Consider the following 143,257-nt stretch of genomic DNA (forward strand, 5'->3'; position numbering starts at 1 on the left):
CCACTGGCAGATGGGGGCTGGTAGAGTCAGCTGGCTGAGTCTGCAGTGGAGGACTTCAGTGTTATTGAACGCTGAGCTAAAGGACACAAACCCTAGCATATGTCCCTGGGAGTCAAGGTGTTGTAGGATGTAATACAGTGTCATGTTAACTGCATCAGCTTCTGACCTATTTGCCCAGTAAGCAAACTCCAAGGGGGCTTGCAGGGGGTGTGTGATGTTCTGCAGGTAGGACAACATCATTAAGACAGAATACTACAAAAACAAGAAAAAAGGAAGCAGAGAGAAAGACAGAGAGAAAGCCAGATAACAACAGAGGAGAGGAACCAAAAACTCCCAAGAAGACCCCCCCCAGGCATGCTAATATTAAAGGAAAGTGAAAGAGTGGGCTTGCTTGGTAAAAGCAATGTATAGACTGTGATCAAGGTCAAGGCCAAAGTCCATCAATGAGTCAGTTGTCCACACCGGCTTGTGTAGGGTGGCAGACTGAAGGCTGTACCCACGAGGATACAGTTTGTCGGATACATCCACAATGTCACCATTCTGTGGGACTGAACCGGGACTCACCCCGGGTACAATTTGGACATGTGGGAAGGCAGAGAGACATAGGTGGTCAGGACATGCATAGACTCATTAATGGACAAGCACAGTTGATTAAAAAAAATGGTATAAGGTATGTACAGCAGCACCAGTAGCCATAGTTATGGTGCTAAGTTGCTGGCAAGCTAAGCTGAAGTAATAGGTCTTCAGGTGAGATTTAAAAACTGAGATCGGTTCAGCATCCCTAAACCTGGCAAACTATTCCGATATATAGGAGACCTGTAGTAAAATGCTATACTTCCAACTGTCACTTTACTTGTATGTGGAAGGAAACCTGCATTCTGTGATCAGGGTGGGTGATGCAGCTTGTAAACTAGAAGTAATTCTGTTAGGTAGGCAGGAACTAGACCTTTAAGTGCCTTATATGTAAGTAGGAGAACTTTGAAGCCAGCTCTAAACCTGAATCTAAACGGGAAGCCAATGCTGGGAATTAAGAATATTGTTATGTGTTCAAACTTCCTGCTCCTGGTGACAATTCGAGCTGCTGCATTTTGAATACGCTGCAAGGTGCTTAATGTGCGGTGTGTGCTGCCAGATAGCTTAACATTACAGTAGTCTAACCCGCTGTATACAAAGGCATGTATCGATGTCTCAGCGTCTTGAATAGTAAGGAATCGTCGTTGCTTGGCAATGTTACGTAGCTGTAGGAAGCGCACCTTTGATACTGTATCCACATGCGATTCGATGAGAGGCATTTATCTAAGATGAGGCCTAGGTTACAGGCTGAGCTGCTGAGGGAAAAGTTCAGCTCCTTGGAGTGGTGCACGGAGATTATAGCATTCCTATCCGCAGACTTAATTACCTCCAAATAACAGGACCTGCCTTTTCTGAGCATTTAGCGATAACTAAACTGATAAAGCACCATGTCATATTTTTGCATTTGGAGTATATAACATTTTCTTGGCTGAAAGGTTCTTCACTCTGACCAACATGAGAAAACCTAAGAAAACTGAGCCTACAAATATTGCTTCAAGAAAATCCATCTTTTCTCCTGAAGGTATGCTGAATGGATTTCTGCTTCACCTGGTAAAACTGACAAGCACACCCATTTTATTTTTCAAGAAAATGAAATTCTTAAAATATTTATTTTTTTACATAAATTCTTAGAAAAAAAATGTACAATATGTCTTTACCATTTTTTATGGTAGGGTGAAAAGAAAAACAAAATTACACATACAGGAAAGGGATCATGTGATTTAAAAAAAAAAAACAGATTGGGACAGAAAAACAAATAGCATCTGAAATCCCTTTAATCTAAGATACATGACTAGTTGTTTACAGTAAACTTTTTAATTGAAGCAACACTGCAAATCATTACTGCTTCATACGCCATTCATTTGCATGTATGCTGACTATCCCACATGTACAGTCAAACTGGTTGATGTGTTTGATTTTTCTTTATCTAGAAATAAGTTTGCTACTTTGGTTTATATTTAAAAACAATAATTGCTCATAAAAGGGACACAGACTATATAAGACAGATCTACAGATTCACAAAAAAACAAACCGGTTAAAAATCACTACTCCTGTAAATAAATGCCTTCATATTAATGTTAACACACACATATGGACATGAATTATAGGTCTTGCATCTCCACCGCAAAAAAGGTAAAAGCCATTTAACAGATCACTAGAGACTGATCAAGTAAAAGTTGGGTGGTAGTGGCTGGCTATATTTGCTCTTGTCTTCATTTTCACCACAAAGAAAGGTTGAGACAGAATATACCTCCAGAATGGTCACCCTTTGACGGAGGCGGACTGGACCATTCCCAAACTTCCCAATGGTCAGTCCGGCCCTGCCCTTTGATCAGACACACGTGTAACACACTCACTCTACTGAGAATTCAACTATTAATTTTATATCAAATGGCTTAACACAGGGAAATTGCATAGACTGAGCAAGCTTGATAAAGTTACTGGTACTCTGTCCAACCGTGGAAATAGATCTTGATTTGCAGATTTACTTGAGAAGTGAAAAAGTTCAGACATTCCAATGAGATGTCAGACACATCTATCCTAACTAGAACATCACGGACAACTATTTTGGAGATATTGACTTTACATCGAAGGTGACCTTACTGTACTGCAAAGTCAGAGGGCATCACTGACACCCACTATCACATCCTGCATTCCCTGGACTTTTAGCAGACTCTGGACACTCTCGATTACTTGACCACCCTTGACGTAGTTTTTTTCCCAAAAACAAAACGAAAAGAATTAACATACAGTGTTAAAACTAACTATGAGTAAATGATGCTAAAAACATTAAGACAAAATCTATTGGATACATTTTACTTGTATATTATATGCAATTGTACACCCTTTAAAATATATGTTAAGGAATGTTTTGTACATGGGTTGCACAGTTCATGTAACACACAAATACAATGCATATGGAAAAAAGCAGTTTGTACATTATCATTTAAAAAAATGCACAATGTATTTTTCTTTGCGCCCCACTGAAATTTGTGAAAATAGGTTTCATACTTAGTGTCCACTAACTGGTTAAAATCTATTTCTCATATTTTATATAAATTGCTTCTTCACTTAATATTTAAAGACTCATAACATAAAATGAAAAGGCAGAAACTTACAGGAACAAAGAAAAATCCATAGTGTAAATCTTGAAGAGATCCCTTTTCTTTACTCTGCTATATATGTGACAGATCTAAAGGTCTGGAGAGACCTGCTATTCTCACAGTGCTGGAGCAGCCCATCAGCTGAGGGCAGCTGGATGCAGAGACTCCACAGTGGCGTTTCCCAACCCAGTCCTCGGGGAAACCCCGGACAGTCCACGCTTTTGTTTCCACTCGGCTCCCAGCCAATCGGGAACACCGAACACCTGATACATGGGCGCTGTCCGGGGTTCCCCAAGGACCAGGTTGGGAAACGCCGCTCTACAGGACGGCAATAGCTGAAGCCTGTATGTCCTGCGAGGACGCACATGCACTACAGGCAAACAGACCATATGGGCGACTAAGGGCCATTGAGTTCAGATGGAGAACATTGTGGAAAACCAGAGTTCATGTGTAGCCATCAGTGCTACTTTTGGAGTGTTTATGTGCAAACATATACATCAAGTTTTGATAACAAATCTATTAGACACGTTACTATTAATATGACAAGCCTACAACAATGTGACTGTGACACAGCAATGGCAAACGCGCCGCACGGACAGGAATAACCACTAAAGCAGTTTGCCTACAAGCTTACTTTGTTTGCCCCATCTCAATCCACAGGAGTTGTTTTAATTCAAATGAAACCCTTACAGGATTCATTTGAGGTGGTTTGACAAATTACCTTTCATTTCTCATGCAATCGACAAAGCTGAGATGTGATTGTCATACAAATTTGTTCATGGAGTTGGAACTTTTACAAAAACATTACTAACAATTCAAGTCAAATGTTCCTTCCTCTGCTGTATGCAACTGAAAGAAAAACAGTTTTCGCCCCACACATAGAATAGGGTAGAACAGAGTAAACTAGTAATCTACATAAATGTTTAATTCTCAAATGTAAGAGTTTTGAAATTACAGTAACAAACAAAATGGTAGATATTCCACAGCAAGCTGAATTGCTATACATGTTCATACTGTAAACATTTCAAACAATTATATTTCTGACATGTTCTAACAAAAGCAATTTTATTTGCATATTCTAATAGGTATACAAACCACACTGCCTTTACCAAGTTCTTCGCACGAAAAAAAAAAAATCACTGCATTTTTCACAGTGATCGAACAACTTTCACTTATTGCTTAAGGTCTCGAACAACAACAACAACAACAACAAATTTATTTTTATATAGCGCATTATCACAACATTACATTGTCTCAAAGCGCTTTACAGTATCCTCACCCAAAGCCCCCAGTGAGTAAGCCATAGGCGACAGTGGCAAGGAAAAACTCCCTAGAAGGAAGAAACCTTGAGAGGGACCAGACTCAAAGGGGAAGCCCATCCTCCAGGGGCCGGCAGGGATAGTCAAATAGAGAGAGGAGAGCAAGGAAGATAAGCCAATGCCGAAGCCGAGTCTTCTTCCAATTGCCAGGCAACCAGAGGTAAGGCAGCGGGTCAAAAATGGAAGATCAGAACGGCGAGCTGGATGCAGGGACGTCACTGGTGGTGGTCGGGTGTGCTGGATATCTTGATAGATTGAGGTCTCCAGGCATCACCCCCAGGAGGAGTAGGGGAAATAAAATGTACAATTAGGCATAGTAGAGGAGGCTATTGGCAGTGCTAAAAGCTAGGTGAGTACAATATGAAGTGCAATCTGCAAGCTCCGGCAGATATGGCTATGGCAGCATCAGTAGGAGGGAGAGGCAAGTGGGAATGCCGGCATGGGGAGTCCCTGAAATGTCAGCACTCCAGTTCCACAAGAGATTGCAAAGCTAGAGTGACAGCACTGACAATCCAGTTCATCCAAAGCCAATGGCACCGATCCCCACCCAGCTCTACACCTCACACTACAGGCCTGACTGGGAGTGAAGAGTTAGCTAGGGCTAGAACTAGTGTCCCTATACGCTAAACTAAACAGGTGTGTTTTTAGTCTGGACTTGAATATTGAGAGTGAACCTGAAACCCGCACATCCGGTGGAAGACCATTCCACAGCAGAGGAGCTTTGTAGGAGAAAGCTCTGCAGCCTGCCGTAGCTCTTTCTACCCTAGGCACTAACAGATATCCCATGGCATGAGAGCGAAGCAAGCGTGGAGGGTTGTATGTGGTCAGCAGTTCACTAAGGTATTCTGGTGCAAGGCCATTTAGTGCTTTATAAGTTAATAGCAGTATTTTATAGTCAATTCGAGACTTAACTGGCAGCCAATGAAGAGAGGATAAGACCGGTGTAATATGATCAAATTTTTTAGTGTTTGTTAGAACTCTGGCTGCAGCATTCTGTACCATCTGAAGTTTATGCAAGGATCCAGACGGGCAACCCGATAGGAGGGCATTACAGTAATCCAGTCTGGAACTTACGAAGGCATGTATTAGTTTTTCTGCATCATTAAGTGAGAGCATCTTACGAAGCTTGGCTATGTTCCGTAGATGATAAAATGCAGTTCTAGTAATACTTCTTATGTGAGCATCAAAGCATAGATCTGAATCGACAAGAACGCCAAGATTTCTAACTACCATGTTAGGTTGTGTAGGAAGGTTACCAACGTTGAGGTGGTGGAACTTATTTCTAGCAGCCTTGGGACCAATTACCAGAACTTCTGTTTTTTCTGTGTTTAACATAAGGAAATTTTTTGCCATCCAGCACTGGATATCTAATAGACAGTCTTCTAACCGAGATAGCAGTGATATATCATCAGGGTTAACAGATATGTACAACTGTGTATCATCTGCATAACAATGAAACCCAATACCATGATTTCTAATAATGTTACCAAGAGGTAGCATGTATAGGGTAAACAGTAGCGGGCCCAGGACTGATCCCTGTGGGACACCATATTCAACTTTAGTGGCCTTGGATGATTCATTGTTCACATGGGCATACTGATAGCGATCAGACAAATATGAGCGGAACCAAGAGAGCGCTGTCCCTGTAATGCCAACTACACCTTCTAACCGGTCCAAGAGGATATTATGGTCCACAGTATCGAACGCTGCAGTTAAATCTAGCAATACCAACAGAGATACACAGCCACGGTCAGAAGCCACAAGTAAATCATTCATTACTTTGACTAGAGCAGTTTCTGTGCTATGGTTTGGTCTAAAGCCAGACTGATATAATTCATTGGCATTAGTTTTTTGTAGGAAAGAGGACAACTGACGAACTACAACCTTTTCCATGATCTTTGAAATGAAAGGAAGATTTGAGATAGGTCTATAGTTTCCTAAAACACTGGGTTCAAGATTTGGTTTCTTTAGGACGGGTCTGATAACAGCCATTTTAAAAGGTTTTGGAACATATCCAAGCCTAAGAGAAGAGTTTAACACATTTAACACGGTAGTGCCAATCTGTGGTGCAATTTCCTTGAAGAATTTTGTAGGAATTGGGTCTACAAGGCTAGTAGAGGATTTACAGGAGAAAATTAAGCTCAAAAGTTCTGAGTGTGTAATAGGAATGAATGATTCAAAGGTCTCATTATTGGTAGGCATAAGACTAGCAGGAGGCAGGCAGCCGTAAGTAGGTAAAGGTGTGCACTGTATAGTCTGTCTAATTGTAGTTATCTTACCATTAAAAAATGTAAGAAAGTCATCACTCTTAAGAGCTTGTGGGATTTGCAAGTTTAATGAGGAATTCTGTGTTATCCTAGCCACGGATTCAAATAGGAATTTAGGATTGGTTTTGTTCATGTCTATTAATCTGGAGAGATACACAGACCGAGCAGTTACTAGTGCTTGTCTGTATTTAGAGAGGCTCTCTTTCCAGGCAGATTTGAAAACTTCCAGTTTAGTTGAGCGCCATTTTCGCTCTAGCTTGCGTGATGCCTGTTTGAGTTCACGTGTATTATCAGAGTACCAGGGGGCAGGTTTGTTATTGCTATGCTTTATCCTTTTAAGTGGAGCCACAAGATCTAGAGTGCTGCGAAGGGATTTTTCCATGTTTGAAGTTGCCTGTTCAAGTTCATTTACACACGATGCTTCAGATGTAAGGCTAAAGGACTGTGGAAGTTGTTTCATAAATGTTGTTGTAGTTAGTGCCTTAATAGAACGTCTGATTCTATACTTTGGAGTGGTGGTCAACAGGAGGCTATAATGGATTTCAAATGTTAACAATCCAATGCACATCTGTTACGATAAAACGTTAAAAAGATTAAGATGTATTTCACAAAAAAGGGTGAAGCACACGAACAGTGAGGTTTGTACACTAAAACTGTTCAATACAAACCTGACACATAGTAGGAAAGGACGAAGTTAAAAACGCAGTATGATAAACCACACGGCAAACTTGTAAGGTTACCCATTCCATATAGGTAAAGATGACACATGACATTGCATTAATAATGGCAGACCCCGTTGGTTACCGCCACTGGTACTTATGGTCATACTTACATACAGAAGTCAGTACGGCACTGTTGGACTCAGTAAAGGGCCATGGTCTATGTTAGGGTCCATCACTCGGGGAAAGGACATACATTTTATGATCATCAGCTGCATATTAGGGATGCCTTGACACTGAAGGCAACCGTCTGTCTTCACACTGAATACTACAGTTTTCAGGTTATGCCCGATTGCTTGTCCATCACTTCTGACTCAGATGGGCATGTAGTGACCAGTATAGCAAATGACAGCGCTGTGCCAGTTTGAAAAATTCGCAGCTGGAAAACGTATGACGTTTGTAATAGACAGGCAACAGTCCTTTGACGTTGTACATACTGTAGATTCATGCACAAATTCACATTTAAAACATACTAAGGCCAGGATTTAAAAGTAAATAAAAATATCTCTGGCTCTCTGGATACTTTCTTCTCGGGTATGTCTTTGTTTCACTGAAACAAACCAGAAACAGCAATGCTTAAAGCCTTTCATCCCTCTGAGTATGACAGTGCTTCAATTTCAGTAGGCGAGGTGCCGATAACGGAGACACAGATGCACATTTAAAGCTCTGCTAATTTTCCAAGTCTACTGTAAATGGGCTCTGGAATATGTGGCTCCTCACCCGTTCCTTCGCTAAATGTGCGGGGAAGCCACAATACTGCCTTGCATTTTGCCTTATTTTTACCTTGCATCCTTATTGCCACCGCTGATCCGTGGCGAACGCCTTCAGCTGAAATAACTTACTTTCAGAACAAGATCGTTTTCAGAACTTCGTTGTTAATATTACAGTAGAGAATCTAATTTGGCAGCTCTGCAGGCAGTCACCTCTCGCTGATCTAAGGAGACTGGGCACCCCTAGAGCGCGTCAATCAAACCAACCCTAGAGACAGAGACCCTAAAGGCAGAAGACCGCTACAGCTCTTTCCAGGAGCACGTCTCCCAAGCCGGTTGCTCATGGAGAGCTCCGGCGACGTCACAAATCCTCGTCCACGCTGAAGCTGCTCCTGCGGCTGCTGCTCTTAGAGGCTCCTGGGGACACGGAGGAAAGGAGAGGGTCGGCGGCCCCGACGGGGGATAGGGCGCACCCCTCATCCATGAGGATACCCATGTCTGACATTAGGGTCGATTCGAAAGTGGCGTCCGGCATCATGGTGGGGTCAAAGGCGGTGGCGGAGGGATCGTCCATCTCAGCAAAGTTTAAAGCATCCAGATCAAGAGCGCTGTTGGTGGCCACGCCTGCTGGGGGGGCAGAGCCCAGAGACAGAAAGGAGGCCGACTGCGGTGCGATCCCACCTCCGATAACCGACCCTCCCAAGCTGATGAGGTTCTGGGACAGGACGCCCCTGGAACTGGACTCCAGCGCCGGACCAGCAAGTGGCTGCTGCTGCGGATGCCGGTCTAAGTCGGAGGTCAGGGTAGGGGAAGCAGACGCGGTGAGGCCATGAAGACGAGCCTGCATCTCCAGCTCCTGCGGACACAGCAGCAAACACTCATGTCAGTGTTAGGCCAGCTATCACAGGCGCTGGGAAACCACTGAACCCGGCACCTTCTTAGATCACAGAATTTGGTGGAATCGCTGCACTAGTGAACAGCACTAAACACATGCCCCTTGATCTTTGATAAGTGTAAAAAGGTCTTCATCTAAACTGTGTGATGGGAATATCAAGGTTATAAAACATTAATCATTTAACAGAACAACTATTATTCTGTGAAATTAACCTTTTAATTTCCCATCTGTTTAGCAGTCATGCCTGTAACATTTTCAATTCCGACTTTGAATAACTATCAGTCATATGTTATTTCTGGATTTTTGTATTTTTGGTTATAAAACGTCAGATTTGTGGGCCGGTTTCACGGTTTTCCACAGTATTTCTCCTGGGTTGAAGTCTGGACTTTGACTCAACCAGCCTCAAGACAAATATGGCTTCTTCCTCCTTCCGGATCACTGCACTGCTGTAGGACTCGTCTTCCGTGTACAGGCAGCGGGCCAGCCATTCCCCAAGACACTTCAGTATGACTCACAAACCCATCATTCTCTCAGTGGTGACACGCCATCCAGGCCCTTGGGCAGAAAAATCAGCCCCAAACCATCTTAGACAGTTCTAACAAGTTTTTTTCAGTGTTAAGACTTGTTCGGTTGGTCCCTTAAGTATAGCTAAAAACAAGATTTCAGGCCATCCAGAGAATGTTCTGTTTAGCTGACTTAATATTACTGAACACAAGCACCAGCAAAACAAAACAAAAAAAAGAGAACCGGATTCCCCGTCCTTAGCCCCAGGAGTTACTACAGTTGCAAACATTCCCCATTTGTAGCCTGTTTTTCTGACGGTAGACTGTAGTAAACAATTTGTAATGCTTTAGAACACGACTGCAGCACACAGAGGACCCCACCTGAGGCCATCTGAACTCCCTTTGCACAGCTGCATCACAAATACAGACATTATTCTGTACCACCAAACAGTCCTTGTAATAGATTCACATACCAGTTAAATAGGTACCCAATTAATTATGCAACTGGCTGCATGGGCCTAAATTTTCAGTTCATTTAATCTGCAAATATACTCCATGCAACTTCTAACTGCTTCTGACCAGGGTTGCAAATTTAGTGGCATCTTTATCCCTAAACCACACACAAAGCTTGACATTACCAGCTTAACAGAAGGCAGTGGTTTCAAACTGGATCCTCGGGCACCTTCAGACAGTCCATGTTTTTGCTCCCTGTCAGTCAGTCCATGTTTTTGCTCCCCGTCAGTCAGTCCTTGTTTTTGCTCCCCGTCAGACAGTCCATGTTTTTGCTCCCCGTCAGACAGTCCATGTTTTTGCTCTCTCACAGCTCCCTGCCAGACAGCCCACGTTTTTGCTCCCTCCCAGCTCCTGGTGGACTGCCTGAGGGTCCCAGAGGACCGGGTTGGGAAACACAGACATGAGGGGTACCGAAACTTTCAAATGTTAAAGAGAAATGTTACAATTGGGAAAATCACTCTAAGTAAGAGCACTTTCATTTCAGATCTCTTCCAAGAACAGCCTGAGAACAGGCAGGCTACACTTCCGACATCTTCCAAGGAAAAGCACGAACAACTTCTTTCCTTTGCTCCGGTCTGAAGCCTAACAGCGGCACTCGACACAGCGATGGCGGCACACGCAAGCCCACCATTCTGACAGGGCTCGGCTGGACACCTGACCTGCACCCGCAGCAGCAGGCTGCGGTTAGCGTGCTCCAGCCTCTTCTGCCTCATCTCCATCTCCTTGGCCTTCTGCTGCTCCTTCTGCAGCTTGCGGATGTAGTCCACCGAGGCCTTCAGGATGGTGCCCTTGTTCCAGCGCATCTCCCTGTCACCACGGAAGTGTGGAGAGACAGTCATGTAAAGTGACCAATCAGACGGGCTCATTCTGCTGCGGTGGCAAAAACAATCTGATGGGCATATAAGGATTTTTGACTTTTCTTTTTGCCTGCGTGCTGCGCAGCGACTATTTTAAACACTCACGGGTCGCTTGACTTGGGAATGAGTCCGCCAAGTTCCTTGATACGGTCATTTATATTAAATCTCCGCCTCCTCTCAACTGTGCAGAGAAAATAGAAATCAGACTGGGTCCAATGGAGGGAAGGACACAGACTTCCCTGTGACTCAGAGACACAGAGGGAAAAACAGGCTAATCTGCGACTGTAACTCACTCAGGTTGTGGTTGTCCTTCTTCTGTCTCTCCTTTATAATAGCCTTTGCCTCAGCTTCTGCAATAAGAGTGTAAAATCCAGTCAACAGAATGAAACCTACATTATACATAGGGAGATACACCACAGGGACTGTCAGCTATCTTCAGATGGGTAATGGATATATTAAGCACTTTCAATTTATTGGGCGAATCACTGAGAAATGAATACAGGAATTGTGAAAACCAGTGACGTGAGGAGCTATTGAATGAATGGTGCAGCGCCATACCAGTCAGCTCCTTCTTGACGTTGGGCAGATCTGCCGGGCAGGAGTTGCTGACAGTAATAGCAGGAGCTGCCATTTGTGTTGTGCTGAACACATCCAGCACATTACCGGACACAGGCAACTGGAGAGGGAAGAATCACAGCCACACCCAGGTAATTATCATGAAAAATCACACAAGATAAAGCTTGACAGGAATCTAACAAACTCAGCTTTTGGCATGTCCACAGTCACACTTTATTATTATTCGACACAAAGCAGATAAGGAATCAAGGAACTGTCAGCAATCCGGGTCCTTCCCTTTTTTAAAAGCAGTTTTACAATACATAATGGGTAATACACACAAACTACTCTACAGGAAACCCAGATCTCATCCGTACTATTAGCAGTGAGGTACGCAGACAGATAATGTATTTGCTAAACACACATTTAACATTGGGACCACGAGGCACCTACATTGTCAAGACGAAAGTAAATTCAAAATTCGACCGCCCACTCACATAGACAGAACCTGTACGCAACAAGAGTTTTATTAAAGAGCATTAATTGCATCCTGGAGTAGAGTTGACAGACGAAGACATTCAAAGCGCCGATATAAGCAGTAAAGCCATGACTTCCTCAGCTGTGGACAGATGGGCGCTAAACAGACAGACCAGACCCTCGCTTATATCTTCCTTCTCTCTGCTAGTGACAGAAACCCAGAGAGGCCGAGCTGCACTATCAGCTCGGAGAGATGAAAACCACACTGTTATTCAAAAATGCAGAGTAATGTGGAACAATGAGTTTTCTCAAGCCTCCTTCCCCTTTTCTCCAACCAGGCAGACGCACACATGTTAGACTTACCATGTCTGTGAGTCAGCCACCATTTTTGTGGTACGCAAAATTTACTTCTAACATGCAAACGAAAGACGACCCATCGCTTTTCTGCAGAACACCGCAGAGGGATATACGGAATTTCCAAAGTTAGATCATTTTAACGAAAAACATGAGTAACCTGCCACAATGATTTTTTTACCTGTCTTCTCTTTTCATACTCCTGCAGCAACAACAAAATCCTCATCTTCTGCCTGACTGCAAGTTCACCTTCCTCTTTCGCTGAAGACGGTTATGAAATGAGGAGTAACAGGAAAAAAAACAGAAAGGAAAAAAACGGCTCCATGGCGCGCTATCTGCCGTCTGCATGCCGCCACGCCCCCGGTGTCCATCTACCACGCCCTCCCTGCTGCTGCAGGCAGACCCCACCCAGCGTCCCTCCCGTCAGACATGTGTCACCACCAGGAGTTACTTCCCACTTCTGGGCAGCTCTTGCACACACCTCTGCCTGGTTCTCTCTTCCCATCCCCCCGGCTGCAGTTTGTCACGAAAACCTCCCAACGAGCGGCACGAGTTTCTCAAAGGGATCCACTCCGTGTGATACAAACGGGGCAGAAGAAGTGAAGCCAACGAAACCCCACGTCAATCACCGAAACAAAAACTCGCAAGATTGTGTGCTTGACCGACGCCTCTCTTACATTCCATGAGATGTTCTTAAATGTTGCACTTCAGCTCATTGAACAGTCTTATTAGGTTCTTGCTTTGCTAGGAAGATGTTGTGTAGCTCCTGCTCCAGTCCTGCTTACACTCATACCTGGGTCTTCATTGGAAGCTCAGCCTGCTTGTATCAAAGGCGGCTCCTTAACAGCACGTTACGTTTCATAACAACCTATTGGCCTCACTTGTACATCGCTTTGGATAAAAACGCTGGCAAAATAAATGTAACTGCAAATTGTTGCAGATTTTTGCTTTTAGCAGGGGGAAGAAAAAAAAAAAAAAAAAAAACAATTTGCACGACAGCATTTTTAAAAACACGAGAATTCATTTACCGCCTGATGGAATAAGCAAGGACGATTTATTTTGGAAATTCACCACAAAACTGCATATGAACCTATTATCAGAGATGGGCCTGCCGTCCCACTGAGGGTGCTCAGGACAGCCCTTAGATAATGGACCAAGCTGAATTACATATCAGATAAATAACAGGTGGATGGGATCACAGCTTAAGCAAACAAAAAAAAACAGATCACATTTCATGCCAGCGAATCATGACAAAGCACACAGGTATACAGACATTGCATTCACCCCCGATCAACATACCGTGTTGCGCAGCGGTAGGCCGGAATCGATCAAGGTCATGATGTCATCATTGAAACTTGATTCCATGCTAATGATATCATCAATGACATCAATCTGCAGAGAGGGTGAAATGAAGATTAAAAAAGTCAGCAAAGATGGCCTTTAGTCCCCATTCCCACCCCTCCCCCCCCAGTCAACAACACAATGTCAGAAAAACAAACACAACACCTGGATGGTTTATAACAATATTCAGACTAACAGAAACAAAGGGAGAAAAAAAAAAAAACAGAAAAAAACAGAGGGAGAATATATCACACAGCTTATCAGCCATTTTCTGACGATGGGCAGCGCAGATCCTGAGTGAATTACCTTCTTTCACACAGAAAGACTTTCATCTCAAAGAACTTTTGTTCTACCTCAGATAACGAAATGAATAGTTTAACCTGCTGAACTTGCAGTTTAATGTTGCATAAGTACAAACCGAGCCAAAATGTGGCATTTTTCCATCTACAGCTCACTAGACGCTACGCGCCGATGTCATTAAGGCGCTGGTGAATGTGGCAGCATGCTGAGGTTCTCCACCACACAGCAGACTGGGTCCCACGGAGGCCAGAAGAGCGACACCTGATAAGCCTTTCATGTACACCGTTTACCCGCTCCGATTTGGAACAATGCTGCTTGATCATTCAGAGGCTCCAGGGCTTGTTTAGTTTAGATAAACAGCAATTCTCCTGCAAGAGAAACTACCGCTTGATAAAAAAAAAGAAGCATTTTTTACATTTTTTATGTAGTAGTAACCGGCGCTTATCAAGATGGTCACACTACATATCGTTCGTAATGATAGTGCATAGCCACTACGCACCTCCTCTTTGTTGGAGCCCAGGTTCAACAGGGCCATGGGGCTGTTGGGGGTGCTGCCTGGGGCCGGGGCCAGTTCGGGGGCCGAGCCAGACTGCGGCGAGGGGGACGCTGCCAGCGCCTGCTTGGCCACCTTGTTTCCATGGGTGGTGGACAGGTACTGCTTCACCTGCTGACGCTGGGCCTGCTGGATGTGGTACTTGGTGGGATTCTCAAGATGGCTCTGCACCTGCGAGCCACACAGGGCGAATACGGCTGGTCAGAGGATTCAGAAGGTACATGAGGATGACTACCGAGAATGATTAAACTGGGCACCTAGTGATCAGCCACAGCACCTTACCCTGAGAACCTCTGCAGGCACCTGCGCCGGGGTCTGTCGGGCCGTGGAAGAGGGTACCGAGACTGAGATGGCGGGGGATGAGTCGGCGGGCCGCAGCTGGGCTGTGGAAGCCTGCTGTTGGGCCTCACGCCGCTCCTGGTCTTGGGCCTGCTCCCGCATCAGCTGCTGACGCAGCAGCACGCGTGACGTCATGGCAGAGCCCGTCGGGGGGGAGGGGGAGGCCTGGGTCACAGAATGGCTGCGAGAAAGAGAGGCTGCGGCTCACATGGGATGAAGGACACCTGCTGGGAGAGCTTTCCTTCCAGAAGAGATAACTCTCTTAAAACAAAGTACAAACAGATGCCATTTAAACACATCTGACACCTGCAGCAGTAACTGTCCCCCATTTGACATTTTCTTGTTGGGAAGGCCATTGCACCACATCCACCACGACAATTCACCACTGGCTTGACACATTTAAGCTGCATGCTGCTGGGCGCTGCATAGCAGGCCTCTCTATTAATATGGGAAAGAATCAGAGCATGTGGAATCTTACAGTTCTTAGTTGTGATGAGGAATTATCACAATAAATTAAAATTGGATGGAACTGTGGGATCCCATGGCTATAAAGAAATGAAGACGTGATCCAGTGAATCACATGAGAGTTAATGTGTGATTGTTTCAATGCAACACATACAATTACTTTAATCTCCTAAGCTCCAAGTTTTGGGATTTTTTTTCCCTTCCAGTTAATTGCTGTTTCGTAGAAGTAAGTGTGCTGTGAAAACAGATGCTTCCTGCTCTGCTTGTGTCAGGTGTGCGGCCGTCAGGTAAGCAGATGCGGCAGGAACTCTGTTTCATTGCGAAACACTCCACTGGCAATGCAAAAACTCGAAAACTGCTCCTACATTGATAAAAAATGTTCTTCATAAAATGTGCTTTTAAAAGAGTACACAAAACAAACTAATTTTTATAGATATCCAAAGCTGCATTTTTATTAAACATCTTATTTCACAGAGATGTGCAATTACACTGTTATTTACAAGACATTAAGCAAAAAGAATAGAATTAATTAATTGATACGGTGGAGACTTGTGACAGTTTTTCAGAAAATTATGAGTCTAATTTGCATTACAGCTCTGTGCATGCGGCATTACAGCTCTGTGCATGCGGCATTACAGCTCTGTGCATGCGGCATTACAGCTTTTTCATTTCACTGCTATGATGAAGACACTTGCACTGAAACCTGAAGTTCTGAAATCTCCAGTCGTCAGCTAGCCTCCCCATAGATGACTCACCGTCGCCTAAAGCTGATCTGGCCAAACTCCTCACCAGAAGTTCTCCCCCAGCTCCAAACCCACCACCCTTTTGCTAACTGGCAGAAACTTTCAACAACAAAGCTCTCCTCTTCTGATCTTCTAGACCATGAATGCCGACACTGCCAGTGTGGAACTCCACTGGATATCATGTGTCTATCCTGTAGTAGTGATGACATCCGACGGCTCATTCACAGCTCTGGGGCCGTCTAATACTTCTCCAGTGTCCATAGGTCACAGAAAGGCTCCACCCTTTACATTCAATTTCTGCCACATGTCAGTGACCCCCTTCACCCTTTGGCTGCTCCTCTACAGCTTCACATAATGGGAAAGATCATTCTACCATAAAGATATTCTTCAGCAAAATTCAGTGTATTAACCACTATTCTGCCGGTGTGCGTTATAATGTTTATTTCTGTGAAAGAAAGGACTTATATCATGAAGGAGCCAACTACTACAGGTGTGGTGATCCTCTGTATTACTGGAAAGGCCCTAGTATCTCAGTAAAAAGGTCTCCCAAATGGCACGGAGTACTATCCCTTTCTTGGAAGAGTGACATATTTTCTGTTCTGAAGACAAAGGTTTGCTGTAAACCCTGTAACGGCAGAATGCTGACGCAAGCAGAGCAGGAAGCATCTGTTTTCACAGCACACTTACTTCTAGGAAACAGTAATTAACTGGAAGGGAAAAAAAATCCCAAAACTTGGAGTTTAGGAGATTAAAGTAATTGTACGTGTTGCATTGAAACAATCACACATTAACTCACGCTTAATTCACTGGACCACCTCTTCATTTCTTTATAGCCATGGGACCCCACAGTTCCATCCATTTTTAATGGATTGTGTCAATTCCCCATCAACATTAAGAAAGCACTTCATATCAAAAACTGTAAGATTCCATGTGCTCTAATGCCTGCCCAGATAAGTAGAGGGGGCTACCAGGAACCACCAGCCTCAATGACCTTTGGCACAGATTCCACAGCTGGAGCTGTACTCGGGGGATGGGACACCATTATCTCGTGTGATATTTCATCCTCTGGGGTTTTGTTGATGAAAGCAGAAAATGCTGTGCTTAGGGGTGGTTTCTGAATCTCCAGGGTTGTAGGGAACAAAACCACCTGGTACTGAGGAGACCTAATCCAGGCCAGACATGCACCACTCACCATAACAAAGCTGCCTGAACCCCTTACAGTGGAACTGACACAATTCCAAGCATTTCAATCGAACCCCTAGGCTTCTTTTTGTGCACTGTACATGTAGTAGCCCGCCTGTCGAAAACAAGAGAAAAGATGACTCATCTGACAGTAAATTTGTTCCACTACTCTGGAGACTACAATCTGCGCTGTCAATACCATTTTAGTCGCTGGATTGCATTGCATAAATTCCTTATTACACATGAAACACTGCAGCTCAAGACGTCTGACAGACTGCACTCGCCGACTGCTGGTCGGAACGCTAGTTATGAATCTCACATCCACAAAGCTCACAGCTCTCCTCCACGGCAGCCACAAAAAAATACAAAAGCTACAGACTGTTTACTTACCAGTCATCATTCATACAAATGACTTTTTGCACCAGATCAGTGCCACAAACCCTGTCAGTCACGTCTGGACTAGACCATTTCAAAGAAATGTTCTTGCATTTCAAACATTCTAGTGGACTTTCCAATGAGTTTCAAATGTTGTCTGGGATTTTCTCCATTTGTCCAATATGGGCGACTATTTACTGGCAAATCACAGGAGCCCTAACTGCGTCTGCAGCCCCTGAGACCCTTAAGCGTGAGGCCTGATTTACCTACCAAACTCATAAGCTAATAGCTGCACCCGGATTGTAAGAGCCAACATGTGGCAGATTTTTAATGGGAAAGATACAAATCGCTACTTAACTTAATTATCACTTTCGCTGTTCTTGCACGTGAACAAGTTCGATTACCTGGCACCATAGGCTCCCTCATGGGGGGGTGGAATGATATTCAAGACAGCAGTGTTTGTCCCACCCAATATTTCCCAGGACTTAATAAGTTTAATATGAATAAACTTGTCAAGAGAATTCAGTTGTCATCTAACCTAATGACCGAGGGAATTGTTTTTTTTTTTTTTTGCATACACATACACGAATGTATACAGTCAATATCAAAACAGACGGGTGGCCTATACATAGGTACAATGTACGAGGTCATATAGTATTGTGAGAGGGCGGATGTGACTCAGTCATTTAGTGTATCTGTCTCTGTCTCCCCACCCCCACCCCCAATATTGAAAACACAGTGACACTCTTACCTGGCGCAACAAATACATGAAAGAAGAAAGATATTCCAACTATCAAAATATGCATAATATCAGTTTTCTGCTTTCAGGCTCCCTTCCCAGCCTTGGCCAGTAAGATAAGGAGTGCCACTTTCCTTCCCAGTCTGGGTTAGTTTCCTCCCCAGGCTTGGCTGCTGAGACAGGAAGTACCAATTTGTTTTACATTGGGCCCAGGTGCCACAACTAGATATACAGTAGAATGTTCTGTCTGCATAAACTTAGACAATAGTATCTGAATTATGCTGTAATCTGACCCTTCCTGAAAGCTCTAGAACTGCCCTGAGAAATGGGTCGTCCGTTCTCACCGCCTCCACACCTGCTGATGTGCGTGTGCCCTGCACGAACAGTCGGGGAAATTACCAAAAGCTGGATCGCTTTAGTTCTACTTCAGTGGAAAATAAAATAGTCTCTTCATATACAAACCAACTCTCTGGGTGGAATTTCTATAACAGTTTACAATTAGGCAAAAACTGCTAATTAAATTTGCTCGTGGTATTTTAAAAAGCCAAACAGAAGTCCTACATGCAGTCCTTGACGAGTGTGCGAGGGCTCTATCATATGAAAGATATGAAGCCTTTACAGTTCCGGTAAACTCTCAAAACCTGCCTAGTGACGAGCAGAATTATTTCCGTACATTTTTAAAAACACACAAACTCAAAGAATACAATGCTTTCCATAACACAGGACTGATCAAGTGCGCGATTCTAGCTTCAACTATATGGAATTTCCACCGGCCTTTCATGTCTGCTTTTCATATTTTGCATAAATATCCAGCTACCAAACTGAGATTATGATTTACTCCAGAGAAAATACAGAAAGGGAAATGATAATGTTGCCCTTGCTGAAAATTAATTAATAATTTTTAAGGGTGAAATCTTGAATGAAAAGCATTTTCACAGCAGACCAAACATGTTCCACCAAGATAGAAGGGAAATTAAAAGACGTGGCCTGTTCCCACAGGCATGCTTTTGGTACCAGATATAACCCTCCTGTCACAGCCAGCACAGATCAGGGGAGTGTCTGAATGCTGGGACAGATGGCTGTGCTCACCTGATGGTGATCGGCTGGCTCTTCAGTTGGTAGAATGCGTCAGTGTCAGGGGACAGGATGTTCTCCAAGTCTATGTCAGCGACAATTCCGGACTCAGACAGGGGGGGGTCCACACTGGGGAGAAAACCACAATACGACAAGCTGTAACATCTGAAGAGGAGCAAATGACACATTGATAGTGACAAAGGGAGAAAAAAAATTGCCTGCCAAATACGGTTGCAGTTCCCCTTCCTGAAGGAGAACAGAAAGGCCAAATATACATTAAATGATAGCTACATTAAATACCCAGTACCAAAAAACGCAATTCCTTCTTCAAAAGAGTAAAAAAATTAGAGATGCACCGATCTGATATTCTGATCGGCCGCGATCCAGACCTATTTCGTGGAATGGATATTGGCCATACTATGGCCATACTATAGCCATACTAAAAAGATAGCTGCTATTTCGTATTTAATCTTTTTGTACAACAGCTCTCTCCTATTTTAGACATGTTCTTGCGGCATTCAAGCTGAACGCTAATGCTGCCACTCAGATTTTTGCTACAGATTTTGGGTGTGAGCGCAGTGACTTCTGCCTCCTGTGGCATCATGTGCATACCCTTTGCAATATGAGGAGCATAAGAACATCAGATAAGAAGATCACGATCTGTGACTATTTTACACTTTCAGCAGCAACCATAGCACTGCGACTTGCAATCTTCGTAAAAACAAATTTTTGAGGAGTGGGGGTAGTAGCGTTTAGTGGAAAATCCCACTAAACAAAATGCACAAAGTGCAACTGTGTGAGACACCGCGAGTAATATGAAAGAAAGCAATCGACGGGTTGCTGGCTTGGGCTGTTTTACGCACGGGCTACAGCTTACGATACATGAAGGGCTGCTGTCACAATGTCTAAGTGACAACGTGCAAGTGAAGCTGCTACCAAAGGGAGAAAAATGCAGGGAATTTCAAGTATTCTTCACTTACCTATACGCTTTTAGAAGATACTCAAAATGAACTGCAAATGCCCCAAAACGCTTAAAACAAGGCGTACAAACGAGGTGGAGCAATACATTATGTTTCTAGTAGCCTAATTAAAGATTTTTTGGCATACATTTTTCATTTGTATTTATTAGTTTAAAAATATGAATAGTATATAAAATAAGCATATCAAATATATTTATTATATTAAAATATTAAAGTAAGAAGAGCTCTTGTATCGGAATCTATATCGGTATCGGCAGTGGTGTATCGGAATCGGATTGGAGCTAAACAAATGTGGATTCGCCAATCCCTAATTAAATTCTTATTTAACAGACATTTTTTTTTTTTTTTTTATCTATTATCCAAAGAGACATACATTTTTTGAGAAAGCTGATTTTGCAACGTTTTGGCGCAACTGAGGTTAATGGCCTTACTCAAGGGTCCAATGGTGAGATCACCCTGCCACCCCTGGGATTTGAACCATCAACCCTCTGATCACAGGTACAACATCCTAACCCACTGGGCCACACACTGCTCTGAAGCAGCAGGACTAGATAAGCAGACTGATTGCTAGCTTCATGTTAACGTTTGCTTCAGTCCATGCAATTCATTCATCGTCAACATCAGGCTTTGACCGGCCCTCCACAGTCTATGCTGAGAGGAGCCATAAAGGAAAATCAGTGGGGAAAAAAAAAATAAAACCTGCATAAAGAGATAAGGGGAGGGGGAAGATTTCACTGTACTGTAAAACATGCAGTGACAACACACCAACTGACATTTCCATGCTGTCAACGCTGCAGGAAGATTTCTCAAAGAGCACGTCTGACCGCACATTGTGGGGATAATGCTGAGGCAGCACTACCAGCCAAAAGGAGGAAGGAGGAGGCAGGGGTGCACAGGCCATGGACCGCGGTACAGGCACTCACCAAGCACTTAATGTCAATTGACACGAAAACAAATGCATTACATAAACAACAAAATATATATTTGGTTTTGTTCATTTTAATGTCACATAGTGTCACAGCAGAACCATAGGAGAAGCTTTCCATAGAAACACCAGTCAGAAACAGGCAGCATGATATTTACATTTTGGAACAACAACAGCGACGCATGACTGCTTCGTTTCAGTTATATAGCCAGAATGGAGCCACAGTTCACATAACGTGACTGAATTTAAAAACAAAAGCATTTATTTAAAAGGCACTTCTTAACGTGAAATATGGATTAAACACCCCCCCCCCCCATCTTCCGCATAACCGGGACAAGGTCGCGGGAATGTATTACAGTTTTCTATTTAACAGCTTCCCTAGATGACTTTAAAACCGCACCATTTCCTTCCAGTAAGTATACTGTATATCTGTATTTCAGCATGCATACATATTTTGTACACATGCACACAGTCAACAATACACATATATTATGCACACACGCAAAATACTGCTACGCAGATAGACACGTCAGCAACAGAACGCCCCAGCAAAATAATACCCCTGAAATAACGCAATCCTATGCAGGGCTAGTGACCTGTCATGAGCCCAGAGCTGCCGAACGTGTCCGAGCCCCGGAGATCCCGAAGTCGGGCATCCCGAATGTAAACACAGCCGCCGGCCGGAACAGCAGCCGATCGCGTTACACACTCACCCAAAGGAAGCGCCTCACAGATACCGCCAATCAACGCGTTCATATTCCGGCCACATTGTATCATTAATTCAGAAACTTACATGTGAGCAGTCAGCAGCGGGCCGAGAAAATCCGCGATTAATGTAATGCGCAGTATTCCTCCCCGGTGAATCCCTCAGTCTGTAGCTAGCTAGCCTTCCTTACACATAGACATCTCCGCTTCGTCTCGTCACAGAAACTTAACTTGCTCTTTATTCGATGTCAACCATGCGCTCGTTCGAGTCACAATAACAATGTCATTGTTTCGTGGTCTTCAAATCGCGAGCCCCGCTTTGCCATTTCGAACGAGGAAACGCTTGCTAACCGGCTAGCAAACGAGTGCAACAAATTCATGTAAAACCCTCTCTGACCGGACGTGTTTAGTCCGCATATTTGTATATTACACTTTGTATGCATCTAAAACATATGGCTGTAATCCGCTTTGAATGCAGTCAAATAATTCAAGTGATGTAGCTTCGACCCTGAAGACACGACTCAGATTTACTAAAAATAGTGAGAACAAGCAAATAAGAGGAATGCTCCTCTATGGCCGCGGGAGGGAGCCTCTCCGCAGGGCTGCAATCATAGCGCTTCGAAACGCACACGGTCATCGTCTCTTCGTTTCGCAGCTTTCTAATAGACATACATTTATCTCAATAAGTTTTTTAATATTTTCCTTTTAGGACACCAAAAGGGTATACATGACTGAAACGGTAATATTAGAGGTAAAGGGAGAAGCAAGTACACACTGACACAAAAGCAAGGGCGAATAAGCGTACTAATGAAACCGAAGGCTCACCGAAAATGACTATATAGAGATTATGTTGCACATGGGCAGAGAATAATGTTTGTGAAGTATTTTTCGGATCATATGCCAAGTTTAACTGGAATTATCACAGTAGAACATTAATGTAAAATGAGGGGAAGGAATTGTGAAATTTAGCAGCAAAGACAAATGCTAGTCAATGCACAGCATTCATATGCATATGATACACTAAAGATGCTTAGAGCAGGGATGGGCATCCCTGACCATAAAGTACCGTCAGGTTTTACATCCTACCTGGTCTCTGATGAGCCACACCACACCTGATCTAAAGCAGAAAGTAACTCATCTGGTAGGATAGAAAACCCGCTGGATACAGGCACTACAGGAACAGGGTTGCCTACCGCTGTAAAGTCACAAATTCACCTGATCTGCATATGTGGAATTATGGGAAATCCTATTTGAAAACATAAACCGTAATGCCAAGTGACCTAGTTCCAGACAATGGCAGAAAATTGAAGAAATATAAAATGAGAACAGAAGAGTAAAAAAACATCGAAAACTCTAATAGAGACTCTTTATCCTTAAAGCATATGCTTTGAGGCGTTTCTAGTGAGTTGACAGCAGGTGAATAATGCTGAAATCAGCAGGACAGCAATAATCCCAGCTAAGAATTCCACAGGAAGTAAGAGAAAAAATAGCTTTGGGGGAATATGCTGAGTCATGTCCTCAGCTTCAAAGTCCACAGACATGCAGTAAAAGCAGAACCTTAAACATTTTAATGAAAGGGTTGTGGAATGCTGCAGACCAGCAGTCAAATGTACAAGCCAGAGAGGTTGCCAGTCCTTTCACTCCCAGTTTCCCCACAAGGTCTGATTCAGAATCTCGCTTACAAGTTCAGAATTTTACATGACTGTTACATCTCCAGCAGACATACACATACAGTAAGACTTCAAAAACCTTTCCTGAATTTAAATGTAACACTTGTTCTACTATACACAACTCTGTTTATTAAGTAAGCAATATCTCCATATAACACAATTTGTCTAAACAAATTTGTGATTGGGGCAAACTATGGAAACAACAGAACTGTGGCTGAATTTCTGGGTAATGCTGCCACGCTGCATGGGCATTGATGACACACACCAAACGTCCTGAGGAATTATTAGATTCCTAGAAAATTATACTGAGTTTTCTAAGAAGTCTTTGCTTGGCTTATTCCGAGACAGGATTACAGTTCTGGCAGTATAAAGCCATATGCAGTTACTACGGCTTCTTTGCATGTTAGAATTTGGTGATCAGTGGTCATCATTGACACACCACAGCACACAGGAACAAAGTGTGACATCGGGACATAGCAGGGGGCAGCTAATTCAGCACCCGGGGAGCAGTGCCTTGCTCAGGGTACCTCAGTGGTGCCTTGCTGGTTGGTAATTCGAACCTGCAACCTTTCAATTACAAGTGCGCTTCCCTAACCATTAAGCCACCACTGCCCACACATTATTAAACTGACATGATCAGAAACATATACAAACAAATAATTACACTGCAAAAATATTGATTTTATAGTATAATATAGCATAATAATACTGTCAACAGGTTCCTAATTCCCCCTAGATTCAGTCCACAACAGGTATTAGTTTTACTTTGTCTTATTTATTATGAAAGGAAATCCCATTTTGTTTGCTGAGAGGAAGTGTAAGCAAGCACTGCAAGAAGTCCATGAGAATGCAGAATGAGTCACCAGGCTCTACAACCACCATTGCATATTAATTACACTTCTGAACTAAATGAAAACACAAAGGAGACTCTGTTTATAAAATACTCTAGCTGGGGGCTCCGTGGGATAATAACGATAACTAAATACATTACAATTTGACCCCTTTCCCGGGAACCATCAATTAGAGCTGCCAAATAAATGTGCACTCATGCTTAGCAGAAATTACAAGTCTCACACAAACAAACAGTGCATTGTAAATGTATGGCGAATACTTCAAGAAATTCAATAATTTTAGAAATTCAAATATGTACTCAAAGGACTATCACCAAATCACACGAGTAACGGTATTGCTTCGGAGTATGAAATAAAAGCACGGTATTCTAATCTGTAAGCCGGATTTTCATTACTCAAACTTCCATTACTAAACCACATCGAGGAACAATATGTATATAGTTCAAAAATACTATGGATGACCGTTAATTATTTTGACACGCATTTTATAAGAGGATGATTACGTGAAAAGACGGGTTCTCTCTTTTTACAGACACATAACTTCCCACATACAAAACGTTTATCAAATATGTACCGTTATAATTTACTTAAGTATCTACGTCCATTGCTGAATTAGCTATAACGTGCTATAAACAGCTATAACATCACTGTCAAGACCACAGGTTTATACTTCGCCAGCAAATTCTACATCAAGCCAGTTTATTACATTTTTACAAATGTGTGTAAGGACAGTGAGTGCTCCTGGTATTTTCCCTGAACATTATACATCGCTGGTTTCGCGGGCACCATTTGCAAACGCCCAGCGTTTCATTTTGAGATCTTGCCAGTTTCAGTTTCATCGACGCCCAGAAAAGTAAATCAACACGGCGTTCCCAAATACAGAACCAAATATGTAATAGGCAGTGGGAGACGACCCACGTTGTAATTACTGACCACTACACAACATCTGTATGCAATTATTGATTGTGTCGCGCCAAAAATGAAAATGCGATTAGTATCTACAACTAAACTATGGGGGTTACAATTGCAATGAGATAAACGATTCAAAGGATCCACGGTGCACCGGCTATGGCAACATGAATGGAATGAGAATACTTACAGCTACGCTAAACTTTCAGGTAATTAAAAGTCAATCGATCACTTTTAAGTCTGCATTTCAAGCACGACTGCGCTTATTGCACCGAGCCCCCCAGCTCAGAGAGCTCGTGAGGCGGGGTACTCAACTGGCCACAGTGTCACTTTATTTTTGCCAGCTACTTAATCGATGTTGGACAGTTACGTGTAATTAGCTTACCCACATTCCTGACAACAACAACATACGCTAACTAGTCAACAAAATGACTCGTTAGTAGTTACGAGCTACAGCTTTAGATGCAGTGACTTGTCAATAAACAAGTGCGCGTGAAGGGGGTCGTTCATGGCATGACAACACCACGTACGCGGCTACAGTCAGTAAAAGCACAACAACCAGCTTACCTGGGAAAATTCACGGCGTTCAGCGTACCTAAATTACAAGTGTGAATCTATTCCGTAAAACCGCTATAACCAGCTCACCTTATGACGGTGTCCACGGATGAATCGAGAATGACATAGACGGTCTGGGCTTGGTGTCCAGGTGACACTAGCGGGCTGGGTGAGTCCTGGTAGAAATCTGCTGCCGACGAGAGCAGCACGATCTTCTTATCACCTTCGCTCTGCTCAGAGGAAACCGCAGACATTTCTAAGTCGGAAAAGTTTACTTTCTTCCTACGTCGTAAAATAAAACTATGTATCGAAAGTCCATGAACTGGAGGAGACCGAATGGCACGGACAAGTATAACTATATAACTCGATTAAAGAAATAAACAGTGAATTGCACGACGCTCCCTTCCGTCACCTACTTAGAGCACCACTGCACATCGCAGATTGCGTCGCTCACCCAGTAATAGCAAGCGGCTAACATATAGCCGAACGGCAAGTAGCTGGCGTGGAACGGCAGCCAATCACGCCGCAGCTGCGCTACTGCACAGGTCGAACGCCACAAGTCCACACAATTCGGAAGACTAGGGGAAACCCAGGATGACGTACCACACCAACGACGAATCAGCCGAGGCACGAGTGACAGTGCTGTCATCCAATGGAATTTGTTGGACGTTTATGGGCCGTTTTACCTCCTTATACTATTATGTTGGAGGGCGGAATAATGTATAAATTATGCAGCATTTCCCGAAAGTTTCGTCAGCCAGGACGGGAATATTTAGTACCTAAACAAAACCAATTTAAGTGCCTTGGACATTTCACAAGTTGGTGTGTGTGTATCTGTGTATATGTATATTTTTATTTATATAAACTTTTTTTTAGGACTTTACAAGTAATTGATGTCAACATGTGCATGCCATTATAAAGTCATCGTGTGTCTATCTGTATAAAATTCAGTTTATTTATTTTTGCCACTTTGCCGACCATGTGTGGCACAGTTCATGAAATGTTAAAACCAGATGCTGAAGTGAAAATGGTATGAGCGGTGATATGTATTGTGCTTTTGGGTAAGAGAACCAGTTCTCACTACTGACAGATTACAGAGTACATCTACAGAGCGCAAGAATTTCTTGAGGTAAAAGTCTAAAGGTACTTCTACAGTACATCAAAAGCCCAATTATGCTAAAAATAAAGAGGACATTTTAAAAACATGGACTCCATCCATTGGTAGAACATTTAAATAATGGCATTGGCTTTGAACTATACTATAAAAATTATGCTGACACATTTATATAGAAATTAAACATATAAATAGTTCTCCTCTTCAATTTTTTATTCATAAACATTTTCATTATTTTGCACATATTTTATTGGGATATCAACATTACAATGGTACCCAGTGGCCTGCCACTAATAATTAAAAGTAATAACAATAATAATAACAATAATAATAACAGTAATACACAATGTGTACAAATTATCCTATACAATCTGTATTCACCAAAGAAAAATTGTGCCACATATAATGATAAACTTAGCAAGAATATAATACTGTTTCAAAGCTGAATGGAGTTTGTATTCTGGCAATTCTCATCCTTAAGTATTGAGAATTAAGTTGAACTTCATTTGTAGCATATTTAGCAAATCAATTTCAATTTGAATATTGGCGGATTAGAACTGTGAGAATACTGGAATTGCACAGGTACTGAATGCACTGTGACTATAAATGAAACAAAATGTAAACACCAAAATGCGGATTTCCTGATACACAACAAATTCAATGCATGAAATGATGATGCATGAAATGCGAGAACCCTCGATATAGCTAGAATCATAAGGGTATTTACATTTTCAACTTAATAATCATTTTACAGCAAAATCTGACAACCTTATCTCATTTGAATTTCCGACAGTTTTTTTTTTAAACCAATTAAATTTTATAAACAATGACTGATGAGTCCAATTTACCAGATTTACCAGTCCACACAGCTGGAAGTCAAAGCTAGGCTACAATTTGGAATAAAAATAATAAATATAAAAACATAGACGACTGTGATGTGTCTCAATCATATTTCGACATTTCTGTAGTCTAATTTGGCTAAAGCAGAGGTAAAATAAAGTTGCAAGTACCACTAAATATACAGAAATAATGTACTTTAAGGCATTACCTAAACACTGCAAAAATATATAGAAGGTGCAGGCAGGGACATACCTAGATGTTCCGGGGTCCCTGAAATGTTACCTAGGGCCCCCACCAAATTTAATGTATAATTTTAAGTATTCAAGGGTTCCTGTCAAGTGCTGCCCCCCTGAATCTGCCAGAAAATCCTTGTACCTCTGGGTGCTCGAGACCAACAATGATTAAAATGTCTCTAAGATGAATATGGAATCTGTTTCCATATCTTTTCATACCGCTCTGAATTTTGGTGCTCTATCCATCAGTGGCTCAAAACAACTTTAACTGAAACAATAAACATCAATGAGTCGGTTGAGTAACAGTACTGTAGTTTCACTGACCACTGAGTTTCATTTAAATCATGGGTATACGTCCTCCAAAAACAATCAAGAATCATTGTCGCACCAATCAGGCACATATTGCATTTGCTTACGAGGAAAAGTGAAACATGTACAGAGGGAGTAAGAACACTAAGCTGTTATATACAAACTCACAAACTCTGAGGTTATGACTGGTCTGGGTTTACTATTAGGTCAAGTGATTGCTTTTAAACAAAAAAAAGAACAACCACAACAACCACAACCACAGCAATGTCATCAACAACAAGAACGACATCAAGAGCAACAATAACAATAATGAAGAATCGAAACGATATCTAACAAATATCTATAGCTGATTTGCAGGGTTTTTTTTATGAACTCACCTACATTGTGAAAAAGAGAATGAAGGGAGACAGGACACAGTAATCCTATTCCATTCATGGATCGCAAAAAAAAAAAAAAAAAAAAAAACACTTCAGCCTGGGGAACCCAAGTGGTCATGTAAGGAACAAAAGCTATTCCTCAAAATAAGGTCCACCACTATGATCACAAATCCAACTTAAACTGCACAAGATAAAAATAAGAAGTTGTCAGTCCTATTTTACTCATTGGCCTGCATGAAACGGAATAAATTATATTTACAAATATATTTTACCCTTTTGTCCCCCCCCCAATATTTATGTACTTAATCTTAAATGTTCAATTTTTCACGTTACCATATATTTATTTTTTTGAAGGTAACAATGCCATATAGAAAAAGTTAATGCACGTTCTTTGTTACATAAATCTCATCTTTTCCCTGCAACCAAATCTTTAAATATCTACATAGACGTTTCAAATTATAGGGAGAAAGCCCATTACTGTCAATCATCTTTCATGCACACATTCATCCAGTTATACTCTACTATAAACAACTCTGGCTAAAGTCCATTTTTATATAACATACCAATGTATAATATTTCAACAGTTTCTACAGCCTGAAATATCAGATTTCCCAAACAAGTCGAGCTTTCTATGGTAAACCAAATGATAGGGCTTCTCTCCAAATCCTTATTTTAGATATTTAAATGGGACCTATTATCGGGATCACACAGCATAGCTTTTCATTTTACCAAGCAGACATCCAAATATTACACAAAAGTGTTTCTGAATCATTTATTCATCTGTATTACAAAAATGTATGATTTTGGGGTAAATTGTTCTAAAGCGGATGTCAGTTTTATCTTCAGAGAATCTAAATTGTTTATGTTATATTAACGGTTAGGGTTCCCTGTGTCTGCCCTGGTGTTTAACACCATTGTGGTTCAAGTATTCTGTCCGGTTCTTAATACATCAGTCAACCAGCCATCCAAGAAAAATGAACTGAAAAAGATTAATCAAACTGATGTTTTCTTCTGGCATTATAATCCTTAATTCTGCAAACAAAAAAGATGTTGTTTAAATGATATAAGACATTTATATTGTGTTTGAAAGAAGCATCGTAAAATCGACCTAATTAACTTCTTCAGTAGCTCCAGTAGAATTTACTCAGCTATTTTATTTATACATTTGATTTTGTGAAAGCCAGACTTCACTTGCCTTATAATCCACTAGTACTGTTAGAACTGTTTCAGAATTTTCTGAAAGGGAAAAAAAACAATTGATTTGTATAAAAAGTGTAAAAACAAAAGAACCCATCCCTCTTGAACAAAGTAGTAAGTGCCCACACTGTCAAAAAAACTGCCAACTAACTTACCTGCTTAACTTTCTTTAAAGTCTCAATTTTTAGTTGGAGTGTAACAGATCAATATATACTAACATTTCCCTCTAAGCCAAGCTGAAGATATATATTCGCTCTTTGGCATAGATTTGTGCAATATTTAAAATTTTCCACTAGAGGGCAGAGAAGCTACATAACCTCAGACAATAACGAGGGAGTAGAGAACAACTGTTGTCAGTATAGGCAAGGAAACACTTAGCAGGCACAAAACATTTGGCAGGTGGTAACATGTTGACATTGGTGAGAAATTACTTGTTTTCTGGTTGTGAAACTGTAAAAAAAAAAAAAAAAAAAAAAAAAAATCCGTCTCCCATAATCACACAAGTTTTGTAAAACTGCTACCAGAAAATATAACAAATAATTTAGTGGGTTTCTTTTCTTCCATATCCAGACAGTTTTGCAATACCGAATCATAACATCATTTTGAGACAGAACAGACTTAAAGACACAAAATCCTGATGAGGAAAGCTTGTCTCCAAGGTCATAGGTTTGGTTTCAACGTTGGTAGGGACCAAATCAGCTCCACGACCCCCCACTCGCCAGACACAGACAGACTCTCACAATATTGGTAAGGACGTGTCCCTACAGTCCATACCCAAATCTACGCCCTTACTTGTCTTCCACCATCTCATTCAGCTGTCCACCAGAGCCGAGTAAACGTTCCGAAACACGTCCTCGTTCAGCAAACGGAATAGCCGGCGGTCTGCCGCAAGCTGGTCCAGGGAAACTCTTCAGGTCTGCAGCTCTGTCGGCATGTGCGAGCAGGGAGCCATGCCGGTTCACCCAATGCACCTTTCACGTCCTCTTAAAAGCTTCCTTTCACGTCACCGCAGGGCTGTGGTGGACAGCCCCAAATGGCCACTCTATAGCAAGGTGGAAAACGTAGGAGCCTCTCTGGCAAGTCTACCCGTTCTCACAGCCATGATTTCTTGGCAAACCACAAAAATGCTTGGCAAAAGCTGGGCTGATGGGTTATGGTGAAGAATGTTTGTATTTGCACTGTTTCATATTAAATATTTCTATATATTCTCATAGATTACCGTTAGGCTAAGCATATTTTTGGTGGAAACATCCAACCAACAAGATGAGAGATACAAGGAGAAAGTCAATCTGCTGGCATTTCATGCAACTGACCATTGACAATAAGAGTGTATATATGGGAGAGTTAGTGTACAGGTGTGCAAAGTGTGTGTACAAGATGGATGTCACTAATCACAGTGGTGTCACAATCACGTGTTTTCCCCTGCAGACACGAGGTCCTCCCCTTCCTCTTCTACAGCCTCTGAGATAGGGGCGTGAGCCTGCAGCTCCTCTCCTCGGCCAGCCCTTGATAGCACCTCCATCCAGCGTCGTTGTAGCTCCTCCCCCTCAGCACTGAAGTACACGGTGAGGTGACTCTGGCTGATTTTGAAAGCATGGCGTCGCTCAAGTCGGTCACATGACTCGGGAAGAGACACCTCAAAGCCAATGAGGGGTATACTACGCTGAGCCTTGACATCCTGCGACGGTGGGCAGAAAAAGGCATTCATTAAGATGGGCACGCCCACCAGAAGCATTACATCATTCAGGAAAATCCATCTGTGTGTCTTAGCTTGTGGTTATTTCCTTTGTTCTGGGTTTACAGCCTCTGTGCCTGTGATTCAGTGACCCATTCGCATGCATCCCATGACACCTGAACTCTAATCTTGTAATAATCACCAACATCGCATTTTAATCATTCATAAAAAATAATCAGATAACCAATAAGTAACACTTACCAGTCCCTTTCAACCTTCAAGAAACAAGCTGAAAAAGTTCCTTTACTGTCTATAAAGCAAAATAATACTACAGTGTGCTGTTCTCTAATTTATCTGTTAGATAATTAATAGTTTATAATGCTGAGTTTGCATGCTAAAACACCAATGGTTAAGCTACTGCTAGAAAGAGGAACGTATGGTGATGAAGATTTATGCTGCAATGTCCCCCTTGGCTCCAGGTGGCGCCAGTCATGTCCTTGAAATCCTAACAAAGCCTCAGTCCCTGCATCACAGCTGACTGAACCTGACCTGCACCTCTCTCAGATTTGAATTGTCTGAAATGTTTTACGCCCAGAGCACAGAGAAAATTACCAGAATGAACCGCTGTCGTTTTCCCCAAAAAAGAGAGATGTCTACTAAATCAGCACTTACCAGAGGAATTATGTTTATGTCTATTCCAGATAGGCACAAACAAATCATGTGTAAATGTGACGGTGTTGAAGGGAAAACTCAAGAACCTTTCGCCTCTATAATGGCTGACTTTGGTTCTCAGTAAGTGGGCAACTATTCCTTGAGGCTCCTGAAGCACTACAGCCACAGCTGGAGCCCCAAGAACATAAAGAGTAAGAGCACATAAATATGTTAAATGAGACGTCTTAAATGCCGTCTGCCTCTTACCTGTGGGGCACCATAAACGTATAGAACCAGGGGCTCGTTCTCTGGGACGACAAACCAAGCTTTCTGCCAGCCGCGACCACTTCCCTTCTCCATGTGATGCAGGAAGCTGCACAGCACACTGTTCTCAGCCACGACAGAGGCCTGTTTCTGCGAGGACACACACACACACACACACAGTTAGGCTGGCACCGACGTCTCTTACACTGCTGTCCTGGAGCTCCCCGCTCCCTCACAGTTTCAGAGGCTATGCGAGGGACTTCGGTCAGTCCTACAGTGGGAATATCGAATTCTGTGCGTCTACTGAAGTGGCTCAGGGGATGGAATTGTGGCTAAAGGGTTTCAGTATCAAATTCCTTGGCAAGTACAAACTCATGAACAAAGGTTAACTGAAGTGCCAAGTCAATTTTTAAATGGATACAAAGAGGAAAAATCCATGTACATCTAAACAGCAAAAAAATAAATACTGGCAGTTATCTGATGTTCCAACCAGTGCCACTAGAGATTTAGGGCCCCATGAAGGCATATGATATTGGGCCCCAACGCAGACCAATCTAAATATGTTCCAAATTTTTTAGGGCCCCTGTCACTTTGGGCCCCTTGAAATTGTCTTAACTTCCCCCCATTATGGTGCTCTCTGTTCCAACAGCCCACCAATTTGCATTGTGCCTCTTATCAAGACAGCGCCCTACCTCCAGGATGGACCTGCGTCTGAATGTTGACTGTGTCACGCCAGCAGGTGAGGGAGGGACACCGTGCAGGGCGGTGTAGCAGTCCACGCACACGCGGTTGGCCCGGTTGTTGTCATACAGCAGCCGGGCCCGGAACTCAGAGCACTTCCCGCAGACCACCTTAAACCGAGAAGATAGCAGGATGCTAAACACCACAGTAGGTATTTTCTTATACAATACAATACCAGTCAAAAATGTGGACACAACTACCCAAAGAAAGGTTTATTTGTAGTATTCTTGACATTTTAGAATAATTATAAAGACATAAAAACTATAAAATAACATATATGGAATGATGTACTGACCAAAAAAGTATTAAACAAAAATTTGTTGTGGGGAGGTCTGTGGGTTGGAACTCAGAAGGTTGCTGGTTCAAATCCTGTGGTCGATAAAGTGATGCCACCATTGGGCCCTTAGCCCCAGTTATTCGATGGACTGACTGACCCTACTGTCTCCTCTACGCCAGTTTCATGTGGTGGCCTCCTAGGATGCTTTTCCATTGGTCCTGAAGGAGGCCCCAAATATATGCTGAGCACTGATTGGCCGCTTTTCCTTCACTCTCTGGTCAAACTTCTCCAAAACCATCTCCACTGGGTTTAGTTCCGGTGGCCAGGTAATATAATGTGACACTTAGTCACTTCCTTTTGTAGGCAGCTTGGCCTTTTGTAGGCCTACTTTACGATGTCTAGACACTTTGTGGCAAGAAAGACATACATGACCGCAGGCCTTGCAGTGGTGACGCCTCTTGGTTATGGAGTTGAAGGGCTCCTGACACTTCATGCACAGCGTGACCTCCTTTTCCCGGATGGGTGTGGGTGCTCGCTTCCCCAGCTCTGTGCTGTTCTGGGGGAGGGAGGAGGAGCAAGCACGTGAGGACGAGGAGGCACCGAAACCTGTACGGAGAGAAGTGGACTAATCTACTTATTACACGCCTACTGTCACACTAACCGGTGAGTTGGGGGGGGTGTAGTCCTCATCCCGGAAGGAGCAGTTGAGAACCCGGAAGGTTTCCAGCGTCTGTTCGTGCCTCTGGATGATGGCCTGGATAGCCTGAGAGACAGACGGGAATCGTGATGAGACGTCGGCGCAAAGGAGCCAGCAGGGACAGACAGAAGGGAAAAAATATTACAGGAAATATGAGAATAAAAAACTACCTGGATCCAATCTTTCTTCTCCTCTTCCGTCCTATGGGGAAAAAAAAAGTTTAAGACCGATAAAATGGTCCCAGGTGCACATGTATGGAAAGGCGGTAATAAAACAAACTGCCGTGGGCTTGCTGTGCTGCCCTGAGTGGAGCTCCATGGCTGTGAGCACGGCAGTGGGCTCTAGCCACATGAGCCCAGACTGACCTACACTCCTCTGCATCTTTCACCGCACTGTAAGTAGACGGTAAAACCACAGCTACTGCAGGTCTCTCCCACCCAGCCTGCCAGTACTTGGGGCTGGTCCTCCACTCACCTGGCCTGTAGTTCCAGGGAACGCTGCTTTCCTGACACCAGGAATGTCCGGGGCATGTTCACTCCACCAGTTTCCTTCAGCTGAAAAAGGCACAAAGGAAGTGACCTCACTATCCTCCCTGTCTCCAGCAGCTTCGCCAAATGCAGTCCTAATATCACTGGAACGCAACAGAGAGCATCAGAATTCTATAATGTTAGCACGCCCAAGACGGGGAGCTTGGAGGAGGTGGGTCGGCCAGGGCCCTTGGACCCCCAGAGGATTTTGTTCTCCCCCCTTGGGAGTTTTTGGTTCCTATCCTCTGCTGTCATCTGCTTTATTTCTTTTTGTAATTCAGTTCTTTCCCTGTTTTTGAATTATTGCGTACAAATGACATAGGAATGTAATACACCCTATTTAAAGCTCCTGGGGGTGACTACATTGTGAACGGCACTGTATAAAATTCAATTAAATGGAATTGAATTGAACCAAACTGAATTGAACTGAACTGAACTTGACTGAACTGAATTGAACTGAACTGGACTGGACTGAATTGAATTGAGCTGAAAAGAAGGTGCCTGCATACTGCATACATCAAAGGCAGTCAGGCTGTGTGGTTAAAAGCATCCCTGCTCATACATCTGGAAACTAATTCATGGTGATACATAATCCAGATCAGAATGAAGTAAATGGAAAAAAATAAGAAGTGCAAGACATACCTCCATGCCATCTACGTCGATCCTGGCTCTCACCCCATATTTCTGTCCAATCAGCCGCAGTTTAGGAACGCAGTACAGTAACCTGTCATTGAACTTCAGGGAAAGACAGAAGTTACCGAAGGGTCTTTGCTGGAAAGCAATTTTCCTGCTACCTGCAGCAACACAGTAACTTTGATGAGTCTGCAGTAATGAAGACACCTGCAATGGGCTTGATTAAATGTGCAAGTGTTTAAGTAATAAACAGAGCTGAGTGTTGGCTCAGTAACAAACAAAGAGAGTGTAATTTCCACTCTTTCAGTACAACCACATAGCAACACTCCATTGAGTTGTTGAGATCATCAGCAACCGTAATGGTACAACTACAATTAACAACAGATAAAGGTACATCCATTAATCCATCCATCTTCCAACTGCTTATCTTGCACTGGAAATGGAATATTTACAATGAATGTGTAAAAATGGAAGTGATGTTTACTCACTAGTATGAGGTATCTATCTTGCGATGTCCCATTCTTGGCTGACAATTTGAGGATGTGGCCCTCTTTAATCAGCTCATTGGTAGGGTTAACAATGTCCTCCTCTCCGCCCAGCAACTCATACACCTTCAACAGCTTGTGCATTCTCTCCTGTTGCACACACACACAGGGCAACACACTCTTCAAGCTAAAAACCCTGGGTCAGGAACCCTGAGAAATTATCTGTTTTGCATTTGGCCTTTTCCAGCTCTGCACAAGGCTGCAATCTACATTTCCTCCTGTGCCTTAGAGGCTGGCTGGCTTCTTAGCGCACAGTGGGTCATGTAGAATGCCGCCAGAGGGCTTTTACAGCTGGCAGCCAAGGTCTGACTGAAGCACAATGTGAGCTAAAGCGCAGAAGTCATGCTCCAAAAAAGCAATTTCACCAGCTGTGCTACTAGGAAGCCCTGACATCTGCACACAGGAATGTAGGCAAATGAAAGTTTCACATGGCCATAGATACACACAGATGGAGGTAAAATGCTCCTATAAAAACACAGGTAAGTATCACCTGTAACCAACTAGAAAAGGAAAGCCAGGTTAAAACCGTGATACTGCTGCCCGTCATGAACCCCTCCCAAAGAGCACTGGTTTCTGGTTTTGCTGTGGGGACACAGGGGAGCTGCTGTGGTTTGCCGGTGGTCGTGTCCACTCACCATCTTCCTGATCGCCGCGTTGGAGTGTTCGGCGGCAGTCGCTATCAGCTCCAGAGACTCTGCAGGGCAGGAGACACACAATGTAACAGTTTCCCCAAGCTGATCCCAAGCAAGTCCAATTATGAGCGGTGGCACCCATAAAGACCCTGCGGCCCAGGCAAACCCCTCCATAATGTACAGTAAGGCCATACAAAACCTGTGGGGGGGGGGGGCATAATGTGCTCTGGCAGAGAGACACAGCACATATAGGCCAGGGCGGGACATGGTGGGACAGGGCGGGATGGGACAGGACGGGACTGGTCAGGACAGGACGGGATGGAACAGGACGGGACAGGGTGGGACAGGATGGGACAGGGCGGGATGGAACAGGACGGGACAGGGTGGGACAGGATGGGACAGGGTGGGACAGGACAGGATGGGACAGGACGGGATGGAACAGGACGGGATGGGACAGGGTGGGACAGGGCAGGATGGGACAGGACAGGGCGGGACAGGACGAGACAGGGCAGGATGGGACAGGACGGGACAGGACGAGACGGGACAGGATGGGACAGGGCAGGACAGGACGGGATGGGACAGGACGGGATGGAACAGGATGGGACGGGACAGGGCGGGACAGGATGGGATGGGACAGGACGGGACAGGACAGGGCGGGACAGGACGGGACAGGACAGGGCGGGACAGGACAGGACGGGACAGAGCGGGACAGGACAGGACGGGACAGGGCGGGACAGGACGGGACGGGACAGGGCGGGTTGGGTGGAGACACTCACTCTGCGCGTCCTTGAAGTCGTCGGCGTCCTGCGGCAGCCGGTGCAGGTAGTCCTTGAGCAGCAGCTCGTAGCGCGGGATGCGCTGCACGGGCTCCAGCATGTGGTGCTGCAGGGTCAGGTTCCCACACACCGCCTCTTTCTGCAGGACAGGTGGAGGCAGAGCATGAGGCAAAGGGGGGCGGCCGCAGCTCCAAAGCAGCGCCAAGCACAACACACAAGCACGTCATATACCAGTAAAGGGTGACACAGCACAAAACTATACCCCCAGTCTCTGATGGGGCACCCCCTACAGTATAAAAAAGGAATTTTATCTCTAAGATTAACTCTAAGACGGCATGAGGGCAAACAACTAGCAGCCATGGGCAGTAATAGGGCTGCAGAGCATTCTGAGGAAAGGCTCTGTTGGTATACTCCTGTATCTGGGGGGAGTCTCTGTTGGTATACTCCTGTATCTGGGGGTCTCTGTTGGTATACTCCTGTATCTGGGGGGAGTCTCTGTTGGTATACTCCTGTATCTGGGGGGAGGCTCTGTTGGTATACTCCTGTATCTGGGGGTCTCTGTTGGTATACTCCTGTATCTGGGGGGAGGCTCTGTTGGTATACTCCTCCACCAGAGGGAGGCTCCAGCTGACCATCCACCTCACTATACTGGATTTTGATCAAGCAGTCTCCCTCTTAGCCTCACTGCAGGCGGCTGCCGGAGTCCGTATGAAGCCTAAAACATGCGTTGTGCTGCCTTCAGCCACCGTCTCGAGAGGGAAAATGGGGAAACGCCAAGCTTTTCTCTGACTCCACAATATTAAAGGCGAAACAAAAGTGAGTTCATACGCTACTGAACACGACAGATGGGGCACTCTGCACGCATGAAGGGTATTAATCAAAAATAATAGAATTTTTAAAGGCTTCTCAAGTGGAATTATGCATTTACGCTCTATACCAAGATGAGTAATTTGAAGTATGTCAAAAGCAACACAATTCACTTGTTAATATTAAAACTGAATATGAAAACAATTTAATGACAGGTCCCGCATTGCCCACAAGCTACACAAATGGCGACAAACAGCATATCAGCCTTTCCACACAGACTGTGTGCTGCATGCTGTCACTCATCGACACCTTTCACCCTGGATTTCCACTTTCATCACTCAGCTCACTGACAGCTCAGGAGCGCATCTAATTTTAGGGCAGAGCTACGGACAGGATGCGATACGGATACCGGAAACTGCAAGTATCACGCCGTGGGGCTCAATGTGCAGTGAAGGCGTTTCATCGCGCAATACGATACCGAAACAAGTGCATAAGACAATGGTATTGATCAAGTAGCACATTTTACATTTGGTTTCAGGGACTCCTGTGGTTTCCTGATGAAAATGTAGATAGTATTTAAACAGTACAGATATGCTGTGTAATGCTATCCCACCTGCACCAGGAAGATGTAAGGCACAGCAGTTAAGACACAAGCTGTGGTGACTAACTGCTGTTGTGTGGCACAGTCAGAGGAAAGTGACACATACCGAATGCAATTAAAACAGCAACAAAGATAATAACATGTTAGATAAAGCAGGAATAAACGGGGATCGGGAGCATGATGCTGTTCTAAATAGTGCCAAAAATTACACCCATTTCAAATAAACTATGAAATTACAGTCCTCACTCCAGATTTGCTCATCTGACATTTGTAGTTTCGGTTATTCGCAAGCTGGCAATGGGACAATTTTTGGAGCTTTACTGAAAGATCGCAGAAACTCACAGACGACGTGCAGGCCAAAAACAAAACTGAAAATGGATCACATAAAATCATATAATTTATAAACATCAGTGTTACATAGTTTTTTTTGTGTAAGTGCATACTATATCTTTAATATCAAAAGTCTCAGGGTGTGTATGCTACACATCATTGTCTCAGCATCTAGCCTCACTCACGTGTTAGCTGTCTGTGACTGTAGAATCTCATGTTTACTCGCTATAGCTTTGTTCAGTATTACTTATTCGACGCTAATTTTGCATTTTTAATAATGGTGTGTATATTACATAAAAAGGTCTTGATAGGAAATGACATTGGAAATGTAATTGGACACGCAAAGTGTCCTACAGTAAACAGTAGTACAATAAACAGTACTGTTTATTTGGCAATAAACAGTCTTTTTTTACAGTTTAGGCTGGCAGACTAAGAGATGAGTTGAGGTTAGGGTCCAAGTATTGTTTGTGAATTTTCACATTCGTGGGGATCTTTCACCCCAAACCTCGCAAATGTCATGGGTGACTGTAATGTGTTTTATATGAAATGTCAAGATTCTATGAAATCATTTCAAAATGCACATACACCTGTTTTACTTTGGTTTAAAAAAGCTTGAAAATACAAAAGGAAGGGAAAGCAGTGGAAAATGTAACTAACACCACAGCTGCAAAGAGCCTGACAGGCCGGGAACCTTGGCCTAATGAGCCTTGGAGGTAATTCACAGTGGTCTCGAGTCCGAGTAGAATGCGGACGTTTAACAGCGAGGCTCAAGTTGCCATGACAACAGCTCCCACCTGAATATCATGGATGATGGCTTTGAACTGGGAAGACCGCTCCATCCAGGTGTTGACCAGCTCCATTGCCCGGTCGAAGTTCTTCACATATTCCCCATACATTTTCAAGAAGGGAGCCAATTTCTGCAGGATGTCCCCAATTCGAGGATTCAGCTCCCTGGAAATACATAAAATTCATATCAGCATCTCGCAGACATATACAAAATATCCCAGTGGGGTTTACCTAAGAGAAAACATAAGCGATGAGCAATGGAAAAAATTAAGGTCCCAGTCGGACGTCTCACCATTCTTCCATTCGCTTTTCTAGCGCGGGGAGCAGGAACTGCTGGTGGAAACAATAGATGGAGCAGATGTTGGAGAAGATGCCCATTACCACCTCGCAGGGGAATGAGCTGCGCAGCCGCGCCTCCTCCATCAGCTGGGAGCAGAACACCTGGTCGAGGAGGTGCAGCCTGGACACGTAGGCCTTCTCCGTGAGTAGCAGCTCGTTGGCAATGTTGAAGACCCTCTGCTGGATGGATAGCTAGAAGCAGGAGACACACGAGGCAAACTAAGGAGCCTGTACAGGCGTATCATCACAGCACTGGAAAACTGACCTGTAGCCATCTTTGAAAAGACTAAAGGTTCACATGCTAAATGATAAATATGACACTACATTACATTTCTACAATTAAGAAAGAGGTACATACAGAATCTCTAGATAAACCAGAAAAGGGGCATCAAGTTGGGGCATAACAGATAATCCAGACTGAGGATAAACATTATATTAAACATGATTATGCCAAACACTCCTGCCAGGATGCAGTTCAAACTGTAACTGTGTTGTGAGCTGAGAACTGGTTTTAATCCACCATTCTAAAATGATTAGTCCCATCTAATTACAATTCCAGAAGAGCAGAGAATCTCCACATGACCCAGGCAAACACTGCTTTTAACTGGGACATTTTTTTGTGTGCAAAATCACTATCCAAAAGTGCTAACCTCTTGTGGCTGTTTAACCCTGTTCACCTATCTTACTTTTCTTGTGTGATTCTTCCAAACATTTTCTGCTCCTCACTTAACCAGAAATATGTCATGTTTCATTGTATTGATAACTCATTGATTGATGCACAATGATGCTCTTCGCGGTCCTACGCTCATCCTTTTATAGCATTACACATCTTGCACGCTGGCCTCTTGATTTCCCTTACTGGGCTGTAACTCAGCTCCCCCTGCTGGTTAACCTCAGGTATCCCTTCACGGCCACATGAATGTTGTGACACACGTTTCATTTTCCAGTCAACAGCTCTTCTGTTTTCTGTCTGTTTTCAAACCACACAAGTAGCTACAGCATAACCGCTTAGGCCATAGAGGCATATCAGTTTCGATAATCATTTATTTTGAAGAAAAAACAATAAATTTGCCATGGTTTGTGTGCATTTGCTAGTCTGTTTTGGAAATGCATACGTGTTACTGAGAAAGAGTGACAATTACATTGAAAAAACAACAGGCATCCAACCGCAAATGCTGCTTAGACTCGTAATAATTATTTATTGTTTATTTACCAGTTGTTTCGCGCCGCTGCATAACTGCAGAGCAGCACAGCCACTGCATCACCCTCTGGGTGCCCTTAGGATGCCAGTAGGCAGCCCAGTCCTCCCAGTGCCTAATGGCAGGCAGCTCACCTCTGAGGAGTCCTGCCTTTCAGTCTTGGGGAGGACCAAAGGCTGCAACGCGGTGGGGGTCAACTCGCTCTCATCGCCGCTGACCTCCTCCATGTCGCTGTCCCCCTCGGAGTCCCTGGCCCCCTCAGCGGAGGCCGAACCCACACCCTCCGCTGCCTCCACGCAGCCACAGAAGTGGGCAGAGGAGATGCGGGGCAGGGGCTGGGCGGGGCTGCAGGGACACGCCTCCCTGCTGTGGAGGACCCGCTCCTCATCGGCGGCGAAGCAGAGCTCCTCGCTGTGAGACGGCGAGCTGATGCTGTCGATGCCGCTGTCCCGGTTGGCCAGCTTGCCGTCTGCCTGTGAGGGGGGCAGGGAGAGCCGCGGCTCCGGGGGAGGGTCCGCCTGGCCGGCCAGCAGCTCCCGCATCTCCAGCGCGTCCAGCAGCTTGTCGGAGACGCTGCAGCCTGACTCCAGAGAGAGCCGTCGCTCCAAACAAGACGCACCCAGGTCCTCCTCTTCCTGCCCATCTTTTCCCTCTTTCTGCTCATTATTGTCCTCCTCCTCCATCGTTTCCGCCACCTCCAGCACCTTGCCCGGTATCTCCTGAGGTTCCGGACTGCAAGTGGGTGGCTCCTGCTGCAAGGGGGTGGCCTCTTCTGCTCCAGACGGCGGCAGTTTGGGTGTGCAGACGGTGCCCCCAGTGATGTCTGGCACCACGATGATCTGCTCTCTGATAAAAAAAAAAAAAGCATAGCACAGGAATTATGTATATACCCCAAAGCTGATTCCACAATAAAGGGAACTAGAATATTCAGGGGGAATTTAGCTTTTTAATTTTTAATGATTCAAAGCAAAGCCTTGGTCAGTGTCTGGCCACAGGTTTCCTTTCATGGATATTAAGAGGGGTGTAGAAACGAGAGCGCGTGGAATCCCCTCCCAGAATGCCCTGCTCCGGCTGGGAACGAGCAGCATTCTCCTGGGAAGACAGTCATACAGCCCACCTGCACTGTTTACCTTTCAAATTTCTCAATGAGCGAAAGCACACAGGAGGGCGACAGGGTGCCCTCGCCACGGGCCAGGGTGCAGCGTGCAGAGCGGGGGTCCGCAGGTAAAGGGCGAGAGGGAGGTGGTGGGAGGGGTTTATCTGGAGCTCTTGGTCGACGGGCGCTTTGTAAATGAGGAGGCTTCGGTGGCACTGCAAAGAGGAATGAAAGCCGGCGATTACCACCCATCTGGATCAGCATCACTGAAACAGACGTGCACTGAGGAACCCGCTGGGGGAGCGGCCTACCTTGGGGTTTGGGGCCAGGCAGGGGGGGGGCGTGTTTTGGGAGTAGCTGCTGCGGGTTCCGCGGGGGTCTTCTCATTGGTGCCATTGCAATGGCGGGGTCCCAGTGGTCCAGGGTCCGAGCAGAGGCGCTGGGGGGTCTCATCGCTCCCAACACAGGGACCTGGCTCCAGGGAGAGGCTCTTCGTCAAGAGCCTCGGACTGGAGGAGGAAGAACCTGGAAGGAGAGGTGGGGGCTGAGCTATTCGCTTTGTCCGTCTCTGCACAGTTACTTCAGATGCTTGACAAAGCAGGTCGAAAATAAACCTGACACAATAAACGTCAATGTGTATCAGCATGATAGCTAGACTCTTAACCAAATACACTATAGGTTCTCAAGAAGTCTTACTTCGAATTTATGATGAATGTGCAAAACTGACAGGATTTTCCATAGATACCCACATCAATAACTGAATATGAGGTCCACATCCGCACATAACTTGACATAACTATACCTGACAGAAGGCTACGAGGATGCCAGACTCACCCAAATTAACTGTGAGACCCTTTATTTGAAAGCTGCACCCAGAGCCTCTGGTACTGAGCACACAGTGAATGGACTACAGTATGAACAAGAGTATACAATTTTCAGAAATTGTGAACCAAGAAGCACCTTGACGGCCTGTGAGCAGCAATATTTCAGACTCCAGGTGGACAGATTCACGTGGGATCGTGCTGCTGTGAGCTCAGCCAGGAGCTGCAAAGCTGAGGTGCAGCACACACTGTAAGGATGTGAAGCTTCGAGCTGCAAGGTGCTGCATAGGTACCCTAGAGGCTACTGGGTTACAACTGAATGTGGTTAGTAGGACAGTGACAATGTGCTCAGTAGGTCAGCATACTGGAGGCGTGGTCTATATGTCAACAGATTCAAAACCCAAAACCAGAACTGCTGCGGTACCCCCCCCCCCCCCCGCCCCCCCAGACTCCTACGTCCCCTGGGAGTCAGGAAAGATAAAAACACTTCTGTTAAAAATGACTTTTACAAAAAACAAGCATGGAAAACCAGAACATGTCTTAAAGTGGCATCGACAGGTCATCCAGTAGGCTAGCCTGCTGTCGGGGTGATGTTGCCGTCTTTAGAAGACCCAAGCCTATCCCCCCACATGGTCTTAATTGGTTCCATATGATGACACTCGCACCCATTTCTCCAGGCTGGGGGTTTAAATGAGTTCCACATGTTTTTCTGAACTTGCTTTAGTGAGACAAGCTAGTATCAGCAAACCCAGGCTATTTCGGGCTCAGATTTGCCTTTCAGTTATTCATGCTTATTTATTTAAACATTAATTTATTTCACAGAGGTCAGTAGAGCATGCAATCATCAGAAAGACAAAAGAGAGACTTTGTTCTATTTGTAAGACACCCTCTGTGCTTTGAGGATTGAAAGCACTACACACATCTGCAGAGTGGCAAACCTCAATGTCACTATCCTTTGACATTTAAGGAAAATATTGGACCAATTCACAGTCACATAATAAGCATCGTCCTCAGGTAGATACTGTGATCTACAGGTTAAAAGAGTTTAAGTTCCTTCCCCTTTCTGGTAAATTGTTTCTGCAGAAACTAATATGAATAACTAATAATTAATATACTTTAATGACCAGAAGAACAGGCAGGTAGCCACATGTGAAAACACACCTGAAATGTACATGGGTTTTGAACCAAGTAACCCAGGATTTTTATATTTTAATTATTCCAGTTATGGTTCATTCCAGTAAAACCAAATATTCACTGATAGCGTGTTGGTTTATCGAGATCTTTTCATGGTTCTAAAACCAGAGCTAAACGTAGTGAACATGTGCTCCTCTTAGCATTTTTCCCACCCTATCAGGACGACCGTTACAAACAATGAACAGCTGTGGCAAAGTGACATCCATAAGAAAACCTGAAGAGAAGTTCTTAAGACTGTAGGTGAACGCTCAGCAAACACAAACGTAAGAGCAAGCGACTGTTTCAAAAGAGCGAACAAAACTGGGAAGAGACAGGAAGATGATAACTTCCTACAATCTATTAAAATACTCTCTTACATGCATAAGAACAGGAAACAGCTCCCTGCCAAAAATAATACATTTAATAGACTACTGTCTATAAATAAGAGGAAAATATTTACATTACATTACATTTTATTTATTTTGCAGATGATTCATGGACAAGCCAGAGTGGATCAGAAGGTCGGGTCAGCCGGTCCCTTAAGCAACTAGGGTTAAAGGTCTTGCTCAAGGGCCCAGCAGTGACATCACTCTGCTGGCCATGGGATTCTCAGCAAATTCATGTATTATTAACTAGCCGCTTGGCCAGCTTTGCTATCCAAAGATACAGTTTTATTCCATCATACTTACATAATTAACTGGAGCAACATATCTTTGCACTTTGCGCAAGTGTCCAGTGCTAAAATTGCAAGTTCATAACATTAACCCCTGTTACAGCTGCTGACCTAATGTTTTGTGCATATTTATTAATATGTCCTCGTGCAAATGATCAATATTGCACAAATATACATCCTTCAGTTCCCCCCTGGATGTGATTTCAAGCCACTTGCACATACACTGAGGACAAAACAAGAAACAGTGTGTGGCCAGAAATCTAACTAAAACGTCTCTACAGGCAGGATGCATTCAGTGAGCAAACAGGCTTATGCCTGAAGATCCACTGCAGCTGATGATGAAATGGTTATGCTTATATTTTAAGTGACAGTGGGAGGGACCCCCAATATGGATGGTCCAATAGGAACCCCCTATATAAATGGTCCAATAGGAACCCCCAATATAAATGGACCAATAGGAACCTCCAATATGAATGGACCAATAGGAACCCCCAATATGAATTAAGGCAGAAAGAGCAAAGCAATAGAAAATTCCCTCTTTCTCTCTGGAATAGTTCATTCCAAGTAAGAAGCTTAATCTTTTATCTTAACTTAGAGGATTCAAACATGAAATAACATTCTATGCAAAAAATGCATATCTATTCCATTATGACTATTCAGATCAGAGCACTGAAAATATTATTGGGATTGGTTAAACAGCTTGAAATAGCAGGAATTAAAAACTGACCTAATCAAGCTCACTCTGCCGTTTGAATGCCTGATGTCCTTCAGCAAAAAGTTTCTGATGCAATTTTCATACCTAATTCAAGAGGCAGGTTGTAATGGAAATCAAGGTATTTCCTTAATTATTAAAGAACATCCGTTTGAACTCAGAGACTGTCAAGCCCAACTCTCAAATCTATGGCATCTTCTTGACTTAACAGTTAACAGAGGATGACCTATTCAATTCTGGCAATGTTACATACTGACATATTAAAATAACCAATTTGACTTTCCAGACACTTAACACAATCTGGGATGTCTAAACTTACTGCTATTGCTCTCGAATATGACTGTAATCTACAACTAATAGCATATACAGAGCAATTTTAAAATTAAGAACAAGTCAGCCAGAAGTGGGCCATTCAGAGGCCACATGCTTTGATTAACATACACATGATCAAAGGACTGATTTTGTAAGGATGGCAATTTTAATGCACAACTGACACAAATGGCCACAGCTAACAGAAAGGTGGTGGAGCACTGCCTCCCTTTGACACCATTTACCACTTAGAGAAGAGCCCCAGGTACCAATCTGTCAGAGAACAGGAGCCCAAAGTAAACATCAGTCTCTACGACATGTGAGTAGATGTTCAGTTGGAAGTATGATAGCTAGATGGGTTGCAGAGAAGAATGGTTTCGAAAATCACCCGGGAAGGCATGAGATTTGCTATTCCCATGATCTGTCTTGATTTTCAGCCTTCCTTGGTTCTCAACTCCCTCTTAACACTTTAGTCACTCACACGGGCAAGTCAAGTTAGTAAAAGACAAAATGCAGACCTCCACTGGTGTGATTTTAAAATTTTCACAGTTTTGAACTATTTTCTATACAATGTACTGCCCACACACTAAGATGATTTTCTGCTGTGAAACATGTAAGCACTGTTCCAGCTTCATCGATCCAGTACTTCCCGTGGAAATATACTCAGCCTTTTGTTACAATAACTGAAAAGCGTCAAAAGGGACACATTTAGCTGCTATAGCCTCTAGCAGCCGGAACCAAATTCCTTGTGTGCCCCAGCACACTTGGTGAATGAAGCTGATTCTGCTACTTCAAAATATTAGGGCTGACCGTGCTGTCAAACCAAGCAACACAGATGAGCATGTCTCTCATGTGTATATGACCTTCCGTTTGAGGATGACAAAATTATACGCTTGTGTTCAGGGCGACCAGTCTGACACACCCCCTAAACTGCATATCCAAGTGGGTTTATACACCTAATAACACAAACCGTTTGCCCACAGACTGATTTTTCAGGAGCATTATAATAAACAAATATCCCATTAATATCAGCCTAGCTAAGCACACCAAAAATCAGACACACACCTGAGTCAACCTACTGAATCCAAGCCAAAGATGAGGTCCAACATATAGCCTGGAAATAGCCCATCACTCTCAAGGGAATCGGCACTATATGTGCGATATCAACTGCACATTCAGGCATTAATTGTCATACTAGTAAATCACAAGATTAAGACAGTAATAGGGAGATTAAAAACAACAGGGTCAGGAACTGCAGAGGACTCCTTCGTACATGGATTTGTAAATCCAAGCGCATATAACAGCGGCACAATCTTAGAGTTCATGTTTTGAAAATGATATTCTGTTAGTGTTATTTCTATTAAAAGCTCTGGGGTTTTATTTGAGACCATGATTTTCTGTAGAATGGAAATACGAAAGAGCATCAGTTCACTACCGGACAGGCTTCATCCTTAACACAGTACATACATGCAAAATGTATCCATGATCCGCTGCACACACAAGGAGACGCATAGCACGGACATACAACATGCGGCAACCAGTTTGCTAGAAATCATCGCTTCTCAGTAGCTTCAGTCTGTGCACAAGAGGTACATATGTATTTTACACTGAAAGACAAACACAATTATGTGAAAAACAGTCCATTGCCTTACCGAGGAGCACACTGGATTTATCCATGTACATCGCGCAGCAAAGCACGAAACCAGTCATTAAAATAACCGAACGGGAGACACAAATCCCCCAATCGCTTAAAAGACAAAACGGGATTTAAAAACGATAGTATTGTGTCTTTTAAAATACAACAAGTCCGTCTGTTACCATCCGCAATAAATGCGCGTTGAAGAAAAAATGCGGCATGTTTTAATAAAGCAAAGCTTTCCCTCGCCAAAACGCCGGTTTAGCTGAGAGCATCCTCGCCGGCACGCCTATCACAACGGTAGGTGTCTCTTCCGTCGTGTAAAAGCCTCGGTTTTACCCCCTGTCTTTTGATCATGCCCAAAAATAAACGACAAAAATTCACGGCGTATTATTGTCTCCGGACAACAGGCTCGAGGATGATTAAATGTCCCTTTTTCAAGCGCCTTTCATTAATGGATTATCCGAAAAGACGGACAGCGTGCGATCGTGGCAGGCAGTCTTCTAACACATAAGCAGATCTCATACAATGACCCCGACCACCGCCGCCTCCCTGCCGTCCTCATTAATCTGTTTCCGTTCGTCTCCTTCCCAGTCTCATACCTGGGAATCTCGGACCCCCCCCCCCCCCCATTTTGGTTTCCTTGACAACAAATTAAAGACTGTGTTTAGCTCTTCATTGATTGAGACGATACTTGAGAATACAAATACAGTAACAAGGAAATCCATTACATCCTGTTGTAAACCGGCATTATTGTAACCCATACTCCCAGAAAATATAGCTTTCTTCCAGTAACAACATCAGGTTATAAAGCTTTCCATGCATCAGCAGCAATGGATCATACGAGCCATTTATGTTGTAAAATGTAAAAGCATTTTCCATTGCGCAAATAATTAAGCAATTACACTGGCATTAACATATACAAGCTGAATATACGGCATATTACATACTTCATGTATTGAGAAATATCCGCATATACGCAAATGTATATTTTTTAAAAATAAGTTCACATGTATATTTCTATATGTACATTTTAATTTGACACTTAAATTTGTGATGTTTCATTGCAAAAAAATTAATAATGTCTATTAAAGTAAACCATTAAAAATGACCCAGTACGTTTATGACAAACTGTTTAAGAAGCCCTGCCCAGCATCGTTAGATTAATACAAAATATGAGGTCCTGTCCACGCAACCTTTTATTTAAGAATCTTTACTACAGATAAATATGCATATGCATAGTCTTTCAACCTGAAAGAGTTTTAGTTCGATATGTTAAATTTACTAACTTTCATAGCCCAGTTGATTAATAAAATGAATAAAACCATATGCTAATGAAAAACATTAATAAAAACATCCCACAAACTTGGACTAAAGAGAATGAAATGTGTCCCAGTAAGAATAAAACTAAAAGCATCTTGCATGAGATTCTACATGAGGGTTGGCCAGTCTTATCCGCAAAGGGCCGGTGTGAACGCAGGTTTTTGGGGTAACCTTTAGGTCAGCTGTTCAAACCCAGATGTGAGGACTCTTCAGACAATCAGTCCTCTAATTAGTGACCTAATTAGGGAGTTGCAGTGAAAACCTGCATACACACTGGCCCTTTGCGGATAAGATTGGCCACCCCTGTTCTACATGTCAGTTACAGCAGCGCCTGGCCCTGGTCCCAGGAGGCCACATGTGGGTCCTGCACACTTTCATTAGTTTCTGAAACAGCATATTACTCAAACAACCTTAATACAGAAATTAAGAGCTGAGGTTCAGCAAAAGGCAGCTTATTTAGTCGCCCACAATGCCTGATCTGTTAAGATTGCTAATACAGATAATTTAGACACAGCTAAAGAGAGTAAGTTTAGCAAGTAAGGTACCTAACTAACGGACATACAAGCCATTTCTGTAACTATGTGCGTGTGGCTTGTGGGTTTATAAATTACAGTGTAAAGATACTTTCCATACGGGTTCATTCTAAAATCAGAATGAAAATCTGCAGAAAAACAACTTAAGAACTGAAAGTTTAGTCTGAGCCATAATAAATATAATCTTCCATTTTCCATAAATGAAATTTAATCTCTGAGGATGATGGAAATGTACAACAAGATAATGACTGATATCATACTACAGATATTAGTCAGGAAACCTTGGAGCCATGCTGCACCAGAAAACTCAGCAGGCTCTTGACTTACAGTAGGAGCCGCACTTTTTATTTAGGCTAATTTGCAAGTAAGTGGAAAATAATTAGATGGGGCACTTAATGGAGCCAAAAATGAAATTGGCCAGAACATCCTTGTTTGTGACTAGTGCCTTGGGATTGGCGACAACAACTCAAACCCAGAGGCCTGGTCCTGCATCACCGGCAAGGGGTAGGAGGGTCTTAGGGAGGGATGCTGTTACGAGAGCGCCTCCTGCAGGACATCGGAATTATCTCACAGTGTCCTTATTAGGAATGGAACCAGCCAAAGACTGTTTCGCTTTGACGGTTTACTGCGATTAGACAGTTTGCAACTTCAAAATAGCTGTGTGTTTATTTTTACATTTTAACTGTCTGTATGATGCCTATATTATCTAAGTTTTTTCCCCCAATGTGGTTGTTTGCTGGGTGTGAACTAAACTGCACAGGGGGCTAAACAGCCAAACAACAGATCCTGCGCTCTTAAGTTAAAAGGGAGAAGTTCAACAATGAAAAATACTAGATATTTCACTTTAGATTTTTAACAATCATATATATATATATATATATATATATATATATATATATATACATATATAGCCATTTAAGTTCGGTCAGCACAGTTACAAGTAGTGAAGTGGAGAGTGAAGGGCAGACAACTGCAGAGCCAAACGAACTTGGCTCAGGGTGAAGACTATCGCTACAGAACGGAACAATATTGTGATATCAGTCACCTTTGCGCTGTTACGCGTCCCAGTGATTTAACACTGGGACCCCCGCCCCGAAATTGTATTTCTTTATTTTTTGTAAATACTTGAAGTTTTGTTTTTGCGTTAAACGCACATATACCGATATTGCATTAAAAATCGTATCTCAAAACCTCTTATCTATCCATTGAGGCTGTTTGTAAATCTTGGGCCAGATATTTAGGATAAAATGCCTTTTTGCTTTAAAAAGGTTGCCGACCTCTGATCTATACTTAGTTATATGACTATGTAATATTTACCAGGTCAACGTGCCAATCCGTTGTTGGGCTTGAGGTTTTCTTAAGTGATGAAGGGTTTCTGATGACCTTTGGACAATCTTTGTTGCTTATTTTTGGTAATTGATTTCCAATAATAAATATATACATTTGCAAAAAGCAATCATGCCTTGCCAACTGTAATATTGACAAGAATATTAACACCTGAAAAAAATCCCTTAATGGTAAATGTTGAATAAATTCATGATTTAATTTGCGATTCATTTGTGATTAACTATGGACAGTTGTGCGATTAATCACGAGTAAATATTTTAATCTATTGGCAGCCCATATATATATATATATAAAAGGCATATATATATATATATATATATATATATATATATATATATATATATATATATATATATATATATGGGCTGGCAATAGATTAAAATATATATAATATATATATATATATTTTATGCCTATAGAGACGGTTTAGAGAATCACAGCTCGTAATTCTGGGATACATGGTGTATTCATGGCTATGCTTGCATTTTCCTCCCTTTCTGGAATATCCCATAATATTATCCTGGATGTTACAAGTCCTCATGTCCACACGCTGCTGACTTTACACGGTTCCGCTGCCTGTGAATGAGGATACTGGACACAGGCTCATCGCTTCCCCCCTCTGCCTCCCCCTCCTCATTTTTCCACCCCCGCCGGGTGTGTAGAGTAGCACCTCCCAGCAGCCCTGGCGCAAGCTGCCCACTCTAAATGGAGAGATTTACCCCCCTGATTTCCCCCGAGACGGCGCCATCTGTCCAGTGTCACTGACGCCGGTCTATTACCACAGCACATACACACACATATATGCACACGGTGACATTGTATGGCGCTGCGATGTAATGGCGGGTTTCTTCTGAAGTCATTCTTGTTATGTAACAAGGTTAGCACTATGCCCAGAAAACTCTCAGAAGTGATGCGTCAGCAGGCAATCATAAAACAAGTTAAGGTCAAATAACCCTAATAATGCTAGGGGAAGTCATGGCTGTTTGGTTTCCAGTGCACAATGACCCCCCCTCCTTCCCATTCATTCCAGGTCATATGCAAAACTCGAAGCCCCCCCCCCCCCCCCCCCAGCTGCTCATTGATCTTTTGATGCCGAGCAGTCAGCATGGACTGGAGGTTAAGTGAGGCTGCCACTTTACATCGGGCAAATTCATGCTGCTTCTCAGCAAATTTTCACACTACGCACTAGTACAGTATTTATGCTGCATTCAGCCCAATGACATAATTTTAATGGCAGTACAAGTCAAATCATTTCCTTCAATGTGCAGAGCAATTACAGCTAAGGTGATAGATGCTGATTCAATAAAGGACTGGTTAACACCTTCTAAAACTTGGTTAAGAGGACTTAAGAATACATTTATTAATTAGAGGGACCTCTCATTATCTAATCTTAATTCAGTTCACAAAACCTACTCACTAGGTGGACATTTAATGAAAATTAATTGCCCAGTAATTGCCGTGTTATCATTTTTAATTGGTTCCAGAGGTCAAGCACCCTAAGTTTGCAGCCCTGAACATTAATGCCTGTCTCCTGTAAACACTCAGGTTCAGGTCCACATCTCAGGACTGACACTAGAGGAACCACACTGAATGCACCAAAAGGCATAAATTGTTTTCCTCATGTATATCAAGACTGATATAACGAAGATATGGCAATCTTAATCAGAAATGTCCACTGGGCATGTGGGTTTTCGCTGCAACTCCCTAATTAGATTATTAATTAGCGGACTGATTGGCTGAAGAGTCCTCACAACTGGGTTTGAACAGCTGACCTAAAGGTTACCCCAAAAGCCTGCGTTCACACCGGCCTTTTCTGGATAACACTGCCCATGCCCGATATAAAACATCCTAACCCCTTCAGGATAAGGTTCTTTGCTATCAAATCCACACCTATCGTTATTAATAATTTATCCCCGCTGTGCATTAAATCACAATGTATTTTCACTGACTCAAGTGTTTTAACATTTTTAAACTGACAATTCAGTTCTTATCTCTGCATGTCATCTCCCTGCAGGTCACCAAGACCGCAAACTCACGGCTCAGTTTCTTGCACTATTTATGACGACGGCATTTCAGGAAAGAATCTCAGGAAAGGAGGGGAAGTCCCGCTCTTGCGCCGCGTGCAGAAAGGCCTGCAGATGTCCGTCAGCATGGCCCAGAGAAGGCAGCCTTGCTGCCCTCTCACAGCTGTCCTCGAGACCATTATAGCAGAGCTGCCCCAGGCAGGGCGGAGTGCAAGGCTTTTTTAGTTACATGTGTAACCTCACATGATCATCAGCGGTCCATTTCCCACTATGGCAGCCCAGTACATACCAGTACAAACCTGCCACGCGTGTAGATTATGTCTTTTCCATCAAGCGCACACACAAAAAAAAAACAAAAAAAAAGGCTGACCGATTTTGGAAAAAGAAAAGAAAAAAGACTCGCAGGCAACCTTCTCTATTTCCAGGGCAGTGATAAACATCAAAGACTCCTATCTGATTTCCCCGTGCCAGGCATCTGCAGTTTTGAGGTCGAGGGGCTTTTCAAGGCTGCCCCATAATTTTAACCCCCACTTCCCATGTGATGAGAAACAAAGCCAACACAGTGATCGGCAGAGAAGGAGCCGGCCCGAGGTCTTGGACGCTAAGTGGCCTATAGCTAACGAGGCCTGGTCACTGTCCCAGGGCGCTGATGCATACAGCTGCCGTGTAAAAGGGACAAAGCTGAAATAAAAGTGTGTAAATCTTTGAGACCATTGGGTTTAAAGCTTTGTTTTCAAAAGGACTCGTCTCCTTCATGTTTTCATTAAAAAACAAAGACTTTGTTTTACTGTATGGGGATTGAATCAAGGTTTTTTTTTTTAATATTTTTATGAGTTACTTGACAAATGCTTTCCCCCTAATGCAATGGAATGAATGTGTCTGATTAGTACCATCCATCCATTATAGGTTATACAGTGGCGGGTCGTAATAGATCCTGTTTCAGGGAGGTAGTTGACACCCTGAACAGGTTGCCAGTACATCACAGGACACTCACACACAACCACACACAAGTTCAGAAACACATGTTCACCTAACTGTGTGCTTTTGGAGTGGTTATAGGGGGACAGGGGACTGGCCAGTGCCCCCATGACAACATGCATGCCCCCCAATAACCCCCAGAAATATGCATGCTACTTGGGTCTGAAGTTAATGTATTATTATTATTTACATTTATATAAGTTTGCTCGCTGGGAACATAAAAACACAAACATAAGCACATTATCCTGACAGACACTTAACATGGGTGCACCAAGTGGTCGAGTCACTTCGGTTGGTGATAAGTTATAACCACAGAAAAAAAATAATCAAGGAATCTTGATGGAATCTTGTGGAAGCAAGATAGTCTAAACAAGAATTCGGCGTGAGCTATTTTTTAAAAATGTAAAATGTCACTTCAAATAAATAAAAAATCGGTTTTATTGTCTTTTGATTCTTAGTGCTGGCAATATAGTCTAAGTACCACTTGGAGGACATTGAGGTCAAATGTATCTGGCCACCCTAACTGAACAACTGGCCCCAGTCTGCCCACCCCCCCCAGGTTGAAATGGTCTAGTCCCCACTGCATGGGAAGAATATGCAAACACAGACCCAGGGGTTGGGATCTGAATATCCAAGGTGGATACATTTCACTTAGGTAACATCAGGCAACAATCCACAGTTCATTTATGCTAAATGTTTTTGCTTGGCAGTTAACTGAATGATGCAGTGATTGTCATTACTCATTTGATCCTGGAAATCCATACCAAAGCGCGCACATTCATCATTTCATTATGAAATCAAACTCCACGTGCAGCTTGATAATGTTGTTTCTGGCCGTCACACGGCTTTGTTCACGGTTGACCTGTTACCTGTTTACGTTTCAATCTCGCGAATCACATTCACGCATTAAACAGCGGCTTTTTTTAAATGTGGTACAGTGGTATCATATTTAGGATTTCCATCTGTTTTAAGGATCATTGGCCACTAATACAAGGGATCCAGCTGGATTCCCGTGTTGCACACCTCCTTTCACGTTCCTCTCATTGGGTGTCTCCTTTTCAGAAATTAGCAGCAGGATGTTGGGGGATTGTTGAAATGTCAATCCAGGGGTTTCTGGGCTGAGAGTGAAGAGCTTCTGCTTATGCAGTGCAGCATTTCCAGGGGTTACACTGGAAATGTCAGCTAATCCACTTAACCTACCAAACATAGCTGGCATGAAGCTTAAAAAGACAATGGGACACATTACGCCAGGAATGGACAATATTTATGAGCATAAAAAGTCACTTAGGAAATTACACTTCTTTCCATAACTTTGCTTAATGCCGTTCATCCAGTTAATGGAAAATGGATGGACGCATTAATTCGGTGTCTAATACTTACAAAGGAAGGAGACTGGTGGCCATGTTTCCATATAGAACAGACGTCATTTAAACTACATTGGCCAGAAACCATTTTAAGAGGTCCTTAACAATGCATTTTAATGAGATTTTATAAGTGACTTAATAACTGTCTGTCTGACTGCGGCTGAATGTGAATGCTCCCCTCCCAAGAATAATATCCCATTCCTCCAAGGGTGGGCAGGGGGATTAGGTCTCCAAGGGTATCTTTGCTGACCACCGCAGAAATGCCTCCAAGAGTCCAAGAGGCATCAGCCCGTCCTGGGAGACACTCAACCCCCCCCACCCTACCCCCACCCCTCCAGGCAGCTGCTGAATAAGGGAGGCTCCCCCCGAGGACTCTCTCCATCTCTGAAAGCAAAGCAGGGGGGAGATACACACTGTGGGGAGCCCATCCATCTCCTGGATTTCCAACACTGCCCGCTTTACAGACTGCAGCCAGTCGATGGTCATTCATGCACCGGCAGACTGAGAAGCGCCCTCATCAGCTGGGCTGCAGGATGCGCCGCCTGCATTCTGCATGCATTCTCGAGTTCTCCATTCTCCATGCTGCTTCTATTGACGTCTCTGCTGTGGAAATGCAGGGACCGGAAAGACAGATCCAGGCGAGTGAAAATGCAGATTTTTCCATGCACTGTCACAAGTGTTTAAAATATCTTAACCAATTCAAAGCTGTGTCCCTGGAGTTATTATAACAGCGTGCCTTTGAGTGATTAAAACTCGCCTTTCACGATAGGCTAAAGCTCCCCCCACAGTCCTTCTGGAGTGATTAAAGCCATGTCTCTCTCACTCTCACTCTCTCTTTCCGCTGCCACGTTGTCTGTGGCTCCCCGTGGCATGTCATTCCCACACACCAACACACTGACACACTTTCTCACCTCCCTCTCCTTCTCGGCCATGGCCTGACCGCCACACACACACACACACAAACAGGTTTGTAATTATATCTTTGTGGGGACTCATTTCTATGAGGAAAACCATAATCCCAACATGACAACCTAAACTCCATATCCAATCCTAACCTTAACCATAAGTAACCGAACTAAAGAGGAGACTTTTGCCATTTTTGGTTTCTTGATTGCATTCACAGATCTTTGTGGGGCCTTGAAAAATGGTCCCCGCAACATCAAAATAAGTTTTTATCGCATTGTGGGGAACATTCGGTCCCCACAATGCAATATAAACATAATCCACACAAACACACACACACATACTCAAGCTCTCCATAACCTTTTCCTGGCTGTGCACAAACAGCAGAGCTGTTATTCAGTAGGTAGCTCACCCCCACTGACACTGTACAAACAGCATTTGGGGGGGGGGGGGGGGGGTACCAGAAGCATCTGGTGATTGCAGATATGTAAATGTCTAATTCAATCAGGCATCCCTTCCATAAGAGCTAATAGCAACGCTGTGCGATCAAAGCTTCAGTCACAAACAGTGCAGTATACTAATCAAATCAATTTCCCTTCAAGTTATGGCTCCAAAATAATTATTCACAGTTGAATTTTCTTAATTGGTAAGCTGACCTAAGTACATCAGCACAGAGTGACTGATATCCTTCCATCTATCTCTCCAATTTGCTCATCTTCAGACCACCTCTCGGGGGCGCCAGACCACTCCTTCCATGACCTCGTTCTGGAGGATCCCCAGGTGTTCCCAAGCTAGCTGGGACAGGCAATCCCTCCACGGTCCCTCCACAATATTTATCACCATCTAGTGCCTTTCACGTTGTGGTTTAGACCCTTGCTACTGAGCTCCTGTGGGACGCTGGTTATTTACTGTAAAGGTGAATCTTCTGCAGGGTGATGGGTGGCGAACATAAGGCTGCCCCCGCTGATGGGGCAGGGGTCGGGCCAGCCGGGGCTTGGGGATCAGAGTGTGGGTCTCAGTCAGCCGTCAGAGTGGTTTTATGGGAAGCCAGGCTGCTTCCAGACAGCACTGACAAGGACGCCTTCTTCAGAGTGACCTGCAGAGGCGGACAACGGCAGCCAAACACCCGCATTACCCGAAATATCGAATTACCAGCTGCATTTAAATAAATGAAATTAGGGTGAGCAGGGAGCCCATTCTGAGGGGGGTTTCCCACACAAACAAAGAGCGCGGCATGTTCCGTCTCCTCCCCCCTCCATCCCGTCACATCCTGGAATCCTGCTCAGATCTCCTGCTCTTCCCTTCACACACCTCTCTGTGCCAGGCAGCTGGCTGACTGGGACACGTGGCCGGCTGATCGCTCGCTCTCCTCAGCAGCAGCTGCTAAGAGTGTACAGAAGTGATAAGGACAGCAATGACACTCTCAGGACACCCCGCGGAAAGACGCGAGTCCTGAGAGCAAGATATTGGTGAAGGAGTGTGGGAGCTGGTAAAGGGGGTATTGACGCCACACGCGAGGAAGGGGTGCAAGGTTGAGGGGCTACTCAGCCACACGAGTGACACGCGGGGCTATTTATATGCGCTGGGCTTGTGGCACGAATGGGGTGCTGCATCTTCTCCTGTCTTGATAGTGGTCGCACGTCCGCACCCGCCGTTCACACCATGCGCCAACAAATCACACTTTTCCCCTAATTCGATACGGCGCTCCTGTGTTTACTGCCTCCCTGGTAGTTCACTTGGACTGCAGTTTTCCTTTTGGGCTGAAGGCCAGGCATGAACATGGTCCAGCACGGCCCACTCTGAACCTCTCGAGTGCCACATATCAACAGATTCCTTCAACCTTCAGTACAGGCCCCATATTTCTGTACGAACCATTAACTCATCTGTTCTGGTTTTTACAAAAACACGTGGCTTTGAACTGAAGCTTGTACAGACACCATGGTAGGAAAGACTCACCAACATGTGTCCGCAGGTGTGAAAAACCTGCACATTCAGCTGGGGGGGAGGGGAGGGTGAGATAATGCCAAACTGCACATCATATGTTTACACAGACTTCCTAAGCTTGGACTGAAATGTGGTTTTATCTCCTATAACATTTTACTACTGAAGTCTGAAGTATTTGTTAAAGGTTTCATTAATTTTCCTCTTGACGAGACACTGGGGACTGGAGTGTGGCAGGATGGCTGTGATGTATGTCGCCATGTGAAAATAAAGCCCGTTAAGGTTTTTCCTCCTTAATTAAGCAGCATGTGCATTTGTTAATGAGGCTCCCATCCTCCGGTGCCAACCTAACCACTAACTGGTGGAGCAGACCTTGGAATAAAGGAAGCATGCCAAAGCTAAGGACATCTAAAACATAAAAAAATCAGCTTAATCAAGGTCTGTGACCTTTCACATTTCTACTAATGCTGTGGAAAGAGACTCCAAATAAGGGGGGGCGGGTTGGACTCCAGACTGTTACTGGAAGGAAAAATATGGCAATAAAACCATCAGTGATGCTTCCAGATCCAAAAGCGACTGATGGCTTGAGCATATTGTGGGGACTTGGCTCCACACGTTAGCTTCTTGCTAATGGAATGTGGATATAGATTTCCAGAGAGTATAAACTGGGGTTCTGCCATGTGCCTAATAGAGCACATACTGTAAACTACTGAGCATCGCGCAATAGGCTGCGAATTTGCGTGTTGGCACATTGTTCTGGACAGGATGTGTTTCTAGTCTAAGAAACACCACTTTAAGTACAGAGAGGTGTAAATTTTTCTGACTCCTCTTTAGATTTACCAGTCATGCTCTAAGAGTTAAACTGACTCACACACACTTACACACACACACAAATTTTTCCCCCCAAAAAGGACTCAGACACGTTCACTAACAGTATGGGCTGCTTCTGTGTAATCTAATCTCTCTTCCAGATGGCTTTTATAGAAGTATGGGGGCGTTTTTTTCCAAACTTCTTAAAGGGTATGTCTGCTGTTTTAAAGGCATAGCACTGATTCTATTGTTCCAGGGGGTGAGGTCAGCATCTCTTTCCCAGTCATTGGGACCCACCAACTCTGATTAAAGTATCCAAATTTGCCCCAAAAAGACTGCCAGGAAGACCACAAGCACAAGACGATAAAGGTCAGCGAAGGTCAGCTGCTTTGAATAGCCAGTGCAAATAAACAGAAGCAGAAATCCAAGAATGCTTCTGGCACAAGTCCAAATCACCATCTAAGGCAAAGTACTATTAACGAAGGGTAATCATTGTTTACAAGCTTCTTTTTCATTACAAAGTTAGAATTTCTAATCTAGGTATTTCTGTTAAGTGCTAAATTAAGATCTCAGTGCAGGAAAAAAAGGTTTCATCCAAATAGCACATGTGCCTAAATACCTCCGTCCAGTAGGCCTGGCATCCTGCACTGTGTGCAGTAACGCAGCCAGCGCCCCGGTTCAGCCACAGCGCATAATTGTACGGGAGGGGGTGGGATGTGGCTCCCACTGCGCCACAGTTCAGGGGACTTCCGCTTTCCCAGCTGCAGCCAGCTGTACTGTACGGCGCGAGTTTCCCTTCCTGTCACCCTCCGCCTCACATGAGACGCGGAGCATCAGGGCAGCTCCGCTGGCCTGCTTTCTCGGCTGTCCCGGGTCACTGGGGCACTGGGGGAGTTCTTGGTGGTACCCCAAATGCCAGTCACTGTGGCTCTTACTGTGTTAAGTATCAGATTAAACATACGTGATTCATGCCACCCTGATGAAATTGAGGCTTCATGACTAGCTCGTGGAGAGCGTGCTTGACCAGTAACCATGTTGTTAAGTTAAAACACAGTAATGACAGCCCATTAGCGGCCCTATGAATTGCAAGTGAGGCTGCGAGGTCAAAAATCTCAAAGGCACTTGGTCCCATTAGTGCTAATTCTGGGAGAAGTCATTGCTCAACAAGAAGGTAAATTAAACCCGGCGTCAAAATAACATCCTGTCGCTATTCAGTGGCATAACCAGGCGAAACGGAACCGCTCAAAGATTCGCAGCAGGTTGCACTGCTGTAGAGATGCAAGAACATTATATGTCTACGCCATTTACAAAACCAGACAGGGTGCTAAAAAAGCTTCAGGAAACAGCCTAATTGAGAGGAATCTGCACCGTTCGGTGCTAAAAGTTTGATGACAGTTCTTGTTCCTCACCCCAATAACTATAAATTCTCAATATAAACGTCAGAAGAAAAAGTTGGAAAACTGTGTCACTGTACAGTTTTGCTTGGTATGTAATTTGATGATATTCTGGTTTACACTGCTCCTATTTGTTATGTAGTGGCCCAATATTCTGTGTGTGTTTGTGTGTGTGTATATATATATATATATATATATATCTGTTATATTCGTTAACTATGTTTACAAACATTACCCTAACAAGAAATAATTCAATAAATAAATGCAGAGAATTAGATGATGTATTTCTCCATTTCCAAAATAGCAAGAAAAAAAATCCTGTTTTTCACTCACAGCTTTGACCAAAGAACCAAACTAATTCATTCACTAGATTCAAAGTCCGTTCTTTGCCTGACAATGCTGACGTTGCTGAGGATGTTCCGGTAAAGTGGTTACTTTGTGGCGCGTGAGGGATCAGACGGAAGCTTTGTGAAGCCTGAGGGCCACAGCGGTGCTGCCTAAGGTCTAGACCCTGGGTCACGGTCACTGCCACAGAGCCATGGAGCCCCCTGCTGTAACGTGTTTATCAGAGAGGTCAAGGGTCAAGATTATAGGCACCATTCCCAGGGCAAATGTCAAGAGAGCAGGAAGGAGCTCTGAAAACTGCAGTGACCTACCACAGCCCACGGCTGACTGCTACAGTGACCTGTGTGAAGGACTTCAGAGTGAGACCAAGCAAATCTTCAGTAAGGTCCCAGCTTCATGTGCAAGGCACACTTGCAAAAAATGCAAGTAAATAAGATCTGAAAGGGACAGATCATGGATTCCATTGTTGTGGGATTACACAATGTATTGCTAAAGTGAGAGACTGGCTTGCGCTCAGAGAATAATGCAAGCACACAAACAGCTCCTCGGCCAAAACTGACAACTCACTACTTATTTACACAATAGAAATTTCAATTAATCCATACATCTCAGGAAACTTATTCATAGGAATTTCAATGTGCTAAACATGTTAAACTCACCGTGGCCGAGTATTTCTGAGTCACTGGTCTGAATAACAGAGAATATAGCAGGACAGAGTTTTCAATGGGTCAGCCCCCCACCCAGCACATGTGATTCTGAACTGGGGAATTGTGGTATTGGGCCAGACGACGCTGAAATGCAAATAGAGACTCCCAGCTCTGGAACGTCTCTCTAGGAGGGAACAGCCCTGCTCTTTTACAGCCCAGAGGTTGCTGTTTATCCTTATGCATACACACTAAGTGCCATTGCAATTCAGTTCAATCACATAATGAAATTACAGGGGTTCCTTACTTTGCATGTGTTATTTACAGAGCGTCTTACTCATGTGTACCCAGGGGCAACTGCTATTCCAAATTAATGTTCAGACTCAGGCTGAATAAAAAGCAATTACTTCCCCCAGAGAAGAATTTGCAAAATAACAATTGAAAAAAAACAATCATGTTTCTAGTTATATTCCATAAAAGGCAAAACTTACTTTGCAAACAATTAAAAAAACGGTACAATGGTCTTAACTCTGAGCAAGAGTGTGCACGTGTATGTGCGTGTTGTCTGTGTGTGTGTGTGCACGCATGTGTGTGTTTGTGTGAGTGTGCATGTGCCCTGTGAAAGAACTGCATCCCTTTCCGGGGCACACTGCCTCCTGTCCTGTGCTTCCTGGCACAGGCTACAGTCGTACCATAACCCTGCATCCATATGCAGTTGTGGATGTCGGGTGGATTTATTTATTTAGCGAATGAAGCTAATAGCAAATGAAAGCATGAGTGTGGCTTGGCTGTGCTTCCAATGAACGCCCAGGTAGATGTGCATGTGCTACAGAAACAAGAGCCACACTGCATCTTCCAACAAAAAAAGAACCTAATCAGACAATCCCATACTAACATAACTCTACCCCAAAGGCTCCATTTACAGTTGAGAGCATCTACTGCCAAATGCTGAGCACAGACACTGAGGCCTGGATCCCAGCCTCAGGGGTGTGGGGTCTAGTCATCAGGTGGGGCACTTATGTACTTAGCTTGAGAACTTTACTTAAGACACAGAACATTTCTTGTCCTCATGAGGGCGTCTTCCTTATTCATCCAACATTCCCTAGTCAGCACTCTAAGCAGACTTCATTACATGCTTGGAACAAAACAAGACGTTGGCACCATTCTATGAGGACATCTAAAGCGGAAGAAAGTCGTGCGGCTCCCTGTCATCTCAAATGTCGTTAGAAGAGAGAATAGCTGGAGGCTACTATTCTGCATCCCCTGCCTTGGACTCAATACTAAGCACAGGGCAAAGCAGCTGACATTCTCTTTATTTCTGACTTAATTAGCTAATTATCTTAAGAGCAAAAAATATAACGTACACTTTTTGCCAGTGGCCAAAGACCCATACAGCCACACACCATTCCTGGAGAGCATCTTGGTGTCCCAGACCTGAGTGGCACTGCGCCTTAATTCAGGTTTCCCACTCCCAGCTCTGAACTTTGCAGACTGACCTGACAAACAAGAGGGAACAGAGAAGCAGTCCGGCTCACACTTGACCGCAAATCCAGGCCGACCCCCACAGCGCGTCTCCAGAGCCGCCACCCCCATTTCCATTTTCATAGTGTAAACAGGGATCCTGATACAGTGCATAACATACAGGTTCACTGGTTATAACGAATGCCCCTCCTCTTCTAAAATCCGTCGCCTGTCTCCTTATTCATAACCTTCCCTTTTATGGTCTGCTCTTGTTTAGGTTTCAGTTTTAACCGTTTATAATTTTTTCAGATGGCAGACTGAATGGGTGTTGAGAATGAGCAGCCCTACCCTTCATCCAAACCCACTGCTCACACTGTAACAGCTGCCACAGCATGGCACACGGCACATGGCACATGGCACAAGGCACGGCAACTAAATGCCAGTTTTATCCATTTCAGATTTTCGCGCCCTACAGAAATAGCTCTGTCTGCGTGTGAGGACATGTGAAAAATGTTTCTTCCGTATCTCCAAACGGACATACTGTCAGCTGTGCAGGAGTGTTTGTAGCATCTGGGATGGGGGGGGGGGTCACATCAAATTTCAGCACCGATAAAATGAAGCAGCAGCTTTCAAGTGGTTGGGTTCAATCCCATGATGATGCAGTGGTAGGGTCTATTTTTTTGCATTTGCTTTGTCAAAAAAAAATAAACAGTCAATTGCCTCTCCTTGCTGTGTGAGATCCCGGTTTAAAGTACACATACATTTTCCTTCAAGAAGATTTCAAATGCTGCCTCGTGCCCATTGGTTCCGGGATAGGCTCCGGACCCCCCGCAACCCAGTAGGATAAGCGCTTTGGACAATGGATGGATGGATGATTTCAAATGTCAGAGAGCAAAATACAAGTAACTGTACTTAGACTTTTCCCAAGGTATCACTATTTGCTGCCCTGTTCTGTTCAAAATGCAAAACCTGGCATCTGCTTTAAATGAATCCATTGAAAGTAATAAATTTATATTTACAATGACAACAATGGTTCTACATTAAAACAGGCAAAAAAGTATACAGATCAGTCCCAGTCCATCAGCAGCTTGTCCAATGCAAGAAACATTCAGTAATTATAAAATGTGAAGCACCAGAATTTCAAAAATGGACTATTACCAAGAAAAATACAAACATACATTCAATTACTGTCGAAGGCTCAGTACTGTACAGTGATTTTAAAATGCTGTTTCACTGAAATATAATGCTGTTTTAAAGTTAATTAGAAATTATTGATCTCTACACAAATTTACCTCCCCTTGAGTCTAAGGGTCCTTCAACTGACTTCACTTGACCTTAGTCTTTTTAATTCCCTTAACATCCAGCTTCCAAGTCCCTTCAACATGCTGTCTTTCATCTGAGGTGTGATCCGGTGCAACACACAACAGTAACTAATCTTGGACAGCAGAGGCCAGCTGGATGAGAAATTCGATTAGACGTTAACACACGAACACAATAATAACGTACTGAACTGCATCGAAGGTAGAAAAGAAAAACACAAACTACCGGTTACTCGAGTAGTCTAAGATTCATCGGAGAGAGCAAAAAACGGAGAAAGAAATCCAGAAGTCCTAATGCCAACAGCCTGAATCCTAATGCAATCGTTATACCATTGCCGGAAGCAGAAAGGATAATCAAATGTACTGTAAGTGAGTTTCGCATATTATTAACGTACGAGAATAGCTGACCCAAGCCGTTTAATCTTGACTATACCATACAATGTATATGCAAAAATACGTTAAACAAACAGTTTCAGTCTCTCTTGTTTATATTTCGAGTTAGCGTTCAAGTCACGTCTGTATCGCATGTGTTGCTTAACCCTCGCAAAAACATTGGTGACCTTGTTTATTATTCGCATTTTCAGAAATATACATACTTACAATAGCTACAATACTTGGACACACGTACAAACGCGTTATGTAGAAAAAAGACATACAGCTGCCTTGTTTGATGCATAAGGTACTGCAGTGAGGTCAGAGGATGGTGTCCGTGTGATTTTGATTCCTATAACGCGCACGACTGGTAGAGACAACACTGCGCTGAAATTAAGCCGCAATCTTAATTTACCCAAGAGGACACGCAACACATAACATGCACAGCAGTAGGTAATCAAGATGGAAAATATGCGATATTGCTACTGTATAGCAAAATCGGCGCTCACCTATCCTGCGCAGTGGTGGCTGAGGACTCGGCATGCCGCTGCTGATGTGGTAGGAGAACCGCATTGTCTTAAACTGGCTGGAGAAGGAATTCGTGTCTGATGGTAACAACGGCGGCGTGAAGCTGATGAAAGCGCTCTTTGGTCGGTTAAACTGCATACCTGTACACAGGTATATGAAGTATTCTCAGATTTCCTTGCGTAAAAAAGTGATCAGATTCCCGGTCCAGTCATAAATCCCCTCGGAATCAGGTCCCCGGCGTGCTCCGCCACCAGGTACTCGTGCGACCTGCGTGTCCCAGTAGCAGTCACCAAATAAGCGCTCTTGTCCCAGTCTGGATTGCAACTTGCGAAGAACCCTCTAACCAAATTGCAGTGCCCAGCCGGTATACACTCTTGCTGTCCTCGGCGACTACAAATGCCATCAAAACCCACTAAATACATGTAAAACGCCATCAAATAACTATTAAATCAAGCTATTATCCAACGTATGCGAATAATTATTACTGTAAACCAGTTTGTGTCTTTCTTTTTAGAAGGAAAATTGAGGACAATCATTTGCCCTCGGTAAATCTGACGACAAATAGGGATAACTGTTACACTCAACAGCGCCAAGGTAGGCGACTGTAAGCAACATTCCTTTACATCTAAAACTGTAAAAAAAATCACTATATTTCACAGTGCGTTGACTTAAAGGTATCTTGGTTTTGTCTGAATCCGAAAAGAGGACACCACACAAGTAAACAGGAGACTATTCCTGACAGCAACGGTCTTTGTATTGTTCTTCAGATTCCAAACGTATACGGGAGGGGGTTGAATTTCAAACTTCTCCTGGATATAAAAAGCGGCATAAAATGGCAAAACCCCAGTCGAGTTTCAGTCCTCCAATACTGAGGTTTAGTTCACTTATCCCGGTTCCGATCCTAATTTCTTTCAGAAAATCTGACTTAAAATAGACTGCAGTTAACCCGATTTAACTTCTGCAATAACGAAATTGTCGACGATCTTAAATTGTAAGAGCTGCATTTCAACTCCTTGGGACAAAATACAAAATCCACGTTTTAACAACGGGGCCGACGTGTTATTTTTATCCCACTATTGCATTTAGTTTTCGGATGTTGCCCTGGCTTTGGTTTTCCCCCGATTTCCTTTCCAAAATGTTATCCCAGAAATATGCAAAGTCAGCTTCTTCTACCCAAATTCAAATCAGACATAAAATCTTCACACTATAAATCTGTGCGTTCCGTTTGAAACACAGTTCGGTCGTCATTCCTCTTGATTTAGAGTAGTTTTGTTTATGAGTTTTTTTCCATCGCAGCCACCGACTTCCATGACATAGTTCGCATCCATTCTTTGTGTGAAACTTTTAACGATACCGTCAAACTGCAGTCCTGAGTATGTTAAACTTAACTTCCCCCTCCCCTCAGCTCTTTTCCCTGCTCCTGTTTGCGTTAGTCCGTCGACATCCGACACCAAGCTTCCACCCCCTCCTCCGCCATCTCTTTCTACCAAAGTCTGTTTCTCATTTTGGATTTTTTTTTCCAAGAGGATTGTGCATGAAATCTGATTCTTTGAAAAGCTTGGAGGAGAGTCTTACTTCCCTCCAAAGAATGGGCTATAACTGCATATTTCTGAACTTAAAGTTTGCAATTTGATGTGTCATCACTAACGTTTAACTGCAAACGATTGAAAATAATCTCATAGGGTCCATTTTAAAAGTGTTTAGATCCGGTGATCTCGCATGGAGAATCGGGTAGCTAGCAGCCAAAAATATACCCATATATTCAAATACGGAGGATATTGTGTTAAATCCGGTAAAGATTATATGTTTAGGTACTATATTTTCATCTGAATTGGAAAGGTTTTACACCAATAGACCAATCCAATCGTTCGCAGATCTCCAGGCACAATACAACTAGACTACTAATTCAATGCAATAAATCTAAGTGGTAATAACTGAACACCGCATTAACAAAAAAAAAAAGAATAAAATCCACTCTACTTTATACTGATTGTGCTCATCCAAAACTAACCGAGATAAAGTATCAGTATAATAAACGTGTTAAATACCTTTAATTGCTATATTTCTTAATGATCAATACTGTATGTCTGCCACATGATAAGCTGCCTTAAAACTAGATATCGTTTTTAGGCGTAAACAGTATGAATTTGGTGTAAAACATATACGTCACATTCTGGAAATAGAACTCAAGATAACTTTAAAACTATTATTAGATATTATAAGAACACGGAATCAAGACATGCATAATTATTCATAGAAGTAGATACTTCATTTGGCTGAATTGAGGCAGTTTTATTTGGCATTTATGGGCTCTGTATATCATTATTTAGTTATTGCCTAAACTGCAGTACCTTAACAACGCAGACGATTACATTTTTAAAGATATCTTGTTTTGCAAGACAGACCAATCACCTGAATCTACTCACTGGAATTTCCTGAAAGTGTTTACATTGACTCAGTGCTTGTTGAGTCATTAGATTCTACCAGCTGCAAACCCACGTGTGAACATCCACAGTATTGAATTTGAACATTCAAATCACTTAGAGAATAGACTGCATATGGTCAGCCATTTTTAGGTGGGTATTCTCAAATGTGTTAAATATATCGTGTATATGATGAGCAGCTACTTGTGGATACTTCAGTCAGATGAAACATCCAATTTGCATTAGCGTGAGGCCCTTTGATTAAACGAGGAAAGCCACAGAGTCGACATGCTGAAGTCAGTACGTTACCAGCATCAGAGCAGAGAAAGGGAGAGGATGGTTGCTTTACGGTGCTTGGAAAAACTCAGGCCCAGCTGTTAAATGCACTCATACTGTGTACATTTATGGGGCAGTTAGGGTCCAAAGCCCAAGGGCTGCTTCCCAGCAGAGGGAGTCCCTATTTAGACCACAGTTAAAGCAGAATGAGTCCACATTACTCAAATTATGAATTCTAATAATTTCCTGTGTTTTAATGGACCTGTTTTGATACATATCGTTCAGTTTATGACCCCAAACTGATAAATAGCCGAAAAGTTGAAGCATTAATGTCACCTGTTAAATTTTTCATTCATAATAAAGACGATTAAAATTTATCAGACCTTTGCCCACTAAAGGCGAGTCAAATTAAACAGATACCCGTATTCTGCTATGAGAATAAGTGACCATTATTCAATGCTATTTAACTGATAACTAAGATGTTAAAGAACCGCAGTCACCCACAAAACTTTTATACCCACTGCAGTGCAGTACGCTATTACAATTACAGTCACACGGATCATAGGATATTACTGGAATCTCACCAGAAGGTGTCAGTATTGCCAAGAGAATTGGTGACTAAAATTCCCTTAACTTTTAAACTCGATTTTTTTTTCTTTTTTTTGGGGGGGGGGGCGACCCCACTACAAAGATTATAAACTCATTTCAGTACCAAAAGTGTTGAATTTCTTGTTTATTTTAGTTAATTTCCATGTTAATAGGTTTTAAAAAGCTCTTCTGTAAAATCTCTAATACTGTTATATAGATGTTTCCAGAACAGTTACAACTACTATTACCACAAATATTATGATTAAACAGTGAACAGTTACATAGTAATAACATCCATTGATCCATCTTCCATAACCAGACTCAAACCAGGACCACATACAAATTTTTAAAAAAGACACTCCGATGTTGTGGCCTTGCATGTAATTAAACAGCAATCTTACAGTATCAGTACTAGATGCTAAAGTGCATAAATATATTAATTGTATGCATTCATTCTGGTCAACTACATTCTGGATGAAAAATTGGCTAGCGTTCTAACAATCCTACCCATAAATGTGTGCACCTAAATGTATGTATTGATATGCACACATACAGACACATAGCTGCTTTATGTGGATAGTTGGCATCACTGCTGTATGAAGGAACATGCTGTCCTGCCGGGCAGTCCGAAGCCCCGCCCATCACCGGTTCCCTCTGTGCTCCATGGGGGCCGGCAGGGACCTCCTGTTGCGTAGATTGTATCTCGGCTGCTTCCCGCCCAGGGGTGTCCGCATAGGCAGAGGAACAAGACACAGAATAATGACGACCTAATTAAGGCTATACAGAGAGCATAAATTATGGTTGATTAAGCAGATCCTGCCATAGCATACCACCAAGGAAACAAGGTGCTGGATGCCAGTAAGCAACCCAGAGGGCCTTTGGCTTCTATTGACATATGGGGTTTGATTCAATACAGGATTATATATGAGCACCTTAGGGTTTATTGGGTCGTGTGCTTACCTGACTGTCATTAACCAAGACGCTATACGTGAGAGCGGTGGGGGGCCTCTCTCGAGAGCGCGAGGACTGAGGTTGAACAAGCCTCCCAGAGGTCTCCAAGATGGTGGCTTCACAGTTCCAAGCAGCACAAGAGTAGCGTTTAGTGACAAAGATCGTGAACTATAAAAATGCACCGGTGCATTAAATTGCGCTGGAAATGCTGAAGTGACACGTCCAAGAAAATGAGCCAAATCAAGAAATTCTGCCAGTTTAAAATCATAATTAAAAGGCACTCGGGCATCTTAGTGCTTCAGTTCCTCTAAATGATCTGGAGACGTCTTGCGATAAAATAATTTTCACGCACAGAATTCATATTAGTTTTGAATGGCAGGATCGGACTTATGGCAAATTTAATGCAAGCAACAGGAGTAACTGGAAAAGTAGGGTAACATCGTGGGCACTAAATCAGCATCTGATGACTGGGTCAGTGGAGGGGGCTGGAGGAACGTCTTACCTTCCTCCAAGTCCAAACGAGACGAGCTGAGTGAAACGCATGGTATGTGAAGGGTGGAAGTGTTGGGGAGTATGACAGACAGCTCCTGCAGCGCAGTACTCGAGGATTCATCCTTGACCCCTCCCCAGCGCTTGACCCTCAGACTCCCCCTTGCTTCCTTCTTCATGAGCTGCATTTCAGCAACAGCCTTATTAAAGCATTCTGGACAGAAAAGACGAAGAGGTTCCTCTCAGTTGTAAGTGTGGATGTGGTAGGTAACAGCTAGAGTCACATGACCAAGGTACAGGTAACTGTGCAAGTGCAAGACGGGGGAGGGGGTGGGTCACCAGCTTTCTGCAGAGCCAGCTGAAGGCTGGAGTGGGATTCCTTCAGTTGGGTCAGAATCTCCAGGCTCTCCCTGCTTACATCCCTGAACCTCACTCCCACATAGATCAAAACAAGCAGTCCCAAGAAAACCATGCCTCGTCGCAGCAGCGCCACCAGCTGGTCAATCCTCTCCTGGCCAGGGAGAAACTGACAGTCAGTGACCTAGGGGAAGTCTTTAGATCATTTGGTAATCATAGTACACAGGGTAGCAGTAAAATATAGAGCCACTAATTATCCTGCCTTTAGTTACGGGGTGTGCAGCAGATAACCTTGATTTTTGAAATTTGCCAGTGACTTTTATTCCCGGCCTCCGTGGAACATGATCAATAAAGCAATTTAGTTACGCACTCACCATCTGCTGGTACCCAGAATGCGTAGAGTCCAGCACAGCATTACAGATTATCCTTTCCAAATACACATTTACTGCCACCAGCACGAAAAGGATTAGCCTACAGATAAAAAATGTTTTACACGCAAAGAATTCCAAAAAAATACCACAATATTTTTCCAGTTCTAGCCAAAAGAAAAAGTAACTGAAGAAGCAGCACATCTCTGACCTTTAATTTCTGAATAAGCTTCCCAATGCTGTTAATTACAAACAATATGGCAAGGTTTTGCATGATTACTGTGTCACCAGTTCAAATAATGGAAGCCCACCTGGCCCCTGCAGTACGTTTGGTGGCTGTCAGCAGGAAGGCGACGCACAGCCCCAGTGTGTTGTACAACAGGGAGCCCAGTGTGTGGGACTCTGACATGACAAAGGTCTGCAGGAATGCTATGCGGCCAAAGATCTCGGAGAATGCCAACTGTTGCTCCTGCGCGGTGTGCTGTAGGTCCGCAAAGACGTCCTTCAGGCCTGCCGGCCCGGCAGAATGCATGAGGTACAAAAACAGACAATCGAATTGGACAAGACAAATTCGAACAGAATAGGCAATGTGAAGAAATGAAGATGTGCAAATGCCAAAAAAAAATAAATCATCCATCAGTATCAAGAAAGTCCAGATGGTCCTTGGAAAATGCATTCGGACTCTCATTCCCCCTAGAAAGGCAAAACAATTGCCAGAGAGCACACACCCAGTATACTGTTTCCAATACAATCACCTTGCGTGGAGTCATGCAGTGTAAACTTGAGTTCCTCCCCATTACGCAGTATGGCCTCTTGGGACCTGAGGGCTACACGCTGGGCCTGCACCAAATCCTCAGCCATGCTCCGAGTCGAGGCCAGCTGTTCAGCCACTCCTGCCGAACTCTCGGTCAGCCTGCAGGAAAACGGCACTGGAGCTGTTTCTGTGGGGCTGAGGTGCGCAAAGTCTCCCACGACAGGGAGATCCCCACTGCATTTGGTCACCTGTGAATGGTGCCTTCTGCTCGGTGCTGCCAGCGCTCACTCTCCAGGTAGTGGCAGATACTGTGAACGTGGGTGAAGAACTCTGTATATGTATTGAAAGCCACAGCATCCATGTCTTGTGTGCATTCCTTCACATTGCTGTCATCCATGCACTCCGGGAATGGGCGATTTGACCTACGGGAAAGAATTACACACCCAAATGCAGTTCCACTTCCAGCCATACACAGATCATAATATTATACTGATAAATCCTGGCACAGGGAGGTGATCACCGAGACCGTTAACAGTTGATCTGAGTGATAAATTAAAATAAATGTGGAAAATATTAAAAGACGGTGACCCTCTGCGTTTAACCCATAGGATTTCCACTTCAATATGAAAACAAATTATACAAATTACAAACGCAAGCACAAGATCCAGCCAGTAACTGCATCACCTGCGAAGGTGACAGTGGGTGAAAGCCAGCGCAACACGGCTCTGCGTCTCCTCAGTGAACTGGCGGCAACTGGCGTGGATTCGCTCCAAGGCCCGGGACCAGCACTCGCCGTAGACCGGCTGCGCCGCGAAGCCCTGCAGCCTCCGCAGCTCCGCGCGGCCATGCGATTCGACCTCAGCGAAGCCAAGCGCGCAGTACAGCGGCCAGGCGCGAGCGGCCGCGCACAGAAAGAAAAGGATCCGCATGTTCTGCTGAAATGATCCGGCGACCAGGAGAGACTTGGTCAAAAGGAACAGGTTTTTTTCCCCAAAAAACGTGTAATGCTTTACATCTTAAATAACTTTCGACGGTTAAGGGCGAATTACAGAAAATGGGCATCTGCTGAAAAATTCTGTAATAGGCTACATATAGCACAATGGTTTATGAACTTAATAGTTACACTTGATAGTTTATTGCGTGAGGCCCTTAAGATTAGCAAGCAGACTTTTCAACCAAGCACGAAAGTGCAAAAATATTACGCTCATTTTCCTATTTCAATAAAAAAGTTTAAAACACTAAAACCACGACCCGACCGTATATTATTAGCTATCAGGAAGTTCGTCCGTAGGTCAAACTTAGCGAGCCAAATTCTGATTTGTCAATGTATTGATGACCTTTGCTTGTTCGTGGAGCAGAATGCTATCAAAATACTTGTTAGGATTGTATGGAATAAAAGCACATGCAACTTTATGCTCATCACTTAAACCGAAGTGTTTTAAGTCTGTGACTATGAGCTGATTTTGAAAGCACTGTAAAACGAAGGTAAGTGCAATCCCAGTAATATAGACATTCCTGCCTTTCGGTACGTTTATTTACCATGTGGAAAAACATGAACTGACACGATCCCAGCAGGATACAGCGAGCTAGCTTTAATCTATTCTTCAAATTAGAGACTAGAGTATAAAACGCTTAATGATTTGTATCTCATTAGGGATCCAAGTAGCATAGCTAATGGCACCCTATTGTTTTTTCATTATAAAGAAACCAACATTTACAATGAAAGGGTCTTTTAACGTGGCCGTTTAGACGTTAATTAGTATTAGCTGCAGCTGAACGCTGGGGTCAAAATGATCACGGGGACACCAAAGCATTGCCCAGTCAAGATTATTTGTATTGGTTGAAGCGTTGACTAAAAAATAGTAATAATAAAAAAAAATCGATCTTCGTAAATTATAACTACTATTGGGAAATTAAAAATTTGGAATATTTAAAAAATTCAGTAAATAGAGCGTTTCGAAATGAGACATGTATGTGGAATGAAAGCGTACGTGTCTGTGGCCGGTTAGCTCAGTTGGTTAGAGCGTGGTGCTAATAACGCCAAGGTCGCGGGTTCGATCCCCGTACGGGCCAGTAATTTTTTTTTTCTTCAAATATGTGAATTTAGATATTTGGTATGATGGCCATGACAACATGTAGCTATACACCGGTCAGCCATATCATGAAAACCACAGACAGGTGAGGTGAATAACGTTGATCTTGATACAATGACACCTGTTCCATATATTTATTATGCAAGTGAACAATCAGTTCATGAAGGATATTTTGGAAACAGGAAAAATGGATAAGTGGAAGGATCATAAATGTAAGGTAAGGAGTGACTTTTGGAGCTTTTCCACTGCTACCGTGCAGGAACCAAGCTATACCCGCAAACTGACAGTTTTCCATCGCAAAGTATGCACGCCGTACCAGAGCCGTACCCACACTGACATGACACTCCTTGCTAGCAGGGCCGAAAGCGTGACCAAACCTAGCTGGTTTCCTCGCCACCATCTGATTGGTCAAAATGCACGGAGATACTAATGATCTGCATCGATGAGGGGAAAAGGGACATATGCCATATATTATTCATTATTTGTATCACTTGCTTTGTATGGAGCTGCGTGACCACAGATCAGTCAGAGTGCCCATACTGCCTCCTGTCCACCGCCAAAAGACGAAGGAACAGTGGAAGAAGGTGGCCTGGTCTGATAGTGTCGTTTTCTGCTGTATCATGTGAATGATTGGGTGTTTGTGCATTGTTCACTTGAGGAAGAGATGGCATCAGGATGCACTATGGTGAGAAGGCAAGCTGGTAATAGCTGGCTCTGGGCAATGTTCTGCTGGAAACCTTGGGTCCTGTAATTCTTGCAGATAATACCTTAACACATACCACCTAAACATTACTGTAGACCAAGTACACCTTTTCATGGCAAAGATATTTCCCAGTGGCAGTGGTCTCTTTCAGCAGGATAATGCTTCCTGCCACACTGCAACAGTTCAGGGATGGTTTGAGGAACATAAAGAAGAGTTCAAGGTGCAGTCTTGGCCTCCAAATTTCCCAGATCTCCAGTCGAGCCTCTGTGTGATGAGCTGGACAAACAAGTCCAATCCAAGGAGGCCCCACCTTGCAACTTACAAGACTTAAAGGATCTACTGCTAACATCTTGGTACTATATATATATATATATATATATATATATATATATATATATATATATATACATACACACACACATACATTTCTAAACAAACAAATAATTGAAATTTAAATCAAACTTATTTTTTGAAAATTATTTTTCAATTTCCTTAAATATAACTAATGACTAAAACAATTTTTTTTCAAAAAAATCAAAAGACAAACATCTAAATTTGTGAAACAGTCCTTTTGTTCTCGATTTACTGGCACTACTTGTAAGAGTTTACAAGCAATTAATTACACCTGATAATGCAACATCTGCTTTGGATGATTATATTGATGTTTAGCAGAACATTCGTTATATAACATTAGTTATATACAGGTAGAGTTGTATGTTCTTCCCACGTTTGCTACTAGGTTTCTTCTGGATATGCTTGTCTCGTGAATGTTCATACATTTAAAAAAAATGTAAGTGTAAGAAATTGAACATGAAAAATAAACCTCCAACAACAATTTATAGCCATGCTGTCAAATAATCCTCACCTGTTTATTATACCTTTGTTAAAAATCCCAAATAATTCCTAATTTTTCTCAGTCCTGTCTAGAGATATAATAGGTGGCAAATCCTTCCAAATAATACACTTTCGATACTTTTGCACATTTACGTTTTTGTCGCCACCTCGTGGCAGAAATGTCATACTTCAAGTGTGAATGTTTAATGTGCTTATTCACATTTATTATATTTTATTATATTTATTACATTTAAATTTAGTGCATGCACCACTATTTTATATTTGAATAATAGATATGATGCTTGAAGCAAAAAAATAATTTCTAAAATATTGATATTGCTAAAAGGTATTAATGATGTACAAAAATGATGTGCATATTACGTACAAAAATTATTTACCCTGTGATACCTATTGTGAACGCTTATGGAACCTCCCTGCAACTTTTATCTGAATGTGCATTGTCTAATCATGCGCGATTTTAGAGAGGTGATAATCAGATTGGCCACCCTCAGATACCACCCCAATTTTTTTTTAATTGCCCGTATATTCAATATTCAGTTTGTAATATCTTTCAGTAAGCAAGCCTGGTAGTTTTTAATCACAGATCCTTTATATTCACCGGCAGGGGTGTACACCGATCATTTTTGTGTTCCTAGCCCTTTTATTATGTGGGCTGAATCATGTTAGTACCTAAAAAAAGACGCGATATCTGATGTAACGAGACGTTGGTTCGGCAGTTTGAGTTTATAGTAAATATTGATTAATATTAGATTTTTTTCCAGATACACTTAACGTTCAATAGCAGGTGTTGAATGGATACAGTGCAATTACTAATGAAAATAAAAATAGGCCTACGTAATCTGAATTTCACGTGGTGTGTATTGTCGACCATATAGGCCCATAGTCCATTTCTTAAATCAGACTTTCCTGAACATGCCTATAGCCCAGCTGTCTTGTTCACATACAGTGGACACAGTACAATTATTAATAAATACGTATAAAAACACATATGTGAAAGTTACGAGGTGTGCATTGTCTCCCGTAGTTTAATACTTAAAGCACACTTAACGGGACTTGTCTAGCGCTTAGATTTATACTTATTAGCATTTATACTTTAAATGGACATTGTGCGTTTTTTTTTTATTAGTAACGGAAAAGTATTGCAAAACCTGGGTTCGAGTCTCCGCCTGGGTCACATGTGTGTGGAGTTTGCATATTCTCCCCATGTCGTCGTGGGGTTTCCTCCGGGTACTCTGGTTTCCCCTACACAGTCCAAAAACATGCCGAGGCTAATTGGACTTGCTAAATTGCCTGTACCCAGCTAACATGGACCATGTGCCAACCTACTTTTAATGTCTGGGTTACGTCAACTCAACGTCTGCAGCTAACGTAAAATGCACGTTGTGCCAACGCTCAGTAAACTAAATATAATTAAGAAGAAAATTATAAAAATTCTCTAAAAAGGGAACAAAAAGACACACTCAAATTTTCCAAATGAAATTTATTATATTGTCTTAAAATTAATTTTACAAGGGATATGAAATATTAAAATCCCCATAAAATCTAACTTTTTACATGTACAAAGTTCCGAGGTACCAAGTAAAACTGACATCAAGAAATACACAGCATCTTGAACATCAGGCATTACCCAGGATGACATCAACAACCCAAATACATGTAATATAGAATGTTTGAGGTCACAACTTGTTGCCTATAATTTATTTCAGGTAACCCTTAACATTCCAGTTGTTATGATAACAGCTATGTTAACAGGACATTGATAAATAATTCAACTCAGCAGTAACAATGAAAAATGAACATCATTAAATTGCATCACAAATAATAAAATCACCTTGAATTTTAAAACATTTGTACCCAATTATGTTAATTTTCTTGTACTTTCACTACAGGTAATACTTGTATTCTATGTACATAACACATGGTCCATTGTGAACGCTACAGTTTAATAAAGAAATATTAATGACATTACCCTGCTTACACAATACATGTTTATGCAGAAAATGATTTAAAAGATATGCAGTTATATATCAGTTTTTTGGTCCCTGTCACAACTGTGGAATGTGTTAAACAAGTATCTGTACTCCGACCTAACACACAGCCCATTTATAAAATACCTATTTTAATCAGTTACTTGTTAGGTATTGATTCAAACAATTTTAACCTAATATTCAGGAACACTTCAAAATGAAAGCCATTATAAACTACTTGACAGAAGCAGATATTTAAACAAATATTGGAACATTTAAGACTAGTTAGAATAGTGGATGCCAACAGGACCAAATAATGTATCAACGCCTTTTTTAGTTATAAATGTGACCCATCACATTCAGCGCGACTTATAACCGGTTTTGTTGTGATAGGTCAGAAATAAGGTAAGTGTAAGTGACTAGGTCTACATTTAGAGATACAATCTGCAAATAGGCACAGTTTCAACAGCCAAAATGACAACTTTTTTTCAAACATTTGCAACTATAAAATTTTTAGATAAAGGATGGACAAAATATTGCACCAATCTCTACAGGAGTTATACAAAAGTTATTTGTAACGTATAGACCAGATTATAATTTATAGTGAAGCAAAGTGTGCAACACAAAATTCGAACAGTACTTGTGATTTTACAAATCGCACCAATGACCAACATGATACATCAGCAAAAATTAATTCTTCATTAGATAAAAAATGTTCCAACCTTGAAAAGGATTCAAAACCAAATTGCCTGCTTACCATAATGTAAATTTACTGAAATTTAACTTTATTAGTAGCACCAAAAATAGATAGAAAAAATGAACAACTCCAGATTTGTGAAATATCGAACTTGTCCTAATAAATTAATTGTATCTCCAAAACTATTCACCTCAGCAAAGGCTCATCAGGAGGCGAGCAAATAACCAGACATGTACTTTCAAAAGGTAAAATAAGATATCTTCTAGGGTAAAGACAGAGTTATCTCTCATCAACTTTAAAATTATAGAACTTCATTTGGCAGAAAAATTGTTTGTGTACAAAACTAAATCATTGTGTAAAATATTGGTTAATGGAAGTACCCATAAACGTGCTCTTTACATCTCATCATCACTTTTGTCACTCAAGACAAATAGGATAGGTTTAGGATAGGTTTTGGTAATTACTATCGTAGTTTTCATTAGTTTTGTCAACTAGATGTTTCTATTTTTTCTAAGACTGGTCTGTATACTTAGTCTTGGGTTGATAATTAGATTCACTGAACTATTTACCTTCTTCCCTTCAGTAACTCTCAATCTGATAGAGTCTGCAACTCTTACTATAGCGCCTTTCTTGAATGTACTGACCTTTTAAATCAGTGTTCTTTTAGGATACAGCTGAAAATATACTATTCAACTCAAACCATATGAACAACATGGCAAAAGAATTCAATAATGAACAGTACATTACATAGGATGTTTTTATAATATGATTCAGTTCAATGTTCCGTTCAGTCCTCATCCATTTAATCAATGAGAGGTAATTGCACAATCCTACCACAATAACAGTGAGATAGTCTTCCAGTAGGAAAAATAAAGTTCAAACCGTGTCCCTTCGAGCCGGTTGTGACGTTGTCTCAGCCTCTTAAAGCGCGAAATCCTTGGGCAAACCTCGCCGTCCGATGTCCTCCTGCACGCGCGTCTCCTCACACATGCACACGAGCTAATGAACTTTCGTCGTTATCCCTCGATGCCCGGGAAACTCTCCCGGGTGGAATAAAAACCTGGCCAAAACTTCTCTGGATAAGGTCGCTACCGTTTCAACAATCTGCAACACTGTTTTAACTAGAAAAGATCCGAAGTTCACCTTGAAAACTACAAAATTATTCAAACTTCGCGTCTCTGCTGCTTCTTTAGCCTGTTGCCGTTAGTCTCTCTCTTTCCTATGCACTACATTACTGCGTATGCACGAGGAGAAGGGAGGGGCACAATTTTTTTATATGTAAATGTTTTCACGTGTAAATTAGACTATTTTACAAATCTTTGTTTTATGTCTTATCTTATAGTTAATTATTTACTAAATATTTATTTATTTTATTATTTACAATATTCGTAACCTGGGTTACAGACGCGATGAACGTCTGTCGGTAAGCTGACGAAAACTTTCAACAGGATCAAGTTTATTTATTAGACACGCCTTGATAATAGCAATATAATTAAGTGTCTAAATAATCCTTTGGGAGTTTGCATGTTGACCTATGATGAACTCTTTAATTGGCAATTAAACACAACGTGCAGTTTACGTTAGCTGCAGACGTTGAGTTGACGTAACCCAGACATTGAAAGTAGGTTGGCACATGGTCCCCATAATGTCCGTGGGACGTTGGTTTTACGTTGGCCACAGGGAATTGCACACATTTACTTATCACTACTTGGTTTACTACACGTTGGGACAACGTGCATTTGACGTTCGATGCAGACGTTGAGTTGACGTAAACCCGATGTGCAGATGCACGTCCGGCCAACATATGCTAATGACGTTGGGCCGACGTTATGTCCGACGTTATGTCCGACGTTCTACCAACGTTGGGCCAACGTTAAATGTTAGCTGGGTTAAGCTGTCATAGTTGTGGTATACTGTACATTCTGGACGTTGCCTGCACGTCTGGACAACATCCGGGACTGACCATGAGTTAGTCAATACCCGACATTGTCAGGACATGAAGCCAACGAAGAAAAGGGATTGTTATGGAATCCTTTAAACTTTTTCTGTGGAGGTATAGGTTGTACAGTTCATCTTGATCTGAAAAGAAATCTGTATAAATTCGATCTTGGACATAGAGTAAAGGTCTATGAGACGTCTGACAGACATTACGCTGACGAATAATTTGGACGACATCAAGTGTATTTCATCGATTCAGAAAGAAAGGAAATTAGCCTATTAAAAGGCAGTTAGTGTATCTAACAAACAATAATATCCAAAAATCTTATTTTCATTATGTAGACCATTATGTTGGCCAGACGTTGTGTCGACGTCCGCTTTTGACCATCGACATAACGACCAACAGCCGACGTCGGCCCAACGAACCAATGCTATCTGGGTAGGAGGGCATGTGTGAGTGAATGGTGTGTGAGTGTGCCCTGCGATGGGCTGGCCCCCCATCCTGGGTTGTTCCCTGCCTCGTGCCCATTGCTCCCGTGATAGGCTCTGGACCCCCCAGTAGGATAAGCGGTTTGGAAAATCAAGTCTCCAGGCGGAGACTTGAACCCGGGTCCCAGAGGTGTGAGGCAACAGTGCTAACCACTGCACCACCATGCCGCCCTGTCACGATTCATTAATGATGAATTAGCATAAGATCAGTATGCAACTATGACTTAGTTTGTGGCTAATTAATGCATAAGTAATAGCATAATACCATATTATTTGTGCCCTGTCAAGTGAAGTGTTACCGAAAATATTTTACACAGTATACGCATATTTAACTTAAATTACGGGCGCAGACTTAAGCTCTTCTGACCAGTCAGTCACATTTGGTATCATAGCTTGCTTAACATAGGCGTTATAGGCCTTTTTTTTTTTTTTAGCAACCACTGGCTTTGTATCACATGCATGTGCTCTTATTTGTGCAAAATAAAATTACGATATACAACATACAGACTTAGTGATGATCGCATGCGCTGACATTCAGTTTGTCGTTTATTTTGTCAGTGTCTGTTACTGTAGTTGATGTTTTACATAGCAGTTTTGTCATAGCAGTATTACCAATATAACTCTTGAAAGTCTCGATGAGTTAAACAGTACATCCTCCCACCCCGCCCATGCACGACGCACAACCCGTTCTGGCGCCAGGGCTGATTATAACCTTAAAAGCCTTTAAATTGGTTATGTTGGTGTCCTGTGGCAGGGTTTACTAACACCTTGGAATTTGATCTGCAGAACTAAGTCTATAACTTTAACCACCTTAAATATCCAAAGAATCTGTTTTATTCATTATCCAGAACATCTTAGCTAATTGTCTTATTATACCAGTATGCTGTATGTTGCAATGTATGGTATATTATGTCATTCAGATTAGTCATTTTTGTTCATTTAGAGGAATTTAGAATCCAGGGTTTGTTTATTTTTAAAATAAACTCATGAAGACTTTCTGTTTATTTGTCATGGTTAATGCTATCCTACTGCCTTAAAGGTTATGCAAAATAGGAGACTGAACATCAACAATTATGTGTGCATTTAGCCTATTAATTTATGTTTTAGCTTGTTATTAGTAGAATATTAATGCATATAAAAATTCCACACACTGTACATGCACATTACCAACACATTGTGGCCACCTCTAGATATACCTTTGCCACACTTGGGTTACCCCAGTTAAAAATTCCTAGAACCACCTCTAGGTTTTTAATACAGAGGTTGGCTACTTGAATCAGTGATAGACAAATCGTTGTATGCTATGGTTGTTGAAATTACAAGATGCTCTCTCAATGAAAATGAATAAAAATTTGAAAGGAAGAACTTCTTCGAATGGTCAGTAATTAAGAAACTACTCAAAAGCAGCACAAAGTCACTCATCTGATGGGGCAACTGGTTATGATAGCTTGTTGAACAGAAAATAATCTGCTGTAGGTTATAAAGTCATAGAATCAAGTCAGACTATTGAATAATGTATTCATATTAAAGATGACATTGAAGGAAATGAAGGAAATAGAGTGTGGATGGCACTGTTGCGTTATTTGTCAGTGTTGTAGGTTTGAATCCTGGGTATGTGAGTTTGTTCTCCGTCATGCAGGCTTCCTGCCAAAGGCATGTAATTTGGTGACCTAGTGAATGCATGTATGTGGTATGTGGTCATGCTGTCCCCTGCTTTGCGCCCCATATGGCCTGGGATAGGCTTTAGGCAATTTCTGTGACTCTCTTGGGTAAATGGGTGGAAGTGAAAAAGCCTTACCAGCATTTAATTAGTAAATGTTCTATACACAATTTCTGTGTGACTAAATTGCAATTATACTTGCGTAAAATAGGACATTTTCACAAGTAAAGTTCAGAAGTGGGAACTGGCAGCATTATGGAATACCGTAACCTTTATGTATCTTTTTAAGTATTGCTGCAGTAGAAGGAAATTATCTTCATATGGTCGGTAAAGTAATTGTACTTAAAAGTAGTATAAACGTATACAATCATTAAAACTATATAATTCAAATAATTATATCATATCGATATCTGAGAAGATCCAACGGGATTGTCTCGATTGGTCCAGAGAATCAATGTGACCTGTGTAAGCCTATGAGATTGTAGTGCGTTGTTTTCGAAAAATATTGCCTCCTAATTTGGTGATAAAAAAAATATTTCTACCAGTGGGATTTTCTACAGCCTACCAACTCCGGCGCAAGATTGACGTGCACTTTACATTTTGCGGCCAATGACAGTTACACAAAGCATCAACGACGTTCCGTAAAGCCAATCGACATGTATCAATTTACTCTTTTAGGCGGAGAATTCCGGGGATCCTTTTCGGATGAAAATGATTTCGCAGTTGCTTTCTTGTTCTCGCGGGATTTCAGCGCGCTTGCTTGATGAGGAGATCTCGCGCGACTGCTCCCGAACGGAGACGGCGTGTGTTAAGAGGAGGGCGGCGAAGGGGGGGGGGGCGCCCACTAAAGATGTGTAGTGAAATTCTATTTATTTATTTATTTAAATAAAAAAAATGGCCGCCGCAGAGAGCGGAGAGGAGAGACTGTAAGTGTGAATTAGCTACATAAGGTCTCATTTGAGTGTCTGCGCTGATTCGAGGTGCTCGCTGTACACACGCGAGTGTTTAATTTTGTCTTTTAAATTATTGTACATTTATTGTTAGCCGGTGTAGAGAGGCGGAGAGAATACGTCAGAGTATTTTCTCCCGCTTTAACATTTCAGTGGGATGAGAAGAAAATTAATTTGCGCGTTTGGTGGGAGGAGGTGTGTTTGTCTGTGTCATTTTCTGACGTTTCTGAAAACTCATTTGCTTTGTAGCCAGCTAAAGTTGCAGTAATTAGTACATTATTAGTAAATGATTTATTTCCTTTTTCTAGTTTTTATACTTCATGCTTTCTTTCCTAGGCTGCTTCCACACCCCTTTGTAAGCAGATTTTAAATTCAGCTTCGCGAGCTGCCTGGCTAGGCAGCTAACTTGTAGCCTGCTGACTAGATAGTTATTTCGTTCTTAAAGTAACGCAGTGAAAGAAACCAGTTCGTCTTACCTTTGCCCCGAATATAATCTTTTTCTGACATTTCGGGAGACCTGTGCAGGATTTGATGTCTCGTCTTTTTTTTTTCCTATTTCGGCATGTAGCAAGCTAGCTTGCTGTATAATTTGGCAGCCTCATACATTGCGTAATGACTGTATTTTTATTATTTAAGGAAAATAGGTGTCAGAATGGATATTTTTTTGGTTAAATTTTTGTCTTTGTTGCGTAGTTTTTTTGTGTTTTGCTATGAAGAAACGTATAAGTGTATTTAAATCTAACGTGCGAATTTGTATGAGGTGCGTATGAGGTATCTAAGCTAGCGCTAAGTTACACTCATGTGTTTCCTTAAAAACGTTAATCTGGTAACGTTATTTTATGAAATCTGCGAGTTATAACTCAGGATATGTATATTTCTGTTTCTGGAGTTCGCAATAATATGTTAAAGACACCTCGCATCCCTCGCGGATACACGGATAGGCTTGTTGCGTCATTTGTTGTGCTTGGGGAAAGACTGGAGGTTGACATCTTTATGCATATAAAATTATTTTAACATCATGGACTTGCTAATGTATGTGCATGCTTAGACGTGTTTATTCATTCTGTGATAAAAATGACCAATTTTCTGCCCTTGGACCTGGTCTTCGCTAGCGATTTGGCGTATGAAAATGATCAGTGTCTTCTAGGTACGCCGTGTGATTTACATTACCAAATTGGAAAAAAATAATTAAATGACAATTTATACGGACGCGAGATTTTTAAACGCTACGTATGCGGTTATACGCAGTGATAAAAAGCAATGTTTCCCTAAAGAAATGGTCTGTAATCGGGATGCAGACGAATACATTAATGTGAGTTAGCCCTGAACGTTTTAGCGTGACAGGCACCGCACTCGCATTGCTGTCTATAAGTGCGTCACTGTTGGTGTGTGGGGGGGGGGGGGGGGGTGTTTTTGGGAATTGTGTCTTCGCTTGGGATATAGTTGAGCTGTATAATTTGGACTCAATACGGTGAGTTGAAATATATGCATAAAAATGCTTTATGAAAAGAAAGCTTTGGTTGTTTAGTTCTCAAAATTTAAAAGCTACTGATCAAAATAAAGGATTTGTCAGTTGTATTTGATGGATATTAGTTTATTTAGTATTGTTTAATAATTTAAAAAGTTTTCCGTCTTTTATACTGGAGGAACTAAGTTTATTTGAGCTTGTGTGAGATTTGTCTGGCTTCAAAAGAAATATCTTGCTTCAAAGTAACATGGAACAAATGCAATGCTGCTGTAAGTGTGATATGTGCTCTCCTGCTGATTTCTTACATTTTAAGAATATAACAGTCCCCCCCCCCCACCATACATTCCTGGAATGTACTCCATGTAGCTACAAGATGTGAGGTGGGCTGCACTACTTACCATTATCGTAGAGCCTGTGTAAAGTAATATCTGAAGTTGATTTGAAACACAGGAAATGGTGACTATATCACATAATTCACCCCGAACTGTTCAGAAGTGACATACCAACCTACGTCTGAACTATGGCGCTAGGGTTAGATTTTGTAATTCTGGAAGAAAAAGGTATACATTACAATAGATTTCTGACACGGGGTGTATACAGAGGTCATCCTCTGGTTGAATTTGACCAGGGATGAATCCTGTCATATTTGTATCATAATAAAGGCCAATGTTTAACATAAGAAAAGTAAAGCTACACACAAAAAATTATCATTATTAGTATACATATTGTTATGGAGTTAAATGGTAATAATCACATCCAGTGAAATCCAAACATTCAGTGATCTACATGTCATACAAAACTAAGTTTGATTGAAATTTGGAAAGTTGACCTCCCCCGGTACCTTGAAATGTTATCAGTTAAAGGGAGTGGGGTTGAGTAGTGCTCCCTTTCTCTACAGCATCCCTGCCTTGATCACAAAAATAGAGGAATTGATGTCGAGGCAACTTAACGTGTGGCTGCTCGAGCAGAACACTTTACACTACATCTCATAAACCTTATCCACTCAAAAATGTGTCATACGGTGAATCTTACTTGCTTACCTACTTCAGTGGTTTCTCACTATGTGCTGCTGACTGAAATCTTAAAATGATTTATCTACCGTTGTCATTTATCAACTTTTGATAAGCATTTATTTTTATTTGCTGTATACCGGTTATTCCTCTCCCACGCTATGTCTTGTCTATTGATTAAAAAATGGCCAATGGCAAACTTGACATTTCATAGTCATAATATAAAGGAACTTTCTTTAGACTTATGTCACATGTTAGGCCTAAATATAGGCCTGTACTTAATAAAGTTCTGCAAAAGAGGGTCATTAATCCACCAGTGTTTTTAAATGTTTGTATATTAAATTGTAAGGAAAATGTATTTTGTGGTGTTTAAATTGGTGCATAATCCTTATTGTGGTGTTACCACTCAGGACCATTTTAACTTGAACTCTGCCTTTGGGCCCTGGATGTTTGACACACTTGGTGACTTGTTTTGGCCTATGACAGTTGTGAAGGCTGACCCTGTGAGCTCAGCTTTGAATGAAAATCTTTTTTCCTCATCCAACTACTCCCGATTAATAATAAGCTGTGGTTACTAAGTACTTTGCTGCTTGCTTGTTTGTTTTTTGTTTGTTTGTTTTTTTCAATTTTCTTTTTGTGTATGATACACCTTGTCTGAAATGTATTGCCTGGTTGTCATGATTGGCCTTTAATGCGTTTTCTTAAATATATACACAATTAACTAAAGGCTATGTTTTGTAAGCAGGATTATTTTTACTGAGCTTTCTCTGTGTTGAAGTTTCAAATTTCTGTGGGATTGTACTAAGAAAATGTGAATAAAGTGGAGCAAATTTCTGATTTTAAATATCACCACTGTCTCCTAACTAGAGCTTTCGTGATTACTCGATTAAACTCGATTACGTGATTATTAAAATGCCTTGATTTAAAGTTTTCTTTCTCGATTATTCAGCAATATGAGCAATATGGTGGAAGGAAGATGATGATTAGAGATGAGGATCCAAATAATGACCGAAAGCATCGTTTATGTAGAAGCATTTTGCATCAAAAGTGAATGAAAATGCAGTCATCTGTCAGCATTTCAAAGCGGAACTTAAATATCACCACAGCACGACTGCAATGCAAATGCATGTTAAAAGAAGACATTCATGTTGGAGAGACACCAAATGATGCAAGGTTAGATATGACATACCTGCCATTTAGTCTCTGAGTAGCCTAGCATGCCTTTATCACCACTTTGACTGAAATTATTTTGTTTAATTTACTTTCTGCAAATCCCGTATGTCAGACTGCTTAAACAAAGATTAGACTCTTTTAGCTGCATCATTTTACAATATATGATACATAATTCTAATTTTTGGTATATTTTTTGTGAACGCATTGTGTGTTAGGGCTGAACAATACTGGAAAAAGTTCACATTGCTGTATTTGTAGTGTGTGTGATATGTAGCAGTTGAAAATTTTAAAAATCTGTCAGATGAGCTGGTGGTGGTGTGCTTTGTGCTAGCAGATGTAAAGCAGTGCCGACAAAACTTACTTCTGCTCAATATTGTCTGTATGGAATACAAAATATTTCCATATAGTGGAAGACTTTTTTTTTTTTTTTAATATGACCAGTTCGTTTTCTTTTCCCCTTTTGACTTGTTTAATTTCTTAAATGTGCCAGAAGATCTATGAGTAAGTTCAACACCAAGGATGGGAATGATCATGATTGTCTTGGGCAGAGCATGCAGAGTTCTTGCAAAAACAGTGGCGGTAAACTTTTTTATTTATTTATTTCTAAAGCATATACTGGATAATGTTGAGAAGAAACCACCATTAAAATTGCAAAGCTTGCTAAGTTATGTTTCATCTGACTGAGTAAAAATATTTTAGCACATTTTATTGATGACGTGAACCCAGCAGACTATTGTGGTCCTTCCCATGTGACAGTTGCATGTGCATGAAATGCCTTGTCGATATTAACGTTGCACATATTGCAAGTCTAGAAAATGAGGTCAGTATAGTGGCGCAGTGGGTAGCACTGTCATCACACACCGCCATGTTGTGCGTGTGTGTGTGCGTGCGTGCGCGTGTGTGTGGAGTTTGCGTGAAGTTTGTGTGGAGTCACTCTGTATGCGTGACTTTTCAGTGGATTTTCCAGTCGTGTCATTAAAATACGGAATTACAGTAGTTTTACTAGAGGTGGAATATGATGAAGGGTACCTCCCTATAAAGTACCATTGTGCAATTTAAATAAAGAAAAGCTATTAAATTAGTTTTATAATGATCGTTCTACGGACATTTTATCTGAATGGTTTAGCGTTTTTAAATTCTATATTTTTAAAACATAAAAAGTTTGATCCCAAAGAAGTTTACAATAAGTGGTGTAGTTTATGATAATTATTTTGTGATGGAATTGTTGGTGCTTGTTCAAGTGAGGATTTTTAAGTATTTTAGGGAAAAAAAATCAGATTTGTTTTAATTTGGCAAAATATTTTGATTTCTGGAACCTTTGGTCTGACGATGAAAGTTTTTTTATTATTATTAAAAGATCTTTAAATTTATCTAGATAATAGTTACACGTCAGTGCTTTATCACTCCTTGGCATAATAACAAAACTAATTCATTTGGCTTGTTTTTGTGCTGGGACTGGGTAATGATCTTGAGTGGCAACAGTCAATATATTTCAAAGACCTGTTGCTGGGTTTTAAAGAGTCATCTTTAAAAATTCACAGTAGTCATGAATGGCTTTTGACAATGTTGGAGTAGCTTCATATAGTAGTTTACTTTTGTGAAGCTCTTTCTGATTTTTATTTGTAATGTTAACTTCCTTTTTTATAACATCTGAATGAATGCTTTTGTGACAATTGTCATGGCTGGGCCTGTATAATACCTAAATAAAAATTCATTCTTGCTCTCAGAGTGACCTGACTTGACCTGTTTCAAACCATCAGGTTTATTACAGGTTTATTTTTGTAGTACCAGTGTTCTTTTAATAAACAATCAGGTCTGAAATGCATTTTTTTAAATTAATTGTAGTGATTTCCCATCTGTTTCATTAAAATGTTAACCTGATGGTAGATTGCAGCACAATAATTTATTTAGTATTAGTTTTTTTTCCCCAAAGTGATGTGTAAGTTGCTGCACACATTTTGTACATCCAAACTGTTTAAAAATTTTGAGGTTGCTATATAATGTTGTGCATGGTTTTTCAGACCATGAGTACACATTACCTGCAAATCATTGGTAAAATGTTGTTATTAATTGATATGTTTTTTTCTGGACTATGAAATTTATGAAATGCTGCTGTATTGTGAAGTTCAGATTCTTTGCTCTTGCCCAGCTCCTAACACACCTCCACCAGGTATTTGGTGTTCCTATTTGTTTGTTTGGTTCAGGTGTGCTGGGAGAGTGTAAAAATGTGGACTGCTGGAGGCCTCCGCAGACTGGGTTGAAAAACAGTGTTGTACACTCTTTTTAAGGATTTAAAGCGTGGGATGGGGCAGCGTGTGGCTCAGTGGGCTAAGCCTGTGTCCTTGTAATCAGAAGGTCCTGGGTTCGAACCCAGCCTCAGCACGTCTGCGGGTCCTTGAGCAAGAACCTTAACCCCCCAGCTCCCTGGGCGCCACTACGGGTGGCAGCCCTTCGCGGTCAACTTACTCCGTAAAGATAATTTCCCTACAGGGGATCAATAAAGTATCAATTATTTCCGTGAAAGTCTTATTTCCAGAGTAACACAATTAAATCTAGTTGAGTCTTGATGCTTGTATTGTTCTATTTTATGTATGGCTAAGCAATATGGGTAAGCTTTCACAGAACTTGCACCACTATACTTAAAATATTTATTCCTAGTGATTTTTAATGTTGAGGACCTTCACATCAGTGCATTGGTTATGCATAATTTCTACTTTTTAACACATAGATACAGACAGTACTGAATTACGACTCACTTCTGTTCTGAAAGACAGATTGTACGTCAAAATTGACATATGTCGCATTAGAGCAATCGCACTGACTTGTGAGAATTAAACTGAGAGATGCACGTGAGGTTGGGATGATCAGTACAGTACTTTTCTGCGGCACCTATCATATGGCACGCTGCATGCAGTAGGTAGAATAGTATTGCTAGTTGTACAACCTCCCATAGTTTTACATAAATTGTTCAGCTTGTCTGTCATCTTTATTTATTTGCTTACTTGCTGGCTTATTAATAAATTAATAAACCTGTATGTGTGTATCATTGTAAGTCGCACAGGTTGTGAGTCAGGGACCATCTGTAGGAGGTAATAAGAGCAATCCTGCTTTGCTCTTCATTTTTTGTACCTTTAAAGTACGATAAATAAATTGTATTATTTATGGCAGTATGTGAAGCTTTTACACACATGCCAAATTATGACTTGTATGAATTATTTTGTATATTGATTTATTAATATTATGTATTTAATTTTTAGTTTTGCATTTCAGGTGACGCACCAAACATTTTAAAGCTATCTGGCCTTTTGCCTTCTCTACTTGATATTTATTCCTTTTTTATCACCATATTGCCAGCATAACATGTTTATTATGAAGATACTCGCCAGGCATATATGGCACTGCACTTCACACTCTACAGGTTATGTCCTGCAGGGCAGAAGTTGCTGATGCCCAGTGGAGCAGCATTGCTTCTCTTTCTGTTGACTGCTGCCAACCAGCAGGTGCCTTATGAGTTTGTAGAAAGCACTTGTGCAGTGACCAGCTGAGAGATACTGGCAGGGTGAACTACCCATCCCCTGTATAATGATGACAGGTTAGGTGAAAACGTCTGGCTAACGGAGCACATGCGAGGCGTCTGGCCTGTAGAAGTCACCCTTTATTGAGGTTGACACTTGGCACTCATTTTGGTGTGTACTGTGTAAGCCGCCCTTTATTAGCGGATTCTTTCATTGCACGTTTAGGCCTTTAAAGGTAAAAGATAAATTTACCATATATGCTTAGATGCATGGGAGAATAGTGCCTATGAATTAAACCACATCCTTTCCACGAAATAATCCGGGTTGTAAAGCTTTCTGCTGTGTAAAGGGTTTTCTTTTTTCTTTTTTTGATGTTCTTTTTGTGCAGGCCTGTATAGTGGTATATAGAGGTTTTTCGTAACCACATTTTAGTTCATATGTGCTTAGTGCTTTGTGTAGATGGCATACAAGGCAATGCAGAGGCATAGAAGACCACTAAATACAGTTTTGTTAACTTATATTGTGTTCTTATTTCTGTAACTCAAGGGAATGCAATTAATTGAATCCAAATTCATTAATTACATCACATTTACAAATGACTTGACATGAGAACTTTCCTGCATTGGTTGTCTGTTAGTTGTTTTTCAGTAAAGGTTTGACAATAGTGGTCACAAATTGAATGCACTTGAATTCTCTGGTTTTCCATATGAATAAATTTTTTTTTTTTTTGTGAAAAATTTAATGTTTTCCTTCTCTTGCTGCTGCCGAGTTTTGTGCCATAATCTGCACTCTTTTCCAAAAATGTTAAGACAATTAGGACAGTATTTGCTGTTATGGAGGGGTACAAAGGGATCTATTCTCCTTGTGCAAATGTCACAAAATGTGGTTGAATAGTTGACCATAATAATTTAAATGACAATTTTGAAAATATGATGGATGAAAATTTGAAAACAGAAACATGTCGGCATTTTGCAAATTCTGGTATAATCACAAGCGAAATCTCTCTTGAATATGCAAGCAGATCAATTTGTTTTTGTACAACAAAGGTTAGTTCTCTCTTCCATGTGATTATGGACAGTGTAACAGTGGACTCTAAGCAAACAGGCTATGGTTAAACATAAGGAATAAAGCCAGTTTCAATTGACTTGCATTTGATTACGCTAAAGTGAACAATTATAATTTTGTTTATGTAATTCAGATGACGTTTAATTTGTAAAGTATGTTTTTTGTAATATTTCAAATTTTGTTGTTTATCACTAGGTTTGCTGGTAATACTGATTTGATGTTATATTCATGGTCCATATTATGTCATTATTCATAAACTTTTCTCAAATGACATTGTTTTAAAGTATAAATTTAGAATTTGACTTGTTACATTCTGTCATACTTGCTCACTTGAAGACGATTGTTAAAATTAATTTTATAATTCGCTATGAAATTATATTGCTGCTTCTTGCATTTTTATGATTTCCTTTTGGTTTTTATTGTGTTTTGTTAATTTTGGTGAAAAGTGAGCATTTGCTATAAACTTTCTATGAATGACTGACAAGTCTTTTTAAGGATGTCATTACAGACCTCTGGCAGTTTCCTAACAGAAACTGAATTGAAATGTTCAGTTATTTTTGCCATTAGCAATGGCATATTAGAGATACAAAGCGATGAATTAAAACAATGTTTATGAGAGCCGACTTGAATTTTTTTAAATAGATGTTTATGTACCTCATTCATTCTTCTGCGGAATCCTTTATAGTTTTGGTATATGCATAATGATTTGCTTTAGATACTCATTGCATTCTTTTTGTTTTAAAGAAATTCTAATTGATCATGAGAAAACAACAATACCATTGTGGTTGTAAATATTGTTTCCATTAACTTCCATGGAAATGTTGTGTTTTGTCATTAGGCATCCATGAATTCCTGTGTGTATGTGTGCTTGTGTAACTTTTGGTGAGGTTTACGACAGTTGAATCATTACCCAGTAAACCACCGTATATTTTATTAATCTCACGTTACCCCTACAGCTCCTAGGAAGGCAACCATGTTATCATGAGTAGTTGTGCTAGGCTAAATCACAGTATATTTAAACTATGGGGAAAGATTGCATCCATTAAAGATAAAAGAGGGGTCTTAAGCCCTTATCCCTAGACTGCTACAATTACACGTATCATTACCTGTTCTTTTATACCTGCACCTTTTCCAAAACTAATTGTATGAATTAGTCGATATTTCAGGATAAAGATTTACTGATGTATGTATTTGGGGGGAGGGGGGGGGAAATTAACTTAAACAGATTACAGTAATTATTAAGAGTGATGTTAAGCCAGTTGTGACCACTGGTGTCAGGCCTTCACTATCTGATGGGTGTGGTTTGTGTAAGCAGTTTTATTTGTTTTAGCCTTTTTTTCACTTAGGTTTTTTTTAAGCATTTTTACATTCTTAAAAAACATTCTTACCTTAATGGTTACAAGACCACTGATTTCTGCTGCCAGTCTAATGGTTAGTGAATGTCTGTGATCCATCCATGAAATGCAGATATTATGTTGTGCCATATGTCTCATATAAGATCAATTTAACTTGCACACGTAAGATGTCTTTCAAAGGATTTAAGGCCTCATAGGAACTGATTGTTGCATGACTAATATGGATATCATTATGAAAAATGATTCCCTGAATACTCCTACTTTAAAAAAAATGAATGATGAAGTGTTGCTTGTCAAATACATTTTTTTGTTTTTTGTTTCTAGAACAAATGCACAAGATTATAGTATAATATGGAAGGACGTCACTTTCAAGCTTGAAGGGAGAGCAGAATGCAAAAAATGATTTCTGATTTTATTGAGGCATTGATAAAGTGTTAAAATTAGTAAGAAGTATTAACCCTGGTTGCAAATTACTTGTGAATCAGCCCAACGAATACAGTGTATGTATGTTCTGTAAACGGTGATGGAGAGCCTTTTCAGAGCTTTTTAATGAACCAGATTTTAGTGATGTGCTAGAAATTTTCTCCGATAGTATGATCTACGTGATCCAGGTATACACAAGATCCTTAGGTGCTAACATTTTATTGTAAAATCATTAGCACTCCTTTGCTTTTACTTAATATGCTCATTGGCAGTATGTACAAAGGGCCTCTCAAGTGAGACCTGAATATACTAAGCACTTACCTTCTCTCAGTACTCACTCACCTCCTGTGACAAACCTTGATAAAATGAACTGCAGTCACCAGTTCCTGAACCAACAAATAAAAGCAATGATTTTAATTTGCTGTTCAATCCCGGACAAGTGGGAAGCCTCTTGTATTTTGAAAGTTTGGGGGTCTGGAAACTTAGGTTAAACAAATGGATATTGTTATACAGTATAGACTCCTGTTAAATTAGGTATTACAGTTCCACAGCAGTCAGTAGCAAATGTCTTATTGATCATCCATCCATCCATCCAAAAAATAATAATTGTGCTAAATGAAGATTTAAGTATTATGTCACGAAACTGGCTTTTGGTCCGCAACTGTGCTAGAGAGAGAGTATACTACACTGAAAGAATTATAGGTCACATACAGCCTAGTACAAGGCTCTTCAAATATGGCCCTCGATTCCAAATCCAAGCCTTGTTTTCAGTTGTTCCAGGTAGTCAGTTTTCTAATTATTGATTCTGATTGGCTGAAGGCTTCACACCTGGCTCACAGGTAAAGGAAAGCTGTAAAATCAGCAGTGCTCAGACCTTGATGACCATGATTTGAATAGCCCTGGCCTAGTGGTGGGAAAGCCATGAACTGCATTAGCTGCTGGGGTTGTATAGTGGTACCATTCAAATTTTCTAACGTAACAGGAGAACATTGTGGTTTACTTCCCTAACTATAAAAATAAAAGTGAGTGGAACATTAGCATAAATAACAAACTCTCTGAAATTTCCCGTTATTACGATTGGTGCAACAGTCAGTTTTATAAACCAATAGGACTAGGTCATCTGTACAAGGTGTCGTATAGAGCATAATGGACTAATTGGCGTGTTTTACTTACCTTGAAGATCCACCCGTATGTCCTGCATGAAAAACTTCTTTAACTGTTAAGCGCATTTTATTGTACAACCTTGTTCTGGTCAGTGTGACGTGTTGTAGTTATATTGTCTCCAGTCTGTGTGTTCTGTTCTGGTGCAGCCTAACTGCAAGGCCAGTAAATATAACTGCAGGTCTGTTGTGGTCCTCATTGTCCACATGTGAAGAATAATTTTAATTGGGCTTTTTTTTATCGCAGCCTTCCAGCATTTACGTACATTCGAGCAATGATAATTAGTGACCGTTATCTCTAGCATTTTTTCCCCTTTGGGCAGCGTGGTGGCTAATTGGTTAGGTTGATTGGTGTCTATTAAATTGCCCACCTTCTTAGGTTGCTTAAAGTGCTTAAAAGTTGCACCATGTTGTTTTTTTTTCTTTCTCTTTTCATTTTCTCCTTTTATTCAGGAATCACAAGCATGAGCATCCAGCCTTTGATCAGACTAATTGATTTCATTTTGTTTTCCAGTCCTACAGTTCTTTTACCATAAATCATGGCAGGTAAGTATGTCTTGAAGGTGTTAGAAGACGCACATAATTTTATGGTTTATCATAAATGGTGAATGTAATATCTTAGTTATTAATGAATTAAATTTTACATTTAATTTAGTTTAACTTTTTTGACAAATGTTTTATTTTTGTAGATTAATATGAGTGAGCACTGTTGGTGTAAATCCAAGCGGACAGTCCTGCAATTAACAGCAAAAATCAATTTTATTTCTCCATATCTACCAGAACTTTTCAGCCTTTAGCCCATTATTCATAACTGCTTGTCCAGTTAGCGATTGGAGACAGTCCCAGCACACACCAGTGTGACACAGGCGGTTAGTCACCTCTTCATCTGAATGGCACGTCTGTGGAAACCATGCAAATACAGAGAAAGCAAATTTGCCTGCTTGGTCTTGGCGCTGGATTTTAGTCCTGTGTGCTCATTTTGAGATTTGCTGCGACGAAGGCGGCAGTGCATCTAAACGTATGGTGTCTGAAAAAGACGGAAGGAAGTGACATAAGCAGCCATAACTGATTTTGCCTTCAGGCCACAGCAGTAACAGGCTGACTCGTGCATTAAAACATTCACTACAGATATCTTATGGTTGTCATGTAATTGTTCGTTAGTATCATTTTAGCTTTTAATATTTGTTTATCCATGAATTTAAATGTGGTGGTTATTTCCACTGGCATGGATTTTTAACTAGTCAAATTTGGAATCAGCATGACACTTGCTGGTGAACGTGCATATAAAGTACAACATGTATGTAACGAGGCCTGTGTGGTATTACAACACAAAATAGTTTTTAGACATGAATTGCCAGTGCGGTTTCTTTTTTGTGTACAATAACAGATCTTGTTCCATTTCCTAGCATGTTATTATAGGCTTGAATTAAAATGAGTGAAGTGGCTTCAAATAACTGGTAGTAATGTCTGCATGCTAGCGTGTCCTATATTGGCCGTTGACTTCCCTTCTCCCCCCCACAAGAAAACTGCTGTCTTCCTGCATTAGAGGATGTGCGAGAATCAGTATTGCACTTTGCAGCGAGACAAATGGTAGTGTGTGCAGCGCATGTTATATTGGATTAATCAGGCTGAGCTGTCAGTCATGTGCTAATTTATGGACAATCCATAAAAAGTTACACTACCGCTGTCAGTTAATCCTTAAATCAAAATGTGCCTGCAAATTTATAAGAAATGTAATTGCATATATTCACTTGCTGAATCCAGTCCATTAATGTTATAAAACCACATTTGCATGGAAAGAAATACCCTGTTCCTTGAATAATTCCTAATTACTGTCCATAAGGCTGATAATTAGCTTACCTTGTAGCACTACAGCCGTGTTTAATTTTGGGTTTACATGGAGTTAATATTTTTAAATGGAAAATGAAATATGTGTAAAGTCGGTTTAAAGAACATTTTTAAAAAGGCAGCAGAGAGACTTTAAAGCTTTGCTGTAACAATTTTTTTCTGAACATGATTTCAATTGGAAGTTTAGGCTTTAGTGTGAAAAATTCATTTGTGTTCTCAGAAAAGGACAGTTACCAATTCTTCTAATTCTCAAAATAACGTGAACCACCATTAAAGTTTGCTAAACAGTATAAAGATATTTTAGTGTATAGGGTGCTTTTGTTTATTGCGTTGATTACAGTCTGTTTTGTGTTTTAAGGAAACATTTATTTTGGGCTTAAATGTAATTCTGACCTTTTAGGGAGGGCATTAAGACTTTTGCGTCCTTAGAATATAATGCTCACCTTTCTTTTAATGTTCCAGTTGGCCAGTTAATTTGATAAATTTTTTTGAACTGCTGGCCATGAACTCAAAGTAGTTAGGAGTCCTGAATGCCCTGCTCTGTGTCACTGTGACGTGCTTCTATGAAGGCTGGTCGGAAAAACCTTGTAGGCAAGTTTAATGCTTTTCCTGAGCTCAGTTTTTGTTTCGGTATAAGAAGGTGCCCTTTGATCTACTCTTTCAGAATATTTTAATATAATTTATAGTTCTAGTCTGAGCACAGTCTTTAACCCTGTGCATGAGTACATATTTATGTGAATTTATGTGAGAAGCTTGTTTTTAAACAGTATAGCATATTACTTTCTGATTTGCTTGCAAGCCGTGTAGTATTCTGCTTTGATTAGCAAAGTCTGTTTTCGTTCTTGTGGAAAGTGGCAGGGCTGTGTTCTTGCTCTGAGGGTTTTTAATCAGCTGCTCAGTGTCAGAATATGTAGCTGACCTCGCTTGCCTGATCATATGATCAGCTGGGCTACAGCGAGAGCTGGTTCCTGTTATGGGGCTCCTCTGCTGTGACTCACCTGCTTCCATACTGCTGTGCTGCACCCTGTTTTGTGCAGCAGATCAGTGGTATTAATAGTGTGCCGTATTGTGCTCAGCTGTCGCGAAAGTGAGCAGACTGGCTTCTGGAGTCTGAACAGCAGGCACACTAGCTATCAGTGAGTGCAGGGCAGAAAGGCAGCTGAGGCGAGGCATAGTAATAACTGTATCTCAGTGCCACCTCTGATTATACTGTGAACTTCCCACAAATTCACCAGATCATACTATATTTGCAACTATATTTGCACAACGAGAGAAGGAGAAGGTATGATGTGAAAAAGAAAAGAATTTGTCCTTATGGATGTTAAAGTAGTTGTTTACACAAGTTTATTTATTCCAACGCAAGAAGGTCTCCAAAAGTCTCCAGGTTACTGAGTCGGGGCTTTGTCAAGAGTTGTTATGGGAGAATAAATCACGAACCAAGAAACATATCTGAAAGTTTGGCCTACTTTCAGTCAATTGTATTTTTCGAGACCAGTGTAACATTGACAACAGCGTGATTTGAGCTAATGGGTGTGAAAAGATGCAGCTTTCACCCTCCCCCCATGATTATACGATGACTTCTTCCAGACCCCACTGATGACAGATGAGGTTAGATAGATGAAATGAGATGGAAAAAGTCAAGGTGTAGGCGTCTTTCAGCCTTTTTTGGTAGCATAGTGTAAAGGCGGCATATACTTCAAATGATATCCATATGAAATGAAATTGTTCTGACAAATGTGTTCAATCTGTTACATACTTAGAATGAACAAGGTGGTGTCTTTCTATATCATGCCACAACACTACTGGGTGGAGAATGTTTTCAAGTCAGCAGACCCTACAGAGCGTAAACCTATAGTAATGACTGCGAGTTATTTTAATAAAGGGGATGACAGTTCTTTTAAAATGGAAGTTACTGTCGTTATTAACAGCCACTACTGGTCTAATATTAGCAGCTTATCAGTCATCCTACTCAGCACTATTAGGCTTTCTGACAATGAGCAGAAACCCCAGTGGCAAGACTACAGTGAGAAGGCAATGTTGTACTCTTATGCAAAGTTCATATGGATTTTTGGATCTGTAAAGCAACACAGTTTCAGTATATTAATGTTCAGCGTGAGTCAAGAATGACAAAGTAGAAAATGGCAACCAGATTCTTTAGCTGGTACTCATTCATTGAACTTCATTAAAAAAAGTTTAAAGTAAAAGGAAAAATCCATAACTTCCTTCGGTTAAAATGATTTTACGTACAGGGTAGGCCAAAAGTGCGTGCGTATAGTTTTCATTTTACAAAGTAGTTTTTATTTGCGAAGTAAAGTTTTTATTTTACAGTATTGATTGGGTCATGTTTAGTCTTTTATGTCCAGAGCATCCAAAGAATCAGGTCCAGATATTTTCTGGAGTTGCCCTTTTCATATGTAGCACGCAATTGGAGATTGTCCTCGTCAGACGTATTAACAGCCTACTAGAGAGACTCTGGTTGGTTTAGATGAGCTGTGGTGCTTTAGTAGAGCATGCAAGAGGCAGGACAAGACATTAGTACACAGTGTTTTGTTTACAGCACTTTGGTCCTTACTGTCAGATATTCCTGAGTCTCGTCCTTTCTCCACTTAGCCATGTCCATTGGGGTGTTTGTCTAAATGACCTTTCTTCACCATCTCCTCTCTGTACTTTGTTTTATTCCATTTTCACACCAGTTGCGTAATATAAGCGTCATCAACATGCCACTTGCTGAAAGCGAATTCTCCAGACATTTTCCTGAGCCATTCACACATGGGGGTCAATCAGAAATTACCTGGACTAGCTAGCAGGGCAAAGTCGTTTTAATGTCCGGTACGACTAATTCAGTCCAGTGCGTTCACACATACTGCCCCTCTGGATAATTTAGGGTGGCAGTGCATGTCTGAAAGGGCTTTTGTTGCCTTGTGACCTGTGCTTCCTGGGGTAGGCTCCTGACGTTTTACTGAAAGTGGATGCGTAGATAGTGAGTAAAAACAACTTTTTTTTTTTTTTCTTTCTTTTGTTCAATCTGCAGTAACAAATTGGCCTAGCCTCTATGATGGACGTATTTCATGCTCTCTGGGAAAGCGTTTTTAACGTTTCATGTTCGACAACAGCACAACTGCTATTGTGGTCGATCCTGAGATTTCTGTGTTTTATACATGAGACGCCTCAAAAATGATTTTGTGAAAACATAGTATTGTAACAAGTTGACTAGAGACACGAACTTATGTTCGTATATGTATTAAATGACAAAAACGTTATTCTTCCTTAGCTAGTTAATTTTATCCAACTTGCAAGACGGTCTAAAATCTACACCATAGATACACAAACCATGGGCGAGTAGCTAAGACATGTCACATGGTAAATGTATTACTGACTGAAAAATAAATGAATGTTATTGATATTCCAGCACGCCGTCGCCTTTTCTTGACTATCTGAATAGGAACCATTTCATGATTTTTTTTGTGATCCAAGGTTTATAGTGGAAACAATTTCGTGGGAATGATTTTTACTGGAAAAATTTCGATGTAAATCATTCTGGTCCCAAACTTTCACAGGTTGTGATATAGTTGAAGCAGTGTTAGTATCCATGGTTATGAATCTGTCAGTTTAGCAGTTCATTGTAAACTGCATTAATGCATCATGAAATACTACATTTTAACAATATACGTTAAATTCATTGGGCTGCAATAATTTGTGTCAGTCTATATCGTATGAATAAGGTGACATGGAATGTTTTAATCACTAAGAATAAATCATCAATGTTAACCTAAGATTGTAGGCTAGTAAAAGGAAAAATGCGGTCTTACTTGACCGTTGCTATTTAGTTATTTATAAAAGAATCCAACAGTGTACCAAGGGATTTCTATGGCCTAGTTTTGAACGCCAAAGCTGTTACAGTACATAGGTGTCCATTGTGCCGAATGAGCTTTGGTTTCCTTATTAAGTTATATTCCTTCTGTATATTAAAACTTCTTTTCGTAAAGACAGATACAATATCATACGCGTTTCACAGAAACATACCATAGTGCTTTTTTTTTCTTTAGCTGGAGAGGTCTTTTATGGGGCAGCCAAAGCTGAGGCAGCGTCCGCACTTATTTTAACAGCCAGAAAAGTTGTAATTTTACACAGGATTTGTAGGATGTCTTTGTGAATGGCTTTTAGAAGCCACAAGCACTGCTGCAGACGCCTGTTACTGTTTTCAGTGGTCAAACTCCTGTTTTTATTAAAACACTGATATAAGCTTCCTTGAGCTCTCCATCATTACTGCTGACGAAACGAGCCTTTAGTCCTGCATTATGGTGCAGATTTGCAGCTTTGTTTTGGTGGCTGGCTTTCAGTTGTTAATTGGCTTAATTTATTATGCTCATTTGGGGGCACATCAACATGGGAAAATGCATAAAATCACTTTTGTTAAACGAAAGCTGACACTGCTGAGAAGTTGCCTCATTTTATTAGTTATGTAAGGAATGTGAGTTTTTTTAACTACAGAGAGGGTCATGTTGGACATTTGTCACTGGGGGGATGCACTGCTATTGCTGTGCACCTTGCAGTTCTTCCATGTAATATTTTACATTTAAGCATCCCCCCCACATTTAATCCAGTTTTATATTTGTTGGGAAAAAATCTGTTTTGTTGAAGCCTGCCTGATAAACTACATTGCAGATTTACGGCTTGTGCATGTTTGGATTATGTGGGTGTACCTAAATGATGGCATGAAAAGGTGTAGATGTGAAGGACACGTGGGTCCTCACTGTCTTACCCCTCAAATATATCTAGGGTTGCACAAATATTGGACGGAATACGCAGTGTAATATGTGAAATTTTTGCAGTAAATATTGTCATATTTCTAAAACAAAAAAAAGCTGAAAATAAGTTGGTGTTGCTGCAACTTGTGCCAAGAGACACAATGCAGTTTGCTCAATATCATCTCTGTGGAATCCAGAATATTTTCGTACAGCAGAGGACTAATGTCTTTCAGTGACCAGTTCGCTTTTCTCCTCCTGGCTTCATTTTTTTGTAAAATTTCTCACAAATGCACTACACTGTCTAAGAGTGAGTCCAACAGCAAGGACGAGAATGATTGTGATTGGCTCAGAGAGCACACGCAGAGTTCATGGAAAGGTAGTGGCCGTAAAATGCACTTATTTTGTTTTAACATATTCGAGATGGTCTTGAAAAGGAACATCATTACAATTGCAACGCTTGCTAAGTTTTGTTTCGTATGACAGAGTAAAAGTGATTTGGTGAAACTTGAACTCAACCAAGTAGAGTATCACTATTATTGTAATGTTGAGGGTTGCATGTGCATAACATTTACATCTCACATTGTGCAGGCTTAACAAACCTGCAAAGTCCCTTAAGAATTTTGTTTTCTAGATATAGGTTAGTCATGTTAGTGTCTGCTTGATTAGACACGGAACAAATATGGTGCATCTAAAGTAAGATGTGAGTGATATTTCTCACACAGTGTATGTGGACCAATCATTTTTGAGACAAAATATCTTTGGTCACCCACAGATGTCCCTTCTCAGCATAACCGTCCTTTCAGAACTACTAGTCAGACAGGCGTTGAGTTTCTTTCAGCTGAGTCAAAAAATGTGCATGTGAAAAGTAAGTCTGCATCTGCACAATAGTTTCTTTGCCTCATCTCATTTATCACAGGATGTGTTTAGGTGCATGCTAGGCTCGTCAGTAATATTTGAGCAGTCTATTGTTTCTTATGCGTGTCGTGACACTGATCCCTCATTCACCCCCTGCAGCGAGGAGAAGAGTGAGGAGCACGACCAGCAGGCCTCAAAGGACAAGACGTTCAAGCCGAAGAAGGTGAAGCGGGATCGACGGGATGAAGAGCTGGAGGAGCCCACGGTGTCCAGCCAGCCTCCCGCACCAGGGGAGCAGCAACAGGACCAGAAGCCGGCAGCGGAGTCCGGGCAGGCGCCATCTCCCCATGCCGAGGAGGTCAACCCCGAAGCCTCAGGCTCTCCTAAGCAACGGCGTTCGATAATCCGTGACCGAGGGCCGCTGTATGATGACCCCTCGCTGCCGCCGGGCTGGACACGGAGGCTGAAGCAGAGAAAGTCTGGTCGTTCGGCTGGGAAGTACGATGTCTACCTGATAAAGTAAGTGGCGTCCAGCTACACGGAGCCCAGTATACCCATTAAGTGGGGTTCCTTGCCCACAGCCTTTTGCTTTATAGAAGGTGGTCTTGCTTTGTCCTGCTTTTCTTCCTATCTAGTCACAACGACTTGTTGAGCTGCTGCATTTTAGAGAGGTTTGGGTAAAACTTGTTGGTTAGCTCCCAACTTTTATACCATAGCTATGCAAATTTGTCATTATGAAAAAATTTTAATGTATTGACCCTTTTACATAAAATCTGAAGCGTGTTTGCAAAGAGAATCGTGTACTGCAGTGTGTCATAAATTCCAGTGATTCTGTCACTCATCTCAGAACTAATTCTCCCCCTAGCGGGTAAAATGAAAGTAGTGAACATAAATGTTTTTTCCCCCAAGTGGTGCAACTTCACATACTTCAGACGCATTCTTGGAATTTCCAGCCCTTCGTTCAGCTGCACCATTTAATTAACTGAAGAGGGAGTTTTTGATGAATGGTTTCCATTGACATTCTTTCCTTTCAAAATCTGTAGGAAGTTGGAGAGGTGTATGAGAACACAGGGCTCTCCAGATGTTAGCAGAGGTGCGCTGAAATGCAGTGTTTCTTTTGAGCTGTTCCTGTCCCAAACAGAAGTTTCTGACGTTAGTCTAGGAGAAGATGGGACCTGAGAATCCATGGAAGGGGAGAGGGGGTTTGCTGCACTGTGGTAGTCTGGCTCATACTGTGAGGTATGCATCAGCCAAGCTTCCCCCAGAGGGCACACGTGAAGGTGTAATTACAGAATGATGTTGGGTCTGACATTGAAGTGTCTCGTGTGGTACTGGTGCATTTTTGGTTCATACTTTAATCCTGGAGCTGACTCCTTTTCTGTGTTCCTGGTGAGTGCGTCCTTTTCCGAGACCCTTAGTAAGTGGGGGATTTGGCTGGCTTTGTGAGCAGGGTAGCATCAGGACTGCTGTGTGAGATCTTCGTGTCTGCATGTGGAGTTCATTCATGCGAAAGCCCACCTAATGGCAGATTGAGACGCAGTTCTTACTCATCCTCTTTAGTGGAGGTTTAGGCTGACTAGTACCAGCAGGCCCGTAAGCCACTACGAGATCCTTTCAGGCGCTGCTCTCAGGGCCGTCTCATCTGTAGAATTTCAATGCAGAGTTTTGTATAGTGCAGCTTAAGAAGCTTCAGCTTATTGGCAGGAGTCGCTCTCTGCCCGAGGTCAGCCGTCTGAAACGTGCGCAGGCTGTTTCAGGCAGCCGCCATCGCAGGTCCACTTCCTATCAGCTGTCGATCGAGCGTTTCCGCAGTGAACCTTGGCTGGCCAGCAGCTCTCCTGCTCCTTTATGACTCAGGCTTGGGTGGTGAAGCACCCGGCGGCGGAGGCGCGCTGGCGAAAGCAGGAGTGTGATTCCGGGAAGTGCCGCGTCAGAGCCATGTGTTCTGTCGTCGGCGAGCCGCGCAGGCCTGACAGCTTTTCTGTCAGACACATCCCGCCGTGGCTCATCCACAGAGCGTCTGTGTTAGGCACCTCCTCTGCCCCCCTGACTGCTATGCACTCTCATTGTACAAATAAGGGCCGGCACAGCTACTGGCTGCTCTTAGCAGGCCCTGCCGCCTGCACACAGTCGTTTTAGCTCTCAAGTGAGGGCTGACTCCAGCTCAGTGTGAGCCGGCCTCTTTTCACAGGGTTTATCTGTGACCCGTCGTGATCCGAGTGATCATACTTTGGCTTTTTGATTACAGTTTTTGCACAGAGACGACACATGCACTGCTGTTCTGCTGAAGCCTTTTAGGCAGATTTAGCTCTTTGGAGGGAGAAAATAAAGAACAGCAAAAATCCGAATGTATCATATATGGTGCCAAAACTGTTTGGTCTGTTTACTTTCCTTCTAAAGGAAATGCATTTACATTTTTATTCAGCAGAAGCTCCAAAATGAAGTGCATTGTGCAGTGAGGATTACACGGCAGTGCTTCTGTTGTGCAAAAATACGAATCCACGATATCAACATGGAGTTTTGTTAATTTCAGGCTACCAGATTGCTCCCGGAATCAAGGTTGTAAAGTTTGGTATACTAATAATTTTAAGACCTTTTATCACCCCTTAAGAGTCAATCGGAAGTAGAGCTGTATGGGATCTCATCGCGATATAGGTGTGATCGTACACATGGCACATGTGCAGCAGTCACCACGGCTTTAGATGACAGGCGTATTGTGGCACCCAGAAGTTGGTAATCTGTATAAATTTGGTGCATCCATATGTTTGGTTAGTGGAGCACACTATTAATCTGCTTACCAAATTAAGTAAACAAATCTCCATATAGTACCGAAAAACTGGCATCCGGAAAAATGTTCACACCCGCCATTTTGAGCCCTGGGGTGAGTTTCCCGAAGCCTGCTTGGTGCTACATCGACACATACCGTTACAAAGGTTTCAGGAGACCTGCCAATGGTGATTAATGCATAATCCATTTAATCTCGATGTGATATTGTGCAGCCATAATAGTTAGTGATGTATTTATTTGCATTTTAATTGCAATACTATGAAATTTGTACTATGTACAACCTAAATTGGGCTATAGTCTGTTCTCATTTTCCCCATGTGTACGTCAGTCTGGTGACTCGCTATGCATACTCACTCGCCTGCATACTCACTCTCCTGCATACTCTGTGCTCAGCATTTCCAAGAAGTGCCTTCATGCAAGCCGAAAGGGCCATGGCAGAGTGACACGGCACTGTGCACAAAAGATAGCGATTAAGCAGCATGACTTTAAGGCTTTAATAAAGCTGCCTGTTTATTCAGGGTGTCTCGCACAAAGGCACTGCTGGCAGAGGTAAGCTGAGGGTAAGACCATGAGTAAACTAGCAATGCCCGTGGGTTACCCTTTTGCCAGCGTTCAGCCCTCTTTTAGAAAACTCTGAATCTCACTAGGCTTCTTACCACAGAAAGCATGGCTGTTTAATCACAGTGTGAGCATATAACCGATCAGAGTACAAGAGAAAAGTGCTGTCTTGGTATTTTCTGGTCATCTAACAATCATTTAACATTATGAGGTACTTCAAACACATAAATCTCTAGCAAAGACTAACAAAAAACAAACAAAGGAATATGGATAAATAATCAACTGAAGTGATATATCAAATTATTTGTATTTGTGTAAATAAGATGGTCGTTACGGAGACGGAGTCTTGGCCGCTGAAGAAACAGCGTGTGCTTGAATAAGGATCTGAAACTCCAACAGCCCCTTTCAGTGGGATCCAAGCATCAAAGATGACAGCGCCGCCTACCTCGCGGTGACTGCTTCACCCGCAAGGTTTCGCTCCGAGCAAGTGCCCCCTGGAGACCACGCAGCCCAAGCACGGCATGGGGCATCTGCTGGCTGACGCAGCCCTAAAAGCATGCGAGGCGCTCACTGCCAGGGCCCACGGGCTGCCTGCATTTCATTTTAGAGGGCTTCCAGTGCAGGTTAAGTCATGTCATTGTGTTATCAGCTGAAAACATGGGCGCATGTTATTGCAGTGGGTTTGGTGTGGATTTAAAGTTTTTATTGTCACTTGTTCCAAAAAACACAGTGAAATTTTTGTGCACAGGACAAAAAAACCAGTGCAATATAGGACAAACAGCAGTGCAATAAGAGACACGACAGTGCAAGTCAAAAGGAGTGCAATACTTTCTGCATGAGCTACTGTATCTGGACTGCAACTGCAGAATTTTAAAGAAACGTTATCGGTGTCATTTCGCTTGATAGTTTGATATGATGCAATGGAAAATTACACGTGCTGTAGCTATGTGTATATGGGGGACTTTTTAAGCTGTTTGCCACTTTGAGGAGATGTTCATCTGAAACCTTTGATCTCCGTGGTCAAACTTCCAGATTAAAATGATGCATTGTAACTACAAAAAGATCAACATAAAATTGATGGATAGGATTATTAATCTAATTTGTCCTTGGAAATCACAGGCCTTGGGAAGTGGAAAGGTTATAATCTAAATTAGCATCTGTGGACGTATTGCATGTATTAAATAATAAGAGATCTGTCTTTTTTTTTTGTTTATATTTAAAGCTTGACACCAGACCTGAGAAAGATGGCCTGTGTGTATTGGAGAAATACACTGCAATATGCATAAAATCACTGAACATCTGTCACAAACGTGTAAATTCACAGGATGATTCTGGTGCTCATCCAGCTGGATTGGAATTAATTAGTTAAAGCACTGTGAAGGTGTGACTGATGCATACGTTTATAAGAGGTGTATTCTCAGCAGCCATTTATTAAGCTCACTGCCAGCATTTCGTCTCCATACTGAAAACATTTCAAAGACACAGCAGTGAAAATACTGATAGAACAGCAAAATACACTGGACCAGTGTAGCAGATTGACAAGGTTCTAGCACGTTTCGGGCCCCTGTCTTCAGCTGAGCGAACAACGGGCAGCATGCAAATCATCAGTCAGAGACCAAGAAAGGCCCCATTTAATATTTAGAGGAAAATTATGCTGCACTGTTATAAGGGTAATAATTTCTAATTCAGCGTGCTCTGAGTTTCATGGAGGACGTGTGGAGCTTGTCTGTGGGAGTGGATATACATTCAACTGAAGAGCTGCTGTCTGTCGCTTTTCTGGACTGAGCCAGCATGCAGTACCACTGGGGGACCAGTGTCTTTATCACAGCTTAGCTTTTCTTGTAGGCTTTGCCAAGTGTGATCCACACTAGCGCTTAGGATAAAGTCACGCGGCGGTCAGCCATGCAGCCCTGACGGCTCCATGCTGACAAAGATGGGAGCCTCAGTGAGCAGGGCAGGTGGACCATGCCACATTTACACTGCATCTACAAGATATCATAACACAGCAATTCAAGGACAGCTGCATTTAACCAGTACGAGAACTATGGCATGCAAAGGTTTGGCTGTTTTGTGAATTATTTCATGTTGGAAGAGATTCCACACAGCTGATTAATTTTCTCCTAAAAATCCTTTTTTAGTATGATATGGCACACACTATATGCGTATAAATTACATGCATATCAATGAGACCATCACCACTGTGGAATACTGACACCTTTTGACGTGAAGATGGCTACATCATGTGATTATCTAATGAGATTCATGTCTCTATCTTAATGAATAGCCTAAATATAAGGCTGCTTACTGATGAGTATCAGTTCACTGATTTCACGTTCATGTAAAAATCAAAATTGATGTAATCTTCTTATCCACGATCTGCCAGAGTCTCAGCATCTGTTGCACACTCTAATAGCTTTATGTGTTTAAATAATTCAGAAATCTTGGGACATAATGCGCATAAAATTTTTGTCATCACGGTCAACCCAAGCTTTGTAGTAATAGACCTTGCATAACAGCATATCACTGTTTTGTATGTGGTAATGGTTTGCATTTCATTTGAAACATGGATTTGACTGAAAGCAAGTTGCACAACTCAAAATCTGAACATACATGACGCACATTAGCAAGATCTTTTTTTTTAAAGCTGAATGTGCCCCAGCGGCAACATAGAGAGGATAGTGAGAGTCAAGACCCCCGGAGCATTGCAGTGTCTGTCATACCTTCATGTGGCCAGAGCTCTCCTGGGGTTAAGTCCACCTCAGTCTGCAACATACTGACAAATGATCAAACTGCCAAGGTCCAGAGAAACATGTGCGTGCCTTGCCCTCATGGACCCTACATCACTTTTATTAGCAGTCTGTTGCACTAATAATGATTTCATGCCTAGCGGCATATGTGGTGGGAAGCATTGTGTCTTGGAAAGGGGGGCTAGGGGAGGGATTGATTTTCTAAGAAGCTCTTTGATCCTGTATAATCTGACATTGTGACGTGCATGGTGGAGCATTCCCAGTGGGTTCACCGGGCCAACTGATTGATGCTGGCAGGACAATATGGGGCAGTGTGACACCCACAGCCGTGTGCCCCATATCGCAGGCTATTCTTGGGTTACAGGGTGCTTCTCTGCAGGCCTCCCTCTGAAGGCCACCCCCTAGGAAAAGAATCCATGAGTGGTGGCGAAGGGCCACAGAAACTGACTTCAGAGCTGGTGCACAGCACCTGTCAGAACCACCCAGGGGTGAGTTTCCCGAAGCCTCCTTAACGCTATGGTGTTCGTAAGTTTTATTTTTTTACATAGAACTTACGAATGACATACCGCTGAAGGAGGCTTTGGGAAACTCACTGCAGAGCACTTACCCTCACTGCTACATAGTACTAGGATATGTGGTACTTCGTGCAGTAAGATTTACTCTGAAGGCCAAATAAATGAGAAGAGGTTTTTTTTAAGCAAGGTGTATGATAAACAGGCAGATTGAAAGATTAACAATGTTGTTTTTATGAATAATAATAATAATAAAAATCTAATTTATTTTTCAGCCCAGATGGGAAAGCCTTCCGTTCCAAAGTGGAGCTGATAGCGTACTTCCAAAAGGTAGGAGATACCACCACCGACCCCAATGACTTTGACTTCACGGTTACGGGCCGTGGCAGTCCCTCGCGGCGTGAGAAGAAGCCCCCGAAGAAGCCCAAGGTCGTGAAAGCTTCTGGACGGGGGAGGGGGCGCCCCAAGGGCAGCGGCAAGGTGCGGCAGGCTACGGAGGGTGTAGCCATGAAGCGAGTGGTGGAGAAAAGCCCTGGCAAACTGCTGGTCAAGATGCCATTCGTCTCATCGAAGACGGAGGTGGGTGGGCCTTCGGGGCAGGCTGCAGGCACCAAAACGCGGCCCGGCCGCAAAAGAAAGATGGAGCAGGAACCGCAAACTGCTCCGAAAAAGAGGGGCCGCAAACCGGCCACGGCCCCTGTCGCCGGCGGGGTGGTCTCCAGCACTCCCTACACGACTTCCATGACGCTGGCCACCGAGGCCAAGAAGAAAGCCCCTAAGGAGTCTTCTGCAAAGCCGGTGCAGGAGACGGCACTTCCCATCAAGAAGCGCAAGACGCGAGAGACTGTGGAGGAGTTGGAGGCGCCCGTTACCACGACGCCGGTCGCTGCTGCCACGGAGACTAGGGCGGAACCGGGGGCGGGGCATGGGGCGGGAACAGGTGCCCTGGCCGGAGTGGAGGTGCTGGAAAAGGGACCGAAGTTGCCAAAAAGCCCAGGAAGGAAGCACAAGGAGGCGCCGGCGTCCCCAGGAAGCGGGGGGAGCAGTGGCAGCAGCAGTCCCTCCAAGACCCAGAAGAAGGAGCGAGCACAGCAGCACAAACACCATCACCACCACCATCACCATCATCCGCACTCGCCCCCACCTCCGCCTCTGCCGCCCTCACAGCCGGCCCCATACCCAGCGCACACACACCAACACTCCCACGGCCGAGCCACACAGGGGGGGGCTCCGGCTTTCCAAGACAACGAGCCCCAGGACTTGAGCACCCCGAGGTCCTGCCACGAAGACAAGCAGCAGCTCCTGGCCCACAAGGAGGTTGCCAGAGCCGACAGCTGTCCCAGCAGGGACACAGTGACCAAGACTCAAGCAGCAGCAGCGGCGGTGGCCAGCGACCTGAAAGGCAAGCACCGGGTGGGCGAGGGGGTGGAGGGAAGGGAGATGAAGGACATCGTGCCCACATCAGCTGTGCCCAGGCCCAGCCGGGAGGAGACGGTAGAGTCCAGGACGCCAGTCAGCGAGAGAGTGAGCTGACTGACTTAACCAAGAGTGCAGAAACATACGAAGGGTGGGAGGCATTGGCAGTGAGAGCAGCAATTTTTTGAAAAAAGAGGAAAAAAAGAAAAAAAAAAAGGAAAAAAGTGTGTGTGCGTGTGTGTATATATATGTATAAACATATATGTATATGTGTATATTTATGTATATATATGTATATACATACATATACATGTATATATATGATAAAACAAAGGCAGCTGTTGTGTCTTGTTCTTTCTGTGGGTTGGGCTGTTTAACCAACAATGATAACGACAAAAGAAAAAACAGATTGCTTCCTGATAAATTTACAGGTCTTTTTTCAGCTTTATTATTATTATTATTATTATTATTATTATTATTATTTTATATACCATATAGATTTTTTTATGCCATCAGACACCCCTTCTTATTGTTACTCCTTCAAAGCTTCAGGGATGTGGAAGATCTGCGAGGCTCTATGCGTCTTTGAAACCAACCCCCAACCCCCCCGGATGGTGAATTGCCACTCAAAGTCATAGTCAATTCAGCACATAACAAAACGTAAAGTGTGTTTTTCCCCATTCCAGAGAACAAATTATTTTCACGATGTTTTATACACATTTCATATAACTAGCATAAATAAGGGAAATCTGTTATGTGCTGCATAAATCTTATTAAAACCTTAGCAACATTGAATATTTCACTAGAAAAAAAGCATTCTTCAGTAAATGCTTCCCCTCTCCAGTGTTCTATAGCAACCCGGCCCTCAAGGACACCCATCCCAGCTCTTGGTAGGAGCAAAAACATGGACTGTCTTAGGCGTTCTCAAGGACTGGGTTGGAAAGCACTGTTCTACAGCATGCTACTAGGGGAGAGAGAGACGACATGCACAGAAAACCTTGGTTTTCTGCTAGAAGCAAATTACAAACTTGCCTGCTTACCAGATTTTACAACCCAGTGTTTGAACTGTATTCGAAATGACCCTTTTTAATTTCCCCCAAGTTAACCTCTGGAATATTTTTTCCGTTGTTTTAGGTTTCTCTCTCCCTTACGTTGTAATTTTATACAACATAGTACGAGGATTGTGGGCTGTTATGATGCTCCCACTAGAGCAGTAGTATGAAGTTTTTCAGCTTGATTTGGGTCCCACAGTCTACGTGATGTGACTTTGCCTTGTGCTGTTCCATCTCCACTGAAGCTTTGAATAGAGATTTAATTTTCTTATTATTGTTGTTTTGTTTTTTTGTTTTTTTGCCACAGTCCAATAAGAACTTCCTGTCAGCTGGTGAAGGGGAATGATGTCTGTACCCTTTCAGACTAAAAGTGTTTTTAAGGAGCTTCCTTTTTGGGCTTTTAAATTCTTGCTCCAGTGCTAACTGTACAATTACCCTATACACAATTACCCTACAATCAAGATACCTTTACTGCAGACCGTCATGGGGCTGCTGATCAGCTCTCCGTTTGATAGAGTATGACTGTTAAAGTGGAAACCCATGCAGGTTGTAATCTGAACCTTACTTAGGGAAGCATATATTGAAAACCAATGTATGGATCTCCTGGTTAAACATTAAAATGAGTAAAGTTAGCATTGTATCATAGTATTTTAAATATTTAATAGGCTGACATTCTTTTTTACCTGTGTAAATAAAACGGCAGTGTATTGTCAGCTTCAGCATTGTGTGCCCTTGACGGTTTCTCTCTGTCGCTAGTTGACACATGAAGGGCAGTTTGCACTGAAACACGCAGGGAGCAGAGACGACATCACAAACAGATTAACCGAGAGCCGCTACTCCGCTACACTTGGTCTTCAGCTCCCTCGTTTGCCAATATTACTCCATACAATATTTGTTTTATGTTAGAAAAAAAAAATCATGTTTGCTTCAAACTAAAGGCTACCAAAGAATCTTTTTTTTTTCATCTCTTCTTTTATGTTTTTTGCCCAAACTATCAGTGCCCTTCATGTTTGAATAAGGAAATTATTTCGATAAGTGTGATTATTCAAATAAAATTATTTAATAGTGATATGTTTTAAATGCCCATAATAAGTGTCATCTTGTTGTTTTAAGGTTGCTGGCAATGTACTTAACATAAAAATCAGTACTACTTCGAATTGTAATTGGTATATGTACCATAATTACATACGTTTGTAATAATGAACAGCTGGGATATTTAAATTCTGCATTATTCCAAAGACATCATTTTAAGTACCTGAATCCACTCGAGGAAGTTCTTGTGTGTCATATGTATTTATGAAATGATTTACAAAATGTTAAAAAAAAACTGTTACCTTTGTTGCAAGTGGTGAAGCACTTTTTGTTAAATGAATCACGTTATCATACAAAATATGACAAGGAAGAATGATAGTACCTGAAATCTTTTAGGCCCTTTCCTGTTTTCAGCAGACAAGCTGTTGATTCACCAAACCCAATGATTTACGTTTCATGTCCGGAGGTTGAGACCTGTACAATATTTCAGTACTCTCTGTTTGCATGCTCTCGCATTCTGATTATTTCTCCGTTTCATTGTGAAGTTGGCTATTAGGAAATAAATAGGTTTAGTTTTGAGTAGTAATCCCCAACCGTGGGTTAAAAGCAAAATATGTAGCACAAAATGGTTATGCATGCTACAATTTTGGAATTGCTTTGTTGATGCCACAGTCCATTCCGAGACAATGAGTATATGTAATTCCTTACCGGAATAGGGATCATTGTGCAGCATTGTGCAGTTGACATATTATAAACCAAAAGGAGCTTTTGGTTTCACAGCCGTGATGTGTCCTGCATCCCATTCACATTCAGATAGGACAATACATATTCAAGTGGTAGGTTTTGGAGCATAGTTTAGGTTTACATGCACATGTACATGCACAGACGACTGTATGGTGACTTCCATCTGCAACACACTAACCTAGTGTGTGTATGTGTGTGCGCACATGTGACACAGATGGTCAGATTCAGTTTCAGGCCCATTTACACTCACAAAGATCTGGAAGCGACCTATAAATGAAAGGAGAGTTCAGCAGACACTAAACTTCCCAGTCGTGCAAGGCATGTAATGAAAGTACGGATTTGGCCTTCTCATTGTTCTCTGTCTACCTTCTGTCTTGGTCTGTCTTGATCTGAAAACCTTCCCTTTCTCTGGCTGCAGCTTAAAGTGCGAGGGCTCTATTTGGAGAGTCAGTGAACAGCAAGGGGCAGGACTTCTGGTTCATTCGAGTGTTCATCATCCTCTTCTTATGATTGCACTCTAGAAGATTGTACATGTATTTTTGTGTAGCTGTGGAACAGTGACTTCCTGGGAGTTATATATTTTGTCTTGATGGTTTTTATATAAAAAAAACAACAATGTGTAAATACTTGTGTAGATCAGAAGGACGGACGGGGTAAAAGAAAAGGACAGGCAAGCTACTTAGAGCAAAGATAAAGGCATCCAAGCGTCGTGGTTTTTAAACTGATTTAAACAGCTTGTCTCCAGATTTAACAATGGCAGGATTTATTGCCTTGTCACAATTCTTTGGTTGAACAGACATCTAAATGAATTTAATGATTGTAGGGTCATATTGCAAGCACAACTGTTTCAGATCAATGTCTGATGCTAATAATGTCCTGGGGTCCCAAAACTGAAACCATGGGCTTGGGATTATGGAGGGTTTATGGATTATTTCAGTCGATCCAATAAAAATGACAACCAAAAAAAAAATAGTAGAGCAATTATGAAGTCTGGTTTTAAAATAGACAAAAAGTGCTGAAGAACTATTTGTGGATATATCCATCAATCTGTTGTTTAGAAAAATCAATATGCATTCAGTGGAGAACCTGCCTGGTTGCTTCACCTTGCCTTCATTTGGCCTGATCTGTTTTGGGATGTAGAAAACAATAGGTTACTTTTGGTTTAGACTAGTCTCAGGCTATTCCATGACAATACAATCCGGGCACCAAGTTTCCCAGGCTATTTCTAAAGTGACTACAGAATATCAAATGATATTCTATTACTGTGGGATATTAAAGTGTGAGATATTGATGTCTGCCACATTTTTAATATAGACTAAGTGCATTTAGCTGCTTGACATAATTGGTTGTAGAATGCTAATTCTGCATTGATGAATTACAGTAAAAAGATATTTGTGTTGTGGACCGGTAGGAAGAAGTAGACTGAGAAGAAAGGATAGTCAGCATCAGATCCACACTCTTCCATTCTTCACTGATATTTATTGACATCCACGTCTTCATGAGAGATTAATTAATCAGATAATGGCCCCTTTATAACGGAAGATTCCATGGCACCTGGAAAGCTGAGTCTTAACTGTGCTGTTGCAGTCCTTCCACGCTTACAATCAGCTTCCAGTGAGCATGACCTGTCGTCTAAATAACTGCATGCTGGATCTCGTGCCGGGTGATGAGGTAAACGATACCACAACCGCTTTCTGTATTATAATCCACTAATGCTGGTGTAACAAACTCCCCCCCCCCCCCCCCCCCCCCCCCCAAAAAAAAAAAAAATTCATTGTGCCTTATGCCTGTCTCTGTGGGCTAAAAATGGCAGGAGAGTTAGGATGCGAGCACGGACCCACACATCGGTGCATGATGTAGAGTCCTGTGAGGTGAAAGGCCCGTACGCACACTCGGAGGACTAAGCCAGCCACAATATGACCAGTCCTCCAGAGAGACGGCGAGGTGATTCCAGAGATAGCATGTGAGAGAGTGCTGCTCTAAAAGAAAAACAAAGAAATCAAAAAGACTGGATCTCACACACAGGCAGGACAGATTATATATAAGTGCTTACATCGCAGTATCTTATCAGAGGAAGTAAGTCCAGTGTGCTCGGAAGACTCCACAAACTGCGTAAGAAAATAACAGGCTCTGATATGTTAATATGCAGATGCATCACCTGAGATATAGGGTAAACCCACCACAATCACAATGGAAAACATTGATCAAAAGATTAAAGCTGCTATTAGACAGCTTGTATACACTAGAAATAGAGAAATACTGTGTTTTAAGGCTCTACACACCTTTTTTTTTATAAAATAAGTAGAGATTCACACTTGCATGGCAACTGTACACAGCTCTATTTATTAGGAAAGTTTGAAGGCTTAATTTCAGCAATGTTTATCACTGTCACAGACCAGTATCTTAGACTAGTTATCTAGTGGCATCCTCTTTTCATCCTATTTTCTTGTTCTGGTATGTGTTTTAGTTTAAGAAAGAACATAACACTGACAATCAAACAAGTAAGTAGTTGAGATCTTTCAGTGTAATCCAGAACTTATTTGAACTCCTCATTAATGTATCCTCACAGCAACGACACGGATCCCATAACGTAACGGGACAAAGCAGAGAGCTGAATTGAGCAGTGTGAGCGTGTCCTGCTCTCCTCCCCTCGCCTCCCTTCTCCCCCGACCATGGCACTCTCAGGTCGGGGCTCATAGGAAAAGAGCAATCTTGCTCGAAAAGGGCTACGTAACATTTTCAAATCTGAAGGGGAAAAAAAATAAATAAAAAGCAGCACCAGGAAAAACGAGGCGCCAGTGTCTGTGAGCACGCCAGTGTCTGTGAGCACGCCAGTGTCTGTGAGCGCGCCAGTGTCTGTGAGCGCGCCAGTGCCACACGGCATCCCCCCTCCTGCGTGTGGCTCACTGAGTAAGTGCTGCCTGCCTCTCTCACTGGTTTCCCCAGTGACTCCAAACATACCATTTTGCAGAGCATCATTTCGAGCACTCGCTTACCCGGGGGCGCACTCCCAGGGGACTGCGCCCCTGATCTGGACTTTGTGAAGCGGGGGCCTGAGGAGGAGAAGCTGGGAAGGACGCTGACACGACAAGCTGGAGCAATACAAGGGCAAAACTAACCCGTCCAAGTAGGGCAACCATGGCCTGTAGTGGACAATGCTACACAGAAGGTGAAACCAATATTAACAAATTAATGAATTTAACAAACAAACTGAAACCTCCAGGCATGAATGTTGATGCCATGTGGCTTCGATTACAAGAAGTAATCTCTACGAAAAGTGCAAACAGCCTGGCTGCAACAGAAGGGATAGTGCCTTGCTTTGGAGATTGACTTGGGTGATAGAAGTGGCCTTTGATTAAAGCTATAATCTCTTTCCAAATAAAGTAAACGAAAAGTCTAAGGTGGGCTGATTAAATATTTTCCCGATTAGGTTCTAATGGTGTTGCTTGTATTATTATTATTATTTATTTATTATTATTTTGAAACATTTTTTTGCATATACGTGATAACTTGCAACCTAACAAAAATATATGTCTCACCACATCAAGTACCGTGTTTTAATTCAGAGCAGTTGATTGCCAAATATCATTTCCTATGAGTAATTCGGTAAATTGAAATTGCTGTGACACAGCTGGGGGAAATTGTCCAGGAAGGCCTGGCTCACATTTAATGTATTTGCTCATGTATTTTGTTCCAACTGCTAAAAAAGATCTTTCCATGTCAAGTTAAGATCAGTTTACAGCAGCTAAAAAGAGTGCTGGCAGAGAGAATGCCAGGCTTGTTTGTATTTACAACAGGCAAACACTGCGCCTCTTTCTCTCAAGCAGGCTGAATGGGGCTTGCGCTGACAGTACTCTGGCTGTCATCTCCTCAGACGCCGTCTGACTCTCGTCGTTTGCCCCTGGCAGGCAGATTGCGAGCATTCTGCCCAAGCCACAGTCGGGGCGAAGTGCTCAGCCTGCTGCAGCCAGGAAAGCAGCTACTCGCCCCTGTTCTCGGTGTGTCTGCTGGCTGAGCCCCGACAGCTCAGCGCTAATGCTGGTTTTAGCATGAGCTCTGCTGCTACAGTCATATTCATTTGTTACAGTTATTTGAAGCATTAAACAAATGGAATAAAAATTTACAGCTACAAATAATTTTAAATGATTTACAAATTTAGGCTTAACAAGTCCTAATTAAATATCTCCCAGTCATTAACAACACTGAAATAGAATAACGACTGTTAAATCCATTTAGTTTGAAATTTAGGTCTGTTGTGTCTTTATAGAATAGTATTGTGCCTTGAAGTTACTATGATAATACTTTGAAGCTTTTTCCAAGCTTTTCCTTTGGGCATTTTAACTTTGAGTGTTTCTGGGGGAATTGAATATATAACAAGTTGGTGGAGCTTGAACATTGCCTGCAGTCAGACAGGCAAGTGCATTGGGGAAACATCTGTTTGAAAAGCTTCTAAATGGCAATAATGAATATGTCAAGACCAAGGTCTCATGTTGATTACTGATTCTCCTTAAAGTGCCCTGGTTTACCAGATGCTTGTATGAATTTGGAGGAAGTCGTTGGCAAGAGAATTGTTCTTCATTGTAGTTTTCAAACACCTCCGATTCCTGGTTATTAGTCTGCTTTATTCTTTCTCACCATAACTTTACACCCTATGAAATACATGAATGTCTTGACTGTGGCCAGTTCACCCAGAAGGGGAAAAAATAAAGGTAAATTTGCACTTTATAACATGTTGCCTGGCAAGACACTCGCCTTTTGTATGTGTTTTTATCTTCCAAAGTAGGTTTTTTTTTTATTTTATTTTTGTATTAATTTTATTATAAGTTAACAACAAAAGGGATGGGGGAAGTCTGTGTATCTGCAAAGACCATTTTAACAATTATTAAAACAGTTATTAAATTTGGATGTCAAAGGTCACTTTTCATTTGCCCAGCCAAGCCCTTGCCTTCCTGAAACTGAAATCCGTAGTTTGTCTGCTTTTATATCGATTTGCTGTGTTGTTCCTTGTGTTTTCCCTGTATTACAAAAATGCTAAACAAGTGAATTGTTTCACTATACATAGCTACAAATTAAAAAAAAAGAAATGTGCTATAAATGCCATATATATCTTTTGTAGCGAGGAAGACTAATCTTTTGTATCCCTTTTGGTTTAGGGAACGATGACACCCGGTGCATATGAAAGTAGGGCTTTACATGTAGCTGTCATCCAGCAGGAGTAAAAGACGCACAAATATAACGATGTTGACATGATGTAGCTCCTCTGTCACCTGGCCTTACCTGTTTTTTGACCTGTGCATCGGAATTAAGGAAAGAGGGGATTTCTGGGTGGGGTAGGCCTATGTACCAGAGAGATTAAGGAGACTAACGCTGTTCGACAGCCAGGATGCAGACCCTGCTGGACAGTGTGTTGCAATGGCAAGTCTGGGGATAAATAAAGACTGCTTGGGCACAGAATGTTCTAGATTAGTGAAAGGGAAGAAGAAAAGATGTCCCAGTGCTTCCAGTTCCAGTATACCTGTGTGCTTTGTGAACTGCTGGATGGGACAGAGGGGGTAGCTTGGCTCTAAGTCCCCCCCCCCTTCTAGTTGGACATCACTTTCAGTAGCATCTCCAGTGTCGCGGGCACACAAGACTGTGGGACTGTACGGCAGTGTGCTGGAGAGCCCCCCTCCGCTTTGGCGATATCAGCAGTGCGTGAGGCAGCGGTGACTTGAAGTGACCTTTGGAGCGTCGTTAGCTGGAAACGAAAAGATTAGTTTTCCTCCCAAGGCTGAACTGGGTGTCTACATCCTTGAGTGGGTCTGCGTGGCCAATGTGAGTATGGAAAGCGGAGGAGATGGCGTGTAGCTTGCACTTTGAAGACCTCCCCTGCTGCAGCACATTATGCTCTGTTGTGTTTCAATATTTACAACTCGGCTCTTTTTTGTTTGTTTGGTCATAACACCTAGCAGTAAACTGTCAGTTTCCTGTATCTAGTTCTTTCAATGAAATGTTTCTGCATCCCTTTGTATGTCCTAGTTCAACATCTTTATTCCAGCGTCTGAAAGCTCCGCAGAACTTCCCTTTGACACCCAGAATGACCTCAGCAGAGGGTGTCATTACTCAAAAGTAGTATTTCAGCAGAAGGCGCTTTGCATCTGTGCCATACACATTGGGGATCTTGAAACGACGGCTGTAACAATTGTGATCCCCGTTACTATCCCTACATTCATTTGAAAAGTTGTATGTTCTGAAATAATTGAATGAGTCTTTGCTGAAGTGTAACATAACCAGAGTTTGGTTTAGTTTGGACATGAGGTCCATAAATGATCCGGATAAGAAACATTTTCCTCTTTGTAACTTTCATTTGAAATTTGTTGTGGTGTAATTTGTCTTTACATCATGATATTACAATGGTACTCCTTTGCCAGCAGAAAATTACCACCGCCCTATCCTACTTTTTATGTCACTTTGGTTCCAAATAATAAAGATCAAGATTACACAAAATATACAGTCAGTTTACAACTCGAAAGCCCAGGTGATAATTCAATTTGTATTTTTGATACCAAAACACAACTATATCTGTGGGTAGCGATGGGAAGAAGTCCACTATGAACAAATCAATATGGATGATTTAAAGACATTTCACCCATCTGTGAATATAGGAACTGTGAGCATGATGTACATTTTTAAAATGATTGATTGTATAAAGTGTATCAAATGATGGGGCACAGATGCTTAACTTGTATGGGGGAAAAGATCTATTTATAACAATAATAAACCATATTAATTTCTACAACATTTTCAGAATTAAAAGTGAAAGATGTTTATTTGAGTAATCATTATAGATCCTTTGATATGGCAGTCAGCTAAGGAAAAATGAGTTAAAAAATTATTTTTAGTGATTATTTCTTTAGCATTTCTAGATGTTAACCTCTCTAACGTATGTCTTAAAAAGCTCATTTTTCCTGATGTTCAGGTTGAATGGTCTTGCAGAGTACAGTGTTTCTGGTTCCAGGCCTCTGTCTGGTTTTAGACACCTGTCCAGTTCAACACATTCATGCTGTGCCCTGGCCGCACATTACTGCAGACATATATTAATGCATCTGCAGGGCAGGGCTGCGGAACCCTGCATGGCTGTCTGATGTTTTTCTACTGAAGTAAAGGAGGTTGATTGGCTGTCAGGCTAAGAGAGAGTCAGACTGGCAGCAGACGCTGTAACCTGGCATGTACTGTCTGGCAGGAAAACTCATACAGAGAAGCATGATTCTCTCAGCCACTTAAAGACGCAGCAGAAACAGAAGCGACATCCACTGCTTGTATATACATATTGTACATGCATACCGATGCTATTCAGACATTCATTATGTTGTTTTAGTCAAACAAGTTTTGTCTTTTGTTAACTTTTTTTGTCTTGCTGTTCAGTAGAATATTTGCACTTTTATAGATGAAAATTGTGGAATACGGTATTCGTTGTTCTTTCAGCTGTTTAAATATTTTAATTTCTTCATGCAGTGTGTGTATATGTGTGTGTGTGTATGTGTGTGTATATATATAAGTTTAGTGTGGCTAACCTGATTTGAATATTTAATTCTACAATATATACATCGGTATATACTGTATTAATGTTATCTTACTAAAGGCTGAGTTACTGGGGTCTATATTTTTAAATATTGTACTGTTAAATCTCCTGTAAGATTTTAGGGTTCTCCTTGGGGCTTTAACTTTGCTGCCTTTGGCTGCCACACTAAAAATGAACAACAAATATTGGTCTGGACAGGCGTTGGGCATCATACCACCATTTACATCATTCTGGGGATGAATGTCCCCGATACCTCTAGTTAGGTCTGTTGTGCATTTTCATATTTTCATGGTTAGGGTTTTATTTCCAAGGGCTTTTTTTTGCCTCTCGAAGGTTTGATAATCTGTGCGGACTGTGTTTTGTTTGGAAACTTAAAAGGGACCCATATACACAGTTACGTATATGTTAACAATGCAAACATTCAAGAAATTTTTAAAAATTACTATGAATTATGACATTCTGTAAAATGTTTTTACTGTACAGTACAAAGCAAGCAAAGAAATCACCCCAGGCTTTAGCCTTTAGTATATAAAACGCACATCTAAAAATCTGCTGCCTCTATTGAAACGACAAATTACACAAGGTTTCTCTTGAATGCTGTAAATTGTCCTAAAATCTGTAAAACTGATCCATATTCTAAAAGAAGGTAAATTGGTAAAAATATTTTTTTAAAAGGCAGTAATGTCTGGTGAGACATCCTCAGAACCATCCGGAGGACAGCAACACTCCCATTTATTTATACATTTGTTAAAAACCATCCTTCCTACTTTGAACTTTTCATTAAATTACATATATGTTTGCCATATCTTATCACCACTATGTTATATCCTCGATCTTTGAAAGAAATTTATACCAAAAACTTCCAGTGCAATGTGGTAATTATACATTTATTTCCTGCTTTTTAGGGATCTGTAAATTGGTATGTTTGCATTTCATATTTATTTAGTATTTATTCAGACATGCTGCTAAATATGTGCAACGGCTCAGTTAAAGCATGCAAATTCATATTTTTGTATAGTTGCGAACCAATAATAATTGGAAATCTGAACATTTCTAGTGTTACATCCATACTGTACTTTACTCTGTTATTTTTACCACTGTGAGCTTCTGAAAAATGTATGTTACACAGGATATACCCAACTTCCAAATGTATTATGGACTTCTCTCTTTGCAGTTTTTCCAAGGATACTACTGGCAGGATTTAAATAACATTTCCAATGGGACTCACCTAATGTTAACACATCAATTAATGACTATCTGTGAAACTTCATTGGTTGCTCTGTGAATACCTTTTCAAATTGGCTGTTTTTAGAACTGCATTACTTCCTTTATAGTTGTTGAACTATTTTGCACCCCACACTGCTACTCACTCTTATTGGATACATGCTTACACCGAGGAGAACAGCTGTATGTGTCTGAATGTTACCACTGCATTGTGTAATGCTTCTCCTGTGCAGCATAGTTGAATTTGATCCAGTGACCTTTATTAAGAAGTTCAGGGGACCTACTCCTGTTCACTGTGTTGCTTTAGCAGATAGAGTCCCTCGCTCTCACTGTTTCTTGCTCTCGCACGTACACAAGTCCCCAGAAGTAAGAAGATAATGTCAGTCACCCAAAGAGCCCAGAAAACTGCTCTGAGATCACTGGGTGAATCACAGAACTTTTTCAATCACAAGTAGTCAAGTTCTTTAACGGATGAATAAAATGTTTGTGGGTCCCTAGATAGTGAAATCAAATAAAAGCAGGTTGCTTCTTAAAACTTTCAGATTAATAAAGTATCAGTTATTTTTCTCATAAACGATACCTGTAAATGGTGTCTCTAAAGTGGTAAATGATGATTCAAAGAATATTTGCATACCTTGAAAAGTTTTTATGAGGTCATATGTTTATTTTTGTAAAATAATTGTTCTGATATTAAAAGCTGAAACTAAACAATAGCTTAAATTGTAATTGTAATTATTACTGAATAGTGTATTGCTAAAATATATGATGAATCTGAGACTGTGTCCTCCTTTGTCTTATCTCCCTCAGTAAAAGTAAACCCCTCTCAACCCCGCTTTCCATGTATTCTTTTATGTGCTCTGTATGATCCATTCAAAGGCCCCATGTTCCTGGAATTTGGTGAAGTGCCATTTAAATGCTTGGATTTCAATTAACTTAATTTTAAAGTTACAAATTACATTAATAAGGAGTCAAAGAGGAAAGCCATGGAACTAATAAACAATGTATTTCGCTGTTCCCATAACTATTGATAATGCTTATTTTTTCCACAAAATCTAACAAAAAAAAAACTGCTTTCTATCGTAATATTTAAGAATTTTGCACAAACACAATACTGCTAAATCCACGTTACTATTGCGTATTGTGTTTGACATACACATATGTAAACCTGTGCTTACACATCTCTTTAAACAGTGTACATGGCTAAAAAGGAAGAATGATGACTGGTGATGAGACTGCATCAGACTGTTTCATTATCTCTATGACCTAAAAAATGAAAAAGGTGTGACTGCCATTTAAACTTATTTAGGGAAAAATTAAGAAAAAAAAACATCAGAGGTAGAGACAAATCTCCTCTACATTAAAACTGATCTGCAGGCTGGTTTCCTGTCACATCTTTAAGTAAAACGTAGTTACAAAGCAGTGGGACTTTTTGGAGTAGTCATCACAGAACTTACAATCAGGTCTCTTCATTTACAATACTGATTAGAGCAATAGTATCTTGCATTGGTGTTACTGTTTGAAGGCCTTGGCTGTTAGATTGGGCTTGAAGCATCTGCGTTCAGAATGGTGAAAATGCCAGGAAGATTGCTATCATAATACTTGTGAGTAGTGGTTATAATATTGCGAGTGATGCAGATGAAACTGACGTGAATGTTACTAATTTCTAATTCTAAAAAAAAAATCACTGCGCAAAAGGAAATGGAGCGTGTAGGGTAATTCCCTATATATAGAGGGGGAAATAAAAATAAGGTTTTAATACCCTTTTCGTGCGGATTTTTTTTTTTTTTTTTGGTAATCTCAGTACTCCCGTCTCCCGCTAATGTTGGGACAACCGGTTAGTAGATCGAACCAAAAAAAAAGTGATATCTAAGAGCCTATAGGGATGACTGGACAGTAAAAAAAACTCCTGCATTACGAAGCTGACTTGCAGACACCTATGAAAAGAGTAAGAATACTGTCTTGAATATCGATCTGGACAGTAGACGACAGGAAATCCTCCGAGGATGAAAGTTTTCCTCCGAGGATGTATTATTAGAAACTGTAAAACATTTATTTATCAAAGTATTACCTCAAAATATGTATTTTGAGCATTAAATTTAAGTGCCATTAATGTATACAATTGTAATATTTGTACGACATTTCATAATATATATCACGCTATACAGTCAACTGTAATAATTTAAAACGTGCAATAAGATAACTGGTTTATGATTGCTGATGCATGTATGATTTTAGAAAATGTATCCTACTTTTGGATTTTTGTTTAGTGTTGTCGGAATCTTTTTTTAATAAAAGTTGATGACTTTGACAGGGCTGGACATATATACTAAAAATATATTCCGATTACTGATTTTTGATTAAAACTGCAATTGGTAACATAATCTAGAAAATAAAATAATGATAAATTTATGTTACACTTGTTTTAATATGAGGCAAGTATCAAGTGATATTCAGGCATTAAAATATGCTGCAGGAAAAAAGGCAGTACGTGCTATTGTGTCATTTTCGTACAGGAAATCACACTAAAGTCATAGTCGTGTTAATCGGACGTATTTTTGTATGACAGCTGCACTTGTACAAGATATCTAATATTTTAAACAACCTAGCCTATTGCTGTAGGATAATGGATACACAGAGATCTTTATTGATTTGCATTTTTCGATTACTTTAAAACGGATAAAGAGCTAATCTGGCATGAAAAACTAACATACTCCGCGACCTACCGGTAATTGTGACACCCCTGGCCCGAAGAGTATTAGCTTCTCAGTTAACAGCTACTGTATGCTCTGATCACCTCTAACCACATAAAATAACTGGTGGCTATTTCTGTAGCCTACAGTAAACAACTGGAGAAGCGGTCGAGAGCCCACATACCCCCTGCTTGTGCAACGACATTCAGCAACGCGCCGAAATGACATCGTGCGCTGCATTTCGGCAAACGTTGGAAAACCAGACCGGCTTTCCCAGTGCAGCCCCGTTTGCTTGGTTAACTGTACAATAGCACATCTTATATCTGTTAGCTACATTCAAACTTGACACTTCGTTAGCGTCAACTTGCACTGCACGTTTGGTGTTGTTTCCCTTAAAAAACACTGTGCCATCATTTTATATAAGGGCTTCTAGCGAAGAACCTGTTTTCTTGTATATTTGACAATGAATCGGGTTTTTCATTACTAAACGGAAACTACTAAATTTTCCTTACTCGTTCATATCCTTTATTTGACTCTTGTCTCGATTCAGTTGTTTTAAAGTATATTTCAGTGCATGTTTAACGGTATACTTGAGCGTAAAGCTCAAGTAATCAATTTAAAACATCAAATCTTTTTAGTGTAGTTGTTCTGTATTTAAGGGTCAAAGCAGCGAAGCTCCTGGATCATTGTCGTTTTTTATTTTGTTTTTACATTCATACCCCAGCCCTGCAGTTAAGTGGTTTTCGGTATAGCATAAAAATTAATTCGGCAATAAGAGCCGTGATTCCCCTTTGACCCTCACCATAACTGGTTGGCAGATCGATGATTGTGGTTTTAAAAGCTAGAGAGAAAACAATATGCCCTTTTATTTAGATGACTTACTTGCTAACGTGGAGTCTTGACCAGACTGTGACATGCCCTCTGTTCCGGTCAACCCATTAGGAGACATTTGATGCTGCTTAGGACAATACTTTGTAAGGGTCACTGTCTTAGCAAACCACTAGTGACACCTTTTTAGAGATCGTGTGTGAGTTGTCATTTGAGGTCATTCCTACATATCAAATTCCAGTTGTTTTGTCTTGCCATTTTTAATAGGATATGATGGGTTCAATCTTTCCACTTCTAATGTATATGACAGGACTTTGATCAATCACACTTACAAATTGATTCTAACCGGCACCTAATGCTGGTCTTTTAAATAAATAAAGTACTATGATGGAATCGGTTTCACTGTTAATTCTGCATGTAGAATGCACCAATAATAATACTAGCTTGATGTAAAATGAAAAGTAACCCCAGTGTCACAATTTTCAGGGTGAACTGGATCAGTGTATCATCTAGTGCTTCATCTAGTGCTTCATTACCATTTCAGGATGCAGGAAGAGGGGAAGACGTCCCATAAGACATCTCCTGTTAAATAACTAAAAGCCTCCATCAAAGACATGATGCTCATATTAGGTTAATGTTGGTCACACAATGCTAGCTAGTGATTCTAGCGAAGGCCCTTCTATTATTGACAAATATTTAAAAAGCAAAAGCATTTACAAATAATGAACAATTATTCACTGTTCTTCATTAACAGCACAGTGCAGCGGCTGAACGGGCAGATAGATGCAGTTTGGTAAACTTAAATTAATTCAGTTTACATTAGATTTCATTTCATTTTTACATTTAACTTAAAGGAGTTAATGTTCTTTAATGCTTATAATATCTGCTTCTTGAAAAGGATCAAAACTGATTATCGACTTGCCTCCAGGTGAACTTGCCTAGGTTCTATTTCTGAGCAAGAAAATATAGTGCAGAAAACATCAAAGATACACAGTAGTTTGATGGTATAATTAAATGACTGCTTAATTACCTGGTTTCATTTAATGGTGAGCTTTGTAGTGATACATTTTGACAAGCACAACAGCATGACACCCCCATAAAAGAAAACCCTTCTCAATTCCACTTTCCCTGCTTTCTTTTATTTGCACTGTTGTGAGGTATTTTGTCACAAAAATATTATTTATTGCCACTTATGTTATATGTATTGATGGCGCGATGGTTGTATTTCTGTTATACCAAGGAGAATAGAAAGGTATGAAATTAAATATTATTGGATGTGCACACACACACACACACACACACACACACACGCATAGGTTTGTGATTATATCTTTGTGGGGACTCTCCATTAATTTCTATGGGGAAAACTCTAATCCCAACATGATGACCTTAAGCCCTACCAGCTCTAACCTTAACCATAAGTAACCAAACTAAATATGAAACTTTTGACATTTTTACTTTTTTGTTTGCATTCACAGATCTTTGTGGGGACCTAAAAAATGGTTCCCTCAACGTCAAAATAACAGGTTTTTATCACATTGTGGGGGAGATTTGGTGCCTACACTGTAATATAAACCTAATGCACACACATACAATAATATATGTTTAAATATGTGTGTATGTGGGTGTGTGTGTATAAGGGCTAACAACCACACATCAGCTGATTACATTCCTTTGTTTCACCATACTCATGCTCTGGTGTTTGTGTACATCACTTATGTGTCCTGCTAGTGAATTTGAAGACCTGAATAGTTCCCTTTTAGCCTCCTCTGAATACCAGTACAATGAACTGCTAACATGTGTAATATTTGTCTTTTTCTGTTCCCTGCCAACATGACGTTAGTTTACCCCGGCCATATTATGTTGTCCCCTTCCCACTAACAGGAACTTCCACAATAAAAAAAAAATCACTTTGGTCTGTTGAGAAGAACGTGTCACGTTCTGCTGGGTGTTTATAGATACCCACACATGTTAGTGTGTTACGGATTTTGATCTTGATAATGTTTTCAAAAAGAAATGACAAGTCATTGCATGTAATAGCTATACCTCAATAAAATAAACAGTTGAAAATACTAAAGTCACATGGTGAGAGGAATGGGCTGAGGTGGTTGGGCAATGACGGTAAGGCATGTGAGAGAGGTTTGAAGCCATTTGTCCTGCATTTCGGCCACTTTTGAGTGAACTGAAAAGTATGTGCTTATATTTCTTAATTGTAAAGAATTTTATATTTAAATAATTTGGGGGACATTATCCTCTCTGTAGGTGCCCATTGCACAGCACACATTTCTGTAGAGCCTCCTTGCCATTGTCAGGTATAAGAGGGATTGAACTCAAATACCTAATATAGGATACATGCCATTCTTTAGAAGAAACATGAAAATCACCTCTGATGACAGCGAAAGCTGATGGAATATGTCTGATGCATGACTCAGTTGCTATGGAATGGAAATGGAATGAGTATGATTGGAGAAGCCTGACTTCACTTACATTCTTTCTTCTTGGTTGTAGTCAAGTAACCTTACATTGAGACCAAGTCTAGAATGAAGTCACCAGTGACTGAGACCAAGTCTACGTCTGAGGCTCCAGTGAGCAAGTCATTGACTGAGTCCAAGTCATTACGTATAAAACTCACAAAAGTCCACTGATTTTCAGAAAGGGACCATTATGCAATCCAAATATGGCAGAGGCTAACTGTTACCAGAATTATACTAATAGGTCGTTTCAAAAAACAATCTACTCACCACTTCTTTATCCATTACTTATGCAAGTAATTTTTTAAGTAAAAAAATATATATGAATAATTCTGTATCTTGTGAATAATTTCAAATTGTTTACTTGCTGTAGATGTTTATAGTCATATGTGGTTCAAAAAAAAAGTGGTGAGGATGCTGTTCACTTGCCTTTGCATGCATTCCTAGAGCTTGGTGCTCTTTATATCTGAAGAAATACTCTTGGGTGAACTGGGTAACCTTTAATTGACTCTTACAACAAACCTTAGGCAATGTAAATGGAGCAGGATGTGTCAAACAGAAAAAAGGCCAGATATGGCTCACATAGGTCATAGGAACAACAGGCTTGATGACCTGACACATAAATGCTGATTGTTTTTTGGTACAGTACCATTAATAGACACACAGTGTACTATTCAAGCCTTGAACAGCATACTATTCATCTTAAATGACTGAGTCCAAACCCAAATCTGAGGGACAGGTCTGTTCTGTATCACAGAAATTGTGACTCGAGTCTGACTCATATGTGAGTTTTGGTACTACAACATTGCCGTTTTGCACAATATTACCGATTCTAACAGCTGATTCTAACTTCTCAGCTTCTCAAAGTAATATAATTTTCATTTGAAATATATCTGGAGCAAATGAAACCACAGAGTGTGTCTTACTGCTGCCATACACAACCAAAGGTTGGTGGTATGAATCCCCCCCCTGCCCACTCTGTGGAAATGCACAACTACAAGCTGTCATCTGAACCCAGTTGTTAGTCCACATTTTACATTTATGTTTTGAAAATTATGATGCAGTAATGATATAAAATTTAACTCAGTAGAATTTGTTTTTTTGTGTGTTATTTAAAAACATAAAACATTAATACAGCATTTACTGTGAACCATTATTTTAATAACTTGTGGTGCCGCCTCCAGCAGGAATATGTGGACCCAAACTTTTCATGGAGAAGCTGATTAATTCCACATTTTGTCTCACAGATACTTCGATCCATTCCAATTTTTCAGCATTACTTTTGTATCTACTGCTTGCTTCGGGTCAGGTCACTGATTTTTTTTTTTTATTGAAGTGCAGGGCAGTGCAGGGCTTAGTGGTTTACTATGCATGTTGCTTTGTTTAAAAAGTTGTCTGCAAAATAAAATATGTACAATTTGATTCCACTAAAGGTAAAACTGCTTAGTGTTTGGTGTCCATGTACCTGGGTGGTTAGGACTGATCACTGCTGTGATAACTTCAATTTAGAAACATACCCTGATGTCCTGTGCAATTTGATGAATCAATCCGAAAGTCATAGTTCTTTAAATCATAGCAAACTGTCCGAATCCTGAGCCTAGAGAGCAGATTGAAATCATGGACCTCAGAACCGGGCGGCAGGGGGCGGGGGCGGTACAATGCAGTAATAAACAATCATGAAAATTGACCTACACACCCTACAAATAACTTAATGCAAGCTAACACAACATTATTAATGAAAGCCTGAACTATATCGTGTTTTTCTTTTAAGAATAAGTTGTAGCTAAATCAAGTGTACATATACCCCCCCTCCCCCCCAGTAGCGTTCTGTGGTCCGTAAGATCAGCTAATAACAAAAAAAAAATCAGCTCAAAACAAGGTACCAAAACGCATCACTCAGTCAAAGAAAAAGAGTGGGTTTTTTCATAAACATTTCACAAAATAATAATAATAATAATAATAATAATAATGTGTGTATGTCTCAAGAAGACATTCCACACTACATTGCACATTCTCTTTAACTTTCCATCTCTCTTTTTAGGGGTTTCTTTTTTAAAGTCACATTACTTTCCACTTCGTGCGGAGCTACTGGGTGTTTCTCAGTACATCAGCTTAGCTTAATGGTACCCTGGCCCAGCACCCATTTGTCACCCATCTGCCCTTAGACTCCGGACGTTACCAGTTCGCTGCGTCGCGGCTCATTGCCACCGCTACTCCGCTAGGTGCAGGCGCTCGTCCGAGACCAACGCAGGCGGGCTTTCGGCTGCCCGTGGGCCGCGTAGCGAACTGCGTCACGGCCATTCGGACCTCGGAGAAAGTTCCTGTGATCGCAAAACGGGAAGTGAAGCCGCCGAGTCTGTAGTCGCGGCCGCTGCTGCTCTACTCCAGCTCGCTTTCTCTTTACAGATGGAGGTGGAAACTTTGAGGTAATGGTGCTACACACGCATTCCGTAACTCGGACCTTTCCGCTAGCGAGTGAATCCAAAGAGACACGGTCGGTTCGCCCGAACATGTCGGAGTGGGATTTCCGAGCGCAGTACTTGTACCGCGTACCTGCTAAGATCATGTGCGACTTCAGCGCAGTCATGGACAGCCTGTCTGAATCGGACTGGGCGAGGTTCGGTAAGTACCCAGCTCGGAAGTGTTCAAAGTTAACCTGTTATCAGTTTAACCAGTATGAAAACGTTTTAAAGTACTCGGTGTCGGCAGCTGGGTAGTCAGCCTAAGCTGGAATGTCCTTCGAAATGAAATGCTGACCCGCGGCTCCGCGCCGTGTGATTAATCGTAATCGTTAAAAGCATTGAAAGATTTTCTAAGTCGTCATTAGAGACTTGACAACTGGGCTATGTATCATTTTTCTGGTGGGCCTCATGTCATCTTTATCGTGCGGTTAAAAAATCGATACGATGGATGGTAACGAGACCAGCTAGATTAAGTGGTTAGCTTTTGATGGCCCTCTGTAGCTAACACAGTACATTGGAAGACGGTGAAACATACTGTTATTGTCATTAGTCCGTGCTCACTTACAAATTATTTACAATGGGATCAAGGTGGCTAAGCATAAATGGATAAAGTGACCCACTTTGAGATTATTAAAGGATCATTATTGATTATTGTAGTGTTTTTATTTGTTTGCATTACCAGCATCATATTGCAATTAAAGGACTTACAGGGAAAGATATGAAGGTTTGTTAGAAATATTGCAATAAAATCTGATGTGTTCATTCTATTGAAAACCTTTCATAACAGTGGTTAAGAATCTAAATTAGTTTTGTTCTAATCCAGTGGCTTGTCACCTTTTGAGGTTTTTAGTGTGGTGTTTTGATACCATTTCCTACCATATCAGTATATCACCATTTCATACCAGTGTCCCTCATCCAGCAGCCACATAGACCCTCCAGTACTCACCATACTCTATGCTTACAGTAAGTACGTAAAGCCTGGTCGAACTTTCCCCAGAAGATATTTAAAAAAACAGTTCTACAGATTATGTTCAGATTACTTTGTTTAAGTTGTAAAAGAGAGATAAAAATCAGTATATTGAGATGTGGTGTGAGATGGGCGTATGTCAACTGGAGGACTGGATATCTCTCAGTACTGTCATAGTGGGAAAATGCAGTTGGCGATTTTCCCATGGATTTATGACACAGACATCTACTCATTGGAAGTTAATGTCTTTTGTAATACTTTGGATTCCAGGACATCAATCCATAGCCACATCCTGACTCTCACTATAGCGTCTAAATAAAAAGGGCCATGTTTTGTGAAGATCGCTTTAGAAGGCACAATATGTGTATTGCTTATGTCGAAAATATTGCCATAGCAATGAATGCTTTTCAGGTAAAATAATACACCACAACATACATTTAAATGTAGAACATACTTAGCCAATATAATGCTTCAAAATGAATGGATTAAAATTAGAAAGATAAAAAAAAATTAAAATAAGCTAGAACTAAAGTGTGGCTTAATGTAGTCTGTTATGCTTCATAAATGTTTGAGACATCTATTCTAAATGGTTATTACTATACTTAAGCAAATGTTCAAGTTTAAATTGGAATACTGTATTTAATAATATTATGGTGTGCTGGCGCATTGGTTTGTACTGTTGCCTCACACTTTTCTGCTCTCTCTCCATGTGTATGGAGCTTGAGTGTCGTTCTGGGGTTTCCTCCAGGTACTCTGTTTTCCCACCACAGTCCAAAAGCATGGTAAGGTGATTTGGAGTTGCCAAATTGCCCATAGGTGTGCATGTGTGAGTGACTGGTGTGTGAGTGTCCCCTGGGATGGGTCTAATTTCTTGGGTTGTTCCTTGCCTTGCGCCCTTAGCTTCTGGGACAGGCTCTGGACCCCGCGACCACAAGTACAAGTACAAGTAGGTACAGAAGATGGATGGATGGATGGATGATATTATGGTTCACCAGTGCACCAGTGCGATTATAGTCTTATGCTATTCAGTCCGTGTCTATTGTATTTTTTTATTTTTTTGGCTGATTTGCTTTGTAGCGTAGACAAAGAAGATGATCGTTTAAATGGTATCGCTTTACTTATATACTTAGTTGCTGTCTTCTTTCTCATCATACAGATAAATAACACACTGAACCAGCTTTGATCCGGATGTATGTCGTCATGATTTTTTTCTTTTTATTTATCCACTGATATTGTTGGACTTTTGCAGCCAACTCGTACACGAGTGTAAGGGCCGCTGTTGTTTCCAGCACTTCAGTCTAGCCAGCTCATCAGTAAATCGCAGTGCTAAAAGGGGACCATATGGGTGGCGTAAACTCATTTTAGAAAATGATCTTTTGAAGAACTTATGATCTGGTAAAATAAAAACCTAGCATCCCAGAATAGGTAAGGTAAAAAAAACAAACAAATGTTTAGTTAGTCCTTAGATTACGCCATCCCTTTGTGCCGAAATGGTGGATGTGGGGTGGGAAAGCCCTGACCGCAACTGATCTTTCTGTGACCTAGCATCCCACGTGCTGAGTGACCAGACTGAGGTCCGGCTGGCTCTGAAGAGAGAGAGGCGGACGGACAGCGTGATGAGCACGTGGGGCAATCGCAACGGCACTGTCGGGGAGTTGCTGGCCGTGCTTGATGAGCTGAAGCTGCACCGGGCCCGGGACATCATCCTGAGTATGAGCTGCACCCGCCGGCCGGCGCTCTCCGGATTGGGCGCGCAATCGCAGGATCCCCAGTTCTGCAGGAACTGAGCCTTGCGCTGGCTGCTCGTCTTCCCTGCCTTTGGCGTTGTGTTATTTGTCACTTCATATGTCAGTTTATCTATTTATACATCCGTAGGTCAGCTACCAAAATGTCCTCGGCCCATGGACTCCAGTCCTCCAAAGCTCTCGCTCCCTCAGTGCCCCCTTGACCCAGGTGACGCGCTCCTCGCATCAAGCTTCCGTTTTGCTCTTGGTTTGAAATGTGCTCGGCATTAATGAAAATGCTCTGAGAGTCTTTTTGAACGATTATAGCTGGTTATAGATAAGGATGATCCTACGAAATATAGTGAGCTACCTCAGAAGGCAAGTTTAGTTGGTTAGGAATGAATGGCATTAATAATAATAATAATAATAATAATAATAATAGTTCCATCAGGTTTTATTCTCCTTTGTGGAACTATTGGTGTTTTAGCCTTTATGTAAGCCTGTAATTGTTATTTATTATCCTTGCTATGGACCTACTTTTATGTTTTTAATAAAGTGAACTAACAATAATAATAATAATAATAGTAGTAGTAGACTCTCTTTTGTGGTGGTCCATCTGATTAAAGATGCACTGTAGTTATCAACTGAACACAGAGGTGGGTAAGATCTAGAGAGTAACAGTCCAAACTCAACTGGTCAGTGGAAACAAAATCTTAGTCTGGACTTTTAGTTTCTGGACCTGAACTGTCCACCTCTGACTCAACACCCACTCAGGGTAACCAAGCATTGTAACAGCTTTAATAGCAATGGCAGCCTATATTTGAAAATTAATAGCATGCATTTGAAAACAGGTTTCAGTCCTCTACCAGTGGTGAACTACCCTCTTCCCAATCCTGGCCCTCCACCATCAGATTTGGACTCGGATCAAGAAAAAGAAGTACTGACGGATCCACAGGTAAAGTGTCCGAAAGCACTGGCTGAATTAAACAGGCCGTGGGTTAACTTGGGTGTTCTCCACTCTTCCTCTTCACTGTCTACATTATTAGAAACGATGTGGAATCTGGCGCCAATCTATTATTTTTCTGAGAAGAATGTAATCATCCCAGCAGTAGAGATGTGTGCTGTGCCAAAGAGGAGGAGAGCTTACTAAGAGAAGCAGTGGTTCCTCATGTTTGCAAGGTGGTAGCAACAAACAAAGGATGCATAGCCAGGCATTTTGATATATCAAAAACCACACGCTGCGCTTCTCAGAAGAATGATTTCTGGTCCCTTTAAGATCCACCAAACATTCTTTTACTTGCAGGTCTGTGTATTGCCATTTACTGAACTGTACCATTCGAAAAATCCCCAACTACAAATTTAACCTTGAATCCAGTTTATACAGTATGTGCTGCTCTGACATTCCTTTAAAACGTAAAGGTGTTTTTATTCTCTCTTCCACCACAAAGTGAGGTATTTTATTTACAAAATCAACCAAAAAAAATTCCATCTTTTTTAAAAAAAGTGAAAGTTTCATGATTTAGATATGGATCCGCAGCACCACAATGTGAGAACAGAGAACAGTAAAACAGAAGCAGGTATAAATATTTGGTTTTCTGTCGTCTGTAGACGCCTGTGGAATTTCAGCACAAATAGCGAGGCATGTGCTGCTAGGGGAGCAATGCTGAACGCTCACATAAAATAAGAGAGGATGCTTTTATCTTTCTCTTTGGCATTGCTGCGGCCATAAAGAGCGGTACTAACAGTATTTTCATTGGTATGGTTCCCATAGCAATACTTCATTTTCAATGCTCTCTTCTGCTTTTCTTTACAGTCCCCCATGCCACCTTCCAATGCCATGTGCTGGTCGTTTGAAGAGGTGCAGCAAGGCACGGATAATTTCTCAGCCGCAAGGCAGGTTGGAGAAGGAGGGTTTGGACTTGTGTATCGGGCAAATATGAGGATGACGGAGTATGCTGTTAAGAGGCTAAAAGAGGTGAGGCCAGTCCGTATTTTATATGGTTCTTTTTGGGACTGTTAAGTGTCTTGTAAAAGCCAAATTTTACTGAATGCCTAACATACGTATCTGAATATATATATATATATATTTTTTTTTTTACTTTTTAAGAAATAGTTGTAAGAGTGTGTACAGGTCATTACTAGAAGCAGTATGTCTTTGAATGGGGGTGTAGAGGTGTAATCCATGGTGGTGGTCTTTTCAGCAGGACTCTCGACTAAACTGGACTTTTGTGAAGGAAAGTTTCAAGACCGAGGTGGAGAAACTGTCACAGTAAGGCACCCTTCTCTAGCTTTTAAACTTGGCCTTGTCTCCTACTCGAGCAATTTGCTATGGATTTTCATGCCTTCCTTCTTTATTTGTTCTTTAATTCCTCTTACTTTATTGAATATTAGAATTGCAGGTGATGTTGTGCAGGTGCTTTGTTGGATCACTAAAAGTAAATTTACATCGATACAGTGTCCCAATGAGTATGAGGTGATTATATAACATTCCCTTTATTGTGTAGGCAGGCTACTTTGAAACATAAGGATATATTAACTAAATTGGTGGAACTTTTATAATAATAATGATTTTATTATTTTTATTATTAGTTGTTGTTCGTTTTTTATTGTTTATTATTATTATTGTTGCTGTTGAATACTCGTTGGTTGGTTGGTTGATTGAGTGATTAGTTGATTTGATTGGATGGAATGATGGGATGGAGTTAAATGACTGAATAAGGTATTGATTGGTCAAAGTCTGCTAGTTGCCGAGTTGAAAAATACATTAGTGTATTGGATGTTTGCTGAAAATGTTGGGGTGATTGACAGACATATAGTTTTACACAATCATGAAGATCATTTAAACATAATTTTCTTTGACTTCCTAAGAATTTTGCACAGTGCTGTATGTCAGTTTCTCCTCTGTGTAAATTCCTGCTGTGGTTTCTGTAAATGGTAGATCTTGTCGATACCACCAATGGGTAATTGATTTTGTGGCTTGCTGCCAGAAATATATTAAGTATCTGTTTCTTTTAGATGCAATATTTTTAGTAAAAGACGCATTCTGTGATTAGTCTTATTGAAGGATATCTTTCAATACCATTTAATTAATTAAATATATGAGAATGCCTACCATTCAGATATTCTAACTATCGTCTGTCCACATATTCTCCGTAACCTTGGATCACTGGAGTGTATCATTGTTCTCGGCTGTTGCTATATTTAGTGCCTTTTTCTTCAGATGTGATATGATGTACATCATCATATCAAAAAGTCTGTAGTGGTTAGTTTCAGTATTTTTAACTGCTATTGGCAATGTAGTTAAATGCATCAATTATGTAACCAATATTCATGTCATCATCCATAATAACAACATAATACCTAACTTTGCTAATTTCTTGAACCATTCATCTCGTCATCCATCCGCTGAGCATGTAGGCTGTCTTAGCAAAGGGCCCAGATGCAAACACCATGGATGTGATACAAGTGTCAATCGCACTCAATCTGCTGCAGAAAACAAACTGTTTCAAAACAATACCTTACTTAGTAGCTGATGGTATTTTTTAGCAGCAGCAACAACAATAATATATTTGTAATGTCAAGTGGTCGATCAGATTGAAAGTGTCATCATAATCTGTGAAACAATGGAACTGTGGAACTTAATTAACGTAGTAGTACTCTTTAAGAAAACCATGCACTTTAGTTGGAATTTACATTCATTAATTTATAAGATGCCATTGTCTCTGAGCTATTAGATAAGTTCTCCCCAAACGAGCTTGATGGGCCGAATGGCCTCCTCTCGTTTGTATATTTATGTTCTTCTTATGTTCAAACACAGTCAGAACAAAACATCAGAAAGCTAAACACAAGAATCTAGTAGGAACTTTAGTCATTAATAAAATGAGAAGTTGTGTAATTAATCCCTGCCTGCGAGAGGCTTTGGGTATCTCTGACCTTGTCCAGGACAACTGAAGGATGTGTAGTTGGACTATAGGCCTCCTAACAATGTATGTTTTAGAGCTAAATACAAGGCTGGTGATATGTACCCTACAGATGTGTTAAATCTTTATGTTGGACCAGATGTGTCCAATGGATGTTCATATCGCATGAATTTTTACTTTATTAATGTAAAATTTACTTGAATGATCCATTGACTCAGCAGAGCCCCCCCCCCCCACATGCACACAACAGACAAATCCATTAACATTTAGATTTTTTTATACTTAAGTACATATGCAGTGTTACAAATACTGTAAAAATGTATTGATCAAAAAACCTTTTCTAGTACCTGTTAACCTGTATTTATAGTGATTTGCATTTGTGTGGTGCAGTGTACATTGTTTACTAATTGGTTGATTGAGTCCGTTTATTTACGAGGTAAATGGAAATTGCCCTTGTGCTCCAAGCCCTGTGCAGCAGGTCTAGTGTTGTTTTATTCGTTTATGCATTTCTGCTTACAGATACCGGCATCCTAACATTGTGGATTTTGCGGGATACTGTGTGAGAGGAGATGCACACTGTTTACTCTATGTTTTCATGCCCAACGGCTCTCTGGAAGACTGGCTTCACAGGAAGGTAACTGCCTCGTTCTCACTGTCATTAATGGGCAAAACAGGCAGTAGATTACAGGGATTATACCAGCCGATGTAATTCCTTCAGACTACTTTACATATTACTTGTGTTCAGTGCCATCTGAATGAATTCGCTATTGCTGTCTTTTTAATATTTTTTTCTATAGAATATATTTTTTTTCATTTTGTGTTAAAATGGGGAGCGGCATGGTGGTGCAGTAGTTAGCACTGTTGCCTCACACCTCTGGATTCGAGTCTCCGCCTGGGTCACATGTGTGTGGAGTTTGCATGTTCTCCCCATGTTGTCGAGGGGTTTCCTCCGGGTACTCTGGTTTCCCCCCATAGTCCAAAGACATGCTGAGGCTAATTTGAGTTGCTAAATTGCCTGTAGGTGTGCATGTGTGAGTGTCTAGTGTGTGAGTGTGCCTTGCGATGGGCTGGCCCCCCATCCTGGGTTGTTCCCTGCCTCGTGCCCATTGCTTCCGGGATAGGCTCCGGACCCCCCGCGATCCAGTAAGATAAGCGGTTCATTGGATGGATGGATGTGTTAAAATGTTTATTGAATGCAGATGTATATTTTTTTTCCAGAATAGTGCTGCCCTCTCCTGGCCACAGCGTGTCAATGTGTTGCTTGGGTCAGCTAAAGCTATCCAGTTCTTACACAACAGCAGACCACAGCTCATTCACGGAGATATTAAGAGGTGACTCATTCTTTGGATTGAGTAATATCCCTGTGCTTAGGAAAAGAGGAATGAGCTTAACACTGGAATGCCTGCCCCCAGAGGGGAAAGATGGATGTTGTTTGTCCTTATGTGCAGATTGGTGATTACTTGACTGAGTATTCTCAAATTTCTGCCTAAACAACTAATAAAAGCCTTAGAAACAATATGCTGGCATATATCTAGCTTGTTACTGATTTCTCACAGTTCTTTAGAGGAGACTTTATTTATTGTAAGGTTTAAATTTCACCTTAAGTCACTTCTGTCACAGGTACAGAACGCGAGTACTGCTGCAGCCTGAGTGACTCCTGTCTCCTAATGCATTTCATCTCTTTGCTTCCCCTTCGCAGCTCAAATATCCTCTTAGGGGAGCATCTGGAGGCAAAGCTGGGCGACTTTGGATTGGCTCGGTTCTGCCAGAGTCCGCATGGGAAGTCCATCAGAACCACCACTGTAGCTCAAACCAAAACAGTGCGTGGGACACTGGCTTACCTGCCGGATGAGTACGTCAAAGGGGGAGAGCTGGGACTGTGGATTGACACCTACAGCTTTGGCGTGGTGAGAGCAGAAGTGCAAATTTCAATGAAAGCAGTCAGTCTCTGGAGAATGTTAAACTGGATGCCTACATATATATTCTGCTTCTTCTTCTCCTCAGGTTTTACTGGAAGTACTGACCGGTCGCAAGGCAATGGAAGTAGACAGCCAGTCTCGAACCTTGTATCTGGTAATGAGAAAATTAGCTTCACTATGAGACTGCTGTTTCCAGAAGCCCCTGACCTATTTCAGTTGTCAGAAGCCCCCCCCCCCTTTACTATTTTCTATTATAGTAGGTGTGTGTGTATGTGTGGTCCATGTATACATTACATTGTGGGGACCAAACGTTCAATATTCTAAAAATCTGTGACTGCAATCAAAAAACTAAAAATGCTAAAAGTGTTGTTGTTCGGTTACTTATGGTTAATGTTAAGGCTGGGTTAGGGGTTAAGGGTGTCATTGTTGGGATTGGGGTTTTGCCCATAGAAAGGAATGGACACTCCCCACAAAGGTACGAGTACAGATGTGTGTGTGTGTGTGTGTGTGTGTGTGTGGGGGGGGGTGGTAGGTAAGGTGAGATGAGGAATGGTAGAATGATGAAAAGGGGGGCTTTTCAGCAGTGTCTAGTAGGCTTCAGCTCGGGAGAGCCGTGCATTACAGCGCCCCTGGCTATTTCAAAGGGTGACAAGCTTGTTTGTCCTCTACATGTTTGTTTTTAAAGCTGCTGGTGTAAAATTTGCACTTTATGGAGAGTGAAGCAGTGTGGTGTATTATGGTGTCATGCAGCACATTGTTTGTTTCTTCAACAGAGAGATTTGGTTACGGAGTGTGAGGAAGAGGGAGGAGCTGCAACACACATCTGGAAGAAACACTTGGATCCCCAAATTGCACCTGCGGATAAGCCAGGCCCATCGGAGGCTTTGGACCTCTCGTCGTTGGCATGCCGCTGTCTGGACCGAAGGAAAAAGAAGCGCCCCCCGATGGCCGAAGTGAGTAGGGACCTGCCAGGCCCTAGATGAGCTCCTGTATCTTGAGCAGAAGCCTTATATTGTTTACTGAAATATGTTGGATATGAGCAGCTACAGAACAATATTTCATAAATCACTCAAGTTCAATTTTTATATGGAGAAGATTTGGAAAAGAAGAATGACAAAGTCTGATGTTTACCTTTTGTTGGTGTAAATGTAGTGTCTTATGTTATTGCTACTCTTTGTCTTTCCTTCTTGTAATTATTTCGGCATTGCTTGTTTTGCTCTTCAGGTATTTGAAATGATTCAAGAAATTAGTACAAGACTAAAGGCAGCCACGCAGACGTCTCCCAAACCTTGCATCCACTCAGTCCCCAGACATCACTCTCCTCCTACTGCCCCTCCCTCCGCTTCTATTGACCAATCGCTGGCATCCCTAACCAAACAAGAACTGAAGTTGGAACCCCAAGAGGACACTTATCACTGCCTCCCAAATCAGCACTCTGGGCTGCCTCAGCCTAAAACACTTTGCTCACAGGGACAAACATCAGGGACGGCCAGTGAAAGTTGGGGACCTCGGCCGCCCTCCATCCAGGTCCCTTGTGAATCTGATGAGAGTCAAGGCTATTCACAGTACAGCGCCTCTGCTCAGGCCTCATTTTGTCAGAGTAGAGCTGTCCAGTCTCCTCCTCTTTGCCAGGACTGTCAGCTGGAAGCTGGGAGCTTATTGAGGTCCACGCAGGCTAGTGCTGCACAAGCAAGATCTCTGACAGGTAGAAGAGAAGCATGTCTGTATTTCTTGTAATATATATAAATTACTGGTTGGCCACCTTTTGATGAATGACCCCCACCCACTCCCACCTTCCCCAGGCAATGACAGTAAAAGGATTGTTGTAAATCCTGTCAAACAACGTTTTGTCCAGAAGATGGCACTCTATGAGGAGGGAAAGATTCAAATGTCTGACCTCCTTTTGTCTGATGGTAAGACTTATGTTTTTAGCATAAAAATACTGTGTTTAAATCAGAACAGATGCAAGGCACACTCTAACAGTTCTGATAATTTTATTTTGGAGACTGCTTGAATTCAGGAAAATTCCTACAATGTAAGTAAAATTCATACGAAGGTCCTTAGCCAAGAGGTATGTTAAAAATCTGAATTGTGTCATTAACAGATCAAAATTGCAAATGGCACAAAATCTGTAAACTTGTGTGTGTCCTACCAGTGACCATTTGATGCTCATTTTGTTTGGACTATAGAAGCTGAGACACTGGTTTACCAAATGTCACAGATATTACTAACAAAATAACAAAAGAAAATTGGGCAAGTTAATACTTTTCCACCTCTGGCTGCTGGGTACTTTCAGGCCTGTTGGGGATATTTCAAATAAATCGTATTGCAAAGATAAGCCGTACGTGTACAGATTACTGCGTGAAAGGTAGTAGCTGTCATGCCAGTAAAGCAAATCTGAACTATTCCTTCCAAAATATGGCTTGATAATTTGCTTCCTTCCTTGGCATCTGCAACTATATTCCCTATAACACTGAAGCGCTATAAATGCATGGTGGCCTACATAGCCTGGTGCTTGATGAGTGGTAAGCTAGTGCAGTTGGATGCACAGATGGTGGAACAGATTAAAAATGTGGTCTGGCAGCAGGCCTGTAGCCTGGGTTGAACCACTGCTGTAAAGAAAGATGTTTATGCTATATTTTTTCAAAACATTACAGCATTCTGAGGTATCATAAAGTTTTGTGTCTCCCCCAAAAACAAAAATCTGCGCTCTTGTTTTTGAAGTAAAAAAAAGTTATACATTTAACCTAACTTTGGATGTTCCATGTGACATATCTATTCTTTCAATGATTCTAAAGGCATGGGAATATTTTACATACCTTTTGTCATTAGCTGATGGTCACTGTATTTGGTATGGTGTTAATCACATTCCTGTCCTCTTTACAGATGGCACGTGCGGGCAGAGCCGAGGACCAGAGGAGAGCGATGAGTTTGAAAGTTAGTATGCGGAGGCCGGTCGACCATCTGAAAACAGGCCTTTTTAAACGTGGACAATTACCGTACATGAAAGTACTCTTTCAGATTCGCCTTTCTAAATTAAACTGTGGCGCTACTTCTAAATATGTCCCGACAGTTAAGCATGTTACTGTGATAGGTAAGTAGTAAGAATAGGTTGTCTCCCGATTTAGATCTTTTTGATTGAGGTTGATTTGTCTTTATATAAAATGTATTTTATTATAACATTTTGAAAATACATTTTTGAAACTACAAGTGACTTTTTATACATTTTTTTTTTAAACAAATCTTTTCCACTTATTTGTGTTCAAAACTGCAGTACCTTTGCAACCAGTTTTTATTTACATATTTGTAAGTTCAATAATAAATCTGTATATGTATGATTGAAGATCTCTCTTCAGATGAAGTTCTCATTACCAGAATTGTTTACAGGATATTATATTGTATGAGCCATGTTTCTATATGGCACTAAATTGTAGTATTTTGCATATGAATGCACTGTGTTTAGTAATCAGTGCAATACGTTGTATTGTTGTTATTTAAATCTGTAATACATGTCAGGTGTTAGAAGCAGTAGTCCATGAAGGGCTGCAGAAAACTCAGTTTACCTTTCTTTTGATATCTGGAATGATGTTTACGGTTGCTACTGAACCAGAACATGTTTCCTCCAGTTGACCAAAAATTACAGTGTGGTACGAGGGATATTTTATATGGATTTTTTTTTTATTTGATTAAACACTCTTAAAGATCATTGTAAAAGCTATTAAAATAAGCTTGTCTTAAATTCCCTTAGTTAGCATTCCACTTCCGTTGATATCGGCAATACAAAGCAGATACATTAAAATAGGAGCTTTTAAATTCCATACCATTCTTTCTTTTTTAATCTTAACTCTTATCAGTACGTTTCTCAAAAGCATGATACTGGTTTTGACAGTGTACCCACGTAGAGCATTAATTTCTCAAAGCAAAAGGAGTAAACAAGGAAATTATTTGCTATGTAAGATGGTAGAGCTATGGATGTATGTAACATCAGTGCAACCTTTTGGGTCATGTCAAATGTTAAAGTGTACCGAAGGAGCTTTCATATATCTCTAATGTACAAATAGCACAATGACAATTTTTAGAGTGTATTTTAAATAAGGTTAGATAAGTCACGTTAGTCATATAGTTCTAGATCTTAGAATTGTCAGTTTCTGTCATATATAGAATGCATTCAATATGCCAAGCCTGTTTCTGTGAAACTAATTCATTTTTAAAATCAGCTAGTTTGCACCTTGTTTCTTGAATGATTGATCATATATCTTGTCTGAATGATATATTGCAGTTACTGGAGAATTTTGTTTTTCGAGGTATTTGTGTTAATAAAACTTAAAAAAATATATACTGTCAGACTTGAATGCACTGGCAATAAACATCCATCTTCTGACTGTTAATTCTGGTGAGGGTGCCAGGAGATCATCCCAGGCAACACAGGGTGAATAGTATGCAGTTCCAGAGTAGTGGTACAGTATATAGATGCACACGCTAGGGAGAATTTAGAGACACTAATTAGCGTAACTACACGTCTTTGGACTAGAGGGGGAAACTGGAAATAAAGGAAGTTCATGCAAATGCTGCAAACTGAGCAGAGGTGAGATTTCAGTCCCTGGAAGTTTGAGGTCACAGCACTAACCACAAACCCACCACTAAAGAAACATAATTAATTTTCAATTTGTTACATAATTTAGTTATTTTACCATCACACCCCAATAAAATTGTTTCAAGAAAATAAGTTTTCCATCTGTATGTGTTTCCTTACATTTTCGTTGAAACAAAAGTTAATTGGTTAAATTCCCTGGTTGCTAATTTCCCGTGGCACCTGTTACAGCTCAATTTTCCAAGTGCGAATAAGAGAAATTATCTGTAATATAACGTATATCACATTTGACACGTAGTGTTATAAACCGTTTTGCGAAAATCAACTACGTTAACATCCATGATGGATGTTAAGGTCTGAATGTGATAAATTAAACGCGGTTTTCATATGCTGATGGTGTTGAGCAATTTATAATATTATGAGGGTTACTCATAACCCCCCAAAATCTGTTTATGTAATATGTGGAATATTAGTATAAAATACTATGTTGCAATAAATTTACATTTACAATTTGAAAAAACTTTTTTCAAAGGAAAAAACAGACTACAAACAGTCGCTACGAAAACA

At 41.4% G+C, this 143,257-nt stretch overlaps 5 protein-coding genes and 1 non-coding gene across 11 annotated transcripts; 3 read left to right on the forward strand and 3 right to left on the reverse strand.

The window, feature by feature from the left end:
• Window positions 1-7,318: 7,318 nt before the first annotated feature.
• Window positions 7,319-26,613, reverse strand: tfe3a (transcription factor binding to IGHM enhancer 3a). Of its 3 annotated transcripts, XM_049016737.1 has the most exons (11): window positions 26,506-26,613; window positions 26,142-26,281; window positions 19,472-19,585; window positions 14,822-15,059; window positions 14,486-14,710; window positions 13,645-13,737; window positions 11,518-11,635; window positions 11,253-11,309; window positions 11,065-11,140; window positions 10,762-10,909; window positions 7,319-9,047 (listed from the first exon to the last, which is right to left on the reverse strand). In XM_049016737.1, the coding sequence occupies exons 1-11, from the start codon at window positions 26,527-26,529 to the stop codon at window positions 8,553-8,555; spliced, it is 1,728 nt and encodes a 575-aa protein (XP_048872694.1). In that variant the 5' UTR covers window positions 26,530-26,613; the 3' UTR covers window positions 7,319-8,552. The 3 variants fall into 3 exon arrangements, with proteins under 3 accessions (XP_048872694.1, XP_048872696.1, XP_048872695.1); XM_049016739.1 differs by lacking the exon at window positions 26,506-26,613 and having other exon boundaries at window positions 26,064-26,147; XM_049016738.1 differs by lacking the exons at window positions 26,142-26,281; window positions 26,506-26,613 and adding an exon at window positions 22,155-26,041.
• A 744-nt stretch (window positions 26,614-27,357) lies between these two features.
• On the reverse strand, window positions 27,358-66,695 carry fgd1 (FYVE, RhoGEF and PH domain containing 1). Its single transcript, XM_049017744.1, is given in 19 exon segments — window positions 27,358-31,799; window positions 32,715-32,861; window positions 33,404-33,562; window positions 34,157-34,285; window positions 34,391-34,492; window positions 34,597-34,627; window positions 34,901-34,980; window positions 35,596-35,688; window positions 36,075-36,221; window positions 36,767-36,825; window positions 37,540-37,678; window positions 40,072-40,228; window positions 40,356-40,594; window positions 41,736-42,447; window positions 42,732-42,912; window positions 43,009-43,036; window positions 43,038-43,222; window positions 65,289-65,365; window positions 65,448-66,695. Coding segments are annotated over 18 exon segments (2,922 nt in total). The 5' UTR covers window positions 65,353-65,365; window positions 65,448-66,695; the 3' UTR covers window positions 27,358-31,529.
• A 2,029-nt stretch (window positions 66,696-68,724) lies between these two features.
• Window positions 68,725-73,420, reverse strand: LOC125745478 (uncharacterized). 3 transcript variants are annotated; one of them, XM_049018383.1, is made up of 10 exons: window positions 73,053-73,420; window positions 72,198-72,448; window positions 71,762-71,935; window positions 71,515-71,672; window positions 71,071-71,269; window positions 70,766-70,862; window positions 70,374-70,545; window positions 70,048-70,248; window positions 69,555-69,661; window positions 68,725-69,304 (listed from the first exon to the last, which is right to left on the reverse strand). In XM_049018383.1, exons 1-10 carry the CDS (start codon window positions 73,065-73,067, stop codon window positions 69,236-69,238), a joined length of 1,443 nt encoding a protein of 480 aa, XP_048874340.1. In that variant the 5' UTR covers window positions 73,068-73,420; the 3' UTR covers window positions 68,725-69,235. The 3 variants fall into 3 exon arrangements, with proteins under 3 accessions (XP_048874340.1, XP_048874341.1, XP_048874342.1); XM_049018384.1 differs by having other exon boundaries at window positions 68,725-69,301; window positions 73,053-73,418; XM_049018385.1 differs by lacking the exon at window positions 73,053-73,420 and having other exon boundaries at window positions 72,198-73,038.
• Window positions 73,421-73,512: 92 nt separating this feature from the next.
• On the forward strand, window positions 73,513-73,586 carry trnai-aau (transfer RNA isoleucine (anticodon AAU)). Its single transcript has one exon. It is a non-coding gene; the product is annotated as a tRNA-Ile (tRNA).
• Window positions 73,587-82,726: 9,140 nt separating this feature from the next.
• mecp2 (methyl CpG binding protein 2) lies at window positions 82,727-121,893 on the forward strand. 2 transcript variants are annotated; one of them, XM_049017395.1, is made up of 4 exons: window positions 82,727-82,841; window positions 101,645-102,004; window positions 108,365-109,491; window positions 117,487-121,893. In XM_049017395.1, exons 1-4 carry the CDS (start codon window positions 82,810-82,812, stop codon window positions 117,510-117,512), a joined length of 1,545 nt encoding a protein of 514 aa, XP_048873352.1. In that variant the 5' UTR covers window positions 82,727-82,809; the 3' UTR covers window positions 117,513-121,893. The 2 variants fall into 2 exon arrangements, with proteins under 2 accessions (XP_048873352.1, XP_048873351.1); XM_049017394.1 differs by having other exon boundaries at window positions 108,365-121,893.
• Window positions 121,894-129,104: 7,211 nt separating this feature from the next.
• On the forward strand, window positions 129,105-142,433 carry irak1 (interleukin-1 receptor-associated kinase 1). The gene is made up of 14 exons (XM_049017393.1): window positions 129,105-129,729; window positions 132,082-132,246; window positions 132,412-132,489; window positions 133,112-133,215; window positions 134,074-134,235; window positions 134,462-134,529; window positions 136,700-136,814; window positions 137,399-137,511; window positions 137,880-138,087; window positions 138,185-138,253; window positions 138,873-139,052; window positions 139,324-139,804; window positions 139,902-140,012; window positions 140,986-142,433. The coding sequence occupies exons 1-14, from the start codon at window positions 129,537-129,539 to the stop codon at window positions 141,039-141,041; spliced, it is 2,103 nt and encodes a 700-aa protein (XP_048873350.1). The 5' UTR covers window positions 129,105-129,536; the 3' UTR covers window positions 141,042-142,433.
• Window positions 142,434-143,257: the final 824 nt, after the last annotated feature.

This window comes from Brienomyrus brachyistius, chromosome 6 (genome assembly GCF_023856365.1).
Source record: "Brienomyrus brachyistius isolate T26 chromosome 6, BBRACH_0.4, whole genome shotgun sequence".
Taxonomy (NCBI): domain Eukaryota; kingdom Metazoa; phylum Chordata; class Actinopteri; order Osteoglossiformes; family Mormyridae; genus Brienomyrus; species Brienomyrus brachyistius.

Bases quoted from the DNA above. Each gene is read 5' to 3' on its own strand.
- tfe3a (XM_049016737.1), bottom strand. From the start codon at position 26,529: ATGTTAGCCGCTTGCTATTACTGG. The intron at 13,738-14,485 runs GTGCGTAGTGGC...CCCTCTCTGCAG, and splicing joins TGGGCTCCAACAAAGAGGAG to ATTGATGTCATTGATGATAT. The intron at 9,048-10,761 runs GTCAGGTGTCCA...CTGTGTCCGCAG, and splicing joins GCCTGCTGCTGCGGGTGCAG to GAGCTGGAGATGCAGGCTCG.
- LOC125745478 (XM_049018383.1), bottom strand. The intron at 71,673-71,761 runs GTGACCAAATGC...GTTTTCCTGCAG, and splicing joins GCAGAAGGCACCATTCACAG to GCTGACCGAGAGTTCGGCAG. The intron at 69,305-69,554 runs GTAAGCACACGA...CTGGGCGGGAAG, and splicing joins TCTTGGTTAATGACAGTCAG to CAGCCGAGATACAATCTACG.
- mecp2 (XM_049017394.1), top strand. From the start codon at position 82,810: ATGGCCGCCGCAGAGAGCGGAGAGGAGAGACT. The intron at 82,842-101,644 runs GTAAGTGTGAAT...CACCCCCTGCAG, and splicing joins GAGAGCGGAGAGGAGAGACT to CGAGGAGAAGAGTGAGGAGC. The intron at 102,005-108,364 runs GTAAGTGGCGTC...TTTATTTTTCAG, and splicing joins TACGATGTCTACCTGATAAA to CCCAGATGGGAAAGCCTTCC.
- irak1 (XM_049017393.1), top strand. From the start codon at position 129,537: ATGGTGCTACACACGCATTCCGTAACTCGGACCTTTCCGCTAGCGAGT. The intron at 129,730-132,081 runs GTAAGTACCCAG...TCTGTGACCTAG, and splicing joins ATCGGACTGGGCGAGGTTCG to CATCCCACGTGCTGAGTGAC. The intron at 136,815-137,398 runs GTAACTGCCTCG...TTTTTTTTCCAG, and splicing joins AAGACTGGCTTCACAGGAAG to AATAGTGCTGCCCTCTCCTG.